The sequence below is a fragment of the Cherax quadricarinatus genome, chromosome 8 (assembly GCF_038502225.1).
Source record: "Cherax quadricarinatus isolate ZL_2023a chromosome 8, ASM3850222v1, whole genome shotgun sequence".
NCBI lineage: Eukaryota > Metazoa > Arthropoda > Malacostraca > Decapoda > Parastacidae > Cherax > Cherax quadricarinatus.
This window is the reverse complement of record NC_091299.1, coordinates 23,848,385-23,968,525: the sequence shown is the minus strand read 5'-3', so window position 1 is coordinate 23,968,525 and position 120,141 is coordinate 23,848,385. Positions and strand designations below refer to the sequence as shown.

General features: G+C 44.3%; 1 protein-coding gene and 1 long non-coding RNA gene across 5 annotated transcripts in view; one reads left to right on the top strand and one right to left on the bottom strand.

The window, feature by feature from the left end:
- Window positions 1-2,240: 2,240 nt before the first annotated feature.
- LOC128685478 (uncharacterized) lies at window positions 2,241-81,779 on the bottom strand. Of its 4 annotated transcripts, none has more exons than XM_070082956.1 (9): window positions 81,622-81,779; window positions 24,836-25,214; window positions 21,411-21,576; window positions 20,598-20,938; window positions 20,042-20,190; window positions 19,698-19,819; window positions 11,416-11,591; window positions 4,836-5,178; window positions 2,241-3,235 (listed from the first exon to the last, which is right to left on the bottom strand). In XM_070082956.1, the coding sequence occupies exons 2-9, from the start codon at window positions 24,912-24,914 to the stop codon at window positions 3,097-3,099; spliced, it is 1,515 nt and encodes a 504-aa protein (XP_069939057.1). In that variant the 5' UTR covers window positions 24,915-25,214; window positions 81,622-81,779; the 3' UTR covers window positions 2,241-3,096. The 4 variants fall into 4 exon arrangements, with proteins under 4 accessions (XP_069939057.1, XP_069939058.1, XP_053628006.1 ...); XM_070082957.1 differs by having other exon boundaries at window positions 4,840-5,178; XM_070082958.1 differs by having other exon boundaries at window positions 3,100-3,235; window positions 4,832-5,178.
- A 20,341-nt stretch (window positions 81,780-102,120) lies between these two features.
- The window catches only part of LOC128685477 (uncharacterized), a 34,503-nt gene continuing 16,482 nt past the window's right edge, over window positions 102,121-120,141 (top strand). The window contains exon 1 of the long non-coding RNA XR_011391735.1: window positions 102,121-102,262. This is a non-coding gene — a long non-coding RNA (uncharacterized lncRNA). The remainder of the gene's footprint in view (window positions 102,263-120,141) is intronic.

The window sequence follows — 120,141 nt, the reverse complement described above, 5'->3', positions numbered from 1 at the left end:
CCAGGCCAGCATGTAAGCCACTGGGCCAGCATGTAAGCCACCAGGCCAGCATGTAAGCCACCAGGCCAGCATGTAAGCCACCAGGCCAGCATGTAAGCCACTGGGCCAGCATGTAAGCCACTGGGCCAGCATGTAAGCCACCAGGCCAGCATGTAAGCCACCAGGCCAGCATGTAAGCCACTGGGCCAGCATGTAAGCCACCAGGCCAGCATGTAAGCCACCAAGCCAGCATGTAAGCCACCAAGCCAGCATGTAAGCCACCAGGCCAGCATGTAAGCCACCAGGCCAGCATGTAAGCCACCAGGCCAGCATGTAAGCCACCAGGCCAGCATGTAAGCCACTGGGCCAGCATGTAAGCCACCAGGCCAGCATGTAAGTCACCAAGCCAGCATGTAAGCCACCAAGCCAGCATGTAAGCCACCAGGCCAGCATGTAAGCCACCAGGCCAGCATGTAAGCCACCAGGCCAGCATGTAAGCCACCAGGCCAGCATGTAAGCCACCAGGCCAGCATGTAAGCCACCAGGCCAGCATGTAAGCCACCAGGCCAGCATGTAAGCCACTGGGCCAGCATGTAAGCCACCAGGCCAGCATGTAAGCCACCAGGCCAGCATGTAAGCCACCAGGCCAGCATGTAAGCCACCAGGCCAGCATGTAAGCCACCGGGTATATACCTGCACAATGGTTTTGTTTACAGTCGTGTTATTACGATTTCATGAATTCTAACCTTAAAGTTGGGTTTTGTTCACCTCCACAACCCAGATGTGTGCACTCCCAGAGGTGTGCACTCCCAGATGTGTGCACTCCCAGAGGTGTGCACTCCCAGATGTGTGCACTCCCAGAGGTGTGCACTCCCAGAGGTGTGCACTCCCAGAGGTGTGCACTCCCAGAGGTGTGCACTCCCAGAGGTGTGCACTCCCAGAGGTGTGCACTCCCATAGGTGTGCACTCCCAGAGGTGTGCACTCCCAGAGGTGTGCACTCCCCGAGGTGTGCACTCCCAGAGGTGTGCACTCCCAGAGGTGTGCACTCCCAGAGGTGTGCACTCCCAGAGGTGTGCACTCCCAGAGGTGTGCACTCCCAGAGGTGTGCACTCCCAGAGGTGTGCACTCCCAGAGGTGTGCACTCCCAGAGGTGTGCACTCCCAGAGGTGTGCACTCCCAGAGGTGTGCACTCCCAGAGGTGTGCACTCCCAGAGGTGTGCACTCCCAGAGGTGTGCACTTCCAGAGGTGTGCACTCCCAGAGGTGTGCACTCCCAGAAGTGTGCACTCCCAGAGGTGTGCACTCCCAGAGGTGTGCACTCCCAGAGGTGTGCACTCCCAGAAGTGTGCACTCCCAGAGGTGTGCACTCACGGAGGTGTGCACTCCCAGAAGTGTGCACTCCCAGAGGTGTGCACTCCCAGAGGTGTGCACTCCCAGAGGTGTGCACTCCCAGAGGTGTGCACTCCCAGAGGTGTGCACTCCCAGAAGTGTGCACTCCCAGAGGTGTGCACTCCCAGAAGTGTGCACTCCCAGAGGTGTGCACTCCCAGAAGTGTGCACTCCCAGAGGTGTGCACTCCCAGAAGTGTGCACTCCCAGAGGTGTGCACTCCCAGAGGTGTGCACTCCCAGAGGTGTGCACTCCCAGAGGTGTGCACTCCCAGAGGTGTGCACTCCCAGAAGTGTGCACTCCCAGAAGTGTGCACTCCCAGAGGTGTGCACTCACGGAGGTGTGCACTCCCAGAGGTGTGCACTCCCAGAGGTGTGCACTCCCAGAAGTGTGCACTCCCAGAGGTGTGCACTCCCAGAGGTGTGCACTCCCAGAGGTGTGCACTCCCAGAAGTGTGCACTCCCAGAGGTGTGCACTCCCAGAAGTGTGCACTCCCAGAGGTGTGCACTCCCAGAAGTGTGCACTCCCAGAGGTGTGCACTCCCAGAGGTGTGCACTCCCAGAAGTGTGCACTCCCAGAGGTGTGCACTCACGGAGGTGTGCACCCCAGGTGGTGTGCACCTCTACAGATGTGGATCTTCGACCAGAAATATGTAAGTTAACACTTAAAATTGGTTGTCTAAGTTACGAACAAGTTAATGGTGACAAAGTGGAACTTGTAAGTTACTGGGAGTTACCCAGTAACTTACCTAGTACCTGTACTGAGGTGACGCACTCACCAGTCACTCGTGATTTAAGTTAAATCTAAAGAACAGTTATTACTCTGTGATATTTCTGAGACATTATCCTTTACACAGGTCACAATACCACAAAGGTTTCCACCAGTGTTTATTAAAACATGACTACAACAACATGACTACAACAACATGACTACAACAACATGACTACAACAACATGGCTACAACAACATGGCTACAACAACATGGCTACAACAACATGTCTACAACAATAACATTGGCTTCATTTGTCAATGTGCCCCAGGGTACTGCCTCGGTATACCTCCAAGACTGCCCCTGGGTGCTACCACAGTGTACCTCCAGGGCTGCCCCAGGGTGCTACCATATTGTACCTCCAGGGCTGCCCCAGGGTACTACCACAGTGTACCTCCAGGACTGCCCCAGGGTACTACCACAGTGTACCTCCAGGACTGCCCCAGGGTGCTACCACAGTGTACCACCAGGGCTGACCCAGGATACTATCACAGTGTACCACCAGGGCTGGCCCAGGGTATTACCACAGTGTACCACCAGGGCTGCCCCAGGGTGCTACCACAGTGTACCTCCAGGACTGCTCAAGGGTACTACCACAGTGTACCACCAGGGCTGCCCCAGGGTGCTACCACAGTGTACCTCCAGGGCTGCTCAAGGGTACTACCACAGTGTACCACCAGGGCTGACCCAGGGTACTATCACAGTGTACCACCAGGGCTGGCCCAGGGTACTACCACAGTGTACTTCCAGGGCTGCCCAGGGTACTTTCTCAGTGAGATTATAGTTCGCCACGGTTGTACACACAGACAGACACACAAACACACATACACAAAAGCACACACACATACACACACGCACACATACACACACACACACACACATACACACACACACATTGGTCCAGGGACTCAATCCCAGCATATACAACTAGGTTAGTACAGCTAGGGTGTGTAATGGAGTATTACCCAGCGGGTACCAGTGGTGCCAGCGGTGCCAGTGGTGTCAGTGGTCTTGATTGGTGCCTGTTTTTTCTACTGATGCCAGCGCTTCCTTCTCGTGATGTCAGCGGTGCCAGAGGTCCCTCCGAAAGTGTCAACGTCCTGCAGCAAATGGTTAGTAGACAACAAACTATCATTACACCTCGGGAAAACTGAAGCCATTCTCTTTGGCACGAAACATAAACTGAGAAGGGTAAATAATTTTAATGTTCAATGTAATGGGGAGCCCATCACTTTGGTTTCATCAGTAAAATATTTGGGAATCCCCTTTGACCCATGCATGTCAGGAGAATTGATAGGGAACAGTGTAGTAAAGAAAGCGAATGCCAGGCTGAAGTTCCTGTATAGACAAGCACAGCGTCTACCTACTGAGACTCGCAGGACCCTATGTCTAGCCCTTATACAATGCCATATGAATTACGCTTGCTCTTCTTGGTACTCTGCCTTGACAAAAAAACTGAAAGATAGACTGCAAATCACCCAGAACAAAATCGTAAGATTCATCCTGGGGCTGGGACCAAGAGAACATGTAGGCCAGGATGAATTACAGCAGTTGGATATGCTGAATGTTGAAGACAGAGTAAAACAACTGAAGCTAAATCATGTTTATAAAATTGCTCACAAACAGTGTCCAGATTATCTTGCTGTCAATTTTGTCAAGGTTGGGAACCAAAGCAATCATAGTACTAGGGGAAGAGAGCACAACTTTGTAGTACCCACAGTCATTGGCCAGGCTTCAAACACCTTTTATTGTACAGCAATAAAGGAATGGAACAGACTGCCCGCACATGTCAAAGCCAGTCATAGCATGAACCAGTTCAAGAAGAGTGCCAAAAGGTGTCTGATGAATGTAGCTACAGAAAGAGAGGGGAATGATTTTCTATTTTTTTGTCTAACATACGTGTAAATTTTACCTTATTCCTAGTAATGACCCTCGTATTGTAGATAGTCTTAATGACCTTGGTGTAGTAGATAGTCTTTTTAGTATGATAATAAGATGTGAAGAGTTTTTACGAGGATAGTGAGGCTCAAGTTAGAGTATGTAGAAAAGAGGGAAATTTTTTCCCAGTAAAAGTAGGCCTTAGACAAGGATGTGTGATGTCACCGTGGTTGTTTAATATATTTATAGATGGGGTTGTAAGAGAAGTAAATGCGAGGGTCTTGGCAAGAGGCGTGGAGTTAAAAGATAAAGAATCACACACAGGGTGGGAGTTGTCACAGCTGCTCTTTGCTGATGACACTGTGCTCTTGGGAGATTCTGAAGAGAAGCTGCAGAGATTGGTGGATGAATTTGGTAGGGTGTGCAAAAGAAGAAAATTAAAGGTGAATACAGGAAAGAGTAAGGTTATGAGGATAACAAAAAGATTAGGTGATGAAAGATTGAATATCAGATTGGAGGGAGAGAGTATGGAGGAGGTGAACGTATTCAGATATTTGGGAGTGGACGTGTCAGCGGATGGGTCTATGAAAGATGAGGTGAATCATAGAATTGATGAGGGATTATCTTCATTATAGAATAATAAGAAAATATTATAACCTTTATATTATAATAATAAGGTAAAAGGACCCCAATGGAAATAAGTCACTCTGTCTGACTTTTTTGGGTTATCCCAGGTTCTCTACACATATGCTGCTATGTATGATAATTCTATGTAACTGTATTTGTGTATACCTGAATAAACTTACTTACTTACTTACTTACTTACTTATAACGTCATTCCCAGTGGTGCCAGTGTCGCTTACAGATGTGCCGGAAGTGCTAACGTCCCTCCCATTAGTGCCAGAATCATCTTCAATGGTGCCAGTATCAACTCCAATGGTATTAGAGGTACTGTCGTTCCTCTCAGCACTGCCAGAATCATCTACAGTGGTGCCATATGTGTCATCATAACTAACAGTGGTGCCCGTATCCCCTCCAGTGGTGCCAGAGTCCTCTCCAGTGGTGCCAGACTCCTCTCCAGTGGTGTCAGTGTCCTCTCCAGTGGTGCCAGTGCCTCTAGTGGCACCAGGTTGCAGTACATATTTACTACGTATCCAGCAGTAATCTGTAAAAAAATGGCAGAATGAAAAACATAATTTTTGAAAACACTGTCAAAAAAGCGCATCACGTTAAAACACCTGAACTATCACGTTAAAACACCTGGAACTATCACGTTAAAACACCTGGAACTATCACGTTAAAACACCTGGAACTATCACGTTAAAACACCTGGAACTATCACGTTAAAACACCTGGAACTATCACGTTAAAACACCTGGAACTATCACGTTAAAACACCTGGAACTATCACGTTAAAACACCTGGAACTATCACATTAAAACACCTGGAACTATCACGTTAAAACACCTGGAACTACCACGTTAAAACACCTGGAACTATCACGAGAAAACACCTGGAACTATCACGTTAAAACACCTGGAACTATCACGTTAAAACACCTGGAACTATCACGAGAAAACACCTGGAACTATCACGAGAAAACACCTGGAACTATCACGTTAAAACACCTGGAACTATCACGTTAAAACACCTGGAACTATCACGTTAAAACACCTGGAACTATCACGAGAAAACACCTGGAACTATCACGTTAAAACACCTGGAACTATCACGTTAAAACACCTGGAACTATCACGAGAAAACACCTGGAACTATCACGTTAAAACACCTGGAACTATCACGTTAAAACACCTGGAACTATCACGTTAAAACACCTGGAACTATCACGTTAAAACACCTGGAACTATCACGTTAAAACACCTGGAACTATCACGTTAAAACACCTGGAACTATCACGTTAAAACACCTGGAACTATCACGTTAAAACACCTGGAACTATCACGTTAAAACACCTGGAACTATCACGTTAAAACACCTGGAACTATCACGAGAAAACACCTGGAACTATCACGTTAAAACACCTGGAATTATCACGTTAAAACACCTGGAACTATCACGTTAAAACACCTGGAACTATCACGTTAAAACACCTGGAACTATCACGTTAAAACACCTGGAACTATCACGTTAAAACACCTGGAACTATCACGTTAAAACACCTGGAACTATCACGTTAAAACACCTGGAACTATCACGTTAAAACACCTGGAACTATCACGTTAAAACACCTGGAACTATCACGTTAAAACACCTGGAACTATCACGTTAAAACACCTGGAACTATCACGTTAAAACACCTGGAACTATCACGTTAAAACACCTGGAACTATCACGTTAAAACACCTGGAACTATCACGTTAAAACACCTGGAACTATCACGTTAAAACACCTGGAACTATCACGTTAAAACACCTGGAACTATCACGTTAAAACACCTGGAACTATCACGTTAAAACACCTGGAACTATCACGTTAAAACACCTGGAACTATCACGTTAAAACACCTGGAACTATCACGTTAAAACACCTGGAACTATCACGTTAAAACCCCTGGAACTATCACGTTAAAACACCTGGAACTATCACGTTAAAACATCTGGAACTATCACGTTAAAACACCTGGAACTATCACGTTAAAACACCTGGAACTATCACGTTAAAACATCTGGAACTATCACGTTAAAACACCTGGAACTATCACGTTAAAACATCTGGAACTATCACGTTAAAACACCTGGAACTATCACGTTAAAACATCTGGAACTATAATGTTAAAACACCTGGAACTATCACGTCAAAACATCTGGAACTATCACGTTAAAACACCTGGAACTATCACGTTAAAACCCCTGGAACTATCACGTTAAAACCCCTGGAACTATCACGTTAAAATGTCTGAAACTATCATGTTAAAACACCTGGAACTATCACGTTAAAACACATGGAACTATCATGTAAAACACCTGGTACTATCACGTTAAAACACCTGGAACTATCACGTTAAAACACCTGGAACTATCATGTTAAAACACCTGGAGCTATCACGTTAAAACATCTGGAACTATCACGTTAAAACATCTGGAACTTTCACGTTAAAACACCTGGAACTATCACGTTAAAACATCTGGAACTATAATGTTAAAACACCTGGAACTATCACGTCAAAACATCTGGAACTATCACGTTAAAACATCTGGAACTATCACGTTAAAACCCCTAGAACTATCACGTTAAAACGTCTGGAACTATCATGTTAAAACACATGGAACTATCATGTTAAAACACCTGGTACTATCACGTTAAAACACCTGGAACTATCACGTTAAAACACCTGGAACTATCATGTTAAAACACCTGGAACTATCACGTTAAAACATCTGGAACTATCACGTTAAAACACCTGGAACTATCATGTTAAAACACCTGGAACTATCACGTTAAAACACCTGGAATTATCACGTTAAACAAGTGGAGCAATCACGTTAAAACACCTGAACTATCACGTTAAAACACCTGGAACTATCACGTTAAAAATCTGGAACTATCACGTTAAAACACCTGGAACTATCACGTTAAAACACCTGGAACTATAACGATAAAAGACCTGGAACTATCATGTTAAAACACCTGGAACTATCACCTTAAAACACCTGGAACTATCACGTTAAAACATCTGGAACTATCACGTTAAAACACCTGGAGCTATCATGTTAAAACACCTGGAACTATCATGTTAAAACACCTGGAACTATCACGTTAAAACACCTTGAATTATCACGTTAAAACAAATGAACTATCACGTTAAAACACCTGAACTATCACGTTAAAACACCTGGAACTATCACTTTAAAACATCTGGAACTATCACGTTAAAACACCTGGAACTATCACGTTAAAACACCTGGAACTATCACGTTAAAACACCTGGAACTATCACGTTAAAACATATGGAACTATCACGTTAAAACACCTGGAACTATCATGTTAAAACACCTGGAACTATCACGTTAAAACACCTGGAACTATCATGTTAAAACACCTAGAACTATCACGTTAAAACACCTGGAACTATAATGTTAAAACACCTGGAACTATCTCGTTAAAACACCTTGAACTATCATGTTAAAACACCTGGAACTGTCATGTTAAAACACCTGGAACTATCACGTTAAAACGCCTGAAACTATCTCGTTAAAACACCTGAACTATCACGTTAAAACACCTGGAACTATCACGTTAAAACATCTGGAACTATCACGTTAAAACACCTGGAACTATCTCGTTAAAACACCTTGAACTATCATGTTAAAACACCTGGAACTGTCATGTTAAAACACCTGGAACTATCACGTTAAAACGCCTGAAACTATCTCGTTAAAACACCTGAACTATCACGTTAAAACACCTGGAACTATCACGTTAAAACATCTTCAACTATCATGTTAAAACACCTGGAACTATCACGTTAAAACACCTGGAACTATCTCGTTAATACATCTTGGAACTATAATGTTAAAACACCTGGAACTATAAGAACATAAGAACATAAGAATGGAGGAACACTGCAGAAGGCCTACTGGCCCATACGAGGCAGGTCCTTATCAAAACGACTACTACCTAAAGCTTCCCTAGAAATAACTCCCGTACCCAATGACACCAATCAAACCCAGCCCCTCCCACTCATATATTTGTCCAGTCTCTTCTTAAAGCTACCCAAGGTCCTAGCCTCTATCACCCCACTGGGAAGACTGTTCCACGCATCTACAACTCTGTTAGAAAACCAGTACTTACCTATGTCCTTTCTAAATCTAAATTTATCCAACTTAAATCCATTATTCCTGGCTCTTACCTGGTTCGACACCCTCAGTACTTTATTAATATCTCCCTTGTTTATGCCCGTCAACTATCACGTTAAAACACCTGGAACTATCACGCTAAGACACCTGGAACTATCACGCTAAGACACCTGGAACTATCACGTTAAAACACCTGGAACTATCACGCTAAGACACCTGGAACTATCTCGTTAAAACATCTGGAACTATCATGTTAAAACACTTGGGACTATCACGTTAAAACACTTGGAATCATATAATTAAATCACCTGAAACTATCATGTTAAAACTATCATGTTAAAACACGTGGAATTATCACGTTAAAACACCTGGAACTTTCATGTTAAAACACTTGGAACTATCACGTTAAAACACCTGGAACTATCACGTTAAAACAACTGGAACTATCACATTAAATCACATGGAACTATCACGTTAAAACACCTGGAAATATCACGATAAAACACCTAGAACTATCACATTAAATCATCTGGAACTATCACATTAAAACACCTGGAACTATCACGTTAAAACACCTGGAACTATCACGAGAAAACACCTGGAACTATCACGTTAAAACACCTGGAACTATCATGCTAAAACACCTGGAACTATCTCGTTAAAAGATCTGGAACTATAATGTTAAAACACCTGGAACTATCACGTTAAAACACCTGGAACTATCACGTTAAAACACCTGGAACTATCTCGTTAAAAGATCTGGAACTATAATGTTAAAACACCTGGAACTATCACGAGAAAACACCTGGAACTATCATGCTAAAACACCTGGAACTATCTCGTTAAAAGATCTGGAACTATAATGCTAAAACACCTGGAACTATCACGTTAAAACACTTGGAACTATCATGTTAAAACACCTGGAACTATCTCGTTAAAAGATCTGGAACTATAATGTTAAAACACCTGGAACTATCACGAGAAAACACCTGGAACTATCACGTTAAAACACCTGGAACTATCTCGTTAAAAGATCTGGAACTATAATGTTAAAACACCTGGAACTATCACGAGAAAACACCTGGAACTATCATGTTAAAACACCTGGAACTATCTCGTTAAAAGATCTGGAACTATAATGTTAAAACACCTGGAACTATCACGTTAAAACACTTGGAACTATCATGTTAAAACACCTGGAACTATCTCGTTAAAAGATCTGGAACTATAATGTTAAAACACCTGGAACTATCACGTTAAAACACCTGGAACTATCATGTTAAAACACCTGGAACTATCTCGTTAAAAGATCTGGAACTATAATGTTAAAACACCTGGAACTATCACGAGAAAACACCTGGAACTATCACGTTAAAACACCTGGAACTATCACGTTAAAACACCTGGAACTATCTCGTTAAAAGATCTGGAACTATAATGTTAAAACACCTGGAACTGTCACGTTAAGACACCTGGAACTATCACATTAAATCACCTGGAACTATCACGTTAAAACACCTGGAACTATCACATTAAATCACCTGGAACTATCACGTTAAAACACCTGGAAATATCACGTTAAAACACCTAGAACTATCACATTAAATCACCTGTAATTATCACGTTAAAACACCTGGAACTATCACGTTAAAACACCGGGAACTATCACGAGAAAACACCTGGAACTATCACGTTAAAACACCTGGAACTATCATGTTAAAACACCTGGAACTATCTCGTTAAAAGATCTGGAACTATAATGTTAAAACACCTGGAACTATCACGTTAAAACACCTGGAACTGTCACGTTAAGACACCTGGAACTATCACATTAAATCACCTGAAACTATCGCGTTAAAACACCTGGAACTCTCATGTTAAAACATCTAAAACTATCACATTAAAACACCTGAAACTATCGCGTTAAAACACCTGAAACTATCATGTTAAGACATCTGAAACTATCATGTTAAAAGACCTGGAACTATCATGTTAAAACACCTGAAACTCATTTTAAAACACCAGGAACTATGTAGTTAAAACACCTGGAACTCTCGCGTTAAAACACCTGAAACCATCACGTTAAAACACCTGGAATTATCACGTTAAAACATCTGGAACTATCACAGTAAAACACTTGAAACTATCACGTTAAAACACCTCAAAAACAATCAAGTTAAAACACCTGGAACTATCATGTTAAAACACCTGGAAATATCATGTTAAAACACCTGGAACTATAATGTTGAACACCTGGAACTATCATTTTAAAACACTTGGAACTATGTTAAAACACCTGGAACTATCATGCTCAAACATCTGGAACTATGTTAAAACATCTGGAACTATCATGCTCAAACATCTGGAACTATGTTAAAACACCTGGAACTATCATGTTAAAATATCGGGAACTGTCATGTGAAAACACCTTGAACTCTCATGTTAAAACACCTGAAACTATTATGTTAAAACACCTGGAACTATCATGCTAAAACACCTGAAACTATTTTATTTTTTTCAGTTTACAGAGAGTGTAAACATACACTTGTGTGAGTGTAAGTGAAGGATGTACATCATATACTCACAAGTAACCTCCATCCTGAAGCCTCTAGGGAGGTTGGTGGTAGGGAGGAGGTCCGTTAGTGACTGGTCCGTACGAGGGCTGGACTTGAAGCGTAGGATGGTGGTCCGTGGCTCAGCTTTGCTCCACGCGTCCGTGCCGGACACGGCCTTGCCTTTGTTGACTAGCGGTCCACAGTACCTAATGATGGACCGACACACACACACGTGTAAAACAGTGATGGAGTGAGAATTGAGCTTAACACCTGGGAGTGACAGTGCTGGCCTGGGGGCCGTGAAAGCACTTCACTTGGGCGACTTTCTTCTAACCATTCCCAGCCTGAGACTCAACAACACAAACTAAGAAATTTTCTTTTTCTCTTCACAATTCTTCACACAAATTCATGAACTACTGTACTTATCATTATGTAACCACATCTTTAACTTTATCACTTAAATAAAAGTTTAGAAAATAACCATATATATATATATATATATATATATATATATATATATATATATATATATATATATATATATATATATATATATATATATATATATATATATACCACCCAGGGAAGTACTACCGTCCTGCCAGATGACTGTGAAACAGAAACCTGTAACTGTTTTGCATGATGGTAGGATTGCTGGTTTCTTTTTCTGTCTCATAAACACGCTAGATAACAGGGATATCTTGCTACTCCTACTTACACTTTGGTCACACTTCACAGACACGCACATGCATATATATATATATATATATATACATACATCTAGGTTTTTCTCCTTTTTCTAAATAGCTCTTGTTCTTCTTTATTTCTTCTATTGTCCATGGGGAAGTGGAAAAGAATCTTTCCTCCGTAAGCCATGCGTGTCGTATGAGGCGACAAAAATGCCGGGAGCAATGGGCTAGTAACCCCTTCTCCTGTAGACATTTACTAAAAAAGAGAAGAAGAAAAACTTTATAAAACTGGGATGTTTGAATGTGCGTGGATGTAGTGCAGATGACAAGAAACAGATGATTGCTGATGTTATGAATGAAAAGAAGTTGGATGTCCTGGCCCTAAGCGAAACAAAGCTGAAGGGGGTAGGGAAGTTTCGGTGGGGGGAAATAAATGGGATTAAATCTGGAGTATCTGAGAGAGTTAGAGCTAAGGAAGGGGTAGCAGTAATGTTGAAAGATCAGTTATGGAAGGAGAAAAGAGAATATGAATGTGTAAATTCAAGAATTATGTGGATTAAAGTAAAGGTTGGATGCGAAAAGTGGGTCATAATAAGCATGTATGCACCTGGAGAAGAGAGGAATGCAGAGGAGAGAGAGAGATTTTGGGAGATGTTAAGTGAATGTATAGGAACCTTTGAACCAAGTGAGAGAGTAATTGTGGTAGGGGATCTGAATGCTAAAGTAGGAGAAACTTTTAGAGAGGGTGTGGTAGGTAAGTTTGGGGTGCCAGGTGTAAATGATAATGGGAGCCCTTTGATTGAACTTTGTATAGAAAGGGGTTTAGTTATAGGTAATACATATTTTAAGAAAAAGAGGATAAATAAGTATACAAGATATGATGTAGGGCGAAATGACAGTAGTTTGTTGGATTATGTATTGGTAGATAAAAGACTGTTGAGTAGACTTCAGGATGTACATGTTTATAGAGGGGCCACAGATATATCAGATCACTTTCTAGTTGTAGCTACACTGAGAGTAAAAGGTAGATGGGATACAAGGAGAATAGAAGCATCAGGGAAAAGAGAGGTGAAGGTTTATAAACTAAAAGAGGAGGCAGTTAGGGTAAGATATAAACAGCTATTGGAGGGTAGATGGGCTAATGAGAGCATAGGCAATGGGGTCGAAGAGGTATGGAGTAGGTTTAAAAATGTAGTGTTAGAGTGTTCAGCAGAAGTTTGTGGTTACAGGAAAGTGGGTGCGGGAGGGAAGAGGAGCGATTGGTGGAATGATGATGTACAGAGAGTAGTAAGGGAGAAAAAGTTAGCATATGAGAAGTTTTTACAAAGTAGAAGTGATGCAAGGAGGGAAGAGGAGTGTATGGAGAAAAAGGAGAGGTTAAGAGAGTGGTGAAGCAATGTAAAAAGAGAGCAAATGAGAGAGTGGGTGAGATGTTATCAACAAATTTTGTTGAAAATAAGAAAAAGTTTTGGAGTGAGATTAACAAGTTAAGGAAGCCTAGAGAACAAATGGATTTGTCAGTTAAAAATAGGAGAGGAGAGTTATTAAATGGAGAGTTAGAGGTATTGGGAAGATGGAGGGAATATTTTGAGGAATTGTTAAATGTTGATGAAGATAGGGAAGCTGTGATTTCATGTATAGGGCAAGGAGGAATAACATCTTGTAGGAGTGAGGAAGAGCCAGTTGTGAGTGTGGGGGAAGTTCGTGAGGCAGTAGGTAAAATGAAAGGGGGTAAGGCAGCCGGGATAGATGGGATAAAGATAGAAATATTAAAAGCAGGTGGGGATATAGTTTTGGAGTGGTTGTTGCAATTATTTAATAAATGTATGGAAGAGGGTAAGGTACCTAGGGATTGGCAGAGAGGATGCATAGTTCCTTTGTATAAAGGCAAAGGGGACAAAAGAGAGTGCAAAAATTACAGGGGGGATAAGTCTGTTGAGTATACCTGGTAAAGTGTATGGTAGAGTTATTATTGAAAGAATTTAGAGTAAGACGGAGAATAGGATAGCAGATGAACAAGGAGGCTTTAGGAAAGGTAGGGGGTGTGTGGACCAGGTGTTTACAGTGAAACATATAAGTGAACAGTATTTAGATAAGGCTAAAGAGGTCTTTGTGGCATTTATGGATTTGGAAAAGGCGTATGACAGGGTGGATAGAGGGGCAATGTGGCAGATGTTGCAGGTGTATGGTGTAGGAGGTAGGTTACTGAAAGCAGTGAAGAGTTTTTACGAGGATAGTGAGGCTCAAGTTAGAGTATGTAGGAAAGAGGGAAATTATTTCCCAGTGAAAGTAGGCCTTAGACAAGGATGTGTGATGTCACCGTGGTTGTTTAATATATTTATAGATGGGGTTGTAAGAGAAGTAAATGCGAGGGGAGCCATCTGAGAACACTCGGCAGTACTCCCCCTCCAGAGAGTGCCAGGTGAAATCACTTCATTATTACACTTATATCAGCTTATATACAACTATACGGCTTATTTATCTATCAGTTTTGATCTAATATGATATAATAAACACTATAAATAACAAACAAACATGTTATATACTCTAGCCTGAATAAAATAGGCCATAAATATGGCGAGAGTCCACCAGCAATATTTCGATATAAATGAGTTACTCCTCATTTTCATGTTGCATTGTTTGGTCTGAGTGATAGAAAACGGTATTTTGAAGAGGATAACTGCACTAGAACATCAGTTTACTTAGAAAACCACTGAAACAAACGCGATTTTCGCGAGAATTTTTTTTTTTTTTTTTTTGAGACGGCTGGCCGGCCGGCATTCCAGGCCTATATCTCGGAAGTAACTTTTTCACTTATTTCGCTGTACTACACCATTGTTAATGATTGTATTGAAATGATTTTCACAGACAATATAAAACAAAGTGTGTTTGACTAGTTGGTGCTCCTTTTTTTGGAATATATCAAATATTTTTTTATTTTGTGGGAGGTCAAAGGCAGATATTTTGGTGAATGCCAAAAAGTCTATCAAATGTATTTTTTTTTTACCATGATAATAAGACATATTAGATGAAAGATGTGCATCCAACAGTCGTGTTGGACGTATTCTAACGGTTGGGATTGTCGGAAGTGCCACTCGTAGTGCCAATTTGTCATGTCATGCTGTCATATATGAAAAGTCATTTAATATTTTTTTTCTCTGTTGTTTGTTGGCCAATCATACTGAAGCTTTGTCACATTCTTAAGCATAAGAACATAAGAAAGGAGGAACACTGCAGCAGGCCTGTTGGCCCATACTAGGCAGGTCCTTTACAATTCATCCCACTAACAAACACTTGACCAACCCAACTTTCAATGCCACCCAAGAAATAAGCTCCGATGTGCAAGTCCCACTCAAATCCAACCCCTCCCACTCATGTACTTATCCAACCTAAATTTGAAACTACCCAAAGTCCCAGCCTCAATAACCCAACTAGGTAGACTGTTCCACTCATCTACTACCCTATTTCCAAACCAATACTTTCCTATGTCCTTTCTAAATCTAAACTTATCTAATTTAAATCCATTACTGCGGGTTCTCTCTTGGAGAGATATCCTCAAGACCTTGTTAATATTCCCTTTATTAATACCTATCTTCCACTTATACACTTCGATCAGGTCTCCCCTCATTCTTCGTCTAACAAGTGAATGTAACTTAAGAGTCTTCAATCTTTCTTCATAAGGAAGATTTCTAATGCTATGTATTAATTTAGTCATCCTACGCTGAATGTTTTCTAACGAATTTATGTCCATTCTGTAATATGGAGACCAGAATTGAGCTGCATAATCTAGGTGAGGCCTTACTAATGATGTATAAAGCTGCAGTATGACCTCTGGACTTCTGTTGCTTACACTTCTTGATATAAATCCCAGTAATCTATTTGCCTTATTACGTACGCTTAGGCATTGCTGTCTTGGTTTAAGGACATATGCACCTCTAAACGTACACCAAAAATAAAAAAAATCAGTTGAAAAATAAAAAAAGTTGGCCGAAATTGCCAAAATCCCATCTTGAGGTATATGTGGAGACAAAAAACGTTGGTTTAGAAAGACACGTAAGCAAACACTATGACATATTTATTAGAAAACGTTTCGGTTTTAGGACCTTGATCACTTCTAACATACAGAGGTAGAAAGACATTATATATATATAGGCGGAGAGTGAGGTGTGAGTGACGCACGTGACCTGAGGAATGTCATGTTGTGATGAGGACGGGTAGACGATGAAATCATGTGACTCCTGTGTTGTTGCGTTGGTGGTGCTTAAGTATCATGTATGCCAATATTTTTGAAATTTTATAGTTTCCGGTGTTGCGTTCTATAGTGTCGGTGACGGCGATTAGTGAGGCTTCTAGACACCGTCGGCGTCTGAGGTCTGGTTCGGTGAGAACGAGTTGTGCCTCATTCCAGTTCATCAAATGCCCCGTGGAGTCTCTGTGGAGGACACAGGCGTACCTTACATCGTCTCTGTTAGAGGCATTTCGATGCTCATTCAGGCGGACTGCAAGATCTCTGCCTGTCTCGCCTACATATTTCTTGGGACAGAACCCACAGGGGATAGTGTAGACGCCTGCTGTAGAAGTTAGAGGTGTGGGGCTGCGTTTCGTAGTGAGGTCTTTGATAGACGATGTGTTTATGGTGGAAACGTTGATGTTACTCATAGCAAGTGCCCGGCGAGTATTCGTGGCAACATCACCACATGGGAGTACTGTGAACTGCTTAGGGGGCTGTTACATGGGCGGTTTGTTGAGGATAGCTTGTGCCTTGAGTCTGCAATCTCGGATGAAGAGAGATGGGAACTAAAGACGAGTAAAGGCTTGTGTTATGTAAGTGCATTCTTCTTCTAGAAAACAAGGGCTGGAGATGCGAAGAGCTCTCAAGAAGAAGCCAATGAGGACTCCTCTCTTAGTGCGGGTGTCTTGGTGTGAATAAAAGTGTATAAGATCGTCCTTGTTGGTAGGTTTTCTATACACTTTGAAGAGAAGTTTGTCACTGTCGGGAGATCTGCACAGGAGAACGTCGAGGAAAGGAAGTTTGCCATCATTTTCAAGTTCAAGTGTAAACTTTATTGATGGTTCAACTGCATTGATCTTGTTGAGAAGGACCTGGATATTGAGACGTCTCGGATAGAAAACCAATATATCATCAACGTATCTTAGCCAGGCAACGGTGTTGGGAATGAGGATGCTGAATTTCTCTGTCTCTAGGTTTTCCATGAAGAGGTTGGCAAGGTGGCCGGCTAGTCTGTGTGGAGTGCACCACACAGACTAGCCGGCCACCTTGCCAAATACCTTTCAGCGCTTCTGGGCACCATCAGTCAAGCCCACCTCAAACACTCAGGTGACCTTCTCTCCCGAATTTCCAACCTGAATGTCAAAAACAAAAGCATGGCTTCCTTCGATGTCACAGCCCTCTTTACCAACGTTCCTACTGACGCTGCAATCAACATTCTGAGACAGAGGCTCACTGAAAACCACGACCTCCCTTTACCTCTTCTAGATTTCATCAGTATAGTGGAACTTTGTGTTAATTTCAACTTCTTCAAGTATCAGGACAACTGTTACAAACAGTGCTTTGGGATGGCAATGGGCAGCCCGCTCAGTGCTGTGCTTGCCAACCTCTTCATGGAAAACCTAGAGACAGAGAAATTCAGCACCCTCATTCCCAACACCGTTACCTGGCTAAGATACGTTGATGATATATTGGTTTTCTATCCGAGACGTCTCAATATCCAGGCCCTTCTCAACAAGATCAATGCAGTTGAACCATCAATAAAGTTTACACTTGAACTTGAAAATGATGGCAAACTTCCTTTCCTCGACGTTCTACTGTGCAGATCTCCCGACAGTGACAAACTTCTCTTCAAAGTGTATAGAAAACCTACCAACAAGGACGATCTTATACACTTTTATTCACACCAAGACACCCGCACTAAGAGAGGAGTCCTCATTGGCTTCTTCTTGAGAGCTCTTCGCATCTCCAACCCTTGTTTTCTAGAAGAATGCACTTACATAACACAAGCCTTTGCTCGTCTTTAGTTCTCATCTTTCTTCATCCGAGATTGCAGACTCAAGGCACAAGCTATCCTCAACAAACCGCCCATGGAACAGCCCCCTAAGCAGTTCATAGTACTCCCATGTGGTGATGTTGCCACGAATACTCGCCGGGCACTTGCTATGAGTAACATCAACGTTTCCACCATAAACACATCATCTATCAAAGACCTCACTACGAAACGCAGCTCCACACCTCTAACTTCTACAGCAGGCGTCTACACTATCCCCTGTGGGTTCTGTCCCAAGAAATATGTAGGCGAGACAGGCAGAGATCTTGCAGTCCGCCTGGATGAGCATCGAAATGCCTCTAACAGAGACGATGTAAGGTACGCCTGTGTCCTCCACAGAGACTCCACGGGGCATTTGATGAACTGGAATGAGGCACAACTCGTTCTCACCGAACCAGACCTCAGACGCCGACGGTGCCTAGAAGCCTCACTAATCGCCGTCACCGACACTATAGAACGCAACACCGGAAACTATAAAATTTCAAAAACATTGGCATACATGATACTTAAGCACCACCAACCCAACAACACAGGAGTCACATGATTTCATCGTCTACCCGTCCTCATCACAACATGACATTCCTCAGGTCACGTGCGTCACTCACACCTCACTCTCCGCCTATATATATAATGTCTTTCTACCTCTGTATGTTAGAAGTGATCAAGGTCCCAGGACCGAAACGTTTTCTAATAAATATGTCATAGTGTTTGTTTACGTGTCTTTCTAAACCAACTTGTCGGTATTTATTACCAAGGTTTATACCACAAAAAACGTTATCCATGGAGGCAAAGAAGGTAATGTATGAAAGTATAGTAGTACCAACACTCTTATATGGGTGTGAAGCTTGGGTTGTAAATGCAGCAGCGAGGAGGCGGTTGTAGGCAGTGGAGATGTCCTGTCTAAGGGCAATGTGTGGTGTAAATATTATGCAGAAAATTCGGAGTGTGGAAATTAGGAGAAGGTGTGGAGTTAATAAAAGTATTAGTCAGAGGGCTGAAGAGGGGTTGTTGAGGTGGTTTGGTCATTTAGAGAGAATGGAACAAAGTAGAATGACATGGAGAGCCTATAAATCTGTAGAGGAAGGAAGGTGGGGTAGGGGTCGTCCCCGAAAACTTTGGAGGGAGGGGGTAAAGGTTTTGTGGGCGAGGAGCTTGGAGTTCCAGCAAGCGTGCGTGAGCGGGTTAGATAAGAGTGAATGGAGACAAGTGATTTTTGGGACCTGACGAGCTGTTGAAGTGTGAGCAGGATAAAATTTTGTGAAGGGATTCAGGGTAACCGGTTAGCCGAACTTGAGTCCTGGAACTGGGAAGTACAATGCCTGCACTTTAAAGGAGAGGTTTGGGATATTGGCAGTTTGAAGGGACTTCTGAACTGTCGTATCTGAGCACCTCTGCAAAGACAGTGATTATGTATGAGTGATGGTGAAAGTGTTGAATGATGATGAAAGTTTTTCTTTCTTTTTTCTTTTTTTTTCTTTTTGAGTCACCCTGCCTTGGTGGGAAACGGCCGGCGTGTTAAAAAAAATACATGACGAGAGAGAGAGAGAGAGAGATAACTCACTTAGCAGAAAAGCCATTAGGTTGCAGCACCTGTAGGTAGTCTTGTAGGCACCTATTGGTCTCCCTCACCTGGCCCTCCAGCACCTTGTACAGCAGTAGACCAGCCTGGCACTCCGTACCAACCTGTGGCACCAACAGCCTGATGAGCCACGTGCACGCCCTCATAGGCACAGAAACTTTCAGGGTGCACACAAACACACTTACAAGTATTCTGATATATTCATATTGTTATGATTTTGCACAGATAAACAATGAACACTCACAATACTCTCAGAGCTTACACACACACACACACACACACACACACACACACACACACACACACACACACACACACACACTCACATTGAGGTTCCACACACAGTCAAGGTTGTGTGGGTAGCGTCCATCATACCAGCCAGGGGTCACCAACACCTGCTGGTGCTTGCTGCCTTCCTCAACAATCGTGTTGTTACCTGGGATAGTCGTCATCCAAACCTCCCCACCACATGACTCTGTTGGGGAAGACCAGGAGAAGGTCAGATTAATGTTAAGATTCATCTTCCCCACCTCCCGACTATATATATATATATATATATATACATATATATATATATATATATATATATATATATATATATATATATATATATATATATATATATATATATATATATATACAAGAAGTTTCGCTAACTAGTGGCTTAATCAGTTTATTACAGAGATATGTGAAGACAGTGGAAGATAAGGTAATCAGTCCCTCAGCCTGGAAGACGGTGTTCGATACCTTAGCCTTGTTACGTAACTCTGTTCTAATGCTATTTCTAACATTTAACACAGACGGTCTTGTTACTTTAGATTTCAAATTTCAAAGTGTTTTTTTTTTATTTTATGATGTATTTGAGGGGCAGCTAGGACCTACCAGGCTCTCTGTTGGCATCTCTGGTGGAGACCTCAGTCGTCCACTGGTCCACCTCAAGGTCTGTCTGTGTCCCACCCTCCACAAGGACATCTGTCTGCGTTACCTCCTCCTCCTCCTGCTGCTGCTGCTGCTCTGTCAGCGCTGCCTCCGTCACTGGACCCTCCTGAGGGGAGGCTGTGCTTATATTCCACTCCTCCGTTATGACTGTCTCCGTCGCTAGTACCTCTCCGTGGAGCCCTGTCTTCGGGTTCCACTCCTCTCTCAGCTCAGTCAAGGGTTCCTCCTGAGGGAACACTTTCTCTGGGGTCCACTCCTCCTGCACCTCTTCAAGCTCCGGGATCCTGTCAGGGGCAAAACAAAGACACCTGCCAACAAGAGCTGAGCAAAACGCACACGTTGCTAGACAAGCATTTATTGGGGCAACGTTTCTCTCGTCTAGTGAACTGCATTAACTATGAAATGAATATATGTTTATATAAAGAGACGAGGCGCAAGGCTCTCAGAAATCATCTTGTTGGAAAGGGGATCTTAAGACTCTTAAAAAACTCGCAGTTCAAGGAATCGGACCACATTTGATAAGTTTCCATTCTCCGGGACATGCATCACACCTGTGCTCATTCCTTGCACACCTGTGCTCATTCCTCATACACTTGTGCTCATATACACATCTATGGTTTCCACACATATACACACCTGTGTTTATTCTACACACACACATACCTGTGCTCATATACACACCTATACTTTTCACACACACATACCTATGTCCATTCTACACACACATGTACACACACCTGGTCTCATTCCACACACCTGAAGGAGGCACTTCTGATGATACGGTTGGAGTTAAGAGGTTCTCTGCTAAGAGAGCCCAGGGAGGCTGCAGGATCCAGGATGACCCATAACCTGTTAGGTGAGGGCGCAGTGCGCGCGTTCTTGCGTTCCTTGTTGAGGCGCAGCATGATCTGGTAGAAGGTACCTGGAGGAGGGTATGAGAGTTACGTGATCTGGTACAAGGTACCTGGAGGAGAGTGTGAGAGTGACATGATCTGGTAGAAGCTACCTGGAGAAAGAGAGTGTGAGAGTGATCTGGTAGACGGTACCAGGGGGAGTGGGTGAGAGTGACATGATCTGGTAGAAGTACCTTCTACCTGAGGCATTAGAGATCGTGTTACTGAAAGAAATATCCTTATTGGGGTCAATATGCTTAGGTTAGCCCATTCAAACCCCTGCACAGCCCTCCAAACTTTCCTCAGCACTGGTGAACATCCTTCCAGATGGATCGAAAAAACTGGAACCGACCTCCGCATGAACCAGCTACATGATCTATGTCAAGCTAGGCAACAGAGACACTTCCCTGCTCCATGGGATACTACCCCATTCCAAACTACCATTTCTCCATTTCTCCTCAAAATTCTTCTTAAATTAAAACCAAAGCTTCGCCTTGAAGCCAAACATGATGCCTTAAGCTGTATTGATAACTTAGTCACACAGAACAATCTTTCACAAATTATTTACGTCGATGGTTCTGTTCACCAGTCCACTGGTGCAGCTGGTAGTGCTGCTGTTGTCATACAGAGTGATGGCTCTCATAAAGAAATTGGAGCACGCATCAATAACTGGGCCTCTACCCTTCAAACAGAACTGTTTGCCATACTCCTTGCACTCAAATGTGTCCATGTATCTAAGGTTGACACTTTAATTGTAACTGATTCTCTGTCATCTATAAATGCTCTCAACTCATTATGCATAAATTGTGGCATGCTTGTGTCAGAAGCCAGACACAGGTATGGTAAGATTGTGGACAGTGGAGTCAGAGTGCACATGCTGTGGATTCCATCTCACACTGGTCTTCGAATGCATGATAGAACTGATAAATTGGCTAAGCTGTATGCTTTCAAAGAGGGAGTAGATTACAATCTTGGCTTGTCAGGTAGTAGTTTGAGAACAATAATACGAAAAGAACTTCAACTGAATTTTATTGACGTAAGACTCAGGGACACTGACACAAATCAGTCCATCTATCATCATTCTATCATGCAGGAGGAGCCACATGTCTATGGTACATCCAACAAAGTAAGCCGACTCTTGGATGTCACTACCGCCCGGCTCCGGCTGGGTTACAAGATCTTTGGCAGGTTAAATCACCACCACCAGATGTAGACCAAACGAAATGTAAACTTTTCCAGATGGACTATTGTCACACCCTGCGTCATTATGTACTGGAGTGTGATCATATTATGAATTTAGAAACAACTCACTCAGAAATGTTCAAGAAATGGCAAAGTATTTTGTCCACAGTGGTATATTGCAGACCATTCTGGAGAAATACCCTGACTTTGCTAGCTGTAAATAATGCATTACCATGTGTGTGTGTGTGTGTGTGTGTGTGTGTGTGTGTGTGTGTGTGTGTGTGTGTGTGTGTGTGTGTGTGTGTGTGTGTGCGTGCTTGTGTGTATGCATATATTTGTACGCTCGTGTGCATGTGTCTGTGCGTGCGCCCTCGTGTGTGTATGTGTGCGCGCGCGCTAGTGTGGGTGTATGACCCACTTAATATTTGTATTTATAACTCATTACAATTGTGACCAGGTGTGGACGTATCAGTGGCTCATTACTTTGTAATTTGTTCATGACTGTAACCATGTATAGGAGTGAAGCTGATTCATTACCTCTGTAACTTGCCATGATTGTGACCAGATCTACCTGGAGTTCATTACCTTTGTAACTAGTTCAGCTATCATAACTTTGGGGTCCAGTCCCTGGACCCGTTATGTACCTCTGTAATCTTTTGACTACCACCCACAGGATGGGTATGGTGTGCATAATAAAGATATTAAACTAACTAAACTGAGGGAGGAGGGTGTAAGAGTGACACGACCTTGTATAAAGTACCTGACAAGGGTCACCTCAACACTGGGGTCATCTCACCGTGGTGGGAAGTTCTGACCCGCATGACCGCCTTGTAATCTCACACGTCAACACTGCCACCACACTACCTGGCTAGTAACATCTGCCAAGCACAGAGAATGCCTTGTTCCTTCATCATGAGGGGCTCTCAGCCTGACAGTGGCGTGAAGGTTCGTGGTGGACCCGCCAGGCTGTGTGTACTCTCAAGGAGGACATTACAAGGTCAGTCACCAAGAGGAATTACACTTATTTTTTTTTTATATCAGCTGTAAGTGCTGCTTTCTTCCTGGCATACAGTGTATCTCTTGGAGTAATGTTGTAAATTATTACTGTGAGAAGAGTTACTCCCTCCCCCCCTCCCCCCTCCCTCCCCCCCCCTCCCCCTCCCCCTCCCCCTCCCCTCCCTCTCCCCCTCCCCCCCCTCCCTCCCTCCCAGTAAGTATCTAAGTACATAATTAACTTAATCGCTCCATTACCCAATACATTTATTGCTAGTTTGAAGAATGAATTGTTTTAAGTCTCTCTCTCTCTCTCTCTCTCTCTCTCTCTCTCTCTCTCTCTCTCTCTCTCTCTCTTTCTCTCTCTCTTTCTCTCTCTCTTTCTCTCTCTCTCTCTCTCTCTCCCTCTCTCCCTCCTCCTCCTCCTCCTCCTCCTCCTCCTCCTCTCTGTCTCTCTCTCTCTCTCTCTCTCTCTCTCTCTCTCTGTCTCTCTCTCTCTCTCTCTCTCTCTCTCTCTCTCTCTCTCTCTCTCTCTCTCTCTCTCTCTCTCTCCTCCTCTCTGTCTTTTTCTGTTATTTGGTTATCATTTTCCCCCTCATAATCATCGTCGTGACCCGCTGTTCGTTGCACTTAACGTTATACTGAATTTGATTTAAGATGGACCGGGGGGTTGGGGGGTGAGAGAATCGAACCGTGGTCCTGGTGGTGGCTGGTCCTGAGCTCTGTACCACTGGTAAGAACACTCGGCTCACACCACTCAGTAAGTGAGCGCCTAAGTGGTAAAAAAAGAAAAATAGCTCAGCCGGGAAGTGATCGGGACACTTTCTCAGGCACGACAACCTAGGAACCCAGCAACTCATTTCTCCGCCTAAATAGTTGAGATATTTTCCCTTTTGATGAAATTTACTGCTGCTTATAGCCTGTACGACGCGCTAAAAAATATATATATATATATATATTATGGGCCTAATTTGTGCAATAATTAACGTAATTATAGCAACTAATACATAATTACTTTGATTACATCGCTATTATGATACAGGGGCAGTAGTTTGAGAGTAAGTTAAACAGAATGGCAGTGAACTGGCAGTGACGGTGGAAAGTAGAAAGTACCTGGGTAGCCACCAAGACCATGGCAGGTCAACACCTGCAACAACAACAGCAACCACGTCAGGGTCACCCATCCTTGCATTGTTGCTGTTATTCTTGCTGTCGTTGCTGATGGTGGTGCTGTTGGTGATGTTAGTGGCGGTGCTGTTGGTGGTGTTAGTGGTGGTGCTGTTGATGGTGCTACTCCTCTCGTTGGTGGTGAAGCTGTCAATTATTTATTTATAAGTGTGGCTGTTGTTGCCGTTGTTGTTGTTGGTGCTGCTTCTGCTGTTGTTGCTATTGTTGACGGGGCTGTTGTGCTGTTCCAGTGGCTGTTGTTGATGACGTTGGTGTTGCTCGGGTTCAACAGCTCTGGAGTTGCTGCTCAACACTCACCATTACTCTGTCAAGGCAATGAAAGTGAGTCAGTGTACACTACCTTGATAACGTGTGCACACAACACGTGTACGTACACACACCTGGGTGCACACACCTGGGTGCACACACCTGGGTGTGTGCAAAAGAAAATCAAAACGAGATTACTGATATGTGTTACCAGTGTATATATATAAGAGAAAGTGAGACAGAGAATATACACAACAATGTATTACTGTAGCTACTGTAAGAACCCTCCGTCAAGCATGACGATTTGAAGCTCTGACCTGGACGTTATAACGACGTTAATATGTCATTAACACAACGTTGTTACGTTATTATATATAACTAATACGTCATTAACACAATATTATTATGAAGTAAGTGCAGCAGCAGTAGCAGCAGCAGCAGCAGCAGCAGCAGCAGCAGCAGTAGCAGCAGCAGTAGCAGCAGCAGCAGCAGCAGCAGCAGTAGCAGCAGCAGCAGCAGCAGCAGCAGCAGCAGCAGCAGCAGCAGTAGCAGCTGCAGCAGCAGTAGCAGCAGCAGCAGCAGCAGCAGCAGTAGCAGCAGCAGCAGTAGCAGCAGCAGCAGCAGCAGCAGCAGCAGCAGCAGCAGCAGCAGCAGCAGTAGCAGCAGCAGCAGCAGCAGCAGCAGCAGCAGCAGCAGTAGCAGCAGCAGCAGCAGCAGCAGCAGCAGCAGCAGCAGCAGTAGCAGCAGCAGCAGTAGCAGCAGCAGCAGCAGCAGCAGCAGCAGCAGCAGCAGCAGCAGTAGCAGCAGCAGTAGCAGCAGCAGCAGCAGCAGCAGCAGCAGTAGCAGCAGCAGCAGCAGCAGCAGCAGCAGCAGTAGCAGCAGCAGCAGCAGCAGCAGCAGCAGTAGCAGCAGCAGCAGCAGCAGCAGCAGCAGCAGTAGCAGCAGCAGCAGCAGCAGCAGCAGCAGTAGCAGCAGCAGTAGCAGCAGCAGCAGCAGCAGCAGCAGTAGCAGCAGCAGCAGCAGCAGCAGCAGCAGCAGTAGAGTGCTGGTCCAGCGATATGGAAATTCCTTCAGTGTTGACTGACATAATCTTACAGTTTTCCAGTCATTACCTGGAGGCTGTTCCGGGGGTCAACGCCCCCGCGGCCCTGTCCATGACCAGGCCTCCCGGTGGATCAGGGCCTGATCAATTAGGGTGTTACTGCTGGCCACACGCAACCCGACGTACGAACCACAGCCCGGCTGGTCAGGTACTGACTTTAGGTGCCTGTCCAGTGCCTTCTTGAAGACAGCCAGGGGTCTTGAAGACAGCCAGGGGTCTTGAAGACAGCCAGGGGTCTTGAAGACAGCCAGGGGTCTTGAAGACAGCCAGGGGTCTAGTGGTAATCCCCCTTATGTATGATGTGAGGCTGTTGAACAGTCTTGGGCCCCGGATATTCTTTGTGTTTTCTCTTAGCGTACTCGGGGCCTCTCTGCTTGACATTGAGGGAATGCTGTAACGTTTGCCTAGTATTTTTGCTTTCGTATGAATGATTTTGAACTACGAGCAGTGATCAGTTATAAATTAATATAACTTACAAGGTAATTCCTAAACCTACTCTGCAAAGACCTAGGCCTGCAGAGTAGGTCTACCACCTGTAAAGTAGGCCTTGGGTAGAAATTAGTTGCTTAGGGTTGCAGATAAAAAGCCATTGTGCCGTTGAAGGGAATGTAGGTGCAGTGCAACCTCCGCTGAAGGGGTCACACTGCTCTGAAACTTTGACGAAAGGGGAAATATCCCCACCACTTGTGCCGAATACTGTTCACTTAACCCACGAACGATGCAGTCTGTACACATGGAAGAGCAGGTGGGACAGGTTTACAAGGCAATGGGATGGGGGGAGGCAGGAAGAGGGTGGGGGTTTGGATGGTGGTGGTGTGGATAGTGGTGGTGTGGTTGTGGTGTGGTTGTGGTGGTGTGGTTGCAGGAGTCAACATCCGGCTAACCTTCACTCGTCCTCCCCACCACAACAACATATAACGCCACTTGTCAAGCAGTTCCTCTCTGCTCCTCATAACATACACTACACCCATTCCTCTGTAGTCAGTGAGGATAGTTCCTCATAACTGTGAGGAACTATCTTCACCACTAGTATAGATAGTTCCTCACAGTTATGAGGAACTATCTTCACCACTGGTATAGATAGTTCCTCACAGTTATGAGGAACTATCTTCACCACTGAATAGATAGTTCCTCATAACTGTGAGGAACTATCTTCACCACTGGTATAGATAGTTCCTCATAACTGTGAGGAACTATCTTCACCACTGGTATAGATAGTTCCTCACAGTTATGAGGAACTATCTTCACCACTGAATAGATAGTTCCTCATAACTGTGAGGAACTATCTTCACCACTGGTATAGATAGTTCCTCATAACTGTGAGGAACTATCTTCACCATTGGTGCAGATAGTTCCTCATCACTGGTGCAGATAGTTCCTCATAATTATGAGAAACTATCTTAACCACTTGTATACATAGTTCCTCATATTTACACCAGTGATGTAGATAGTTCATAAAATAACTATCTACAATTGTGGTTTACAGTGTTGGTCATATTGACGGATACTGACATGCTTAGGTAGAAGTATCTGTGACAGAATATATACACTGAGAGATGCACTTCTTTCAGTGTATATATACACTGAGAGATGCACTTCTCTCAGTGTATATATACACTGAGAGTTTACATAAAATTAATCCTTGTTTTAATAATTAAAGTTTTGTTAGGTAAGACACATATGCAACAGTTAGGTATCTTTATTGTGAAACGTTTCGCCTACACAGTAGGCTTCTTCAGTCAAGTACAGAAAAGTTGATAGAAGCAGAAGATACTTGAAGACGATGTAATCAGTCCATCACCCTTAAAGTTTTGAGGTGGTCAGTCCCTCAGTCTGGAGAAGAGCATTGTTCCATAGTATGAAACAATATGTGTAGGCGAAACGTTTCACAATAAAGATACCTAACTGTTGCATATGTGTATTACCTAACAACCTGTCGGTATTTTATACCATTTTAATTAAAGTTTTGTTGAATTGCGGTGAAGATGTTACGAGCAGCCTTAATGAGTCTAGCTTAGTCCATAGGCTTCACACCTCATTAACCAGCCATTCTGTGATGAGGAAAAACAAGTGAATGCTCTCCTAGCATCTATTTATCTAGTACAGTGTAGTAACATAAGATAGGCCGAATGACTGATTCTGAGGAGACCAATGAACTCCAGGAGGATTTGGACAAATTAATGTCTTGGTCTGAAAAGTGGCAGACGAAGATTAATGTGGACAAGTGTAAAGTCCTGGTCCTTGGGAATGAAAGTAACACTCGAAGTTAAACTAGATGAAGTAGAACTTGATCACACAGTGTGAAAAAGATTTGGGAGTCATAGTAAGCAGAAATCTAGAGCCAAGATAACAGTGCCTAAGTGTACGCAACAAGGCTAACAAATTACTAGGATTTATTTCAAGAAGTGTAAGTAACAGAAGTCCAAAAGTTATTTTACATCTTTATACATCACTAGTGAGACATCACTTAGATTATGCCGCTCAGTTTTGGTCTCCTTACTACAGGATGGATATAGACTCATTAGAGAGCATGCAAAGAAGAATGACTATGATTTACTGTATAAGGAATCTCCCGTATGAAGACAGACTTGGATGTAGGAATCTCCAGTCTCTGGAGAGACGTAGAATGACACCAGATATCATCGACGTGTGTAAGTGGATGAAGGGCGTAAACAAAGGTGATATTCTTGAAAATGGTATAAAATACCGACAAGTTGAAGATTAAGACACATGTGCAGCAGTTGGGTATCTTTATTGATGGAACGTTTCACCTACACAGTAGACTTCTTCAGTCATATATAAGGGAGCAGTAGTAATGAAATAAAGATTATGTAATCAGTCCATCAACCTTGGAGAAACAGTATCTGAGGTGGTCAGTCCCTTAACTCCATGGTCTGGAGCACATGTATCTTAATCATAATAAGAACCTGCCTTGTATGAGCCAGTAGGCCTTCTGCAGTGTTCCTCCATTCTTATGTTCTTAGTACGAGGCTACCTTGTGTGAGCGCTGAGCACCACCACTGCTGTCTTGAGCCAGTGATGTCAACACCTGTGACACTCTTAACGAGTGCAGTTCAAATGACAATTCTTTATCTGATAAATGGAAGTGTTTGAATATTGTGAGTTATTATTGCTTTTACACATCAATATGTTGGTTATAACTATGACTATAATTTTTAAAGGGGCGGACCGGTAAGCCAGCGGAAGGCCTCGGTCAGATGACCAAAAGCTCTAACAGCGGGTCATCATCTGACTAAGACCCGCGTCAGGAAACACTTGTTCTGCTTGCTGACGAACCTTACCTAACATAACCTAACGATCTTATACTCGGATGGTTGAAGATCTAGGCGAGGTTAAATTAGTAAAGATGGCAGTATAGCCACCCAGTCATTGTCATACCTTCCAGCTTTGAAAACTCTGGAAGTGATCTCACATTAAAGTTGACGAGGGACTGATTACTTCAGACATTCTTCTCAAGGTTGAGGGACTGCCTACCTCAGACATTCTTCTTCACTAGGTTAAGGGACTGACCACCTCAAACATTCTTCTTCTCAAGGCTGAGGGACTGACTACCTCAAACATTCATCTTCACTAGGTTAAGGGACTGACCACCTCAAATATTCTTCTTCACAAGGGTGAGGGACTGACCACCTCAAACATTCTTCTTCGTCAAGCTGAGGGACTGACCACCTCTTATCTACATCTCATCGACTTCTGCTATTACCTGGAGTTTACCTGGAGAGGGTTTCGGGGATCAACGCGCCCGCGGCCCGGTCTGAGACCAGGCCTCATGGTGGATCAGGGTCTGATCAACCAGACTGTTACTACTGGCAGCACGCAAGCTGACGTACGAACCACAGCCCGGTTAGTCAGGTACTGACTTTAGGTACCTGTCCAGTGCCCTCTTGAAGACAGCCAGGGGTCTATTGGTAATCCCCCTTATGTATGCTGGGAGGCAATTGAACAGTCTTGGACCCCGGACACTTATTGTGTTGTCTCTCAGTGTACTCGTTGCGCCCCTGCTTTTCATCGGGGTAATGCTGCATCTCCTGCCAAGTCTTTTGCTTTGATAGGGAGTGATTTTCGTGTGCAGGTTTGGTACCAATCCCTCCAGGACCTCCCAAGTGTATATTATCATGTATCTCTCTCGCCTTCGTTCCAGGGAATGCAGATCAAGGACCTTCAACCCTTCCCAGTAGTTTAGGTGCCTCATCATACTTATGTGTGCCGTGAAAGTTCTTTGTACACTCTCCAGGTCTGCAACGTCGCCAGCCTTGAAGGAGGCCGTTAGTGTACAGCAGTATTCCAGCCTAGAGAGCACAAGCGATTTGAAGAGAATCATTATGGGCTTGGCGTCCCTAGTTTTGAAGGTTTTCATTATCCATACTATCATTTTCCTAGCAGATGAGGTCGATACATTGTTGTGGTCTTTGAAGAGGAGATCCTCTGACATTATCACTCCAAGGTCCTTCACAATACTTTCCCGCTCTATTGTATGGTTAGAATTTGTTGTATACCCTGACACATTTTTAATTTCTTCAAGTTTCCCATATCTGAGTAGTTGAAATTTCTCCTCGTTGAACTTCATATTGTTTTGAGTGGCCCATTCGAAGATTTGGATGATGTCCGCTTGGAGTCTCGCTGTGTCTTCGATGGAGGTCACTGTCATGTTAATCCGGGTGTCATCCGCAAAGGAAGACACGGAGCTATGGCTTACATCTCTGTCTATGTCAGAAATGAGGATGAGGAATAGAATGGGAGCGAGTACTGTGCCTTGTGGTAAAAAGCTTGTTACCATGGCTGCCTGGAACTATACTCTGTTTACTATTACTCTTTGTGTTCTATTTGTCAGGAAGTTGTAGATCCATCTATCAACTTTTCCCCGTTATTCCCTTATCACGCATTTTGTGTGCTATTACATCATGGCCAAACTTGTCGAAAGCTTTTGCAAAGTCTGTGTATACTAAATCTGTATTTTGTTTACCCTCTACAGCATCCAGGAAATTGTCATAGTGGTCCAATAGCTGGGAGAGGCAGGAGCGACCTGCTCTAAACCATGTTGCCCTGGGTTGTGCAATTGTTGGGTAACTAGATGGTTGGCGATCTTGCTTCTTAGAACTCTCTCAAAGATTTTTATGATATGGGGTGTCAGTGTTATCGGTCTGTAGTTCTTTGCAATTGCTTTACTGCCACCTTTGTGGAGTGGGGCTATGTCTGTTGTGTTTAGTGTGTGTGGGATAACCGCTGTGTCCATGCTCCCTCTCCATAAAATGCTGAAGGCACGTGATAGGGGCTTCTTGCAATTCTTGATGAACACGGAGTTCCACGAGTCTGGGCCTGGGGCAGAGTGCATGGGCATGTCATTAACTGCCTCTTCAAAGTCTTGTGGAGTTAGAATAATATCCGAGATTTTTGGGATGACCAAATTTTGGGTTTCGTTCATAAAGAATTCATTTGGATTATCGACCCTTAGTCTGGGCAGCGACTCGCTGAGCACTGAGTCATATTGGGACTTCGGTGTCTCACTCATTTCTTGGCTGTCATCTGTGTATGTCCCATCCCGCCTAAGCCGGGGCCCAGTACTGGATGTTGTTTTTTCCTTAGATTTGGCATAAGAGAAGAAGTTTTTTTTTCATTTTCCTTTATGGCTTTTAGTTCCTCCTGTGATTCTTGTCTCCTGTAAGATTTCTTCAGCTTAAGTTCGATATTTGCAATTTTATTGACTAGTGCCTCCCTTCGTATTTCAGATATATTGGCCCCACTCAGCAGCTCTGTGACTCTTTTCCTTTGTCTGTATAAGGAACGTCTCTCTCTTTCTAGTTTACATCTTCTCTTTCTTTTTCTTAATGGAATGTGTCTTGAGCAGATCTCGAGAACCACAGAATTAATTTTTTCAAGGCAAATGTTCGGATCCGTGTTGTTTAGGATATCTTCCCAGCTTGTTTCATTTAGGACATGGTTTACTTGATCCCCTTGTTTGTTTTTGTTATTGAAATTGAATTTCGTGAAAAGACCTTCATGACTTCACATTTTGCTGGTCCAGGGCCCTGTGCATATATGTCTGTACCTCTATTATGTTGTGATCTGAGTGTATTGTCTTTGATACAGTTATATTATGTATCAGATCGTCATTGTTAGTGAAGATGAGGTCCAGCGTATTATCTAGTCTTGTAGACTCTAATATTTGCTGATTTAAGGTGAATTTTGTGCAGAGATTTAATAGTTCGTGTGTGTGTATATTTTCATCTGAGCTGCCTCCCGGGGTGATCTCTACTAAAACATTGTTTGCTATAATCCTCCATTTTAGGTGTCTCTGGTTGAAATCTCCAAGTAGTAAGATGTTTGGGGCAGGAGTTGGGAGATTTTCCAGTGGTCAATTTTCTCAAGCTGTTCTTGGAACTGCTGGGAAGTTGCATCTGAAGGCTTATGTACCACCAAAATGACAAGGTTTTGGTTTTCACTCTTTACTGCCAAAACTTCAACTACATCATTTGAGGTGTTTAGTGTTTCTGAGCAAATGAGCGACTCTGTGACGTACAGACCAACCCCGCCCCCTTGTTGCCTGTTTAGTCTATCACATGAGAATAGGTTATAACCTGGGATCCATATTTCGTTGTCATAATGATCCTTTATGTGGGTCTCTGTGAATGTTGTAAATATTGCATTTGACTCCGTGAGCAGTCCCTTGATGTAAGGAATTTTGTTGTTTTTTGACGGCTTTAGACCCTGAATGTTTGCAAAAACAAATGTTGTATTGGTGGAATTTAGGGGGGTTGTATTTTGACTGAAGAAGCCTGCTGAGCAAGTGAAACGTCTCGTCTATAAAGATACCTGGAGGTTACCTGGAGGTTATTCCGGGGATCAACGCCCCCGCGGCCCGGTCCACGACCAGGCCTCCCGATGGATCAGGGCCTGATCAACTAGGCTGTTACTGCTGGCCGCACGCAGTCCGACGTACGAGCCACAGCCCGGCTGATCCGGCACTGACTTTAGGTATCTGTCCAGCTCTCTCTTGAAGGCAGCCAGGGGGTTATTGGCAATTCCCCTAATGCTTGATGGGAGGCTGTTGAACAGTTTTGGGCCCCGGACACTTATGGTGTTTTCTCTTAGTGTACCAATGGCGCCCCTACTTTTTATTGGCGGCATTTTGCATCGCCTGCCCAGTCTTTTACTTTCGTAGGGAGTGATTTCTGTGTGCAGATTTGGGACCATTCCTTCCAAGATTTTCCAAGTGTAGATTATGATATATCTCTCCCTCCTGCGTTCCAACGAGTACAAGTCAAGTGCTTTCAAGCGTTCCCAGTAGTTAAGGTGCTTGACAGAACTTATACGTGCAGTAAAGGATCTCTGTACACTCTCTAGATCTGCGATTTCACCTGCTTTGTATGGAGATGTTAATGTACAGCAGTATTCCAGCCTAGAGAGAACAAGTGATTTGAAAAGGATCATCATGGGCTTGGCATCTCTCGTTTTGAAAGTTCTCATTATCCATCCTATCATTTTCTTTGCACGTGCGATCGTGGCACTGTTGTGATCCTTGAAAGTGAGATCCTCAGACATTACTACTCCCAGGTCCCTTACATTATTTTTCCGCTCTATTGTATGGCCGGAGTCAGTAGTATACTCTGTTCTAGTTATTATCTCCTCCAGTTTTCCATAACGGAGTAGTTGGAATTTGTCCTCATTGAACATCATATTGTTTACCGTTGCCCACTGGAAAACTTTGTTTATATCTTCTTGGAGGTTAACCGCGTCCTCAGCAGATGACAGCCTCATGCAGATCCTAGTATCATCCGCAAAGGATGATACGGTGCTGTGGTGTATATCTCTGTTTATGTCTGATATGAGGATAAGGAATAAGATGGGGGCGAGTACTGTGCCTTGTGGAACAGAGCTCTTCACTATGGCAACCTCCGATTTAACTCTGTTGACCACTACTCTTTGTGTTCGATTTGTCAGGAAGTTGAAGATCCATCTCCCCACTTTCCCAGTTATTCCTTTAGCACGTATTTTATGGGCTATTACGCCATGATCGCATTTGTCAAATGCTTTTGCAAAGTCTGTGTATATTACATCTGCATTCTGATTTTCTTCCAGTGCATCCAAGGCCATGTCATAGTGATCCAGTAGTTGTGAGAGGCAGGAGCGACCTGCCCTGAACCCATGTTGCCCTGGATTGTGCAGATTTTGGGAATCCAGGTGATTTGCAATCCTGCTTCTTAGCACTCTTTCAAAGATTTTTATGATGTGGGACGTCAGAGCTATTGGTCTATAGTTCTTAGCTAATGCTTTGCTGCCACCTTTATGGAGCGGGGCTATATCCGTTGTTTTAAGTGACTGTGGAATTTCACCCATGTCCAAGCTCCTCCTCCATAGTGTACTTAGGGCACGCGAGAGGGGTTTCTTGCAGTTCTTAATGAAAACAGAGTTCCACGAGTCTGGGCCCGGGGCTGAGTGCATAGGCATGTTGTCAATGGCTTTTTCGAAATCTATCGGAGTTAGGGTAATGTCGGAAATCTGGCATACATTTATGGAGTTTTGAGGCTCATTCATGAAGAAATCATTTGGGTCGTCGATCCTCAGACCGATTAGTGGTTCACTAAACACAGAGTCGTACTGGGATTTCAAGATTTCACTCATTTCCTTGTTGTCGTCTGTGTAAGTCCCATCCTGTCTGAGTAAGGGCCCGATACTAGATGTGGTATTTGCCTTGTTTTTGGCATATGAAAAGAAATATTTGGAATTTCTTTCAATTTCACTAATGGCTTTAAGCTCCTCCTGCCTCTCCTGGTTCCTGTAAGAGTCATTTAGCTTAAGTTCGATAGTTTCCACTTCCCTGGTCAGCGCCTCCTTTCGTGTATCAGATATTCTAGCACTCCTGAGGAGCTCAGTGACTCTTCGTCGTCTTCTGTAGAGGGAGCGTCTTTTTCTCTCCAGTTTACTCCTGCTCTTCTTCTTTCTTAGGGGAATATGCCTAGAACATGCTTCGGCTACCAGGAAGTTGATCCTTTCAAGGCACTGGTTTGGGTCCATGTCATTTAAGACATCTTCCCAACATGTTTCGTTTAGGACATGGTTTACCTGGTCCCAGTTGATGTTCTTGTTGTTGAAATTGTATTTTGTGAAGACACCTTCACCGGTACATGCATTCTGCTGTTCAGGACCCCTATGCATGTACGTCTGGACTTCGATTAGATTGTGATCGGAATTAGTTGTTTTTGATATTCTTATGTCTCTTATCAGGTCCTCATTATTTGTGAAGATAAGGTCAAGTGTGTTTTCTAGTCTTGTTGGCTCCACTATCTGCTGGCTTAAGGTGTGTTTTTCGCAGACACTTAGTAGCTCGTGTGTGTGTGACCTTTCATCTGCGCTACCTCCGGGGATTGTTTCAGCTATAACATTATTTGCTACATTTTTCCATTTTGTATGCCTTAGGTTGAAATCACCAAGCAGTAAGATGTTTGGGGATGGAGCTGGAAGGTTTTCCAAACAGTAATCGATTTTCAGTAGCTGTTCCTTGAACTGTTGGGAGGTTGTATCTGGTGGCTTGTATACAACCACAATGACTAGGTTTTGGTTCTCGATCTTTATTGATAGAACTTCAACTACCTCATTTGTGGTGTTCAGCAACTCCGTGCAGATAAGTGACTCTTTGACATACAGGCCAACCCCCCATTGTTGCCTGTTTTTTCTGTCGCATCTAAAAAGGTTGTAACCACTTATCCATATTTCACTGTCAAAGTGATCTTTTGTGTGAGTCTCTGTGAAGGCTGCAAACATTGCATTAGACTCCACTAGAAGTCCACTGGTAAAAGGTATTTTGTTGTTGGTGGATGGCTTAAGGCCCTGTATATTAGCAAATATGAACGAGGTTGTATTCTGTGTTTGTTGGGGGGATTTTGTTATTGGCATCAGTAGTTGTAATTCTGGAGGGCCATGGGTGGCCACTGGCTGCGCCTCCAGTCCAACAAGGCTCCAAGGTGGTGGACTATTTTTGTTATTTCCTTCCATTTTCTTTTTTCGTTTCCTGCCACTAAAAAATCACCTGGAGTTGGGTAGTCGTAGCTACTATTGTTTGTCCTGTGGGGTCTGTGCCTCCTGGTCCCTTTTAGATGGTATGCAGGGCACTCGATGTTGTAACACTGCTTCTGGAGGACCGAGGAGTGGCACATTTTTGGGTGAAAGAAAGTACAGGAAGAAGAGCAACACACTCCTTTAGACAGGAGGTCGCTACATTTTTTGGGATGGTCAAAGTTGCATGTCCCATTTTTTTCCCCTGTTATTCCATGCTTACAGATGCCCCAAGCATAATATTTGCACAAATTCACCTTTGGATGAGAATTGTTGGGAGGTGTGTTGTCAATTTCTGCAGGTTCTGGGACTGCACTATAATCCTCAGTATCCAAGCCAGGGCCACCCCGTCCTGGATTCCATCTACTTTCTCCAGTAGAGGAAGAAGGAGGAGACTCCTCTCCAACATCTGTACTGTGGGCCACGGTCTTGTGCAATGATGGTTGTATATTTACTGTTTTTGTGGTGGTTTGGGTAGTGTCCCTAGGAGAGTCTGGGCTGGCAGTAAGGCTGGGGGCTGGGTCTGGGTCAGCACTGGGGCTGGGGGATGGGGCTGGGGCTATGACTGTGATGGTTGCAGAAGAGTCTACTCCAGAGGAGGGCTCCTCTACTACATCTGTACTAGGGGATATGGCATTGGTAGCTGTGGAGGAGTCTTTAACTGAATCCAGATTTTCACAATGGCTGGGGGCTGGGTCTGGGTCAGCCCTAAGGCTGGGCACTGAACTAGCTGTTGTTTTTGTTTCCCGTGTTTTTTCTAGTGTGTATCTGCTTATTTTTGGGTCAGTTGTTGTAGACTGGGCATTCTCTGTGTTAGACTTTACTCCTCTCCTATCTTCCCATGCTCTATATATTCCAGGTAGACTATTCAATAGTTCCTCCAAATAACGTACCCATCTACGTGTCGGTATTATGCAACATTAATGTAGTGAGAATCGTATTAATCAGTGGTCCTTAATAGGGTGATAGGAAGTAATCAAATGTTATCTAAGGCAAGGGAGGGGAGCTCTTGATCCTTGGAGCAAGATTTATTGACCAGTATCAAGGTACATCTCCAGTGAAAGGATTTATTCTCAATAAATAAATAAACAAATAGTGCAATTTGTTGCTTAGATTTATTTGTATTGTCCTCGTGACTGCGTGCTTTTCATCCTTCTAAAAAAATAACAAATTTGGGGTAATTGTAAAAACTGATTCTACAAAATTGTTACCTGTTTTATGGATTATATTAGAGTTAGTGAGAGTTGATGAGGCCATAATAACATGGCATATGAGTAGTTTCTCAGGTCATATCACCATGTGTTTACGTTTTGACCTGAGAGCTTTTCATAACTTTCCCACCAAGTTAAAAAGTAACGCCAAACTTGACTTACTAGTGATAAACGAAGGGAACTAAAGGGGAAAAATAGCTATAGAGTTATTTTCCAGCTTATTATTGGTCACATCAGGTGTAACGTTCACCTAGTCATGAGTTGACTCCTCCTGCTGTTGTAAATAAACGGTAAGAACATTTTTTCCCCTCGTGTCACGATTTCCGGCAGGAAGTGAGGCGGCCCTCACTCACCTCACTCCACTCCTGTGTCTTTATAATATATATATATATATATATATATATATATATATATATATACACTTCTGCACTCGCGTGTTATTATGTTCACGCTGAAATACTACTAAGAAGTCACCGTGTGGTACCTGCAGCACCGTGGTATAACAGGTTGTTGCTGCTGCTACATGTACCGTGAGTCGACTGATACACCTGCTGCCTCTCTCCACTCACTCACTAGTGGATTCAGCGCTTCTTTTTTATTAGAATAACAATGTGGACTCACCATTAAAGAGGTAGTACCCAGGTGTCTCTTAGGTGAACGGGAATAAAATCGAGGACACTAGGATCTGCACCAGAGTGTCGTGTTGAGGACACTAGGATCTGCACCAGAGTGTCGTGTTGAGGACACTAGGATCTGCACCAGAGTGTCGTGTTGAGGACACTAGGATCTGCACCAGAGTGTCGTGTTGAGGACACTAGGATCTGCACCAGAGTGTCGTGTTGAGGACACTAGGATCTGCACCAGAGTGTCGTGTTGAGGACACTGTTAACCTCCAAGAAGATATAAACCAAGTTTTCCAATGGGCAGCGGAAAACAATATGATCAGTGAAGAAAAATTCCAATTACTCCCTTATGGAAATCTAGAGATATAATAATTAGAACTGAGTATACTACAAACTCTGATCATACAGTAGAGCGAAAAAATAAGGTGAGGGACCTGGGAGTGGTAATGTCTGAGGATCTCACTTTCAAGGATCACAACAGTGACACGATCACAACTGCAAAGAAAATGTTAAGATGGATAATGAGAACGTTTAAGAGATGCCAAGCCAGTGGTGAACCTTTTCAAATCACTTGTTCTCTCTAGGCTGGAATACTGCTGTACATTAACATCCCCGTTCAAAGGTGTACAGAGAACCTTTACGGCACTTACAAGTTCTGTCAAGCGCCTTAACTACTGGGAACGCCTGGAAGCACTTGACTTGTACTCACTGGAACACAGGCGAGAGAGACATATCATAATCCGGGGCCCAAAACTGATCAACAACCTCACACCAGGAATAAGGGTAATCACCTATAAGCCCCTGGCTGCCTTCAAGAGGGAGCAGGACAGATACTTTAAAGTCGGTGCTGGCTCAGCCGGGCTGCGTGGTTCGTACGCTGGACTACGTGCGGCCAGCAGTAACAGCCTGGTTAATCATGCCTTGATCCACCGGGAGGAGTGGTCGTGGACCGGGCCGCGGGGGCGTTGATCCCCGGAATACCCTCCAGGTAGGTTAAGGTAGGCTGGGTTAGAGTAATACACAAATAACCCGCATATAAGAGAGAGAAAATTATAACGACGGTGGTCAGTCCCTCAGCCCCAGGCTGAGGGACTGACCACCGCAAATTCTTTTTGTCCAAGGTTGGTGGAATGATTATATCATCTTTATTTCATTTCTACTGTTCCCTTTGTATTTAACTGAAGAAGCCTACTGTGTGGGCGAAACGTTTCATCAATAAAGATGGTTTAGAAAGACAGGTAGGCAGACACTATGACATATTTATTAGAAAACGTTTCGGTCCTGTGACCTTGATCACTTCTAACATACAGAGGTAGATATATATATATATATATATATATATATATATATATATATATATATATATATATATATATATATATATATATATATATATGTCGGTGACACAACAGAACACTAGAAGCCTCGGTAATCGCCGTCACCTACATAATAGAACGTAACACTAAACTACAAAATTTCTTAAAACATTAGTATACACGATACTCAAGCAGCACCAACCCAGCAACCCAGGAGTCACATGATCTCATCGTCTACCCGTCCTCATCCCAACATGACATTCTTCAGGTCGCCATGCGTCACACACACCTCACTCTCCGCCTACATATAATATATTTCTACCTCTGTATGTTAGAGCCGGGTCGCCGTCTGGAGAAGACCCGGGCCGGAAGTACTGACAAACCTACAACAACATGTATGTTAGAAGTGATCAAGATCCCAGGACCGAAACGTTTTGTAATAAATGTCGTAGTGTTTGCTTACGTGTCTTGCTAAACCAACTTGTCGGTATTTATTACCAAGGTTTATACCACCAGTGAAGATACCTAACTGTTGCACATGTGTCTAAGTTGAAGTTGCTGACACAATGTCTAACTACAGGCAAATGTGACTTTTTTTTTTTTACATGGATTCGTTTGTTAAGTGTTGTGGGTGGCTGCCCCTTATATGTTGTACATGTACTTGTAGAAATAAATATTATTATTATTATTATTATTATTATTATTATTATTATTATTATTATTATTATTATTAAGGAGCGCTGGGTTGGTTAATGGGGTTTAAAATCCTTTCTGCTTCACAATCGTCATTAAGACTGAAGAATACTTTAATACTTTAAACAACGATTAAAGTAAACTCTTAGTATATATACACTTGTAAGTATGTTTCAGTGTATATACACCGAGATATAACCCCCCCCCCCCCCCGTCAGTGTATCCTGACTCGGGTTCAGAAATAAGCTGAGGTGCGACAAAAGCTCTTAACCTCTAAATTCACCGTGTATTTTTTTTTACAGGAAAGGAAGCCAGCGAGGCATCAAATCCAGAGTGAGGCTCCAGGAAGGAAGGTGGCGGAACGGATGAAGTTGTACGGTACGTTTGATATAACACGTGTCTCCATTATGTACCTGCACGACGCTGTAAGAGAGTTGCTTCCACGCTGTGCTGTGCGGGGGCTTCATGGAGGGTTTTTACCCTTGGGTGGATGAGGAACTCGTTAGAGGGCACATGTACAACTTTTATGGCTGTAGGTCTTTCAAAAATCGAAATTAAGAACAAAAGAATGGAGAAACGCTGGAAAAGGCGTACTGGCCCATACAAGGCAGGTCCTTATAAACACCACCGGTACCCAAAACTACCCATAAATTTACTTCCTTACAAGTACACGATAGATTTATAAGAGTGTGTTTACGCGCGCGCGCTGTATGTACTCTCCTGTATGTGATTGCAAGGATGAAGTCTCAGCTCCTGGCCCCGCTTGCTGCTACTGGGGTTCATTCTCTCCTAGCCTTCAAAGTCATATCGTACCTCTTAAAACTATGTACGGGTCCTGCCTTTATCACTTCCTGACTGTTCCAAGACTGAATACTTCCTAACATTCCTGTGACTCATTTTGGTGTTCAAATTCTAGCTGTGCCCTCGTGTTCCTATTTCCCGCCTCTCGATCATTGTGTACCTGTCCCCGTTGTCAAGTCCTTTCAGTACTGTGCATGTTGTTAGGTACCGTAGCACCCCTGATACTTTCCTCTATAATTAGGTCTGGCGCTTTTTAATCTTTTATATCTAATACACCTTTGCTCCGGGACTAGTCTTGTTGTGAACCTTTGCACTCTCTCCAGTTTCTGACATACTTGATCGGATGTTGGTACCATACATACATACGGTGCTGTATACTCCGATATAACCATAAGCAGCATCTAGTATCGGACAATTGATTAAACGAGATGGGGCATGTTTAGCTTCCTGAGAGTGTCTTCAAATTCATATGAGTGTCTTGAAAGTTCTCTGAGTGTGCTGAAGGTTCTGTGAGTGTCTTGGAAATTTTGTGAGAGCCTTGAAGCCTCTAGAGTCTAGAGTGTTTCTCAAGCAAGTGTAGTGGGAACAGTCTCGGTGCCTCGCTGGCCAACACTATATTGTTCCACCGCCTCTAGAGTCACTCCACTTCCTGATAACACTGAGGCAAATTCTTGACAACCCTGATGATAACACACCTAATCATCAGTGTATTTTATCTACCTCTTTAACTCATCGTTGTGTACCCGTGCTCACCAGCATAGTCATACAAACGTTGTGATTGTGTCCGCCCTTGCGAGTCGTCTGAGTATCGTGTTACGTTGTTATGATGTCAACCCTGGCTCTTCTACCATGCAAGATCATCCTGAGTTGCAGTCTCTTCTTACAGGTCAGTTCTTTTTCAGCTCTGGAAACAGTTTGGTTGCAAACCTTTGGACTTTCTGTAATTTCTGTGTGCACATGTTTAGGTGTCGGATCTAGGCAGGTGTTGCATACTATGAACATTGCTTGGTAAATGTGGTTAAAAGTCTCTCCACTACACGAAGACCATTAAGTCTGCATGTCGCCTGTTCATCACCAGTCAAGAATACTTTAATTAACCTCCAATATAAGTATTAAAGTAAATTTTCTATATACACACCTCTCTGTATATATTCTTGTTTGGTCTGACATACGTCGTGTGTATGATTTTGAATGACTGTTGAGATTCCTGACAACCGTTCTATGCGGCTCTGACGTGTGCTAGGCGCGCATACCCTGCTGACATGATTGTTGACTTGCGCCTCCGGCGATATACTCCGTAATAATACTCACACCAAAGGTCTTCCTCCTTGCTCCAAGTTTGCATCATCTTGTTTCCAGTCTATACTCCGCTACCAGTCTTCTTTCACCTTACCTGATATTCACAGACTCCTACTCGCTGGGACTGGTTTCCAATAGCTATTTGCCTGATTATCACTGTTTCTTTTGTCCTAAAGTAGCATATATGTCTAATCCTTTTTTCCTCTCTTAAAGTTGTGGCTAGTTTATTGTGTACCACATCCATCCTGTGGATGGTAGTGGCTAGTTTATTGTGTACCACATCCATCCTGTGGATGGTAGTGGATAGTTTATTGTGTACTACATCCATCCTGTGGATGGTAGTGGATAGTTTATTGTGCACCACATCCATCCTGTGGATGGTAGTGGATAGTTTATTGTGCACTACACATCCATCCTGTGGATGGTAGTGGCTAGTTTATTGTGTACTACATCCATCCTGTGGATGGTAGTGGATAGTTTATTGTGTACCACATCCATCCTGTGGATGGTAGTGGCTAGTTTATTGTGTACTACATCCATCCTGTGGATGGTAGTGGCTAGTTTATTGTGTACCACATCCATCCTGTGGATGGTAGTGGATAGTTTATTGTGTACCACATCCATCCTGTGGATGGTAGTGGATAGTTTATTGGGTACCACATCCATCCTGTGGATGGTAGTGGATAGTTTATAGTATACCACATCCATCCTGTGGATGGTAGTGGATAGTTTATTGGGTACCACATCCATCCTGTGGATGGTAGTGGCTAGTTTATTGTGTACCACATCCATCCTGCGGATGGTAGTGGATAGTTTATTGTGTACCACATCCATCCTGTGGATGGTAGTGGCTAGTTTATTGTGTACCACATCCGTCCTGTGGATGGTAGTGGATAGTTTATTGTGTACCACATCCATCCTGCGGATGGTAGTGGATAGTTTATTGTGTACCACATCCATCCTGTGGATGGTAGTGGATAGTTTATTGTGTACCACATCCATCCTGTGGATGGTAGTGGATAGTTTATTGTGTACCACATCCATCCTGCGGATGGTAGTGGATAGTTTATAGTGTACCACATCCATCCTGTGGATGGTAGTGGCTAGTTTATAGTGTACCACATCCATCCTGTGGATGGTAGTGGCTAGTTTATAGTGCACCACATCCATCCTGCGGATGGGAGTGGCTAGTTTATAGTGTACCACATCCATCCTGCGGATGGTAGTGGATAGTTTATAGTGTACCACATCCATCCTGTGGATGGGAGTGGCTAGTTTATAGTGTACCACATCCATCCTGTGGATGGTAGTGGATAGTTTATTGTGTACCACATCCATCCTGTGGATGGTAGTGGCTAGTTTATAGTGTACCACATCCATCCTGTGGATGGTAGTGGATAGTTTATTGTGTACCACATCCATCCTGTGGATGGTAGTGGCTAGTTTATTGTGTACCACATCCGTCCTGTGGATGGTAGTGGATAGTTTATTGTGTACCACATCCATCCTGTGGATGGTAGTGGATAGTTTATTGTGTACCACATCCATCCTGCGGATGGTAGTGGCTAGTTTATTGTGTACCACATCCGTCCTGTGGATGGTAGTGGATAGTTTATTGTGTACCACATCCATCCTGTGGATGGTAGTGGATAGTTTATTGTGTACCACATCCATCCTGCGGATGGTAGTGGATAGTTTATTGTGTACCACATCCATCCTGTGGATGGTAGTGGATAGTTTATTGTGCACCACATCCATCCTGTGGATGGTAGTGGATAGTTTATTGTGTACCACATCCATCCTGTGGATGGTAGTGGATAGTTTATTGTGTACCACATCCATCCTGTGGATGGTAGTGGATAGTTTATTGTGTACTACATCCATCCTGTGGATGGTAGTGGCTAGTTTATTGTGTACCACATCCATCCTGCGGATGGTAGTGGATAGTTTATTGTGTACCACATCCATCCTGTGGATGGTAGTGGATAGTTTATTGTGTACCACATCCATCCTGTGGATGGTAGTGGCTAATTTACTGTATATTCGTCTTCATCTTGTGACTTAGAACACGAACACAACGTACAGTTAAGTACAGAACCAGTTCAAGAACTACACTCAGGCCTAGAACAAATACACAACTTAAGTCACGTCCAGAACACGTACACAACTAATAGTCACGTCCAGAACACGTACACAACCAACAGTCATGTCCAGAACACGTACACAACTAACAGTCACGTCCAGAACATCAAAAGGAGCACATGTTACAAATACCTTCACGTTGGCTGTTTCCTGTTGCTTTCTGTTTGTCTGTCATGGTCTGTGGTGGTGTGTGTTTGTCTGTCATGGTCTGTGGTGGTGTGTGTTTGTCTATCATGGTCTGTGGTGGTGTGTGTTTGTCTATCATGGTCTGTGGTGGTGTGTGTTTGTCTATCATGGTCTGTGGTGGTGTGTGTTTGTCTGTCATGGTCTGTGGTGGTGTGTGTTTGTCTATCATGGTCTGTGGTGGTGTGTGTTTGTCTATCATGGTCTGTGGTGGTGTGTGTTTGTCTATCATGGTCTGTGGTGGTGTGTGTTTGTCTATCATGGTCTGTGGTGGTGTGTGTTTGTCTATCATGGTCTGTGGTGGTGTGTGTTTGTCTATCATGGTCTGTGGTGGTGTGTGTTTGTCTATCATGGTCTGTGGTGGTGTGTGTTTGTCTATCATGGTCTGTGGTGGTGTGTGTTTGTCTGTGGTGATATGTTTTGGTCTCTCATGTGTGTGTGTGTATGTGTGTGTGTGTGTGTGTGTGTGTGTGTACTCACCTATTTGTACTCACCTATTTGTGGTTGCAGGGGTCGAGTCCTAGCTCCTGGCCCCGCCTCTTCACCGGTTGCTACTAGGCCCTCTCTCTCCCCGCTCCATGAGCTTTATCAAACCTCGTCTTAAAACTGTGTATGGTTTCTGCCTCCACTACGTCATTTTCTAGGCTATTCCACTGCCTTACAACTCTATGACTGAAGAAATACTTCCTACTATCTCTCTGACTCATTTGTGTCTTCAACTTCCAATTGTGGCCTCTTGTTTCTGTGTCCCCTCCCTGGAACATCCTGTCTTTGTCCACCTTGTCTATTCCACGCAGTATTTTATATGTCGTTATCATGTCTCCCCTGACCCTCCTGTCCTCCAGTGTGGTCAGGCCGATTTCCCTTAATCTTTCTTCATAGGACATTCTCCTTAGCTCTGTAACTAACCTTGTCGCAAACCTTTGTACTTTCTCTAGTTTCTTGACGTGCTTTATCAAGTGCGGGTTCCAAACAGGTGCTGCATACTCCAGTATGGGCCTGACATATACGGTGTACAGTGTCTTGAATGATTCCTTACTAAGGTATCGGAATGCTGTTCTCAGGTTTGCCAGGCGCCCATATGCTGCAGCAGTTATCTGATTGATGTGTGCGTGCGTGTGTGTGTGTGTGTGTGTGTGTGTGTGTGTGTGTGTGTGTGTGTGTGTGTGTGTGTGTGTGTGTGTGTATGTGTGTGTATGTGTGTTTGTTATGTATGTGTATTTACTCATCGATTTGTATTGGGGGAGGGGGTCGAGTCTTAGCTCTTGGCCCGGCCTCTCAAGCTACGTCGAGCGGCATTACTGTGTTGTGGGAGGCTATGGAGGAGTGTGTGCAGCATACATCCAGGGAGTCACTACCTCGCCATCAGTGTGTCACACAACTGTGTCACATTCTAACACATTATCTCATTCTCTCCGTCTGTCAAAGACGTAAGTCGTTAAGTAAAGCTTGATGATTCTCTCCGTCTGTCAAAGACGTAAGTCGTTAAGTAAAGCTTGATGATTCTTTCCGTCTGTCAAAGACGTAAGTCGTTAAGTAAAGCTTGATGATTCTTTCCGTCTGTCAAAGACGTAAGTCGTTAAGTAAAGCTTGATGATTCTTTCCGTCTGTCAAAGACGTAAGTCGTTAAGTAAAGCTTGATGATTCTTTCCGTCTGTCAAAGACGTAAGTCGTTAAGTAAAGCTTGATGATTCTTTCCGTCTGTCAAAGACGTAAGTCGTTAAGTAAAGCTTGATGATTCTTTCCGTCTGTCAAAGACGTAAGTCGTTAAGTAAAGCTTGATGATTCTTTCCGTCTGTCAAAGACGTAAGTCGTTAAGTAAAGCTTGATGATTCTTTCCGTCTGTCAAAGACGTAAGTCGTTAAGTAAAGCTTGATGATTCTTTCCGTCTGTCAAAGACGTAAGTCGTTAAGTAAAGCTTGATGATTCTTTCCGTCTGTCAAAGACGTAAGTCGTTAAGTAAAGCTTGATGATTCTTTCCGTCTGTCAAAGACGTAAGTCGTTAAGTAAAGCTTGATGATTCTTTCCGTCTGTCAAAGACGTAAGTCGTTAAGTAAAGCTTGATGATTCTTTCCGTCTGTCAAAGACGTAAGTCGTTAAGTAAAGCTTGATGATTCTTTCCGTCTGTCAAAGACGTAAGTCGTTAAGTAAAGCTTGATGATTCTTTCCGTCTGTCAAAGACGTAAGTCGTTAAGTAAAGCTTGATGATTCTTTCCGTCTGTCAAAGACGTAAGTCGTTAAGTAAAGCTTGATGATTCTTTCCGTCTGTCAAAGACGTAAGTCGTTAAGTAAAGCTTGATGATTCTTTCCGTCTGTCGAAGACGTAAGTCGTTAAGTAAAGCTTGATGATTCTTTCCGTCTGTCAAAGACGTAAGTCGTTAAGTAAAGCTTGATGATTCTTTCCGTCTGTCGAAGACGTAAGTCGTTAAGTAAAGCTTGATGATTCTTTCCGTCTGTCGAAGACGTAAGTCGTTAAGTAAAGCTTGATGATTCTTTCCGTCTGTCGAAGACGTAAGTCGTTAAGTAAAGCTTGATGATTCTTTCCGTCTGTCGAAGACGTAAGTCGTTAAGTAAAGCTTGATGATTCTTTCCGTCTGTCGAAGACGTAAGTCGTTAAGAAAAGCTTGATGATTCTTTCCGTCTGTCGAAGACGTAAGTCGTTAAGTAAAGCTTGATGATTCTTTCCGTCTGTCGAAGACGTAAGTCGTTAAGTAAAGCTTGATGATTCTTTCCGTCTGTCGAAGACGTAAGTCGTTAAGTAAAGCTTGATGATTCTTTCCGTCTGTCAAAGACGTAAGTCGTTAAGTAAAGCTTGATGATTCTTTCCGTCTGTCGAAGACGTAAGTCGTTAAGTAAAGCTTGATGATTCTTTCCGTCTGTCGAAGACGTAAGTCGTTAAGTAAAGCTTGATGATTCTTTCCGTCTGTCGAAGACGTAAGTCGTTAAGTAAAGCTTGATGATTCTTTCCGTCTGTCGAAGACGTAAGTCGTTAAGTAAAGCTTGATGATTCTTTCCGTCTGTCGAAGACGTAAGTCGTTAAGTAAAGCTTGATGATTCTTTCCGTCTGTCGAAGACGTAAGTCGTTAAGTAAAGCTTGATGATTCTTTCCGTCTGTCGAAGACGTAAGTCGTTAAGTAAAGCTTGATGATACTTTCCGTCTGTCGAAGACGTAAGTCGTTAAGTAAAGCTTGATGATTCTTTCCGTCTGTCGAAGACGTAAGTCGTTAAGTAAAGCTTGATGATTCTTTCCGTCTGTCGAAGACGTAAGTCGTTAAGTAAAGCTTGATGATTCTTTCCGTCTGTCGAAGACGTAAGTCGTTAAGTAAAGCTTGATGGCTTTATTTCTCTCCAAGAAACATCCCGGAATAATGGATTCATATTTGATCAGTGATCCTTAATAATAAACATTGATCAGTGATAATTATTAGATTGATATATTTAGTACATAGCTCATACCCATGGTGTGGGTGGTAGTCACTACATACTCATGGTGTGGGTGGTAGTCACTACATACCCATGGTGTGGGTGGTAGTCACTACATACCCATGGTGTGGGTGGGAGTCACTACATACCCATGGTGTGGGTGGTAGTCACTACATACTCATGGTGTGGGTGGTAGTCACTACATACCCATGGTGTGGGTGGTAGTCACTACATACCCATGGTGTGGGTGGTAGTCACTACATACCCATGGTGTGGGTGGTAGTCACTACATACCCATGGTGTGGGTGGGAGTCACTACATACCCATGGTGTGGGTGGTAGTCACTACATACCCATGGTGTGGGTGGTAGTCACTACATACCCATGGTGTGGGTGGTAGTCACTACATACCCATGGTGTGGGTGGTAGTAACTACATACCCATGGTGTGGGTGGTAGTCACTACATACCCATGGTGTGGGTGGGAGTCACTACATACCCATGGTGTGGGTGGTAGTCACTACATACTCATGGTGTGGGTGGTAGTCACTACATACCCATGGTGTGGGTGGTAGTCACTACATACCCATGGTGTGGGTGGTAGTCACTACATACTCATGGTGTGGATGGTAGTCACTACATACTCATGGTGTGGGTGGTAGTCACTACATACTCATGGTGTGGATGGTAGTCACTACATACTCATGGTGTGGGTGGTAGTCACTACATACCCATGGTGTGGGTAGTAGTCACTACATACTCATGGTGTGGGTGGTAGTCACTACATACTCATGGTGTGGGTGGTAGTCACTACATATCCATGGTGTGGGTGGTAGTCACTACATACCCATGGTGTGGGTGGTAGTCACTACATACCCATGGTGTGGGTGGTAGTCACTACATACCCATGGTGTGGGTGGTAGTCACTACATACCCATGGTGTGGGTGGTAGTCACTACATACCCATGGTGTGGGTGGTAGTCAGTACATACTCATGGTGTGGGTGGTAGTCACTACATACTCATGGTGTGGGTGGTAGTCACTACATACCCATGGTGTGGGTGGTAGTCACTACATACTCATGGTGTGGGTGGTAGTCACTACATACTCATGGTGTGGGTGGTAGTCACTACATACTCATGGTGTGGGTGGTAGTCACTACATACCCATGGTGTGGGTGGTAGTCACTACATACCCATGGTGTGGGTGGTAGTCACTACATACTCATGGTGTGGGTGGTAGTCACTACATACACATGGTGTGGGTGGTAGTCACTACATACTCATGGTGTGGGTGGTAGTCACTACATACCCATGGTGTGGGTGGTAGTCACTACATACTCATGGTGTGGGTGGTAGTCACTACATACTCATGGTGTGGGTGGTAGTCACTACATACTCATGGTGTGGGTGGTAGTCACTACATACTCATGGTGTGGGTGGTAGTCACTACATACCCATGGTGTGGGTGGTAGTCACTACATACTCATGGTGTGGGTGTTAGTCACTACATACTCATGGTGTGGGTGGTAGTCACTACATACCCATGGTGTGGGTGGTAGTCACTACATACCCATGGTGTGGGTGGTAGTCACTACATACCCATGGTGTGGGTGGTAGTCACTACATACCCATGGTGTGGGTGTTAGTCACTACATACCCATGGTGTGGGTGGTAGTCACTACATACCCATGGTGTGGGTGGTAGTCACTACATACCCATGGTGTGGGTGGTAGTCACTACATACCCATGGTGTGGGTGGTAGTCACTACATACCCATGGTGTGGGTGGTAGTCACTACATACCCATGGTGTGGGTGGTAGTCACTACATACCCATGGTGTGGGTGGTAGTCACTACATACCCGTGGTGTGGGTGGTAGTCACTACATACCCATGGTGTGGGAGGTAGTCACTACATACCCATGGTGTGGGTGGTAGTCACTACATACCCATGGTGTGGGTGGGAGTCACTACATACCCATGGTGTGGGTGGTAGTCTCTACATACCCATGGTGTGGGTGTTAGTCACTACATACCCATGGTGTGGGTGGTAGTCACTACATACTCATGGTGTGGGTGGTAGTCACTACATACCCATGGTGTGGGTGGTAGTCACTACATACTCATGGTGTGGGTGGTAGTCACTACATACTCATGGTGTGGGTGGTAGTCACTACATACTCATGGTGTGGGTGGTAGTCACTACATACTCATGGTGTGGGTGGTAGTCACTACATACCCATGGTGTGGGTGGTAGTCACTACATACTCATGGTGTGGGTGTTAGTCTCTACATACTCATGGTGTGGGTGGTAGTCACTACATACCCATGGTGTGGGTGGTAGTCACTACATACCCATGGTGTGGGTGGTAGTCACTACATACCCATGGTGTGGGTGGTAGTCACTACATACCCATGGTGTGGGTGTTAGTCACTACATACCCATGGGGTGGGTGGTAGTCACTACATACCCATGGTGTGGGTGGTAGTCACTACATACCCATGGTGTGGGTGGTAGTCACTACATACCCATGGTGTGGGTGGTAATCACTACATACCCATGGTGTGGGTGGTAGTCACTATATACCCATGATGTGGGTGGTAGTCACTACATACCCATGGTGTGGGTGGTAGTCACTACATACCCATGGTGTGGGTGGTAGTCACTACATACCCATGGTGTGGGTGGTAGTCACTACATACCCATGGTGTGGGTGGTAGTCACTACATACCCATGGTGTGGGTGGGAGTCACTACATACCCATGGTGTGGGTGGTAGTCACTACATACCCATGGTGCGGGTGGTAGTCACTACATACCCATGGTGTGGGTGGTAGTCACTACATACCCATGGTGTGGGTGGTAGTCACTACATACCCATGGTGTGGGTGGTAGTCACTACATACCCATGGTGTGGGTGGGAGTCACTACATACCCATGGTGTGGGTGCTAGTCACTACATACCCATGGTGTGGGTGGTAGTCACTACATACCCATGGTGTGGGTGTTAGTCACTACATACCCATGTTGTGGGTGGTAGTCACTACATACCCATGGTGTGGGTGGTAGTCACTACATACCCATGGTGTGGGTGGGAGTCACTACATACCCATGGTGTGGGTGGGAGTCACTACATACCCATGGTGTGGGTGGGAGTCACTACATACCCATGGTGTGGGTGGGAGTCACTACATACCCATGGTGTGGGTGGGAGTCACTACATACCCATGGTGTGGGTGGGAGTCACTACATACCCATGGTGTGGGTGGGAGTCACTACATACCCATGGTGTGGGTGGGAGTCACTACATACCCATGGTGTGGGTGGGAGTCACTACATACCCATGGTGTGGGTGGGAGTCACTACATACCCATGGTGTGGGTGGGAGTCACTACATACCCATGGTGTGGGTGGTAGTCACTACATACCCATGGTGTGGGTGTTAGTCACTACATACCCATGGTGTGGGTGGTAGTCACTACATACCCATGGTGTGGGTGGTAGTCACTACATACCCATGGTGTGGGTGGTAGTCACTACATACCCATGGTGTGGGTGTTAGTCACTACATACCCATGGTGTGGGTGGTAGTCACTACATACCCATGGTGTGGGTGGTAGTCACTACATACCCATGGTGTGGGTGGGAGGCACTACGTACCCATGGTGTGCGTGGGAGTCACTACATACCCATGGTGTGGGTGGTAGTCACAACATACCAGTGGTGTGGGTGGTAGTCACTACATACCCATGGTGTGGGTGGTAGTCACTACATACCCATGGTGTGGGTGGTAGTCACTACATACCCATGGTGTGGGTGGTAGTCACTACATACCCATGGTGTGGGTGGTAGTCACTACATACCAGTGGTGTGGGTGGTAGTCACTACATACCCATGGTGTGGGTGGTAGTCACTACATACCAGTGGTGTGGGTGGTAGTCACTACATACCCATGGTGTGGGTGGTAGTCACTACATACCCATGGTGTGGGTGGTAGTCACTACATACTCATGGTGTGGGTGGTAGTCACTACATACCCATGGTGTGGGTGGTAGTCACTACATACCCATGGTGTGGGTGGTAGTCACTACATACTCATGGTGTGGGTGGTAGTCACTACATACCCATGGTGTGGGTGGTAGTCACTACATACCCATGGTGTGGGTGGTAGTCACTACATACCAGTGGTGTGGGTGGGAGTCACTACATACCCATGGTGTGGGTGGTAGTCACTACATACCCATGGTGTGGGTGGTAGTCACTACATACCCATGGTGTGGGTGGTAGTCACTACATACCCATGGTGTGGGTGGTAGTCACTACATACCCATGGTGTGGGTGGTAGTCACTACATACCAGTGGTGTGGGTGGTAGTCACTACATACCCATGGTGTGGGTGGTAGTCACTACATACCCATGGTGTGGGTGGTAGTCACTACATACCCATGGTGTGGGTGGTAGTCACTACATACCCATGGTGTGGGTGGTAGTCACTACATACCCATGGTGTGGGTGGTAGTCTCTACATACCAGTGGAGTGGGTGGTAGTCACTACATACCCATGGTGTGGGTTGTAGTCACGACATATCGGTGGTGTGGGTGGTAGTCACTACATACCCATGGTGTGGGTGGTAGTCACTACATACCCATGGTGTGGGTGGTGGTCACTACATACCAGTGGTGTGGGTGGTAGTCACTACATACCCATGGTGTGGGTGGTAGTCACTACATACTCATGGTGTGGGTGGTAGTCACTACATACCCATGGTGTGGGTGGTAGTCTCTACATACCAGTGGTGTGGGTGGTAGTCACTACATACCCATGGTGTGGGTGGTAGTCACTACATACCCAAGGTGTGGGTGGTAGTCTCTACATACCAGTGGTGTGGGTGGTAGTCACTACATACCCATGGTGTGGGTGGTAGTCACTACATACCCATGGTGTGGGTGGTAGTCTCTACATACCAGTTGTGTGGGTGGTAGTCTCTACATACCAGTGGTGTGGGTGGTAGTCTCTACATACCAGTGGTGTGGGTGCTAGTCACTACATACCAGTGGTGTGGGTGGTAGTCACTACATATCCATGGTGTGGGTGGTAGTCACTACATACCCATGGTGTGGGTGGTAGTCACTACATACCCATGGTGTGGGTGGTAGTCACTACATACCCATGGTGTGGGTGGTAGTCACTACATACTCATGGTGTGGGTGGTAGTCACTACATACCCATGGTGTGGGTGGTAGTCTCTACATACCAGTGGTGTGGGTGGTAGTCACTACATACCCATGGTGTGGCTGGTAGTCACTACATACCCATGGTGTGGGTGGTAGTCTCTACATACCAGTGGTGTGGGTGGTAGTCACTACATACCCATGGTGTGGGTGGTAGTCTCTACATACCAGTGGTGTGGGTGGTAGTCACTACATACCCATGGTGTGGGTGGTAGTCTCTACATACCAGTGGTGTGGGTGGTAGTCACTACATACCCATGGTGTGGGTGGTAGTCTCTACATACCAGTGGTGTGGGTGGTAGTCTCTACATACCAGTGGTGTGGGTGGTAGTCTCTACATACCAGTGGTGTGGGTGCTAGTCACTACATACCAGTGGTGTGGGTGGTAGTCACTACATATCCATGGTGTGGGTGGTAGTCACTACACACCAGTTGTGTGGGTGGTAGTCACTACATACCCATGGTGTGGGTGGTAGTCACTACATACTCATGGTGTGGGTGGTAGTCACTACATACCCATGGTGTGGGTGGTAGTCACTACATACCCATGGTGTGGGTGGTAGTCACTACATACCCATGGTGTGGGTGGTAGTCACTACATACCCATGGTGTGGGTGGTAGTCACTACATACCCATGGTGTGGGTGGTAGTCACTACATACCCATGGTGTGGGTGGTAGTCACTACATACCCATGGTGTGGGTGGTAGTCACTACATACCCATGGTGTTGCTGGTAGTCACTACATACCCATGGTGTGGGTGGTACTCACTACATACCCATGGTGTGGGTGGTAGTCACTACATACTCATGGTGTGGATGGTAGTCACTACATACTCATGGTGTGGGTGGTAGTCACTACATACTCATGGTGTGGATGGTAGTCACTACATACTCATGGTGTGGGTGGTAGTCACTACATACCCATGGTGTGGGTAGTAGTCACTACATACTCATGGTGTGGGTGGTAGTCACTACATACTCATGGTGTGGGTGGTAGTCACTACATACCCATGGTGTGGGTGGTAGTCACTACATACCCATGGTGTGGGTGGTAGTCACTACATACCCATGGTGTGGGTGGTAGTCACTACATACCCATGGTGTGGGTGGTAGTCACTACATACCCATGGTGTGGGTGGTAGTCACTACATACCCATGGTGTGGGTGGTAGTCAGTACATACTCATGGTGTGGGTGGTAGTCACTACATACTCATGGTGTGGGTGGTAGTCACTACATACCCATGGTGTGGGTGGTAGTCACTACATACTCATGGTGTGGGTGGTAGTCACTACATACTCATGGTGTGGGTGGTAGTCACTACATACTCATGGTGTGGGTGGTAGTCACTACATACCCATGGTGTGGGTGGTAGTCACTACATACCCATGGTGTGGGTGGTAGTCACTACATACTCATGGTGTGGGTGGTAGTCACTACATACACATGGTGTGGGTGGTAGTCACTACATACTCATGGTGTGGGTGGTAGTCACTACATACCCATGGTGTGGGTGGTAGTCACTACATACTCATGGTGTGGGTGGTAGTCACTACATACTCATGGTGTGGGTGGTAGTCACTACATACTCATGGTGTGGGTGGTAGTCACTACATACTCATGGTGTGGGTGGTAGTCACTACATACCCATGGTGTGGGTGGTAGTCACTACATACTCATGGTGTGGGTGTTAGTCACTACATACTCATGGTGTGGGTGGTAGTCACTACATACCCATGGTGTGGGTGGTAGTCACTACATACCCATGGTGTGGGTGGTAGTCACTACATACCCATGGTGTGGGTGGTAGTCACTACATACCCATGGTGTGGGTGTTAGTCACTACATACCCATGGTGTGTGTGGTAGTCACTACATACCCATGGTGTGGGTGGTAGTCACTACATACCCATGGTGTGGGTGGTAGTCACTACATACCCATGGTGTGGGTGGTAGTCACTACATACCCATGGTGTGGGTGGTAGTCACTACATACCCATGGTGTGGGTGGTAGTCACTACATACCCATGGTGTGGGTGGTAGTCACTACATACCCATGGTGTGGGTGGTAGTCACTACATACCCATGGTGTGGGTGGTAGTCACTACATACCCATGGTGTGGGTGGTAGTCACTACATACCCATGGTGTGGGTGGGAGTCACTACATACCCATGGTGTGGGTGGTAGTCTCTACATACCCATGGTGTGGGTGTTAGTCACTACATACCCATGGTGTGGGTGGTAGTCACTACATACTCATGGTGTGGGTGGTAGTCACTACATACCCATGGTGTGGGTGGTAGTCACTACATACTCATGGTGTGGGTGGTAGTCACTACATACTCATGGTGTGGGTGGTAGTCACTACATACTCATGGTGTGGGTGGTAGTCACTACATACTCATGGTGTGGGTGGTAGTCACTACATACCCATGGTGTGGGTGTTAGTCACTACATACTCATGGTGTGGGTGGTAGTCACTACATACCCATGGTGTGGGTGGTAGTCACTACATACCCATGGTGTGGGTGGTAGTCACTACATACCCATGGTGTGGGTGGTAGTCACTACATACCCATGGTGTGGGTGTTAGTCACTACATACCCATGGTGTGGGTGGTAGTCACTACATACCCATGGTGTGGGTGGTAGTCACTACATACCCATGGTGTGGGTGGTAGTCACTACATACCCATGGTGTGGGTGGGAGTCACTACATACCCATGGTGTGGGTGCTAGTCACTACATACCCATGGTGTGGGTGCTAGTCACTACATACCCATGGTGTGGGTGTTAGTCACTACATACCCATGGTGTGGGTGGTAGTCACTACATACCCATGGTGTGGGTGGTAGTCACTACATACCCATGGTGTGGGTGGGAGTCACTACATACCCATGGTGTGGGTGGGAGTCACTACATACCCATGGTGTGGGTGGGAGTCACTACATACCCATGGTGTGGGTGGGAGTCACTACATACCCATGGTGTGGGTGGGAGTCACTACATACCCATGGTGTGGGTGGGAGTCACTACATACCCATGGTGTGGGTGGGAGTCACTACATACCCATGGTGTGGGTGGGAGTCACTACATACCCATGGTGTGGGTGGGAGTCACTACATACCCATGGTGTGGGTGGGAGTCACTACATACCCATGGTGTGGGTGGGAGTCACTACATACCCATGGTGTGGGTGGTAGTCACTACATACCCATGGTGTGGGTGTTAGTCACTACATACCCATGGTGTGGGTGGTAGTCACTACATACCCATGGTGTGGGTGGTAGTCACTACATACCCATGGTGTGGGTGGTAGTCACTACATACCCATGGTGTGGGTGTTAGTCACTACATACCCATGGTGTGGGTGGTAGTCACTACATACCCATGGTGTGGGTGGTAGTCACTACATACCCATGGTGTGGGTGGGAGGCACTACGTACCCATGGTGTGCGTGGGAGTCACTACATACCCATGGTGTGGGTGGTAGTCACAACATACCAGTGGTGTGGGTGGTAGTCACTACATACCCATGGTGTGGGTGGTAGTCACTACATACCCATGGTGTGGGTGGTAGTCACTACATACCCATGGTGTGGGTGGTAGTCACTACATACCCATGGTGTGGGTGGTAGTCACTACATACCCATGGTGTGGGTGGTAGTCACTACATACCCATGGTGTGGGTGGTAGTCACTACATACCAGTGGTGTGGGTGGTAGTCACTACATACCCATGGTGTGGGTGGTAGTCACTACATACCAGTGGTGTGGGTGGTAGTCACTACATACCCATGGTGTGGGTGGTAGTCACTACATACCCATGGTGTGGGTGGTAGTCACTACATACTCATGGTGTGGGTGGTAGTCACTACATACCCATGGTGTGGGTGGTAGTCACTACATACCCATGGTGTGGGTGGTAGTCACTACATACCATTGGTGTGGGTGGTAGTCACTACATACCCATGGTGTGGGTGGTAGTCACTACATACCCATGGTGTGGGTGGTAGTCACTACATACCCATGGTGTGGGTGGTAGTCACTACATACCCATGGTGTGGGTGGTAGTCACTACATACCCATGGTGTGGGTGGTAGTCACTACATACCCATGGTGTGGATGGTAGTCACTACATACCCATGGTGTGGATGGTAGTCACTACATACCCATGGTGTGGGTGGTAGTCACTACATACCCATGGTGTGGGTGGTAGTCACTACATACCCATGGTGTGGGTGGTAGTCACTACATACTCATGGTGTGGGTGGTAGTCACTACATACCCATGGTGTGGGTGGTAGTCACTACATACCCATGGTGTGGGTGGTAGTCACTACATACCAGTGGTGTGGGTGGGAGTCACTACATACCCATGGTGTGGGTGGTAGTCACTACATACCCATGGTGTGGGTGGTAGTCACTACATACCCATGGTGTGGGTGGTAGTCACTACATACCCATGGTGTTGGTGGTAGTCACTACATACCCATGGTGTGGGTGGTAGTCACTACATACCAGTGGTGTGGGTGGTAGTCACTACATACCCATGGTGTGGGTGGTAGTCACTACATACCCATGGTGTGGGTGGTAGTCACTACATACCCATGGTGTGGGTGGTAGTCACTACATACCCATGGTGTGGGTGGTAGTCACTACATACCCATGGTGTGGGTGGTAGTCTCTACATACCAGTGGAGTGGGTGGTAGTCACTACATACCCATGGTGTGGGTTGTAGTCACTACATACCGGTGGTGTGGGTGGTAGTCACTACATACCCATGGTGTGGGTGGTAGTCACTACATACCCATGGTGTGGGTGGTGGTCACTACATACCAGTGGTGTGGGTGGTAGTCACTACATACCCATGGTGTGGGTGGTAGTCACTACATACTCATGGTGTGGGTGGTAGTCACTACATACCCATGGTGTGGGTGGTAGTCTCTACATACCAGTGGTGTGGGTGGTAGTCACTACATACCCATGGTGTGGGTGGTAGTCACTACATACCCAAGGTGTGGGTGGTAGTCTCTACATACCAGTGGTGTGGGTGGTAGTCACTACATACCCATGGTGTGGGTGGTAGTCACTACATACCCATGGTGTGGGTGGTAGTCTCTACATACCAGTTGTGTGGGTGGTAGTCTCTACATACCAGTGGTGTGGGTGGTAGTCTCTACATACCAGTGGTGTGGGTGCTAGTCAATACATACCAGTGGTGTGGGTGGTAGTCACTACATATCCATGGTGTGGGTGGTAGTCACTACATACCCATGGTGTGGGTGGTAGTCACTACATACCCATGGTGTGGGTGGTAGTCACTACATACCCATGGTGTGGGTGGTAGTCACTACATACTCATGGTGTGGGTGGTAGTCACTACATACCCATGGTGTGGGTGGTAGTCTCTACATACCAGTGGTGTGGGTGGTAGTCACTACATACCCATGGTGTGGGTGGTAGTCACTACATACCCATGGTGTGGGTGGTAGTCTCTACATACCAGTGGTGTGGGTGGTAGTCACTACATACCCATGGTGTGGGTGGTAGTCTCTACATACCAGTGGTGTGGGTGGTAGTCACTACATACCCATGGTGTGGGTGGTAGTCTCTACATACCAGTGGTGTGGGTGGTAGTCACTACATACCCATGGTGTGGGTGGTAGTCTCTACATACCAGTGGTGTGGGTGGTAGTCTCTACATACCAGTGGTGTGGGTGGTAGTCTCTACATACCAGTGGTGTGGGTGCTAGTCACTACATACCAGTGGTGTGGGTGGTAGTCACTACATATCCATGGTGTGGGTGGTAGTCACTACACACCAGTTGTGTGGGTGGTAGTCACTACATACCCATGGTGTGGGTGGTAGTCACTACATACTCATGGTGTGGGTGGTAGTCACTACATACCCATGGTGTGGGTGGTAGTCACTACATACCCATGGTGTGGATGGTAGTCACTACATACCCATGGTGTGGATGGTAGTCACTACATACCCATGGTGTGGATGGTAGTCACTACATACCCATGGTGTGGGTGGTAGTCACTACATACCCATGGTGTGGGTGGTAGTCACTACATACCCATGGTGTGGGTGGTAGTCACTACATACCCATGGTGTTGCTGGTAGTCACTACATACCCATGGTGTGGGTGGTAGTCACTACATACCCATGGTGTGGGTGGTAGTCACTACATACCCATGGTGTTGCTGGTAGTCACTACATACTCATGGTGTGGGTGGTAGTCACTACATACCCATGGTGTGGGTGGTAGTCACTACATACCCATGGTGTGGGTGGTAGTCACTACATACCCATGATGTGGGTGCTAGTCACTTCATACCAGTGGTGTGGGTGGTAGTCACTACATACTCATGGTGTGGGTGGTAGTCACTACATACCCATGGTGTGGGTGGTAGTCACTACATACCCATGGTGTGGGTGCTAGTCACTACATACCAGTGGTGTGGGTGGTAGTCACTACATACTCATGGTGTGGGTGGTAGTCACTACATACCCATGGTGTGGGTGGTAGTCACTACATACTCATGGTGTGGGTGGTAGTCACTACATACTCATGGTGTGGGTGGTAGTCACTACATACCCATGGTGTGGGTGGTAGTCACTACATACCCATGGTGTGGGTGGTAGTCACTACATACCCATGGTGTGGGTGCTAGTCACTACATACCAGTGGTGTGGGTGCTAGTCACTACATACCAGTGGTGTGGGTGGTAGTCACTACATACCCATGGTGTGGGTGGTAGTCACTACATACTCATGGTGTGGGTGGTAGTCACTACATACCCATGGTGTGGGTGGTAGTCACTACATACCCATGGTGTGGGTGGTAGTCACTACATACTCATGGTGTGGGTGCTAGTCACTACATACCCATGGTGTGGGTGGTAGTCACTACATACCCATGGTGTGGGTGTTAGTCACTACATACCCATGGTGTGGGTGGTAGTCACTACATACCCATGGTGTGGGTGGTAGTCACTACATACCCATGGTGTGGGTGGTAGTCACTACATACCCATGGTGTGGGTGGTAGTCACAAGTTTACCAAAGAAGGCACTATTTTCAGGGACCGGGAGCTGCTATCATCACTCTGAGTTCCTCTTAGTATTTTGAATGTCGTTGTCAGGTCATATTTGTTCTCCCCATCCAAGTCGTTAAACAACATTCAGTCTCTTCTTAGAGTGTTTTTCTCTCCGATCTTAAAACATCTCATGATACTCTTTGTGTATACCAGTGAGCCGGTGGAATGCCTCGGTCGTATGACCAAACACTCTACATGGCTGATCATCATTCGACTAATAGCTACATCAGGAAACAGTGACTTGACTAACATTATTTCTTCACCGGAGGTTACAAGGACTGTACCGTAGATTACAAGCTGTACCGTAGATTACAAGCTGTACCGTAGATTACAAGCTGTACCGTAGATTGCAAGCTGTACCGTAGATTACAAGCTGTACCGTAGATTACAAGCTGTACCGTAGATTACAAGCTGTACCGTAGATTACAAGCTGTACCGTAGATTACAAGACTGTACCGTAGATTACAAGACTGTACCGTAGATTACAAGGACTGAACAGTAGATTACAAGCTGTACCGTAGATTACGAGACTGTACCGTAGATTACAAGGACTGTACCGTAGATTACAAGGCCTTTACCGTAGATTACAAGGACTGTACCGTAGATTACAAGAATTGTACCATAGATTACAAGAACTGTACCATAGATTACAAGAACTGTACCATAGATTACAAGAACAGTACCATAGATTACAAGAACTGTACCGTCAGAACAACTGAAATATTAATCTCACTTATCTTTGCATTGCACGGTTGTCTCATCTATTTTCCAGGTTTGTAGAGTAAAACTTATCGAATCTGTGACAGGACAGAGACATACAACGGTATATTATGACAGGACGGGAACATACAAGAGTATACTATGACAGGACGGGAACATATAGCAGTTTACTATGACAGGAGAGAGACATACAACAGTTTAATATGACAGGACGGGAACATACAAGAGTATACTATGACAGGACGGGAACATATAGCAGTTTACTATGACAGGAGAGAGACATACAACAGTTTAATATGACACGACGGGAACATACAACAGTATACTATGACAGGATGGGAACATACAACAGCATACTATGACAGGACGGGAACATACAACAGTATACTATGACAGGACGGGAACATACAACGGTATACTATGACAGGACGGGAACATACAACAGTATACTATGACAGGACGGGAACATACAACAGCATACTATGACAGGACGGGAACATACAACAGCATACTATGACAGGACGGGAACATACAACAGTATACTATGACAGGACGGGAACATACAACAGCATACTATGACAGGACGGGAACGTACAACAGCATACTATGACAGGACGGGAACATACAACAGTATACTATGACAGGACGGGAACATACAACGGTATACTATGACAGGACGGGAACATACAACAGTATACTATGACAGGACGGGAACATACAACAGCATACTATGACAGGACGGGAACATACAACAGCATACTATGACGGGACGGGAACATACAACAGTATACTATGACCGGACGGGAACATACAACGGTATACTATGACAGGACGGGAACATACAACGGTATACTATGACAGGACGGGAACATACAACAGTATACTATGACAGGACGGGAACATACAACGGTATACTATGACAGGACGGGAACATACAACAGTATACTATGACAGCACGGGAACATACAACAGTATACTATGACAGGGAGATTGACTGGGAAAACCTGGAGCCACATGGGGGTCCCGAAACATGGAGAGCCAGGATGTTGGACGTGGTGCTGGAAAACCTCATGCACCAACATGTTAAGGACACTACCAGAGTGAGAGGGGAGGATGAACCAGCAAGATTGGACCTTGTGTTCACCCTGGGCAGCTCAGACATTGAGGATATCAAGTATGAGAGTCCCCTAGGAGCTAGCGACCACGTGGTTCTGTGCTTTGAATACATAGTAGAGCTGCAAGTGGAGAGAATAACAGGAGTAGAATGGGAAAAGCCTGACTATAAAAGAGGGGACTACATAGGGTTGAAGAACTTCATGCGGGAGGTCCAGTGGGACAGAGAACTGGCAGGAAAGCCAGTAAATGAAATGATGGAATATGTAGCAACAAAATGCAAGGAGGCAGTGGAAAGGTTCATTCCCAAGGGCAACAGTAACAACGGGAAGACCAGAACAAGCCCCTGGTTTACCCGACGGTGTAAGGAGGCAAAAACAAAGTGCAATAGAGAATGGAAAAAGTACAGAAGGCAGAGAACACACGAAAATAGGGAGATCAGTCGCAGAGCCAGGAATGAGTACGCACAGGTAAGGAGGGAGGCCCAGCGACAGTATGAAAATGACATAGCATCGAGAATCAAGACTGACCCGAAACTGTTGTATAGCCACATCAGGAGGAAGACAACAGTCAAAGACCAGGTGATCAGATTAAGGACAGAAGGTGGAGAACTCACAAGAAATGATCAGGAGGTATGTGAGGAGCTGAACAGGAGATTTAAGGAAGTTTTTACAGTAGAGACAGGAAGGGCTGTGGGAAGACAGCACAGAAGGGAACATCAAGAGGGAATATACCAACAAGTGTTGGATGACATACGAACAACTGAGGAGGAGGTGAAGAAGCTCTTAAGTGACCTTGACACCTCAAAGGCGATGGGACCGGACAACATCTCCCCATGGGTCCTTAGAGAAGGAGCAGAGATGCTGTGTGTGCCTCTAACCACAATCTTCAACACATCCCTTGAAACTGGGCAACTACCTGAGAAATGGAAGACAGCTAATGTAGTCCCCATATTTAAGAAAGGAAACAGAAACGAGGCACTAAACTACAGACCTGTGTCTCTGACATGTATTGTGTGCAAAGTCATGGAGAAGATTATCAGGAGGAGAGTGGTCGAACACCTGGAAAGGAACAAGATTATAAATGAAAACCAGCATGGGTTCATGGAAGGCAAATCTTGTATCACAAACCTCCTGGAGTTTTATGACAAGGTAACAGAAGTAAGACACGAGAGAGAGGGTTGGGTAGATTGCGTTTTCCTAGACTGCAGGAAGGCCTTTGACACAGTTCCCCACAAGAGATTAGTGCAGAAGCTGGAGGATCAGGCACACATAAAAGGAAGGGCACTGCAATGGATAAGGGAATACCTGACAGGGAGGCAGCAACGAGTCATGGTACGTGAAGAGGTATCACAGTGGGCGCCTGTTACGAGCGGGGTCCCACAGGGGTCAGTTCTAGGACCAGTGCTATTTTTGATATATGTGAACGACATGATGGAAGGAATAGACTCTGAAGTGTCCCTGTTCGCAGATGACGTGAAGTTGATGAGAAGAATTAAATCGGACGAGGATGAGGCAGGACTGCAAAGAGACCTGGAGAGGCTGGACATGTGGTCCAGTAACTGGCTCCTCGAATTCAATCCAGCCAAATGCAAAGTCATGAAGATTGGGGAGGGGCAAAGAAGACCGCAGACAGAATATAGGCTAGGTGGACAAAGACTACAGACCTCACTCAGGGAGAAAGACCTTGGGGTGACCATAACACCGAGTACATCACCGGAGGCACACATCAACCATATAACCGCTGCAGCATACGGGCGCCTGGCAAACCTGAGAATAGCGTTCCGATACCTCAATAAGGAATCGTTCAAGACACTGTACACTGTGTATGTTAGGCCCATACTGGAGTATGCAGCACCAGTCTGGAACCCACACCTGGTCAAGCACGTCAAGAAGTTAGAGAAAGTACAAAGGTTTGCAACAAGGCTAGTCCCAGAGCTCAAGGGAATGTCGTACGAGGAAAGGTTAAGGGAAATCGGACTGACGACACTGGAGGACAGAAGGGTCAGGGGAGACATGATAACGACATACAAGATACTGCGGGGAATAGATAAGGTGGACAGAGATAGGATGTTCCAGAGAGGGGACACAGGGACAAGGGGTCACAACTGGAAGCTGAAGACTCAGACGAGTCACAGGGACGTTAGGAAGTATTTCTTCAGTCATAGAGTTGTCAGCAAGTGGAATAGCCTAGCAAGTGAAGTAGTGGAGGCAGGAACCATACATAGTTTTAAGAAGAGGTATGACAAAGCTCAGGAAGCAGAGAGAGAGAGGATCCAGTAGCGATCAGTGAAGAGGCGGGGCCAGGAGCTGAGTCTCGACCCCTGCAACCACAATTAGGTGAGTACAATTAGGTGAGTACAGGACGGGAACATACAACAGTATGGTGTGACTGGACGGGAACATGCAACAGCATACTATGACAGGACGGGAACATACAACAGTATACTGTGACAGGACGGGAACATATAACGGTATACTGTACTATAACAGGACGGGAACATACAACGGTATACTATGACAGGAGGGGAACATACAACAGTATACTATGAGAAGACCGGGGCATACAACAGTATACTATGACAGGACGGAAACATACAACAGTATAATACAACAGGACGGGAACATACAACAGTATACTATGACAGGACGGGAACATACAACAGTATAATACAACAGGACGGGAACATACAACAGTATACTATGACAGGACGGGAACATACAACAGTATACTATGACAGGACGGGAACATACAACGGTATACTATGACAGGACGGGAACATACAACAATATACTATGACAAGAGGGGAACATACAACAGTATACTACGACAGGACGGGAACATACAACGGTATACTATGACAGGACGGGAACATACAACAGTATACTATGACAGGACGGGAATATACAACGGTATACTATGACAGGACGGGAACATACAACAGTATAGTACAACAGGACGGGAACATACAACAGTATACTATGACAAGAGGGGAACATACAACAGTATACTACGACAGGACGGGAACATACAACAGTATACTATGACAGGACGGGAACATACAACAGTATAGTACAACAGGACGGGAACATACAACAGTATAATACAACAGGACTGGAACATACAACAGTATACTATGACAGGACGGGAGCATACAACAGTATACTATGACAGGACGGGAATATACAACGGTATACTATGACCGGACGGGAACATACAACAGTATAGTACAACAGGACGGGAACATACAACAGTATACTATGACAGGACGGGAGCATACAACAGTATACTATGACAGGACGTGAGCATACAACAGTATACTATGATAAGACGGGAACATACAACAGTATACTATGACAAGACGGGAACATACATCAGTATACTATGACAGGACGGGAAAATACAACAGTATACTACAACTGGACGGGAACATACAACAGTATACTATGACAGGACTGAAACATACAACAGTATACTACAACAGGACGGGAACATACAACAGTATACTATGACAGGACGGGAACATACAACAGTATACTATGACAGGACGGGAACATACAACAGTATACTACAACAGGACGGAAACATACAACAGTATACTATGACAGGACGGGAACATACAACAGTATATACTATGACAGGACGGGAACATACAACAGTATACTGCAACAGGACGGGAACATAAAACAGTATACTGCAACAGGACGGGAACATTCAACAGTATACTATGACAGGACGGGAATATACAACAGTATACTATGACAGGACAGGAACATACAACAGTATACTATGACAGGACGGGAATATACAACAGTATACTATGACAGGACGTGAACATACATCAGTATACGATGACAGGACGGGAACATACAACAGTATACTATGACAGGACGGGAACATACAACATACTATGACAGGACGGGAACATACAACAGTATACTATGACAGGACGGGAATATAGAACAGTATACTATGACAGGACGGGAACATACAACAGTATACTATGACAGGACGGGAACATACAACAGTATACTATGACAGGACGGGAACATACAACAGTATACTGCAACAGGACGGGAACATACAACAGTATACTACAACAAGACGGAAACATACAACAGTATACTATGACAGGGCGGGAACATACAACAGTATACTATGACAGGACGGGAACATACAACCGTATACTGCAACAGGACGGGAACATACAACAGTATACTACAACAAGACGGGAATATACAACCGTATACTATGACAGGACGGGAACATACAACAGTATACTATGACAGGACGGGAACATACAACAGTATACTGCAACAGGACGGGAATATACAACAGTATACTATGACAGGACGGGAACATACAACAGTATACTATGACAGGGTGGGAACATACAACAGTATACCACAACAGGACGGGAACATACAACAGTATACTACAACAAGACGGAAACATACAACAGTATACTATGACAGGACGGGAACATACAACAGTATACTGCAGCAGGACGGGAACATACAACAGTATACTACAGCTGGACGGAAATATACAACAGTATACTATGACAGGACGGGAATATACAACAGTATACTATGACAGGACGGGAACATACAACAGTATACTATGACAGGGAGGGAACATACAACAGTATACCACAACAGGACGGGAACATACAACAGTATACTACAACAAGACGGAAACATACAACAGTATACTATGACAGGACGGGAACATACAACAGTATACTGCAGCAGGACGGGAACATACAACAGTATACTACAGCTGGACGGAAATATACAACAGTATACTATGACAGGACGGGAACATACAACAGTATACTATGACAGGATGGGAACATACAACAGTATACTGCAACAGGACGGGAATATACAACAGTATACTATGACAGGACGGGCACATACAACAGTATACTGCAACAGGACGGGAACATACAACAGTATTCTACAACAGAACGGGAACAAACAACAGTATACTGCAACAGGACGGGAACATACAACAGTATACTATTACAGGACGGGAATATACAACAGTATACTATGACAGGACGGGAACATACAACAGTGTACTACAACAGGACGGGAATATACAACAGTATACTATGACAGGACGGGAACATACAACAGTGTACTACAACAGGACGGGAACATACAACAGTATACTATGACAGGACGGAAACATACAACAGTATACTGCAACAGGACGGGAACATACAGCAGTATACTATTACAGGACGGGGACATACAACAGTATACTGCAACAGGACGGGAACATACAACAGTATACTACAACAGGACGGGAACATACAACAGTATTCTACAGCTGGACGGAAATATACAACAGTATACTATGACAGGACGGGAACATACAACAGTATACTATGACAGGACGGGAACATACAACAGTATACTGCAGCAGGACGGGAACATACAACAGTATACTATTACAGGACGGGGACATACAACAGTATACTATGACAGGACGGGAACATACAACAGTATACTACAACAGGACGGGAATATACAATAGTATACTATGACAGGACGGGGACATACAACAGTATACTGCAACAGGACGGGAACATACAACAGTATACTACAGCTGGACGGAAATATACAACAGTATACTATTACAGGACGGGGACATGCAACAGTATACTATGACAGGACGGGAACATACAACAGTATACTACAACAGGACGGGAATATACAATAGTATACTATGACAGGACGGGGACATACAACAGTATATTATGACAGGACGGGAACATACAACAGTATACTACAACAGGACGGGAGCATACAACAGTATACTGCAACAGGACGGGATAACACAAAAGTATACTACAACAGGACCGGAAATATACAACAGTATACTATTACAGGACGGGGACATGCAACAGTATACTATGACAGGACGGGAAATATACAACAGTATACTATTACAGGACGGGGACATGCAACAGTATACTATGACAGGACGGGAACATACAACAGTATACTACAACAGGACGGGAATATACAATAGTATACTATTACAGGACGGGGACATGCAACAGTATACTATGACAGGACGGGAACATACAACAGTATACTATGACAGGACGGAAACATACAACAGTATACTGCAACAGGACGGGAACATACAGCAGTATACTATTACAGGACGGGGACATACAACAGTATACTACAACAGGACGGGAACATACAACAGTATTCTACAGCTGGACGGAAATATACAACAGTATACTACAGTATACAGTATACATACAACAGTATACTTCAACAGGACGGGAATATGCAACAGTATACTATGAGAGGACGGGAACATACAACAGTATACTACAGCAGGACGGGAACATACAACAGTATACTAGAGCAGGACTGGAACATACAACAGTATACTACAGCAGGACGGGAACATACAACAGTACACTACAGCATGACTGGAACATACAACAGTATACTACAGCAGGACGGGAACATACAACAGTATACTACAGCAGGACGGGAACATACAACAGTACACTACAGCAGGACTGGAACATACAACAGTATTCTACAGCAGGACGGGAACATACAACAGTATACTACAGCAGGACGGGAACATACAACAGTACACTACAGCAGGACTGGAACATACAACAGTATACTACAGCAGGACGGGAACATACAACAGTATACTACAGCAGGACGGGAACATACAACAGTATACTGCAGCAGGACGGGAACATACAACAGTATACTACAGCAGGACGGGAACATACAACAGTATACTACAGCAGGACTGGAACATACAACAGTATACTGCAGCAGGACGGGAACATACAACAGTATACTGCAGCAGGACGGGAACATACAACAGTATACTACAGCAGGACGGGAACATACAACAGTATACTACAGCAGGACGGGAACATACAACAGCATACTATGAGATGAAGTTGCAGTAAAGTTCTAGACTGGTTCATAACATCAACATAGTTGTTGTGTGACTCACAACTCGGCTTGTTAAGCACGTCTGGGTCCAGGGCAGTTGTTGTGTGACTCACAACTCGGCTTGTTAAGCACGTCTGGGTCCAGGGCAGACTGTCTCAATACTCTCAGACATTCCTCTAATACTTCACAAAGTTGTTATTTGCGCAAGGAGAGTCTCAGCGCAATTAGCTGCTCATTATCCTCGCTATCTTTGTCTGGTTGACAGTTGTTCATCCACACCACTAACAATGCTACACTACCTTCCTAAAATTCCCACCCACTCATCAATTATTATTATTATTATTATTATTATTATTATTATTATTATTATTATTATTGTTATTACTAATCTTTAGTACACAGCTCATACCCATGGTTTGGGTGGTAGTCACCACATACCCATGGTGTGGGTGGTAGTCACCACATACCCATGGTGTGGGTGGTAGTCACCATATACCATTATCAAACACTCAACAGTAACTACAACAAATAGTTACAATACAGGTACTCAGATCAACTTTTAAAGTGATTATTAATAAAAGATATACAGTGATCCACTAACTGGATTTGTCCAGATTCGCTGGATTCGGGCGGATTCAAACGATTTCTTTGGAAATAAAGCCAAATCGGAAGAACTGTTACAAAAAATTAAATACGTCGGGGAATTATAAACTAGCTAGCTAAGAGACTTGTCAAGTATTGTAAGATGACCACCACCATGAAGATCTGTGTAGTCTGCAGAAAGCGTAAGGGGCGAAAACAGGCCTGGATTGCTTGCCATCTCTGTGGTCAATGGTCCCATGGTATATGCAGGGATTTTAAACCCGTGACCACACTTGACATAAACTCGGAGAAATGTTTTTGGGTCTGTCCAACCGAGATACACCTGTATGAGGAAATGACATCTATATTAAAAGACAAGAACACCAATAAAACATCCTTCTTGAAAGACATGTCAGCATGGTATGACAGCTGGGAAAATATGATGGGTGATAGGGACGGGGCTGTCTTGGACAGTGCGCCTGAGGGTGCTAGTGCTGTCCGGGAGGGAAGTGCCGAGGGTGCTAGTGTTGTCCTGGAGGAAAGTGCTCCAGAGGGTCCTAGTGATGTCTTAGAAGACAGTGTTCGTGAGGGTACAAGTGTTGTCCTGGAGGACAGTGAAGACAACGTTATTCAGTTCACAGAGGTTCAAAATAGAGATACTGTTGGAGATGGATCAAAATGGGATGATGCCTCAGGGAATAGTGTCGACACACTACCAGCAAAACCTGGTGGAAGCACTGATGTCCATACAGGGGTGAAAGATAGGGAGGAAACAGAAAAAATAAATGCACCAGCAGCGAACGCAGCTACAATAAGTCCTAGCAAACAGAATTACAATCTATGTAAATACTATGCCTTGGGTATCTGCAGGCACGGTGTATTTGGTAAAACAGGTGGGACATGCACCTTTGACCATCCCCAAAAAATTTTGCACCCACATGACAACAGGAGAGTGCAACTTCCCCTCTTGTAACTTTTTTCACTCAGAAATGTGTCACTCATCAATCCATGAAAGAAAATGCTACAATGCATACTGCCAGGGACATCATCTGAAGGGGACTAGAAGACACAGGCCAGTCAGACTATGTGGAAACAAAAGAGAGGGGCCATAACCTCTCCAGGGACAGAGGTTTTTTAGGGTCAGGAGGGAAAAAAGACTGGCAAGAAATGACAATAATCCTACACCACCTAAAAACACTTCTGGAGCAGAGGCATGGACATTAAAACCCCCTAAATTCCACCAATACAATGACATTTGCCTTTGCAAACATGCAGGGTCTAAAGCCATCAAGAAACAACAAAAGTCCTTACATCAAGGGACTGCTCACAGAGTCAAATGCAATATTTACAACATTCACAGAGACCCACATAAAGGATCATTATGACAACGAAATATGGATCCCAGGTTATAACCTATTTTGATGCGACAGACAAAACAGGCAACAAGGGGGGTTGGCCTGTAAGTTGTATGATGTAGCTGAAGTTTTGGCAGTAAAGACTGAAAACCAAAACCTTGTCATTGTCGTAGTATACAAGCCTCCAGATGTAACTTCCCAGCAATTCCAGGAGCAGCTTGAGAAAACTGACCACTGTCTGGAAAATCTCCCACCTAAAATGGAGGATTATAGCAAACAATGTTTTAGCAGAGATCACCCCGGGAGGCAGCTCAGATGAAAATACACACACACACGAACTATTAAATCTCTGCACCAAATTCACCTTAAACCAGCAAATATTAGAGCCTACAAGACTAGATAATACGCTGGACCTCATCTTCACTAACAATGACGATCTGATACATAATATAACTGTATCAAAGACAATACACTCAGATCACAACATAATAGAGGTACAGACATATATGCACAGGGCCCTGGACCAGCAAAATGTGAACAGTCATGAAGGTCTCTTCATGAAATTCCATTTCAATAACAAAAACAAACAAGGGGATCAAGTAAACCATGTCCTAAATGAAACAAGCTGGGAAGATATCCTAAACAACACGGATCCGAACATTTGCCTTGAAAAAATTAATTCTGTGGTTCTTGAGATCTGTTCAAGACACATTCCATTAAGAAAAAGAAAGAGAAGATGTAAACTAGAAAGAGAGAGACGTTCCCTATACCAACGAAGGCGAAGAGTCAGAGCTGATGAGTGGGGTCAATATATCTGAAATACGAAGGGAGGCACAAGTCAATGAAATTGCAAATATCGAACTTAAGCTGACGGAATCTTATAGGAGACCAGAATCACAGGAAGAACTGAAAGTCATAAAGGAAATTGAAAAAAAATCTTCTCTTATGTCAAATCTAAGGGAAAAACAACATCCAGCATTGGATGTATGTATGTATGTCCCATCCCTTGCTAAGGCGGGATGGGACATACACAGATGACAGCCGAGAAATGAGTGAGATACTGAAGTCCCAGTATGACTCAGTGTTCAGCGAGCCCCTGCCCAGACTAACGGTCGATAATCCAAATGAATTATTAATGAACAAAACCCAAAATTTGGTCATCCCAAAAATCTCAGATATTGTTCTAACTCCACAAGACTTTGAAGAGGCAGTTAATGACATACCCATGCACTCTGCTTCAGGCCCAGACTCGTGGAGCTCCGTGTTCATCAAGAATTGCAAGAAGCCCCTATCATGTGCCTTCAGCATTTTATGGAGAGGGAGCATGGACACAGGGGTTATCCCGCACACACTAAAAACAACAGACATAGTCCTACGCCACAAAGGTGGCAGTAAAGCAATTGCAAAGAACTACAGACCGATAGCACTAACATCGCATATCATAAAAATCTTTGAGAGAGTTCTAAGAAGCAAGATCGCCAACCACCTATACACTCCAGTAGTAGTAACCAGTTACCAGTAACCAGTTACCAGTAACCTGTCCGTTGACTCAACGACCAACCGTCTTGAGTCACGGTCTGTGCTGAGCTGACACTATTTTCAAAAGACCCACTACGGGGTACTGGCCAGCCGGCTAGTCAGTTTTACGAGTGTAACCAAGGAGACAGGTAACGGCTGCGGGTTCTCTCCACATATCTACGATTATACGTAATAACAGCCTACGTGAGTATTTCTACCCTAATCCACGTATCGAACTCCCACATGATACTATATCTTCACTGTACCCTCCACCACTGTATCTTCACTGTTCCCTCCACCACTGTATCTTCACTGTGCCCTCCACCACTTTATCTTCACTGTACTCTCCACCACTGTATCTTTACCATACCCTCCACCACTGTACTCTCCACCACTATACCTTCCACCACTGTACCCTCCACCACTGTGCCCTCCACCACTGTATCTTCACTGCACCCTCCACAACTGTACTCTCCACCAATGTACCCTCCACCAGTGTACCCTCCACCACTTTACCCTCCACCACTGTACCCTCCATCACTGTATCTTCACTGTACCCTCCACCACTGTACCCTCCACCACTGTACCCTCCACCACTGTACCCTCCATCACTGTATCTTTGTCATGTGGGTTCGATAACGTGGATGGGGTAAAAATGCTCACGTAGGCTGGTAGTACGTATAATATATAATGTATAACGGGAAGTATGGGAAGCACCATCAGCCGACCTGCCTCTCTCTGCTCCCTATCTTAGACTGACCCACCAGTGCCTACAGGGTGAGCAGTGTTTGAAATCATGCTATGGTCAGCAGCAATATGAATAACAATCAGTGATTCACACAGACGGTTGGTAGTGAGTCATCTACTGGTACACTGGTTACTGGTAACTGGTTACTAGGAACTGGTACTACTACTGAGAGCTCGGCGACGCTAACGTATGTCGTCCCAACATACAACTAATACAAACTAGAGACGGCAGGTGTATGGCTTGGGCTGATTCTATACAATGTCAAAGTACACAACAATTGAACATTATAACATACATAAGTAGAATATTGGAATGGAAGCATACGTAACTGAAACTGTAATGCAATACAACCTATAATATAGCACAACTCATCGAATGAAACTCAACGTTGGGATTACACAATAGAGGTGATAAAAAAAATTTGATCGATCGATCTGTATTCATGTGATCTACGGATTCTGAGGAAGAAATATATACAAAGAAAGAAGTGTTTAACAGAAAGGCAGATTCAGTGCACTCAAATCTAGACTGTTAACTCTCAGAATTCGGAGAGAACGTGAACACACAAAAAAAATCTTGAATACTGATAAGTTGATACTGTAATTATTCATCTATACAGGTTATTTACATTTAACCCCAACTCTGCTAGGGTAAGATTGACATATGCAGAATGGGTGTCATCTCTGGGAGGATCAAACTCTGTTGCACTGGCTAACTCATGCTGTATTTGAGACGAATCTGAATTGGTAGTTACAAATGATACTTGAGGATTTCTCAATACCTGTCGTGTACGTAGGGAATAACGACATTCAGGTTGATCGTCTGACTGAGTATCAGAGGTAGAGAGTACAGGATCAGGAGGATTGTCAGAGTCTGTCACATTATAGCACACTGCACATCAGGTATAACTTCATCCCAAGTTTCACTGTTGGGATTGATAGTGGCTCTCAAGACATCAAGTGCTTTCTTATTGGTTCATTCTGCTAACCCATTGCTGGCAGGATGATGAGGAACAATGGTGGATTTAGAGATCTTGTACAAGGTACACAAATTTTCAAGAATCTCATTACAGAATTCACCACCATTATCTGTTACTAGGGACTTAGGGGTGGTATGCCTGCAGGTAATGCATTCTTTAAACGCTTTAGCTACTGTCTCTGCAGTCTTATCTGCAATAGGAACTAACTCACAATATCTGGTGAAATGGTCTACCATAACACACAGATGTTTGTTGCCCTGGAGGGAACATTGGAAATTAGTTAACAAATCTAGCGCAACTCTTTCCCACGGTTCGCTAGTAGTTGGATACACTTGGATTGGATTAGGATCATTAGCATTACCTTTATGTTGCATGCAGACACTACATTTCTTAACATACTCAGAAATATCAGTTGCCATATGAGGCTAAAAGTATTTCAATCTGGCTTGTTTTACTGAACGATCCATACCAGGGTGCGCAACACCTGGTACATCATGAACTAGCTGTAAGGCTACATTCACTAGTGACTGTGGAATTACTAACTGGTATACTCTTCTGCTAGGAGTACCCAACTCGGCTGTTCAATACAGTAATTCTTGGTTCATGACAAAGTCACTGATGGGTGCTGGTGGCTTCACAGTCAGAATAAGATCTTCCTGGAGCAGGAATCGAATCACACCAGACCACATGGGATCTGCTCGTTGAGCATTCTTTACATCTTCGGCAGTAAATGGAGGGTCTGCAGTTACTATACTAACATGTCGCGATAAGGCATCTGCGACTACATTTGACTTGCCAGGTAAGTGTTCAAAGGTGGGATTCAACTCTTGGATAGTCAAGGTCCATCTGGCTAACCTTCCAGTAGGTTGTTTGTTCTGGAATAAAGGTATCAGTGGAGCATGGTCTGTCAAGACATGAACAGAGTACTGATAAATAATGTCTCGGAAGTGCTTTAAAGACCATACTATTGCTAAAGCTTCTTGCTCAGTTACTGTATAATTACGTTCAGCCTTTGTAAGGACTCGGCTAGCAAATGCAACTGCGTTGTACTTGCCATCAGTCTTCTGAGCTAGTATGGCACCTATGCCAATAGAACTAGCATCAGTTGTCAGATAGAAGGGCTTAGAAAAATCTGGAAATTTCAAAATTGGAGCAGATGTTAGCTTTTCTTTTAAAGTTTGGAATGCTCTTTCTTGACATAAGGTCCAAACATCTTTCTTAAGCCTATTGCAGTTCCTGAAGAATAAGTCACAATACCGTGACTGGAACAATTAGAAAACACGCTTCAGAGAGGATACGTTTCGCTCTGTCTGGAGTCTAGCCTTTAATATTGTTGCACACCGATACCTTCACTTAAGGCAGGCGAAACTGCAGATCTGAGGGCTGTACAGAGAATTTTCACGGCTCTTATATATTCAAACATTAAAATGACTGCAAACTCCTGAAGTTTCTCAGACTGTACATTTTGAAAAGCAGTCGAGAAATGTACATCATAAACTATATCTGGAAAATTCTGGAGAAACTTGTTTCAAATCTGCACACTTGAATTATTCCTCATGAGAACAAGAGGCTCGACAAAATATGGAAAATACCCTAAATAAAATAAGGGATGCGACAAATACGCAACTCAGAGGAGCAGCTATGGAAGAAAAATTGGCAATGAAAGATCTATAAAAACCTGCTAAACCCACAAAGGATCTTATGGCATCAGCAGTTTTGGGAGTTGGAAAATTTAGTACTGCAGTTACTTTAATTTGGTAGGTCGTAACACCTCTAGGAGTGAGTACGTGACCAAGAAACTTGATTTCTGATCTGAAAAATTGACATTTAGACAGTTTGATCTTTAAATTGGCTTCTTCAAGCTTACCAAGTACTACATCAAGTCTTTTCAAGTGTGTATCCACGTCTTTAGACATGACGATTACGTCATCTAAGTACACCATAAGTGCATTACCTATGAGACCTCTAAAGATATTAGTCATGAGCCTTGAAAACGTGATAGGGGAGGATCGTAATCCAAATGACATACAGAGGAAGTGATAATGACCTGTAGGAGTGGAGAATGCAGTTAGCTCTTGGCTGTCCTCGTGAAGAGGGACTTGCCAAAACCCCTGTAACAAGTCCAGGGTTGAAAAGATTTTGTTATCTCCAATGTTACGTAAAAGATCACCCAGTACAGGAAGTGGTAAGCGATCTGGAATAGTTTTCGCATTTAACTTCCTAAAGTCAATCACTGGGTGCCAAGTACCATCCTTTTTAGGTACTAGGATCAAGGGCGCATTCCAAGGTGAATTGCTAGGTGCAATAACTCCATCATCAAGCATTTGATTGATCAGTTCTTCTGCGACAGCAACTTGTGAATGAGACATTCTGTACGCAGGTATATAGATGGGTCTAGTACCAGGTTCAAGTGGAATATGATGGGACAATAAGTTCGTTATACCCATCTTCTCACCTGGTAAGGCAATGGCTTTACGACGTTTGTTCAACAGAGTCAACAAACGCTTGACTTCATCTGGGAAGTCAGCGGGAGCTAAGTCTTTCTCCTCAACTGGTGGAACAGATTGATCCAGTGAAGTGGATGAGGTCTCCCCGGTAGAAATAGCACCGACCCACTGGTCAGGTGACAACTCATCCTCTACCTGAACAGGGTAAGGATAGTGAACAAGATCAACAAGTTTAGTATTGTCCATGAACAAATGAACGGGCGCATTATGAACAGATGCTTGCACCATAGGGCCTATGGTTGCATTGGAAGTTATGTGCAAACAAAAGGGTGGATTGTCATCAGAAAAGATTTGTTCCACTTCATCCCCAAAATCATCTACGTCAGAGACGTGTGAAGCAACATCATCAGCAGGATTGTCATTCTAGAGACTGCTTAAGGCTTCAAAGGAATTGTGAACGGGGATGGTGTACTCATTATCACCTACTGTCACCATGGGACGGTTTGACTGGGGCGCTCGAATTCCCCCGAATTGGAAGAATGAGCCTGGTTCTGGCTAGTTTGAGAACCACGACGTCTGTTTTCTCTACGGGTTCTGCGGTTGGAACGGCCACGGAAAGACCTAGAGTACTGAAGGTTGTAGAGAGCATTGCACTCAGATGTGTCATGTCCATGTATTCTATGATAAGTACAGTAGGGAAGATCTGACTGGTACTCCTCATCAGTACGACGCCTCTTAGGGTGACTATAAGGACAATTAATTGCAATATGGCCACGGAAACCACAGTTGTAACAAGTCCGCTGACTATGGTTACTGAATGTACTATGAATACTACGAGGTTTATAATGACTCTGTACACTGGTCCTTGGTGATCGCTGAGATGGTTGACGACCACGATTTGTCGCTGTGGAGCAAACAAGAGGTGGTGCAGACTGAGGCATAGGTGTGAAATTACTTTTGATACATGGGAAAGTACCCTGGGGGCACAAGGAACGTACATGATTTAGGGCTGTAAGTGGTTCCATCGTCACAGTTGGAGGATTAGCCTCATAAGCACACACGGAAGCAGGCGGCATTAGTTCTTTGATTGCTCCAAAAGCTGCTATTTTAGCAAACGATGCTGTGGATGGTTTATCCTCGTCAGGGACAAAAGCTGAGGACTGGACAGCATTGATAAATGATGATAAAAGTTTGTCTAATCTAACAGCAAATGCACTCAACGATTCGTTAGTCATGGGTGTAGCATTCACTAGTTCCCTAAGAACGACATATGGATCAGCTGTTTTTACTGGTACAAGGAAAGAACGAATCAGTTCCTCATATTGTGACCACTTAGTAAGATTCCTGAAGTCTCGCATTTCAAGGAGATCAACAACGTGAACAGCAGCAGGGGACCGATGAAGAGCTTCTTTCGCAAGTCTGATAAGACTTTCCTCTGAAGGAGGACCGTCAACTAGAGCATTAACACGAGAACGAATGGCAGTAAACCATGCTTCAAGACTATGTACATGGCCATTGAATAAAGGTAACGCATCAAGGGAATCACGAGTAAAACTATAGTATCTCAGTGTCTGGGTCGGTCTGTCAGTCCATAAGGAACTGTGAGGACTGATGACAGGAGCAGCAGCAGCCTGAGAGGTCTGAGTGTCGACATTCACTAAAGTATCACTTGAAGGTATGTGAGACATAATGGCAAAGAAGTTGCACAAGAACAAATAAGGCAAAAATATAACGAATAATAAAAATGATACAAAATGCTAAAATTGAAATAGAAGAGATGCAACTAATTCTGCAGAAGTAATAAAAAAAAATCTAAGATACACTGCAAGAGGCAAGACAACTCAATGTAAAGGACTGCTGGCCAAGATAAAGAAACACATTGAAATTTACAATTAAAAATATTACTGGAGACTGAATTAAGTGCAAAATGAGCTGTCTGTACTCTTGCTAAAAAAGAAATTAACTAATAAAACCGTAAATCAATGTAAAAAGTATAAAATAAAATCACTAAATTGTATGCAACGAGAGATAACTGGGAAATTTAAATATTTTCTAAGAATGCATAAACAAAATTAAAATATAATGCAAAGACAACATGAGGAAAAATAATAAAATGAAAAACAAGACTCAAACAATAATGAACTGGTTACTAGGAACTGGTACTTACTGAGATCTTCACTGTACCCTCCATCACTGTACCCTCCATCACTGTACCCTCCATCACTGTACCCTCCATCACTGTACCCTCCATCACTGTACCCTCCATCACTGTACCCTCCATCACTGTACCCTCCATCACTGTACCCTCCATCACTGTACCCTCCATCACTGTACCCTCCATCACTGTACCCTCCATCACTGTACCCTCCATCATTGTACCCTCCATCACTGTACCCTCCATCACTGTATCTTCACTGTACCCTCCATCACTGTACCCTCCATCACTGTATCTTCACTGTACCCTCCATCACTGTACCCTCCATCACTGTACCCTCCATCACTGTACCCTCCATCACTGTACCCTCCATCACTGTATCTTCACTGTACCCCACCACTGAATCTTCACTGTACCCTCCACCACTGTACCTTCCACCACTGTATCTTCACTGTACCCTCCACTACTGTATACTGTATCTTCACTGTACCCTCCTCCACTGTACCCTCCACCACTTTATCTTCACTGTACCCTCCACCACTTTATCTTCACTGTACCCTCCATCACTGTATCTTCACTGTACCCCACCACTGTATCTTCACTGTACCCTCCACCACTGTACCTTCCACAACTGTATCTTCACTGTACCCTCCATCACTGTACCCTCCATCACTGTACCCTCCATCACTGTATCTTCACTGTACCCCACCACTGAATCTTCACTGTACCCTCCACCACTGTACCTTCCACAACTGTATCTTCACTGTACCCTCCACCACTTTATCTTCACTGTACCCTCCACCACTGTATCTTCACTGTACCCTCCTCCACTGTACCCTCCACCACTTTATCTTCACTGTACCCTCCACCACTGTATCTTCACTGTACCCTCCTCCACTGTACCCTCCACCACTGTATCTTCACTGTACCCTCCACCACTGTATCTTCACTGTACCCTCCATCACTGTACCCTCCATAACTGTATCGTCACTGTACCCCACCACTGAATCTTCACTGTACCCTCCATCACTGTACCCTCCATAACTGTATCGTCACTGTACCCCACCACTGAATCTTCACTGTACCCTCCATCACTGTACCTTCCACAACTGTATCTTCACTGTACCCTCCACCACTGTACCTTGCACAACTGTATCTTCACTGTACCCTCCACCACTGTATCTTCACTGTACCCTCCTCCACTGTACCCTCCACCACTTTATCTTCACTGTACCCTCCACCACTGTATCTTCACTGTACCCTCCTCCACTGTACCCTCCACCACTGTATCTTCACTGTACCCTCCACCACTGTATCATCACTGTACCCTCCTCCACTGTACCCTCCACCACTTTATCTTCACTGTACCCTCCACCACTGTATCTTCACTGTACCCTCCTCCACTCTACCCTCCACCACTGTATCTTCACTGTACCCTCCACCACTGTATCTTCACTGTACCCTCCTCCACTCTACCCTCCACCACTGTATCTTCACTGTACCCTCCTCCACTCTACCCTCCACCACTGTATCTTCACTGTACCCTCCTCCACTGTACCCTCCACAACTGTACCCTCCACCACTGTACCCTCCATCGCTGTACCTTCCACAACTGTATCTTCACTGTACCCTCCACCACTGTATCTTCACTGTACCCTCCACCACTGTATCTTCACTGTACCCTCCTCCACTCTACACTCCACCACTGTATCTTCACTGTACCCTCCACCACTTTATCTTCACTGTACCCTCCACCACTTTATCTTCACTGTACCCTCCAAAACTGTATCTTCACTGTACCCTCCACCGCTGTACCCTCCATCACTGTATCTTCACTGTACCTTCCACCACTGTATCTTCACTGTACCCTCCACCACTGTATCTTCACTGTACCCTCCTCCACTCTACCCTCCACAACTGTACCCTCCACCACTGAACCCTCCATCACTGTACCCTCCATCACTATCTTCACTGTACCCTCCACCACTGTATCTTCACTGTACCCTCCTCTACTGTACCCTCCACCACTGTATCTTCACTGTACCCTCCTCCACTCTACCCTCCACAACTGTACCCTCCACCACTGAACCCTCCATCACTGTACCCTCCATCACTATCTTCACTGTACCCTCCTCTACTGTACCCTCCACCACTGTATCTTCACTGTACCCTCCATCACTGTACCCTCCATCACTATCTTCACTGTACCCTCCACCACTGTATCTTCACTGTACCCTCCTCTACTGTACCCTCCACCACTGTGCCCTCCACCACTGTACCCTCCACCACTATCTTCACCTGATTGTCTTCTCTTCCCAAGGCGGCGGAAAGAGATCTACGGGTTTAGCGGTCCCATGCATGTGTTAACAATAACTTTGTTGAATTAGTTGACAGTCAAAACTCGTATGTTTGCTAACACCTGCTGCTCCTGCTTACCTGGCAGTTAAAAAGGTACCTGGGTGTTAGTAGAGTATGGTAGGTCGCATCTTGGGGAAGAGTACTGAAGTTCCCAGAGGGAAATAGGCTACACGGCTTGGGTTACTTAGGTTATCCTGGGTTACCAAACCTAAAACGTTCTTGTGTTAGTAGGTTTATTTAGGCGCTGGTACACATAATTACAATTATCGTACATATGTAAGCTATCCTTGGTAACCTACACTGTGTAGGTTATGTATGTATGTATGTGCTTACCTCAGCATCGTGGGTAGATAGTGTATAGTGAGGGTATAGATCCCGTATAGACACAGTATAGCTGCAGTATAGCTGCAGCATATCCTGAGTGAAGACTGGATGTCAGGCTAGCCTGGGAGTGTTGCTACCTGGGAACCTTGACAAGAAATAAGCTGAGGCTGGCCAAGCAGCCCTTTGTTATACACGGCACTGCTGGTACAGTTGCCAGTGTTGCTGTGTTGTGCTGGTGTGTTGTGTTGCTGTGTTGTGCTGGTATGTTGTGTTGGTGTGTTGTGCTGGTATGTTGTGTTGGTGTGTTGTGCTGGTGTGTTGTGTTGGTGTGTTGTGCTGGTGTGTTGTGTTGCTGTGTTGTGCTGGTGTATTGTGCGGGTATGTTGTGTTGGTGTGTTGTGTCGATGTGTTGTGTTGGTGTGTTGTGTTTATGTGTTGTGCTGGTGTGTTGTGTTGTGTTTGTATGTTGTGTTGGTGTGCTCTGCTGGTGTGTTGTGTTGGTGTGTTGTGCTGGTGTGTTGGGGCGTTGTGCTGGTGTGTTGTATTGGTGTGTTGTGTTGGTGTGTTGTATTGGTGTGTTGTGCTGCTGTGTTGTGCTGCTGTGTTGTGTTGGTGCGTTGTGTTGGTGTGTTGCGTTGGTGTGTTCTGTTGATGTGTTGTCCTGGTGTGTTGCGGTATGTTCGTGAGTTGTGCCTGTGTCTTGTATTGGTGTGTTGTGTTGGTGTGTTGTGTTGATGTGTTGTTTTGGTGTGTTGTGCTGATGTGGTGTGTTGGTGTGTTTTGCTGGTGTATTGTGCTGGTTTGTTGTGTTGGTGTGTTGTGCTGTTGTGTTGTTCTGGTGTGTTGTGTTGGTGTGTTGTGCTGGTGTGTTATGCTAGTGTGTTATGCTGGTGTGTTGTGTTGTGTTGTGTTGGTGTGTTGTGCTGGTGTATTGTCTTGGACTGTTGTGCTGGTTTGTTGTGTTGGTGTGTTGTGTTGGTGTGTTCTGCTGGTGTGTTGTACTGGTGTGTTGTGTTCGTGTGTTGTGTTGGTGTGTTGTGTTGACGTGTTCTCTTGGTGTGTTGTGTTTTTGTGTTGTGCTGGTGTACTGTACTGGTGTGTTGTGTTGTGTTGTGTTGGTGTGTTGTGTTGGTGTGTTTTGCTGGTGTGTTGTGTTGGTGTCTTGTGTTGGTGTGTTTTGCTGATGTGTTGTGTTGGTGTGTTTTGTTGATGCGTTGTGTTGGTGCGTTGTGTTGGTGTGTTATGCTGGTGTGTTGTGTTGCTGTGTTGTGTTTGTGTCTTGTGCTAGTGTGTTGTGTTGGTGTGTTATGTTGGTGTGTTGTGTTGGTATGTCGTGTTGGTGTGTTGTGTTGCTGTGTTGTGTTTGTGTCTTGTGCTAGTGTGTTGTGTTGGTGTGTTATGTTGGTGTGATGTGTTGGTATGTTGTGTTGGTGTGTTGTGTTGGTGTGTTTTGCTGGTGTGTTGTGCTGGTGTGTTGTGTTGGTGTTCTGTGTTGATGTGTTGCCCTGGTGTGTTGTGTTTGTATGTTATGTTGGTGTGTTGTGTTGGTATGATGTGTTTGTGTGTTGTGCTGGTGTGTTGTGCTGGTGTGTTGTGTTGGTATGTTTTGTTGATGTGTTGTGCTGGAGTGTAGTGTTGGTGTGTTGTGTTGGTGTGTTGTGTTGGTGTGTTGTGTTGGTATGTTGTGCTGGTGTGTTGTGCTGGTGTGTTGTGTTGGTGTGCTGTGCTGGTGTGTTGTGCAAGTGTGTTGTGCTCGTGTGTTGTGTTGGTGTGCTGTGCTGGTGTGTTGTGCAAGTGTGTTGTGCTGGTGTGTTGTGTTATTGTGTTGTGTTTTGTTGGTATGCTGGGTTGGGGTGTTGTGTTCGTGTGTTGTGTTGGTGAGTTTTGTTGGTGTGTTGTGCTGGAGGGTTGTGATAGTGTGTTGTGCTGGTGTGTTGTGTTGGTGTGTTGTGTTGGTGTGTTGTGTTGGTGTGTTGTGCTGGTGTGTTGTGCTGGTGTGTTGTGTTGCTGTGTTGTGTTGATGTGTCGTGCTTGTGTGTTGTGCTGGTGTGTTGTGCTGGTGTGTTGTGTTGGTATTTTGTGTTGGTGTGTTGTGCTTGTGTGTTGTGTTGCTGTGTTGTGTTGGTGTGTTGTGCTTGTGTGTTGTGTTGCTGTGTTGTGTTGGTGTGTTGTGCTTGTGTGTTGTGCTGGTGTGCTGTGCTGGTGTGTTGTGTTGGTGTGTTGTGTTTGCGTGTTGTGTTGGTGTGTTTTGCTGGTGTGTTGTGTTGGTGTGTTGTGTTAGTGTGTTGTGTTTGCGTGTTGTGGTGGTATGTTCTGTTGCTGTGTTGTGCTTGTGTGTTGTGCTGGTGTGTTGTGTTGGTGTGTTTTTTTGGTGAGTGTGTTGCGTTGTTTTGTTGTGTTGATGTGTTGTGTTTGCGTGTTGTGTTGGTGTGTTGTGCTGGTGTGTTGTGTTTGCGTGTTGTGTTGGTGTGTTGTGCTGGTGTGTTGTGTTGGTGTGTTATGTTGGTGTGTTGTGCTGGTGCGTTTTATTGGTGTGTTGTGCTGGTGTGTTGTGTTAGTGTGTTGTGTTGTGTTGGTGTGTTGTGTTGGTGTGATGTGTTGTGGTGTGCATTGTGCTGGAGTTTTGTGTTGTGTAGGTGTGTTGTGTTAGTGTGTTGTGTTGTGTTTTGTGCTGGTGTGTTGTGCTGGTATTTTGTGTTGGCATGTTGTGTTGGTATGTTGTGCTGGTGTGTTGTTCTGGAGCGTTGTGGTGTGTTGGTATATTGCGTTTGTGTGTTGTGTTGTGTTTTGTGTTGTGTTGGTATGTTGTGTTGGTGTGTTGTGTTGGTGTGTTGTGTTGGTGTGTTGTGTTGGTGTGTAGTGTTGGTATGTTGTGCTGGTGTGTTATGTTGGTGTGTTGCGCTGGTGTGTTGTGTTGGTGTGCTGTGCTGTGTGTTGTGCTGGTGTTTTGTGTTGTGTTTGTATGTTGTGTTGGTGTGTTGTGCTGTGTGTTGTGCTGGTGTGTTGTGCTGGTATTTTGTGTTGGCATATTGTGTTGGTATGTTGTGTTGGTGTGTTGTGTTGTGTTGGTATGTTATGCTGGTGTGTTGTGCTGGTGCGTTGTGTTGTGTTGGTATGTTGTGTTGGTGTGTTGTGTTGTGTTGGTATGTTATGCTGGTGTGTTGTGCTGGTGTACTCACCTAGTTGTACTCACCTAGTTGAGGTTGCAGGGGTCGAGTCCTCGCTCCTTGCCCCGCCTCTTCACTGGTCGCTACAAGGTCATTCTCCCTGAACTGTCAGCTTTATTATACTTCTGCGTAAAGCTATGTATGGATTCTGCCTCCACTACATCGCTTCCCAAACTATTCCACTTCCTGACTACTCTGTGGCTGAAGAAATACTTCCTAACATCCCTGTGATTCATCTGTGTCTTCAACTTCCAACCGTGTCCCCTTGTTGCTGTGTCCCACCTCTGGAACATCCTGTCTTTGTCCACCTTGTCGTGTGTTATGTTATGTGTTGGTATGTTGTGTTGGTGTGTTGTGCTGGCGTGTTGTGTTGGTGTGTTGTGTCGGTGTTTTGTGTTGGTGTGTTGTGTTGGTGTCTTTTTCTGATATGTTGTGTTGGTGTGTTGTGTTGGTGTGTTGTGCTGGTGTGTTGTGTCGGTGTTTTGTGTTGGTGTGTTGTGTTGGTGTCTTTTGCTGATATGTTGTGTTGGTGTGTTGTGTTGGTGTGCTGTGCTGGTGTATTGTGCTGGTTCGTTGTGTTGTGTTGGCATGTTGCGTTGGTGTGTTGTTCTGTGACTTGTGCTTGTGTGTTGTGATGTTATGTTGTGTTGGCATGCTGTGTTGGCGTGTGGTGCTGGTGTGTTGTGTTGGTGTGTTGTGTTTGTGTGTTGTGTTGTGTTTTGTCGGTATGTTGTGTTGGTGTGTTGTGTTGGTGTCGTGTGCTGATTACCTGGAGTTTACCTGGAGAGAGTTCCGGGGGTCAACGCCCCCGCGGCCCGGTCTGTGACCAGGCCTCCTGGTGGATCAGAGCCTGATCAACCAGGCTGTTGCTGCTGGCTGCACGCAAACCAACGTACGAGCCACAGCCCGGCTGGTCAGGAACCAACTTTAGGTGCTTGTCCAGTGCCAGCTTTAAGACTGCCAGGGGTCTGTTGGTAATCCCCCTTATGTATGCTGGGAGGCAGTTGAACAGTCTCAGGCCCCTGACACTTATTGTATGGTCTCTCAACGTGCTAGTGACACCCCTGCTCTTCATTGGGGGGATGTTGCATCGTCTGCCAAGTCTTTTGCTTTCGTTGTGAGTGATTTTCGTGTGAAAGTTCGGTACTAGTCCCTCTAGGATTTTCCAGGTGTATATAATCATGTATCTCTCCCGCCTGCGTTCCAGGGAGTACAGTTTTAGGAACCTCAAGCGCTCCCAGTAATTGAGGTGTTTTATCTCCGTTATGCGCGCCGTGAAGGTACTATGTACATTTTTTAGGTCAGCAATTTCACCTGCCTTGAAAGGTGCTGTTAGTGTGCAGCAATATTCCAGCCTAGATAGAACAAGTGACCTGAAGTAAGTAAGTAATAAGTAAGTAAGTAAGTAAATTTATTCAGGTATGCACAAATACAGTTACATAGAATTATCATACATAACAGCATATGTGAAGAGAACCTGGGATAACCCAAAAAAGTCAGACAGAGTGACTTATTTCCATTGGGGTCCTTTTACCTTATTATTATAATATAAAGGTTATAATATTTTCTTATTATTCTACAATGAAGATAACTTGGCCTCCCTAGTTTTGAAGGTTCTCATTATCTATCCTGTCATTTTTCTAGCAGATGCGATTGATACAATGTTATGGTCCTTGAAGGTGAGATCCTCCGACATGATCACTCCCAGGTCTTTGACGTTGGTGTTTCGCTCTATTTTGTGGCCAGAATTTGTTTTGTACTCTGATGAAGATTTAATTTCCTCGTGTTTACCATATCTGAGTAATTGAAATTTCTCATCGTTGAACTTCATATTGTTTTCTGCAGCCCACTGAAAGATTCGGTTGATGTCCGCCTGGAGCCTTGCAGTGTCTGCAATGGAAGACACTGTCATGCAGATTCGGGTGTCATCTGCAAAGGAAGACACGGTGCTGTGGCTGACATCCTTGTCTATGTCGGATATGAGGATGAGGAACAAGATGGGAGAGAGTACTGTGCCTTGTGGAACAGAGCTTTTCACCGTAGCTGCCTCGGACTTTACTCTGATGACGACTACTCTCTGTGTTCTGTAAGTGAGGAAATTATAGATCCATCGACCGACTTTTCCTGTTATTCCTTTAGCACGCATTTTGTGCGCTATTACGCCATGGTCACACTTGTCGAAGGCTTTTGCAAAGTCTGTATATATTACTTCTGCATTCTTTTTATCTTCTAGTGCATTTAGGACCTTGTCGTAGTGATTCAATAGTTGAGACAGACAGGAGCGACCTGTTCTAAACCCATGTTGCCCTGGGTTGTGTAACTGATGGGTTTCTAGATGGGTGGTGATCTTGCTTCTTAGGACCCTTTCAAAGATTTTTATGATATGGGATGTTAGTGCTATCGGTCTGTAGTTCTTTGCTGTTGCTTTACTGCCCCCTTTGTGGAGTGGGGCTATGTCTGTTGTTATTAGTAACTGTGGGGCGACCCCCGTGTCCATGCTCCCTCTCCATAGGATGGAAAAGGCTCGTGATAGGGGCTTCTTGCAGTTCTTGATGAACACGGAGTTCCATGAGTCTGGCCCTGGGGCAGAGTGCATGGGCATGTCATTTATCGCCTGTTCGAAGTCATTTGGCGTCAGGATAACATCGGATAGGCTTGTGTTAACCAAATTTTGTGGCTCTCTCATAAAAAATTCATTTTGATCTTCGACTCTCAGTCTGGTTAGCGGCTTGCTAAAAACTGAGTCGTATTGGGACTTGAGTAGCTCACTCATTTCCTTGCTGTCATCTGTGTAGGACCCATCTTGTTTAAGTAGGGGCCCAATACTGGATGTTGTCCTCGACTTTGATTTGGCATAGGAGAAGAAATACTTTGGGTTTCTTTCGATTTCATTTATGGCTTTTAGTTCTTCCCGCGATTCCTGACTCCTATAAGATTCCTTTAGCTTGAGTTCGATGCTTGCTATTTCTCTGACCAGTGTCTCCTTACGCATTTCAGATATATTGACCTCTTTTAGCCGCTCTGTTATTCTTTTCCGTCGCCCGTAAAGGGAGCGCCTGTCTCTTTCTATTTTACATCTACTCCTCCTGATGTGTAGTGCTTGTGTGTTGTGTTGGTGTGTTGTGTTTTCTTGGTATGTTGTGTTGGTGTGTTGTGTTGGTGTCGTGTGCTGATGTGTAGTGCTGGTGTGTTTTGTTGCTGTGTTGTGTTGCTGTGTTGTGCTGGTGTGTTGTGTTGATGTGTTATGCTGGTGTCTTGTGTTGGTGTGTTGTGTTGGTGTGTTGCGTTCGTGTGTTGTGTTTGCGTGTTGTGGTGGTGTGTTGTGGCGGTGTGTTGTGGTGGTGTGTTGTGTTGCTGTGTTGTGCTGGTGTGTTTTCGTGGTGTGTTTTGTTCGTGTGTTGTGTTGCGTTTGTTTGTTGTGCTGGTGTGTTCTGCTGGTGTGTTGTGTTAGTGTGTTGTGTTTGCGTGTTGTGCTGGTGTATTGTGTTGGTATGTTGTGTTTGCGTGTTGTGTTGGTGTGTTGTGCTGGTGTGTTGTGCTGGTGTGTTGTGTTAGTGTGTTGTTTTATTGTTTTGTGTTGGTGTGTCGTGCTGGTGTGTTGTGTTGGTGTGTTGTGCTGATGTGTTGTGTTGGTGTGTTGTGTTGGTGTGTTGTGCTGGCTTGTTGTGTTGGTGTGTTGTGTTGTGTTTGTGTGTTTTGTTGGTGTGTTGTGTTGTGTTTGTGTGTTGTGTAGGTGTGTTGTGCTGGTGTGTTGTGTTGGTGTGTTGTGTTGGTGTGTTGTGTTTGCGTGTTGTGGTGGTGTGTGGTGTTGGTATGCTGTTCTGGTGTGTTGTGTTGTGTGTTGGTATGTTGTGTTGGTATATTGTGTTGGTATGTTGTGCTGTTGTGTTGTGTTGGTGTGTTGTGTTTGCGTGTTGTGGTGGTGTGTTGTGTTGGTATGTTGTTCTGGTGTGTTGTGTTGTGTGTTGGTATGTTGTGTTGGTATATTGTGTTGGTATGTTGTGCTGTTGTGTTGTGTTGGTGTGTTGTGTTGGTGTGTTTTGTTGGTGAGTGTGTTGCGTTGGTTTATTGTGTTGGTGTGTTGTGCTGGTGTGTTGTGTTGTGTTGGTGTGTTGTGTTGGTGTGTTGTGCTGATGTGTTGTGTTGGTGTGTTGTGTTGGTGTGTTGTGCTGATGTGTTGTGTTGGTGTGTTGTGTTGGTGTGTTGTGCTGGTGTGTTGTGTTGGTGTGTTTTGTTGGTGAGTGTGTTGCGTTGGTTTATTGTGTTGGTGTATTGTGCTGGTGTGTTGTGTTGTGTTGGTGTGTTGTGTTGGTGTGTTGTGCTGATGTGTTGTGTTGGTGTGTTGCGTTGGTGTGTTGTGCTGATGTGTTGTGTTGGTGTGTTGTGTTGGTGTGTTGTGCTGGTGTGTTGTGTTGGTGTTTTGTGTTGTGTTGGTATGTTGTGTTGGTGTGTTGTGTTGGTGTGTTGTGCTGGTGCGTTGTGTTGTGTTGGTATGTTGTGTTGATATGCTGTGTTGGTGTGTTGTGTTGTGTGTTGTGCTGGTGTGTTGTGCTGGTATGTTGTGTTGGTGTGTTGTGCTGGTGTGTTTTGTTGGTGTGTTGTGTTGGTGTGTTTTATTGTGTTGGTATGTTGTGTTGGTGTGTTGTACTGGTATGTTGTGTTGGTGTGTTGTGCTGGTGTGTTTTGTTGGTGTGTTGTGTTGGTGTGTTTTGTTGTGTTGGTATGTTATGTTGGTGTGTTGTACTGGTGTGTTGTGTTGGTATGTTGTGTTGGTGTGTTGTGTTGGTGTGTTGTGCTGGTGCGTTGTGTTGTGTTGGTATGTTGTGTTGGTGTGTTGTGCTGGTATGTTGTGTTGGTGTGTTGTGCTGGTATGTTGTGTTGGCATGTTGTGTTTGTTATGTTGTGCTAATGTGTCGTGTTGTGTGTTGGTATGTTGTGTTGGTATATTGTGTTGGTATGTTGTGCTGATGTGTTGTGTTGTGTGTTGGTATGTTGTGTTGGTATATTGTGTTGGTATATTGTGCTGGTGTGTTGTGTTGGTATGTTGTGCTGGTGTGTTGTGTTGTGTTGGTGTGTTGTGCTTGTGTGTTGTGTTGTGTGTTGGTATGTTGTGTTGGTGTGTTGTGCTTGTGTGTTGTGTTGTGTGTTGGTATGTTGTGTTGGTGTGTTGTGCCTGTGTGTTGTGTTGGTGTGTTGTGTTGGTGTGTTGTGCTTGTATGTTGTGTTGGTGTGTTGTGCCTGTGTGTTGTGTTGGTGTGTTGTGTTGGTGTGTTGTGCTTGTGTGTTGCGTTGGTGTGTTGTGTTGGTGTGTTGTGCTTGTGTGTTGTGTTGGTATGTTGTGCTGGTGTGTTGTTGTGGTGTTGTGTTGGAGTGTTGGGCTTGTGTGACAACTTGAAGTGTCTTCCGATCGGCTTCAAACTTTCAACACAGGTGTGTCATAATAATAATAATAATAATAATAATAATAATAATAATAATAATAATAATAATAATAATAATAATAATCTTTATTTCTACAAGTACATGATACAACTTATAAGACAATAGGTAACATCACTGAAGAAGGTTCTCATTGTTATTGGTGTGTATTGGCATCAATTTACTAATTCCATTCTGTCAATGCTATGTAATTTTCTGTGAAGCAACTTGCTTCACAAACAAATTGAGATTCATACAACTAAGTATATTTATACACCATAGAAAGGTTAGCATGGGCCACCATTGTGACCACAAGGACCCCAATAGAAATTCAAGGACTCCTATGGAAATAAGTCACTGTGTCTGACTTTCTTGGGTTATCCTAGATTCCCTACATATATGCTGCTGTGTATGATAATCTATGTAACTGTATTTGTGTGTACCTGAATAAACTTACTTACCGTATGTTGTATATTCTATGTACATTATATGTTGTGTGGTATGTATTGTTGTATGTTGTGTGATGTGTATGTTACATATTGTGTAATGTGTGTTATATGTAGTGGCTTGTGGCTTGGTAGACAGAGCTGTCGCTTCACACTCTGAGGGTCCCTGGTTTGATCCCCGGCAAGATTGGAAACATTAAGAGTGTTTCCTTACACCGGTTGTCTATGTTCACTTATTATTAAAATAGGTACCTGGCTGTTAGTCGACTGGTGTGGGTCGCATCCTGGGATAAAATTGACCTAATTTGCGGGAAATGTTCATTATAACAATCGGCTTCCTGATCAGCCGGGCTGTGGCTCGTACGTTGGTTTGCGTGCAGCCAGCAGCAACAGCCTGGTTGATCAGGCGCTGATCCACCAGGAGGCCTGGTCACAGACCGGGCCGCGGGGGCGTTGACCCCCGAAACTCTCTCCAGGTAAACTCCAGGTAATAGTAGCGTGTCACTGATGTCAGCTATGGTTTGTATACCTTGTACATGTACTGGTAGAAATAAAGATTATTATTATTATTATTACTATTATTATTATTATTATTATTATTATTATTATTATTATTTTATTAGTAGTAGTAGTAGTAGAAGTAATTGTAGTATTAGTAGTACTATGTTATATGTAGTGTGATGTGTATATGTTGTGTGATGTGTATATGTTGTGTGGTGTGTATATGTTGTGTGATGTGTATATGTTGTGTGATGTGTATATGTTGTGTGGTGTGGCGGAGCATGAAGGGGCGCCTCAAGTCAGCATTTATATAAGTCTCATAACGGGATGGTGTTAGCGCGACTGCAATCCTTACTGTAGTGAGCTGCTTCCTGTGTGTGTGTGTGTGTGTGTGTGTGTGTGTGTGTATGTGGAAGGGGGGGGAGTCTGTTTCTGCCGGGGTCCACCTGACCTAACTGGGAACGTATTGTTCCCGTTTTTCTTCCGGAGGAAACCTCATTTCCTTTAAAATTACCGTCACATCTGGACAACTTATTTTTCCCCGGACTCCTTGGAGTCAAGACTCAGTAAAGCGTAAGCTTTGGTGACCTCAGACTCGGCCCTGTGCGCCAGCCTTGGAGGTGTACGGATGTCTAGCTCTCGCCTGTACATCGGCGAAAAATTTTCCCCTTGTCTTCATCTTGTTTTACGACCTCAGACAGTTTAATTGTAACTGACTTTCTAAATTGTCTGAGATCTGAATGTAGCATGCGTACGTCTGAAGCTAGGCACAGATATACACATACGATAATCTATGTATCTGTATTGGTGTATACCTGAATAAACTTACTTAAAGAGATTACAGTCAATCTTTTGTTGATTCTCTCTCACATAGGCCTCCAGGAGCATAGGAGCATGATAAAGTAGACAACTTAACTAAGTTAGTTTAATATGTTTATTATGCACCCCATACCCATGGTGTGGGCGGTAGTCAAAATATTACAGAGGTACATAATGGGTCCAGGGACTGGGTCCCCAAAGTTTTGATAGCTGAACTAGGTACAAAGGTAATGAACTCACAAGTTACAAAGGTAAAGAATCCTGTAAAGAAATACACTTACTTACGTTTGTACATGGCTACAATCATGAACAAATTATAGAGTAATGAGCAATTTACACTTCCACACCCGGTCACAACTGTAATGAGTTATTGGTGCAAATATTGATTGTTGAGTCACGCACACACACACACATACAAATAGGTGAGTACATACACACACGAGTACAAGCACTCACACATATGAGTACAGGATGTTCCAGGGAGGGGACACAGAATCAAGAGGTCACAATTGGAAGTTGAAGAGTAAGATGAGTCAAAGGGATTTTAGAAAGTATTTCTTCAGTCATAGAGTTGTCAGGCAGTGGAATAGCCTAGAAAGTGACGTAGTGGAGGCGAGAACAATACATAGTTTTAAGACGAGGTTTGATAAAGCTCATGGAGCAGAGAGAGAGAGGACCCAGTAGCAACCAGTGAAGAGGCGGGGCCAGGAGCTAAGATTCGACCCTTGCAACCACAAATAGGTGAGTACAAATAGATGAGTACTCACACACACACACACACACACACACACACACACACACACACACACACACACACACACACACACACACACACACACACACACACACACACACATGTGATAATGCTTTATTTACATGGAGCAAAGTCAGGCTATTTTTCCAGAATGGTCTGTAATATACCACTGTGGATAAAATATCTTGAACATTTCTGAGTGAGTTGTTTCTAAATTCATTAATATGATCACACTCCAGTATATAATGACGCAAGGTGTGACAATAGTCCATCTGGAAAAGTTTACTTTTCGTTTGGTCTACATCTGGTGGTGGTGATTTAACCTGCCAAAGATACTTGTAACCCAGCCGGAGCCGGGCAGTAGTGACATCCAAGAGTCTGCTTATTTTGTTGGATGTACCATACACATGTGGCTCCTCCTGCATGATAGAATGATGATAGATGGACTGATTTGTGTCAATCTCCCTGAGTCTTAAGTCAATAAAATTCAGTTGAAGTTCTTTTCGTATTATTGTTCTCGAACTGCTAACTGACAACCCAAGATTGTATTCTACTCCCTCTTTGAAAGCATACAGCTTAGCCAATTTATCAGTTCTATCATGCATTCGAAGACCAGTGTGAGATGAAATCCACAGCATGTGCACTCTGACTCCACTGTCCACAATCTTATCATACCTGTGTCTGGCTTCTGACACAAGCATGCCACAATTTATGCATAATGAGTTGAGAGCATTTATGGATGACAGAGAATCAGTTACAATTAAAGTGTCAACCCTAGATACATGGACGCATTTCAGTGCAAGGAGTATGGTAAACAGTTCTGTCTGAAGGGTAGAGGCCCAATTATTGATGCGTGTTCCTATTTCTTTAAGAGAGCCATCACTCTACGATAACAGCAGCACTACAGCTGCACCAGTGGACTGGTGAACAGAACCATCAACGTAAATGATTTGTGAGAGAGTGTGCTGTGTGACTAAGTTATCAGTACAGCCTAAGGCATCATGTTTGGCTTCAAGGCGAAGCTTTGGTTGTGATTTAAGAAGTAGTTTGGGGGGGGGGGAAATGGAGGAATGGTAGTGTGGAATGGGGTAATATCCCATGGAGCGAAGAAGTGCTGCTGTTGCCTTACTTGACATAGCTAAGCAAACATTAAATGAAGAGAATGTCGAATATAATTTTTGTTTCTCAAACAGAAGTCTATAATATGAGAATCTTTATTTCTACAAGTACTTATACAAGGTATACAGACCATAGCTGACATCAATGACATACTACTATGTAGAAAGCCGCTTGCTATAACAGAACTTTTCAGGCAAATTAAGTCAATTTTGTCCCAGGATGCAACCCACACCAGTCGACTAACACCCAGGTGCCTATTTTACTGCTAGGTGAACATGGACAGCAAGTGTCTTAATGTTTCCATCCTTGCCGGGGATCGAACCACGGGGACTCAGTGTGTGAAGCGAGAGCATTGCCTACCAGGCCACGGGACACCCTGAATACTATTGGAAAGGGACTAGCAAATGAGTTTGTAGCAAGTAGAACAATGCAAATAGGAACTGACGGATTATTTGTCCATCATAATGAAATGTGCCATGTAAGGCATTTTTACGGAGTAACAAGGTCAGTAGATTGTAAAATGCTCTTATTGTTAGACTGAAGCTAAATTATAAATATCTTTGGCAGTATGGCTTGTATAGAGACACAAATGACATATGCTGCAAACTTTTAGACAGAGATAAGGCCTTACGCTGGTGTGTGGTCAGAGACAGTCATACACTGGTGTGTGGACAAAGACAGGGCCATACACTGGTGTATAGACAGAGATAGAGTTCTAAGAGGCAAAATAGCCAACCACCTAGATACCCATCATTTTCACAACCCAGGGCAACACTGGTTTACAGCAGGTCGCTCCTGCCTGTCCCAGCTACTGGACCACTATGGCAAGGTCCTGGATGCTGTGGAGGATAAGCAAAATACAGATGTAGTATACACAGACTTTGCTAAAGCTTTCGACAAGTGTGACCATGGTGTAATAGCACACAAAATGCGTGATAAAGGAATAACAGGAAAAGTTGGTAGATGGATCTACAACTTCCTGACAAATAAAACACAAAGAGTAATAGTAAACAGAGTAAAGTCCAGGCAGCCACGGTAAAAAGCTCTGTGCCACAAGGCACAGTATACTCGCTCCCATTCTATTCCTCATCCTCATTTCTGACATAGACAGAGATGTAAGACATAATAGCTCCGTGTCTTCCTTTGTGGATGACACCCGAATTACCATGGCAGTGACCTCCATTGAAGACACCGCGAGACTCCAAGCGGACATCAACCAAATCTTCGAATGGGCCACTCAAAACAATATGAAGTTCAACGAGGAGAAATTTCAACTACTCAGATATGGGAAACTTGAAGAAATTAAAAATGTGTCAGGGTATACAACAAATTCTAACCATACAATAGAGCGGAAAAGTAATGTGAAAGACCTAGGAGTGATAATGTCAGAGGATCTCCTCTTCAAAGACCACAACAATGTATCGACCTCATCCGCTAGGAAAATGATAGTATGGAAAATGAGAACCTTCAAAACTAGGGACTCCAAGCCCATGATCTTTTTCAAATCGCTTGTGCTCTAGGGTGGAATACTGCTGTACACTAACGGCCCCCTTCAAGGCTGGCAACATTGCAGACCTGGAGAGTGTACAAAGAACTTTCACGGCACACAAAGTACGATAAGGCACCTGAACTACTGGGAATGGTTGAAGGTCCTTGATCAGTATTCCCTCGAACTAAGGCAAGAGAGATACATGATAATATGCACTTGGAAGGTCCTGGAGGGATTCGTACCAAACCTGCACACGAAAATCACTCCCTATGAAAGCAAAAGACTCGGCAGAAGATGCAACATTTCCCCGATGAAAAGCAGGGGCGCTACGAGTACACTGAGAGACAACACAATAAGTGTCTGGGGCCCAAGACTGTTCAATTGCCTCCCAGCATACATAAGGGGGATTACCAATAGACCCCTGGCTGTCTTCAAGAAGGCACTGGACAGGCACCTAAAGTCAGTACCTGACCAACCGAGCTGTGGTTCATATGTCAGCTTGCGTGCGGCCAGCAGTAACAGCCTGGTTGATCAGACCCTGATCCACCATGAGGCCTGGTCCCAGAGCGGACCGCGGGGGCGTTGACCCCCAGAACCCTCTCCAGATAAACTCCAAGTATTGCGCACGTCCTACCTATCAGCATTAAGGTGTTTTTTGACACGTTACTGAACTCAGGTTGAGTATATACATGCCCCAATATGGCTTAGGGAAAGGGGCCCACCTGGCATAATTATAAGTTTCAGCTTGTTTTTATTTGCAGAGAGAACTGATCCCTTTTGCCTTCTTGGGCAATATTTCTTCTCTGTACATTGGAAAACAAGGCTCGATACGGCGTAAGCTGTTAGTGGCCCTTAAAACACCCAACAAGAAGAAACCCTCAGCACTCTTTGCATATATAAGATATAGGATCTTTAATCTCTTATTCCGTCTCCTACAGGGACTATTACTTTCCCTACTTTTCTCCAGTGATTGAAAGCTTCCTCATTCCTGGGAGGTAGGGCTCAATACCGCTCACGCCGAAACAACAACAGGACTTCAGCATTGGTAAGATAAGATAAGATAAGATGTTGGTATAGTACAGACATGTTACTCAGGGAGTAGGACTCCTGGCTCTACCAGTATTGAAGACTAGAGTCCACCTCATGTGAGATGGGAATTAACTGTTCTCGTTTCCTCTTACTGGAGAAAACTTTATTTCCTTCCTCTGTGGAAATTTATTTGGTCCCTAAAGTTCCACAGGACAGATACAGCATACAAAGGGGGTCCCAGAATGGCCATAATGGAACGGCTGAGCTGGGTGGCCCTTAAACCCACCCAAACAAAAAGCGTTCTCCCAGAGTTGGCGTGGTTGGTAAGCACTATTTAAGTTATAGATTTACCTTTCAGGGAAGGAGTAGGTAGTTTTACTGGTAGTACACTAATATTAGGTTTACTAAGGCAACTGTAGATAATAATAATGTAGACCTAAGACCTTAACATAGGTAGTAATAGACCGATAATATAGGCAAACACTAGGTTAAGTTAGCTAGGGAGAACTGGCAGCCCTAGCTTGAAGGATGATGCGTGGGTCTGAAAAACACGAGCTCTCCCTTCTGTAGACAGACACCAACTGGACAACACGTGCCGTGATCAGCAGACGGCGCCCCCCACGTGTCTTCATGTATGAGACTTGGGGAAATCTGGTAGAGGCACCTCGATGTACCGTAGATGACCTCCTCCGTCAGGCCCATACAGTAAGACAAAACCTCCACTTTCTCTTAGGATTTCTGGCCAGTGTCTGGGGAAAAATTGTGAGTGAGTTGAACTGTAGGTCTGTATGCAACTGGCAGTGCATGCCCAGTACGTACCAGAGTCTCTTGTCTACCTAGAAGCTAGTGTCTGTGTCTGCATAGTTTTACTAGGGGATACACACCCCCTTGGATATAGGAATTTCTGAGGTGCAGGCAGGTCACTAATAACGATTGAACATTGCAGGAATTAAGGCTCCCAGTTGCACGTGGTTTCTGAGGGGAAGTCCAGAGGGGCTAAGGCTAAGCTTAGGGAAGTTGAAGATCAGGATATTTGCTGCAACACCAAGTAAGTTAGTCCTTTATACGTGCATGCAGGCGAGTTTCTTGCAACATCAATCATTTGTGAAAATCTGTCCTATAAGCCACTTGTGAGGCTGAGGTACCGACCTCAGAGCTCGGTGTCAACAGAGTTTGCCAGGGTAGGTGACTCACTTGGAGGCAGTCCAGACAAATTTTCACATCCTCATTCCCGCCCAGATTTGAGTAATTTCTTTTCCCCTGCACGAGGCTTGCAGCCGACGTGGCAGGTTGTGTAGCGGGCTAGCTGCGAGATTTTCAAGGATAGCTCCTGGTCAAAGAGGATGACCAGGTCCCTACTTAACAGAACTCAGTGTGAATGCTTTGAGAAGATACCAGAGCAGCGAACGGACATCCCAGTGCATCGTTTCAGCGTAAATAGTTAAAGTGTTGTGCAGTTTTAGAGGGTTTGGTGTTGTTGAGTCAGGACCAGTCAGCGCCTCCCCCCCTCTCCGCTGGGGGGGAGGGCGTGTGTAGTAAACAGTGACCCTCTCATAACGCCTCACCCCTGCCCGTCTCCCCCGCCTCACCCACCCAACTACCAGCGCCACCCCATCTATAGAGGGTACTTCTCCTCTAACCCACGATGTCAGCGATGGCACTGCAGGGAGTGCCGGGCTCACAGGAACTTCTACTACAGGGACAGCATCGTGGAGTTCGACCGCGAGGCAGCTGTCAGGTGTGCCACAGGCAGTGTGTATTCAGTTCCTCAAGCTTCAACATCCGTGCACACGAGGGCCTGGGATCTTCAATCAACTTGGCGTCCACCAGGACGCTGACATGTCCCTAGGGCAGCTCTCCATCGGGCTGCTAACGGAGTCACTGGCTTCTTGGACCTCTTGGGGAGGGTTGATGGTGCTCGTGCAAGCAGCAGATCCCGGGGCAACTTGCTGCTGTTTGCAATGGCTGTCTGCTGAGGAGAGACAGGCACCTAGCAACATCTGTTGTTGGTGCATTGGATGAATTCCCTACTATGTTTGTTAACTGCTCATTACTCTGTAATTTGTCTATGATTGTAATCATGTCATAACGTGTTTATCATTCATTACCTTTGAAACTTGTCATGATTGTGACCAGCTCTACCTGGAGCTCATTACCTTTGTAAATTCTCATGATTAATGTTTGATTCATTACCTTTGCAATTATTCATGTGTGACCAGCTCTACCTGGAGCTCATTACCTTTGTAACTTGGTCATGATTATGACCAGATCTAGTTCATTACCTTTGTAACTTGCTCAGCTATCAAAACTTTGGAGTCCAGTCCCTGGACCAATTATGTACCTCTGTAATCTTTTGACTACCGCCCACAGGATGGGTATGGGGTGCATAATATACATATTAAACTAACTAAACCCTGCACTCCTGAGCGGCAGATCTAATTAAAGAATCAGCTTTGGTTGACTCTTAATAACCCAAATAAGATAATACAGCTTGTACCATAGTGGCCCTTAATAATCTCAACACGATAATACAGCGTGTACCATGGTGGCCCTTAACAACCCAACAAGATAATACAGCATGTACCATAGTGGCCCTTAATAACCGTAACAAGATAATACAGCGTGCACCATAGTGGCCCTTAATAACCCTAACACCAAGATAATAGAGGGTGTACCATGGTGGCACTTAATAACCCCAACACCAAGATAATACAGGGTGTACCATGGTGGCCCTTAATAACCCCAACACCAAGATAATACAGGGTGTACCATGGTGGCCCTTAATAACCCTAACACCAAGATAATACAGGGTGTACCATGGTGGCCCTTAACCCCAACAAGATAATACAGCATGTATCATAGTGGCCCTTAATAATCTCAACACGATAATACAGCGTGTACCATGGTGGCCCTTAATAATCTCAACACGATAATAGAGCATGTACCATGGTGGCCCTTAATAATCTCAACATGATAATACAGCATGTACCATGGTGGCCCTTAATGACCCTAACACCAAGATAATACAGGGTGTACCATGGTGGTCCTTAATAATCTCAACAACAGTATAATATAGGGTGTACCATGGTGGCCCTTAATAACCTCAACAACAAGAAATAGAGCATGTACCATGGTGGTCCTCCCTTAATAACCCCAACAACAACCAGATAATACAGCATGTACCATGGTGACTCTTGGACTTCTGTGCCAGCCTTTGCTGGGCATTGACGTCTCTCACTCGCCTGAGTATCAGTGACAAATTTCCCCCGTTCTCTGGGATGCTTGTCCTCATCTATTTTGCCAGCCGTCATCGGCTTACTTTTAGCCAGCTCCATTTTTCCATTCTGCGGATATTTTTTAACGGTCTTTGGTGGGAAGCCGGTTACTGAACTCAGGTGGGGAAACCATACCCCCGGCCGGGATTGAACCCGCGGTTTGTTTGCAAGTCGTGTCATTACGATTTCTTGACTCAGGTGGGGATGTGGGCGTTTTGCTCTGCTGGGGATTGGCAAGGGGGGTCCACCGGATCTAATTGGAAACTTCAAGTTTCTGTTTCTATTTACAAAGGAATTTTTGTTCCTTTCATGGCCCAGCTTTGGGCAGCAAATGGTACCCTGCCTTAACCAAAAAAAAAAAAAAAAAAAAATGAAAGATAGGACTAAAAAACACCCGGAACAAAATGGTGAGATTCATCTTGGCTCTGGGTCCAAGAGAGCATGTAGACCAGAATGAATTACAACTGGAATCCCCTCAGGGACGGTTCCTTGATGTTGGTGAGGGGCTCTTGATTTAGGGAATTGGATCTGTGCTCCAGTTCCCCGAATTAAGCCTGAATGCCTTCCACATCCCCCCCATCCCAGGCGCTGTATAATCCTACGGGTTTAGCGCTTCCCCTTGATTATAATAATAATACAACTGGAATGTTCAAGCCAAAGTTTTGTTAAGGCTGAGAACCAAAGCAATAATGGTACTAGGAAAAGGGAGAACAACTTTGCAGTACCTACAGTTAGTGGTCAGGTTTCAAACACATTTTATTGTACAGCTGATGTCAGAACCTGCCTTAGCATGGGCAAGCTCAAGAAGAGAGCCAAGAAGTACCTCATGAATGTAGCTAGAGAAAGAGTTAGTTAGTTAGTTTAATATGTTTATTATGCACCCCATACCCATCCTGTGGGCGGTAGTCAAAAGATTACAGAGGTACATAATTGGTCCAGGGACTGGACTCCAAAGTTTTGATAGCTGAGCAAGTTACAGAGGCAATGAACTCACAATTTACAAAGGTAATGAACTCACAATTTACAAAGGTAATGAACTCCAGGTAAGTCTGGTCACAATCATGACAAGTTACAAAGGTATTTACAGATTACAGAGGTACGTAATGGGTCCAGGGACTGGGCCCCCAAAGTTTTGATAGCTGAACTAGGTACAAAGGTAATGAGCTCACAAGTTACAAAGGTAATGAATTCTGTAGAATGGTTACTTACGTTTATACTTTGGCTACAATCATGAACAAATTATAGAGTAATGAGCAATTCACACTTCCACACCCGGTCACAACTGTAATGAGTTATTGGTGCAAATATTGATTGTTGAGTCACACACACCACACACACACACACACAGAGAAAGAGAACAGAGTGATTTCTTGTATATCTAACATACATATAATCTGATCCCTAGTATATCTCCTTTCATTGTAACTACTTTTCACATAATTGATTTACTTGCCTGTTTTAACTTTAAGGTTTAAACAATAATTATTACAAGGACCCCAATGGAAATAAGGCACTGACTTTTTTGGGTTATCATGGGTAATTTACACAGGCTGTTATGTATGATAATTTATTTAACTGTATTTATATGTACCTGTATCTTACTATGCCTCGGCATAAGAGTGGCTTTCCTTGTACTTGACAAATTAAAATTGTAATTACACATTGTAAACTTTGCAAAGAAATAAAATCTTTAATCTTTTTAATCGGGAAGCCGGGTTCGATACTGCGTAAGCCGTCAGTGGCCCTGATAAACCCCAACAAACATCTTTTACAAATGTTTTGGGAAATTCATAATTGCTTCTGCGCCAGCCTTCGTCGGGTGTGGACATTTCTCTCTCGTCTGAGTATCAGTGATAAACTTCCACCGTTCTCTCTGGGATGCTTGTCCTCAACTATTTTGCCCACCAGGCACTCTACAGGAGGGGCACCTATTCATCGGCTTACTTTTAGCCAGCTCCATTTTCCCCTTTGCGGGAAATTCTTTAACGGTCTTTCCCCTCAGGGACGGTTCCTTGATGTTGGTGAGGGGCTCTTGATTTAGGGAATTGGATCTGTGCTCCAGTTCCCCGAATTAAGCCAGAATGCCTTCCACATCCCCCCCAGGCGCTGTATAATCCTCCGGTTTTAGCGCTTCCCCCTTGATTATAATAATAATGTATAATCCTCCGGGTTTAGCTCTTCCCCCTTATTATAATAATAATGTATAATCCTCCGGGTTTAGCTCTTCCCCCTTGATTATAATAATAATAATAATTTAACGGTATTTGGTGGGAAGCCGGTTACTGAACTCAGGTGGGGATGTGGGCGTCCCTCTCTGCTGCGGCTTGGCAAAGGGGTCCACCGGATCTAATTGGAAACTTCAAGTTTCTATCTCTATTTACAAAGGAACTTTTGTTCCTTTTCTTTCATCACCCAGCCTTGGGCAACAATTTTTCCTCGTACCATCGAGAAGTCGGGCTCGATACGGCTTATGCTGTCAGTGGACCTGATAAACCCAACAAAGTAAGAAGAATTGACCAGTGTGGGATTTATTAGGTCATGCGTTAATTAATAGTTTACCAGTGAGTTTGTAGCGACTCACAAGTGTAAGATCAGCTGTTATACATCACTAGTACTTTCAAAGAGCTTGTAAGGTAAGATGAGATGTGTTCGGGTTTATAACCCAAGGTAGCGTCAGCCACCCAGGATAACCCAGGGTAGGGAGGGTTAGCCACCCAGGATAACCTAGGGTAGGGAGGGTTAGCCACCCAGGATAACCCAGGGTAGGGAGGGTTAGCCACCCAGGATAACCTAGGGTAGGGAGGGTTAGCCACCCAGGATAACCCAGGGTAGGGAGGGTTAGCCACCCAGGATAACCTAGGGTAGGGAGGGTTAGCCACCCAGGAAAACCTAGGGTAGGGAGGGTTAGCCACCCAGGATAACCCAGGGTAGGGAGGGTTAGCCACCCAGGATAACCTAGGGTAGGGAGGGTTAGCCACCCAGGATAACCCAGGGTAGGGAGGGTTAGCCACACAGGATAACCTAGGGTGGAGAGTGTTAGCCACCCAGGATAACCTAGGGTGGAGAGTGTTAGCCACCCAGGATAACCTAGGGTGGAGTGTTAGCCACCCAGGATAACCTAGGGTGGAGAGTGTTAGCCTCCCAGGATAACCTAGGGTGGAGAGTGTTAGCCACCCAGGATAACCTAGGGTGGAGAGTGTTAGCCACCCAGGATAACCTAGGGTGGAGAGTGTTAGCCACCCAGGATAACCTAGGGTGGAGAGTGTTAGCCGCCCAGGATAACCTAGGGTGGAGAGTGTTAGCCACCCAGGATAACCTAGGGTGGAGAGTGTTAGCCACCCAGGATAACCTAGGGTGGAGAGTGTTAGCCACCCAGGATAACCTAGGGTGGAGAGTGTTAGCCACCCAGGATAACCTAGGGTGGAGAGTGTTAGCCACCCAGGATAACCTAGGGTGGAGAGTGTTAGCCGCCCAGGATAACCCAGGGTAGGGAGGGTTAGCCACCCAGGATAACCTAGGGTGGAGAGTGTTAGCTGCCCAGGATAGCCCAGGGTAGGGAGTGTTAGCCACCCAGGATAACCTAGGGTGGAGAGTGTTAGCCACCCAGGATAACCCAGTGTAGGGAGTGTTAGCCACCCAGGATAACCTAGGGTGGAGAGTGTTAGCCACCCAGGATAACCTAGGGTGGAGAGTGTTAGCCACCCAGGATAACCTAGGGTGGAGAGTGTTAGCCACCCAGGGTAACCCAGGGTAGGGAGGGTTAGCCACCCAGGATAACCTAGGGTGGAGAGTGTTAGCCGCCCAGGATAACCCAGGGTAGGGAGGGTTAGCCACCCAGGATAACCTAGGGTGGAGAGTGTTAGCCACCCAGGATAACCTAGGGTGGAGAGTGTTAGCCACCCAGGATAACCTAGGGTAGGGAGTGTTAGCCACCCAGGATAACCTAGGGTGGAGAGTGTTAGCCACCCAGGATAACCTAGGGTGGAGAGTGTTAGCCACCCAGGATAACCCAGGGTAGGGAGTGTTAGCCACCCAGGATAACCTAGGGTGGAGAGTGTTAGCCACCCAGGATAACCCAGGGTAGGGAGTGTTAGCCACCCAGGATAACCTAGGGTGGAGAGTGTTAGCCACCCAGGATAACCTAGGGTGGAGAGTGTTAGCCACCCAGGATAACCCAGGGTAGGGAGTGTTAGCCACCCAGGATAACCCAGGGTAGGGAGTGTTAGCCTCCCAGGATAACCCAGGGTAGGGAGTGTTAGCCACCCAGGATAACCCAGGGTAGGGAGGGTTAGCAACCCAGGATAACCCAGGGTAGGGAGGGTTAGCCACCCAGGATAACCCAGGGTAGGGAGGGTTAGCCACCCAGGATAACCCAGGGTAGGGAGTGTCAGTCACCCAGGATAACCCTGGGTAAGGAGGGTTAGCCACCCAGGATATCTCGGGGTAGGGAGTGTTAGCCACTCAGGATAACGCAGGGTAGGGAGTGTCAGTCACCCAGGATAACCCAGGGTAGGGAGTGTTAGCCACCCATGATAGCCTAAGAAAGTCAGTGTGTCATTGAGGACTATCCATCTTTTTTCCATTGTGGTCGTTCAGTCTTGTCCCCCAGGATACCACCCACAACAGTCAACTAACACCCAGGTACCTACTTACTGATAGGTGAACAGGGACAGAAGGTGTACGGAAACCTGCCCAGCATTTCCACACATATTGAACCCCAGACAGTGAGTGTGTGAGGCGAGAGTGTTACCAGTCAAATGGGCAAATAGGCCTGTGTGACCAGAAATATTGTTTATGAAAACACTACACCATTATTATTTGATTTATAATGTACCATAATCAACAAATAATAAAATCACTCAATACATTTTGAAAACCCAGGTTAGTAAGCTTCAGTCATATCTAAGAGAAACAGATATTATGACCTGGCAGAAAAGCAACAAAAAAATATTTCTTCCCATAGTAATTTTAGGTTAAGTGTTTTTTCTACATCTGTTTTATATACAGTGGAACCTTGACTTACGAGTGTCCCAACTTACGAGTTTTTTTGAGATATGAGCCATCCCTGCGTCGATTTTTTACTCTGAGTTACGAGCCAAAATTTGAGTTACGAGCCAGCTCCCCCCTCCCTCTTCCCCCTCAACCCAAAACCTGGACACCTCGCTTGTGTATCTATGATTTCATGCTTTAATTCCATGGAAATCATTCTCTTTTTCAACTCAGCAATAATAATAATATAATATTATTACAGCTAAGTCACTAAGTCAGTCAAGTCATTCAGTCAGTCAGGTCATTCAGTAAGTCAGTCAGTCAAGTCACTCAGTAAGTCAGTCAAGTCATTCAGTAAGTCAGTCGAGTCATTCAGTAAGTCAGTCAGGTCACTCAGTAAATCAGTCAAGTCATTCAGTAAGTCACTTAGTCAAGTCACTTGGTCAAGTCACTCAGTCAAGTCACTCAGTAAGCCAGTCAAATCATTCAGTAAGTCAGTCAGGTTACTCAGTAAGTCAGTCAGGTCATTCAGTAAGTGAGGATTTCAAAGTGAAGCCTTTACTGGTGTATCAGTCTGAAAATCCTAGAGTGTTCAAGAAACACAGTGTCGCTAAGAGTAAATTGTGTGTGATGTGGAAGGCTAACAGTAAGGCATGGGTCATGAGGGAAATTTTCCTTGATTGATTCAATGAAGTGTTTGGCCCGAGTGTGAAGAAATACCTCCTGGAAAATAAATTGCCACTCAAGTGCCTCCTGGTAATGGACAATGCTCCTGCTCATCCTCCAGATTTGGATGACCAAATGGTGGAGGAGTTTAGTTTCATCACAGTGAAGTTATTATTTTTTTTTTTTTATTAACAGGGGCTCTGGTGGCCTGGTGGTTAACGCTCTCGCTTCACACGGTGAGGGCCTGGGTTCGATTCCCAGCCAGAGTAGAAACATTGGACGTGTTTCTTTCCACCTGTTGTCTATGTTCCCCATCAGTAAAATGGGTACCTGGGTGTTAGTCGACTGGTGTGGGTCGCATCCTGGGACACTCCTAAGGAGGCCTGGTCACAGACCGGGCCACGGGGGCGTTGACCCCCGGAACTCTCTCCAGATAAACTCCAGATAACACACTGGCCGATTCCCACCAAGGCAGGGTGGCCCGAAAAAGAAAAACTTTCACCATCATTCACTCCATCACTGTCTTACCAGAAGGGTGCTTTACGCTACAGTTTTTAAACTGCAACATTAACACCCCTCCTTCAGAGTGCAGGCACTGTACTTCCCATCTCCAGGACTCAAGTCCAGCCTGCCGGTTTCCCTGAATCCCTTCATAAATGTTACTTTGCTCACACTCCAACAGCACGTCAAGTATTAAAAACCATTTGTCTCCATTCACTCCTATCAAACACGCTCACGCATGCCTGCTGGAAGTCCAAGCCCCTCACACACAAAACCTCCTTTACCCCCTCCCTCCAACCTTTCCTAGGCCGACCCCTACCCCTCCTTCCTTCCACTACAGACTGATACACTCTTGAAGTCATTCTGTTTCGCTCCATTCTCTCTACATGTCCGAACCACCTCAACAACCCTTCCTCAGCCCTCTGGACAACAGTTTTGGTAATCCCGCACCTCCTCCTAATTTCCAAACTACGAATTCTCTGCATTATATTCACACTACACATTGCCCTCAGACGTGACATCTCCACTGCTTCCAGCCTTCTCCTCGCTGCAACATTCATCACCCATGCTTCACACCCATATAAGAGTGTTGGTAAAACTATACTCTCATACATTCCCCTCTTTGCCTCCAAGGACAAAGTTCTTTGTCTCCACAGACTCCTAAGTGCACCGCTCACCCTTTTCCCCTCATCTATTCTATGATTCACCTCATCTTTCATAGACCCATCCGCTGACACGTCCACTTCCAAATATCTGAATACATTCACCTCCTCCATACTCTCTCCCTCCAATCTGATATCCAATCTTTCATTACCTAATCTTTTTGTTATCCTCATAACCTTACTCTTTCCTGTACATTCACTTTTAATTTTCTTCTTTTGCATACCCTACCAAATTCATCCACCAACCTCTGCAACTTCTCTTCAGAATCTCCCAAGAGCACAGTGTCATCAGCAAAGAGCAACTGTGACAACTCCCACTTTATGTGTGATTCTTTATCTTTTAACTCCACGCCTCTTGCCAAGACCCTTGCATTTACTTCTCTTACAACCCCATCTATAAATATATTAAAACAACCACGGTGATTTCACACATCCTTGTCTAAGGCCTACTTTTACTGGGAAATAATCTCCCTCTTGTCTACATACTCTAACTTGAGCCTCACTATCCTCGTAAAAACTCTTCACTGCTTTCAGTAACCTACCTCCTACACCATACACCAGCAACATCTGCCACATTGCCCCCTTATCCACCCTGTCATACGCCTTTTCCAAATCCATAAATGCCACAAAAACCTCTTTAGCCTTATCTAAATACTGTTCACTTATATGTTTCACTGTAAACACCTGGTCCACACACCCCCTACCTTTCCTAAAGCCTCCTTGTTCATCTGCTATCCTATTCTCTGTCTTACTCTTAATTCTTTCAATAATAACTCTACCATACACTTTACCAGGTATACTCAACAGACTTATCCCCCTATAATTTTTGCACTCTCTTTTGTCCCCTTTGCCTTTATACAAAGGAACTATGCATGCTCTCTGCCAATCCCTAGGTACCTTACCCTCTTCCATACATTTATTAAATAATTGCACCAACCACTCCAAAACTATATCCCCACCTGCTTTTAACATTTCTATCTTTATCCCATCAATCCCAGCTGCCTTACCCCCTTTCATTTTACCTACTGCCTCACAAACTTCCCCCACACTCACAACTGGCTCTTCCTCACTCCTGCAAGATGTTATTCCTCCTTGCCCTATACACGAAATCACAGCTTCGCTATCTTCATCAACATTTAACAATTCCTCAAAATATTCCCTCCATCTTCCCAATACCTCTAACTCTCCATTTAATAACTCTCCTCTCCTATTTTTAACTGACAAATCCATTTGTTCTCTAGGCTTCCTTAACTTGTTAATCTCACTCCAAAACTTTTTCTTATTTTCAACAAAATTTGTTGATAACATCTCACCCACTCTCTCATTTGCTCTCTTTTTACATTGCTTCACCACTCTCTTAACCTCTCTCTTTTTCTCCATATACTCCTCTTCCCTCCTTGCATCACTTCTACTTTGTAAAAACTTCTCATATGCTAACTTTTTCTCCCTTACTACTCTCTTTGCATCATCATTCCACCAATTGCTCCTCTTCCCTCCTGCACCCACTTTCCTGTAACCACAAACTTCTGCTGAACACTCTAACACTATATTTTTAAACCTACCCCATACCTCTTCGACCCCATTGCCTATGCTCTCATTAGTCCATCTATCCTCCAATAGCTGTTTATATCTTACCCTAACTGCCTCCTCTTTTAGTTTATAAACCTTCACCTCTCTCTTCCCTGATGCCTCTATTCTCCTTGTATCCCATCTACCTTTTACTCTCAGTGTAGCTACAACTAAAAAGTGATCTGATATATCTGTGGCCCCTCTATAAACATGTACATCCTGAAGTCTACTCAACAGTCTTTTATCTACCAATACATAATCCAACAAACTACTGTCATTTCGCCCTACATCATATCTTGTATACTTATTTATCCTCTTTTTCTTAAAATATGTATTACCTATAACTAAACCCCTTTCTATACAAAGTTCAATCACAGGGCTCCCATTATCATTTACACCTGGCACCCCAAACTTACCTACCACACCCTCTCTAAAAGTTTCTCCTACTTTAGCATTCAGGTCCCCTACCACAATTACTCTCTCACTTGGTTCAAAGGTTCCTATACATTCACTTAACATCTCCCAAAATCTCTCTCTCTCCTCTACATTCCTCTCGTCTCCAGGTGCATACACGCTTATTATGACCCACTTTTCGCATCCAACCTTTACTTTAATCCACATAATTCTTGAATTTACACATTAATATTCTCTTTTCTCCTTCCATAACTGATATTTCAACATTACTGCTACCCCTTCCTTAGCTCTAACTCTCTCAGATACTCCAGATTTAATCCCATTTATTTCCCCCCCACCGAAACTCCCCTACCCCGTTCAGCTTTGTTTCACTTAGGGCCAGGACATCCAACTTCTTTTCATTCATAACATCAGCAATCATCTGTTTCTTGTCATCCGCACTACTTCCACGCACATTCAAGCATCCCAGTTTTATAAAGTTTTTCTTCTTCTCTTTTTTAGTAAATGTCTACAGGAGAAGGGGTTACTAGCCCATCGCTCTCGGCATTTAAGTTGCCTCATATGACACGCATGGCTTACGGAAGAAAGATTCTTTTCCACTTCCCCATGGACAATAGAAGAAATAAAGGAGAACAAGAGCTATTTAGAAAAAAAAGAGAAAAACCTAGATGTATGTATATATATATATGCATGTGCATGTCTGTGAAGTGTGACCAAAGTGTAAGTAGGAGTAGCAAGATATCCCTGTTATCTAGCATGTTTATGAGACAGAAAAAGAAACCAGCAATCCTATCATCATGCAAAACAGTTACAGGTTTCTGTTTCACAGTCATCTGGCAGGACGGTAGTACTTCTCTGGGTGGTTGCTGTCTACCAACCTACTACCTCATGAAGTTCTTGCCCCCTAATACCACTCCTCTCATCCAGCCCATGGACCAGCAGATCATTTCAAACTTCAAAAAACTCTACACCAAAGAAATGTTTCAAAATTGCTTTGATGAGACCTCAGACACTCAGTTGACCCTAAGAGAGTTCTGGAAAGATCACTTCAATATCCTCCATTGCATAGGCCTTATAGATAAGGCTTGGCAGGGAGTGACTTCCAGGACATTGAACTCTGCTTGGAGAAAATTGTGGACAGATTGTGTCCTCAACAAAGATTTTGAAGGGTTTGAGGCTGACCCTGACAACCCTATGTCAGTTGTGGAATCTATTGTGGCATTGGGGAATTCCATGGGGTTGGATGTGGCTGGCCAGGATGTGGAAGAGTTGGTGGAGGACCACATTGAAGAGCTAACCATTGAAGAGCTGCAAGACCTTCATCTGCAACACCAACAGACCACAGCTCAGGAAATTGCTTCAGAGGAGGAGGAAGAGAGATGGAAGAAAGAGCCTTCTTCAAAGATTAAGGACATTTGTGCAAAGTGGAGTGAAGTGTAAACGTTTGTGGAGGAATATCACCCTGACAAAACTGTTGCACGCCGTGTCAGCAACATGTACAATGACATTGTCTTGTCCCATTTTATGCAAATTTTAAAGATGCCAGAAACAGAGCTCTCTGGAACAATTTTATGAGCAACAGGGGTCCAGTGACTCAAGCTGGTCCTAGTGGCATTAAAAAGCAAAGAAGGGAAGTAACCCCAGATAAGGACTTGGTACCTAAAGTCTTTATGGAAGGGGATTTCCCTTCCAAACAATAGTGTAACTTCTCCATCCTCTCCCCTCCTCCTGTCTTCCATACATTACCAAGAGTCTTCAATAAATGTAAGTGTGATGTTAATATTGTTTTATACTTGATGTCTCATTGTTTTCTGTATGTAAATCTATATTTAATGTAAAAAAATATTTTTTGTTAATTTTGGGTGTCTGGAACGGATTACATGGATTTACATTATTTCTTATGGGGAAAATGGTTTCGCCATTCATAAATTTCGCCTTTCGTCAGAATCTCTGGAACGGATTAATTATGAAACTTAAGGCTCCACTGTATATGTGAATGACATGATGGAAGGGATAGACTCACAAGTGTCCCTGTTCGCAGATGATGTGAAGTTAATGAGGTCAGAGGTCAGTACACTGCGGTCAGAGGTCACGTGTGGTCACTGTCCTAAGCTGTCTGGGAATTAGCGTGGGGTGTTACTGAGCACCATGGCCTGCTGTAATGTTTTCGAATCTCAGGTTAAAGTGTTGAAGAAGGAGGTTCTACTTCTTCAGGAGGAAAATAGGAGGCTGAAGCTTCGCCTAGATGGGTTTGGGAGTGAGTGAGAGATGGTTGCAGTTGGTGAAGAAAAGGACACCAGCAGTGAACTAAAGAGTTGTGGCTGCTTTAAGTGGCAAGTGGTTCACAGTTCAGGAAGAAGAAAGATAACGAAGGTTAATAGAAAAGATGTGAAGGTAGGAAATTGATTCTCTGTTCTCCAGAATGAGTGTACTTCAGTGGTTAGTGAGGTTAAAGGTACCACTGACTTCCCTGCTAATCAAGGTAAGAATATTCTAATTGTAGGAGATTCTCAGGTAAGATATATGGACAATGCTTTTTATAACAGAGATAGGAAGGTCAGAGGGTGTGCCTCCCAGGAGCTGGTGTTGGTGGCATAGTCAGCAGGTTGGATAATATTATGTCAGGTAATGGGAACAAGCCCATTATCTGTCTTAGTGCTGGTGGAAATAACATCAGGAAGGGCAGAAGACAGGAGCTGCTGGATATGTACAGGTCAGCCATAGAAGTAGTCAGGTCTAAGAGAGGGATCCCAGTCATATGTAGCATCTTGCCTAGAAGGGGAGTGGGCAATGAGTGGATGTCTAGGGCAATTGGTATAAATTGGTGGCTAGACAGGTACTGCAAGGAACTTACAATCCCATTCATTGATAACTGGGACAAATTCTATGGCAAACATGATATGTATGCAAGGGATGGGGTTCATCTCTCTGGGGTTGGTGTGGTTGCATTAGCCAATTCAATTGAGGGGGTCATTGATGACTTGTCTAGGAATTTAAACTGATAGATTATAGAGGTATGGGTATTTGTGGGAAACAATCAGGCTGCAGCATTAGGGTTGAAACATCAGATATTACCAGGACACCCCAGGGATATGTTTAAAAGACAATATTCAAAATAAAGTCGCTAGTAAAGGCAAAGCAATTGCTTAACAGAGAGAGATAGTAGAGAGCAATGAGTGACTAGCTCTCTTAATGTTTACTATACAAATAGTAGGAGTCTAAGGAATAAGATAGATGGGCTAAGATTACTTGCCAGTACAGGTAATATAGATATTATTGCTATAACAGAGACCTGGTTCAACTTGAAAGATAGAGAAATGCCTTCTGAATGCAACATACAGAGTTATAAACTATTCCACACTGATAGGGTCAACAGGAAGGGTGGTGGAGTGGTGATGTATGTCAGAGATAATTTAAATTGTTGTGTTAGACAAGATGTAAGATTAGAAACGTCGGACACAGAATCTGTTTGGCTACAGCTTCTCAAAGGTTGTGAAAAATTAATTTTGGGTGTGATTTATAGGCCCCCAAACCTTGATAGGGAGTGCTGTAGGCTGCTATGGGATGAAATTCATAAGGCATCTAGATATGAAAATGTTGTGTTAATGGGAGATTTTAACTTTAGACAAATTGATTGGAACAGTGTGACAAGAAATCTTAAGTCTAGTGACTTTCTTGATACGGTTCAAAACTGCTTTTTAAAACAGTTTGTGACAGAACCAACTAGAGGAAACAATCTGCTTGACTTGGTTCTTGCCAACAAAGAATCACTAGTTAATAATCTTGGGGTTAGTGATGAGCTAGGGGAAAGTGATCACAAATCACTTAGTTTCAATATACTATCATGGAATTGCCCAGATAACTGCAATCAATTCGCTGTTCCAGGTTTTTGCTTGGCCAACTTCATGGGTATGAGAAATTACCTGGTTGGGCTATATTGTGATGACCTTACTATGTATCAGGTAGGTAGGGTTGGTTGCCAATATGACGTATTTCAGAGCATAGTGCTGGCTACCTAGATGACTTTTGTCTCGAGTAGGGAAATTAGATCTAACAAAAATGATCCCAAATGGATAAACAGTAGATTAAAACATCTCATTGGTCAAAAGTAAGGCATATATAGGTGTATCAAAAGAGGGGAAGGGCAGTTAAGAAATCAATATATTCAACTAAAGAGAGAAATAAAAAAAAGGATTAAGAAAGGCAAAAAGGAATTATGAGGCTAAAGTCACAAGATATTCAAAGACTAACCCAAAAGGGTTCTTTCAGGTATACAGAAGTAAGATTAGGGACAAGATAGGAGAATTTAAGAGTAACTCAGGTCAGATCACTGACAGTGATAAGGAAATATGTGAACTTTTCAATACCTACTTTCTCTCAGTTTTTACTCAGGAAGATACAGTGGTCCCTCAATTATCGTCCATAATCCGTTCCTGGAAGTGGGACTCTTATTGAAATAGAGGATTTTCGAATAAATTTTCCCCATAAGAAATAATGTAAATACAATTAATCCGTTCCTGACACCCAGAAGTATTAAAACAAAAAAAAATTTTCATGAAATATAGATGTAGTACATAAACAATACAATGGCACATGATGAATGAAACATTAACAGCATAACACTTACCTTTATTGGCAATTCTTCTTAGTGTATGAAAGACTGGAGGAGGAGACAGATTGCATTAGTTACTCTTTGGAAGGGGAATCCCCTTCCATCAACACCTCAGGTACCAAGTGCTTTTCTGGGGTTACTTCTCTGTTACTTAATGCCACTAGGACCAGCTTGAGAGTCACTGGAGTCCTGTCTTGCAAAAAAACTGTCCAGAGAGCTCTGTTTCTGGCGTCTCTTTAAAACTTCCCTAAAATGGGCCAAGACTCTGTCACTGTACAAGTTGCCGATATGGCTTGCAACATCCTTCTCAGGGTGATGTTCCTCCATAAATCTTTCCATCCTACCCCACATTTCAAAAATCTCCTTAATTTCTGAAGAAGGCACCTTCTTTCATCTCTCTTCCTCTTCCTCTGCAGCAAGATTCTGAGCTGCAATCTGTTGCTCTTCCTGCTGAAGCTCTTGCAGCTCCTCAGTGGTTAGCTCTTTGTTGTGGTCCTCCACCAACTCTTCCACATCCTCCAAACTCACATCCAACCCCATGGAACTCCCCAGTGCGACAATAGAGTTCACAATTGACATAGGCTCATCAGGGGCTGCCTCAAACCCTTCAAAACTCCTTTTGTGGACACAATCTGGCCACAATTTTCTCCAAGCAGAGTTCAAAGTCCTGGTAGTCACTCCTTCCCAAGCCTTACCTATAAGGCTTATGCAATGGAGAATACTGAAGTGTTCTTTCCAAAAATCTCTTAGGGTCCAATGAGTGTCTAAGGTCACATTAAAACACCTTTCAAATATTGCTTTGGTGTAGAGTTTTTTAAAGTTTGAAATGACCTGCTGGTCCATGGGCTGGAAGAGAGTAGTAGTATTTGGGGGCAAGAACTTTACTGTGATGAACCCAAACTCCTTCAGAATTAGGTCATCCAAGTTTAGAGGATGAGTAGGTGCATTGTCCATTACTAGGAGGCACTTGAGATCCAATTTCTTTTCCAGGAGGTAATTCTTCACACTAGGGCCAAACACTTCATTGAACCACTCGACGAAAATGTCCCTCGTGACCCATGCCTTATTATTAGATCTCCAAAACACACACAGTTTACTCTTCATAACATTGTTTTTCTTGAACACACTGGGATTTTCAGAATGGTAAACTAGTAATGGCTTCACTTTGAAATCCACACTAGCATTAGCACAGAAAATGAGCCTATCTTTCATAGGCTTGTGTCCTGGCAGTGCCTTTTCTTCCTGAGTAATGTAGGTCCTCTTTGGCATTTTCTTCCAAAAGAGGCCTGTTTCGTCACAATTGAACACTTGTTTAGGTTTCAGTCCTTAAGCCTCTATGTACTCCTTGAATTCCTGCACATATTTTTCAGCCGCATTTTGGTCCGAACTGGCAGCCTCACCATGCCTTATCACACTGTGTATGCCAGTATGCTTCTTAAATCTCTCAAACCAGCCTTTGCTGGCCTTGAATTCACTCACATCACCACTAGTTGCAGGCAATTTCTTTACCAAATTGTCTTGCAACTGCCTAGCCTTTTCACAAATAAGCAACGTCATAAGACTATCTCCTGCTAATTGTTTCTCGTTTATCCACACCAATAATAACTTCTCAACATCTTCAAGTACTGGTGATCTCATTTTTTTTCAGCATATTTACCCCCTTTGCAACAACAGCTTCCTTGATTTCCTTTTTCTTGGCTATGATGGAAGATATGGTTGTACGGGATTTGTTATACATCCTGGCCAGTTCGCCCACACGTACGCCACTTTCATATTGTTCAATGATGTTTTTCTTAAATTCAATCATATTTCTCACCTTTTTTTACCAAAAGCTTGGCACTAGGAGCTTTCTTTGGAGCCATGGTAGCTTATTTAGCACTTGCAAGCACTAAAATGAATGGAATACAGTGGACCCCCGCATAGCGAACGCCTTGCATAGCGAACATTCCGCATAGCGAACGCTTTGATCGCTAAAATTTTGCCCCGCATAGTAGACAAAAACCCGCTCAGCGAACTTCGTCCGAGACGCGTCCAATGTGCGGCCTCAGCCAGCCTCACATGTGCCGCCTGTCCCATTGTTTACCAGCTAGCCTCCGCGGTAACATTCAAGCATACACTCGGAATATTTCGTATTATTACAGTGTTTTCGGTTCTGTTTGTTGAAAATAAGTGACCATGGGCCCCAAGAAAGCTTCTAGTGCCAACCCTGTGGTAAAAAGGGTGAGAATTAGTATGGAAATTAAGAAAGATTTTGAAGGGTTTGGGGCTAACCCTGAGAAGCCTATGCCAGTTGTGGAATCCATTGTGCCTACTTCAAAAATTAAGGAAATGTGTGCACAGTGGGTTGAACTGCAAACCTTTATGGATGAAAATCACCCTGACACAGCTGTTGCAAGGCGTGCTGGTGACTATTTCAATGACAATGTTATGGCCCATTTTAGACAAATCGTAAAGGAACGGGAGGTACAGAGCTCTATGGACAGAAAGAAGTCCAGTGACTCTGAAGCTGGTCCTAGTGGCATTAAAAGAAGAAGGGAAGTAACCCCGGAAAAGGACTTGCCTCCTCAAGTGTTAATGGAAGGGGATTCCCCTTCTAAACACTAACACTCTCTCTCCCCTCCTCCCATCCCATCAATCATCACCAGATCTTCAATAAAAGTAAGTGTCATGTAATTGTGCATGCCTTTTTCAGTTTGTGTGTACTAAAATTAACATTTTTTTGTGGTAAAAAAATTTTTTTTTCATACTTTTGGGTGTCTTGCACGGATTAATTATATTTCCATTATTTCTTATGGGGAAAATTAATTCGCATAGCGAACATTTCGCATAACGACCAGCCCTCTTGCACGGATTAAGTTCGCTATGCGGGGGTCCACTGTATTATGAAATATTTTGTATGAACACGTGAGTGGACCGTCGCTCACTGGTAAACAATGGCACACTAGCTGGGAAGGGAGGATGACGCGGCTCAGAGCTGTGAGTACGCGTCCAGGATGAAAGATGATTAGAGAGTTAACGGACCATTTGCAAGCCAATGTTTAGATGAAATAACGGGACTACAGTATTTCCGAAATGGACAACTTTCAGGCCGGACGATTATTGAGGGACCAAAGTTACATTTAAAGTGCTTCAGAGCGATTACTTTTACCACCATCAACATACCTTGTTCACTGAGTTCAATCATTTCTAACACCTACCCTTAGATGCAAGGAGAGATGCCGAGAATGTAAACGCACCAACTAACCCCTTTACAGTAAACTACTTCTTTACTTCTTCCATTTTCCTCATGTTTTTCCTCTTCCAAGTGCACAGCACTTGTGGGTAATCACATACATACGTTTGATGAGTTTCGAGTCTTTCTACTTCCAGTATACAGTGGACCCTTGACCAACGATGGCATCGTCTAACGTTAAATCCGACTAGCGATACATTTTAACGCAAAATTTTTGCCTCGACTAGCACTAAAAAACTCGACCAACACGATTCGTTCCGTTCGAGAGGCGTCCACTTGTGGCCAGCGTTTACAAGCCAGCCAGCCACCGCGGTCCCATCCAAACATACAATCGGAACATTTCATATTATCAGAGTTTTTAGTGATTGCACCTGCAAAATAAGTCACCATGGGCCCCAAGAAAGCTTCTAGTGCCAACCCTACAGCAAAAAGGGTGAGAATTACTATGGATATGAAGAAAGAGATCACTGCTAAGTATGAAAGTGGAGTGCATGTCTCCGAACTGGCCAGGTTGTACACAAAATCCCAATCAACCATTGCTACTATTGTGGCCAAGAAAACGGCAATCAAGGAAGCTGTTCTTGCCAAAGGTGCAACTATGTTTTCGAAACTGAGATCGCAAGCGACAGAAGATGTTGAGAGACTGTTATTGGTGTGGATAAATGAAAAACAGATAGCAGGAGATAGCATCTCTCAAGCGATCATGTGTGAAAAGGCTAGGAAGTTGCATGACGATTTAATTGGAAAAATGCCTGCAACTAGTGGTGATGTGAGTGAATTTAAGGCCAGCAAAGGTTGGTTTGAGAGATTTAAGAATCGTAGTGGCATACATAGTGTGATAAGGCATGGTGAGGCTGCCAGTTCGGACCAAAAAGCAGCTGAAAAATATGTGCAGGAATTCAAGGAGTACATAGACAGTGAAGAATTGAAACCTGAACAAGTGTTTAATTGTGACACTGACAATGTTGTGAAACACTTTAGGAATGTCATAAAGGAACGGGAGGTACAGGCCTCTATGGACAGATATGTTGTGTGACAGAGGTCCAGTGACTCTCAAGCTGGTCCTAGTGGCATTAAAAGAAGAAGGGAAGTAACCCTGGAAAAGGACTTGACACCTCAAGTCCTAATGGAAGGGGATTTCCCTTCTAAACACTAACACCATCCACACTCTCCCCTCCTCCCATCCCATCAATCATCGCCAGATCTTCAATAAAGGTAAGTGTCATGTAATTGTACATGTCTTCTTCAGTTTGTGTGTATTAAAATTAATATTTCATGTGGTGAAATTTTTTTTTTTCAGTACTTTTGGGTGTCTTGCATGGATTAATTTGATTTCCATTATTTCTTATGGGGAAAATTAACTCGACTAACAAAAATTTCGATTAACGATGAGCTTTCAGGAACGGATTAATATCGTTGGTCGAGGGTCCACTGTATATACAGTGGATCCTCGGTTATCGGCTGTTCCGGATATCGGCTAGTTCAATTTTCGCCCGCTTTTTTGGCTGAAATTCTATCCCGGTTATCAGTCATTATTTTGGAGATAGGCCATATTGGACACGTCCACCAGCCGCTCCGCCGTGTTCGTGAGTCAGTCTGGCTGTGTCTCTGGGTGAGTGAGGAAGATTCCGTGCATTCATCCAAACATTTCCTATAATCCATTGTTTTTAGTGGTTATTGATTGAGTGCAACTGCGAAATAAGCCACCATGGGTCCAAAGAAAGTTCCTTGTGCCGGCCCTTTGGTAAAGAAAGTGAGAAACACGATAGAATTCAAGAAAACTCCTAGCAAAGTATGAAAGTGAAGGTGAAAGAGAGAGGGGAGAATGTGCCTTCATCAGTGATTCAGTGATTCTACAATAGGTAGAATACTAAAGCAGCAGGAGTCGATAAAGGCTATGGTACCAACCAGCGATAAAGTGTAGCATTAACAGTGTAGCAAGTAAGTTAAGCGATAGAAAAAGGACGACACGAAACTGACTCCTCCAATGTTGTTGGAGGTATATAGGGCCACTGACAATATATGCCACCCTGCGTATCTTCCACTACCCTAAACAAATGTCAGCATCTCCTCCAAGGTAAGTGTAAATATTTCTTATTTATAAAGTGTAAATATTTCTTATTCATAAATTAAAGTGTAAATACATTTCTTATTTATAAATTACATACAGTGGACCCCCGCTTAACGATCACCTCCAAATGCGACCAATTATGTAAGTGTATTTATGTAAGTGCGTTTGTACGTGTATGTTTGGGGGTCTGAAATGGACTAATCTACTTCACAATATTCCTTATGGGAAAAAATTCGGTCAGTACTGGCACCTGAACATACTACTGGAATGAAAAAAGTTCGTTAACCGGGGGCCCACTGTACATTGTTTCAGTGTGAATAGTGGTGGTGGCCTCTGCTGCCACCACTATATGTACGACTTATGCAGTCAGTGGCCCTTATAAACCCAACAACAACAACAACACTACGTAATGACATATGTATTTTATTCATTCTAGAGTATATATCATGTTTCTATGTTATTAATATTGTTTATGTCAGATGAATTGTGATAAATAAGCCGTAGAGTTGATAATAGCCTCAAATTTAACCCTTTGACTGTCGCAGGCCCCTTTCTGAAACTGTCATTCTATGTCGCAAAATATTTGAAAAAAAAAAAATTTCTTATGAAAATGTTAGGAATATTTTTCTGAGTGTTTTAAGCCTAAAAAAAAATTTTGCCATCAGTACTTACCGAGATATAGAGCCGCAAAGTTTGCAGAAAGTAACGTGGGTATGGCAACAGCGGCGACTGCCGCCCACCCGGTATTCTTTTATTTACTCTAATTCAAAAGTTTCTTGCATTTTTCAATATTTTTCTTTTCCAAGTAACTTATGTGGCCTGTGAGACCAATGTAAGGTGCATTGTTCAAATATACACTCATTGTTTACAACACAATAACAGAACAAACTTTATCACTATTAGTTTGTGTATACACTTTGTTTACACAAACAAACAATACAAAACAATGTTTATTACTATTGTTCCATAATATATATACATATGTACAGTCACTGAACACGTTCCTAGAACTGCTGCAGCTTGTGGAACTCTTTGAAACATGGGTATATGCAGAGGGGCACTTGACACTCCTCACACATAAAACGAGTGTCTCTGCGTGTTTGTGGGCGTTTTGTGGTATGTGCACATACATAACACCTCTTGTGAGCATTTTTCTTGGCAGTAGTAGGAGGCAGTTGTATGGGGTAGTGATCACCAGGCCTGAAACGAGGTGACGTGTGTTGGTAATTTCGTGGGCGCTGGTCTATTGCAGGTGTTGCTCCTTGGTACTTTGCGATTATTTGTCTGATTACTGACAAACAAAATTCATCATATTTTGGTGATTTGTTGGTCTTCAACTTGTATATGTTATAAGCATTTAGCATAGAGATATCAACAAGATGGAAAAAAAGTTTTATACACCACTTATAACTCTTGCGTACACAATCTGCAAACCCAATCTGCATGTCACATTTGTCCACTAAGCGCATATTGAGGTTGTAGTCCATGACAGCTGCAGGCTTTAGAATGGGTTCATTGGTCTCTCTGTTGTGCCTGCCACTGTGTGCCATTTCGTTTCGATGAACTGATGTAAACAATGTGACATCACGTTTGTCATGCCACCGAAATGCCATGATGTCATTGGCAGCAAAGGCTTGCACCTCACCTCTGCGAGTGCCAGCATCGAACCTTGGCATATGTTTACGATTACCACGCACTGTGCCACACACGTCTGTCAAGTTCACTCGCAAGAAATCACTGAGTAAGGGGCTTGTGTACCAGTTATCAGTAAATAACATATGCCCCTTACCAAGATA

What these genes read in the sequence shown, in the direction of transcription:
- LOC128685478 (XM_070082956.1), bottom strand. Translation starts at nt 24,914, where the DNA reads ATGCAAGGATGGGTGACCCTGACGTGGTTGCTGTTGTTGTTGCAGGTG. An exon ending in CTTCAGGATGGAGGTTACTT is followed by an intron (nt 5,179 to 11,415) that starts GTGAGTATATGA and finishes ATTTTTTTACAG; the next exon opens with ATTACTGCTGGATACGTAGT. An exon ending in GGGAATGACGTTATAAGTAA is followed by an intron (nt 3,236 to 4,835) that starts GTAAGTAAGTAA and finishes CATTTGCTGCAG; the next exon opens with GACGTTGACACTTTCGGAGG.